At 35.7% G+C, this 144,179-nt stretch overlaps 3 protein-coding genes and 6 non-coding genes across 9 annotated transcripts; 5 read left to right on the top strand and 4 right to left on the bottom strand.

Moving 5' to 3' along the window:
- Nucleotides 1–32,875: 32,875 nt before the first annotated feature.
- On the bottom strand, nucleotides 32,876–33,823 carry LOC149421277 (uncharacterized). The gene has a single exon (XM_089635485.1). It carries the CDS (start codon nucleotides 33,821–33,823, stop codon nucleotides 32,876–32,878), a length of 948 nt encoding a protein of 315 aa, XP_089491611.1.
- Nucleotides 33,824–39,504: 5,681 nt separating this feature from the next.
- mora (cysteine and histidine rich domain containing protein) lies at nucleotides 39,505–53,761 on the bottom strand. The gene is made up of 6 exons (XM_089635457.1): nucleotides 53,547–53,761; nucleotides 53,142–53,278; nucleotides 50,047–50,264; nucleotides 46,997–47,210; nucleotides 44,235–44,429; nucleotides 39,505–40,205 (listed from the first exon to the last, which is right to left on the bottom strand). The coding sequence occupies exons 1-6, from the start codon at nucleotides 53,620–53,622 to the stop codon at nucleotides 39,945–39,947; spliced, it is 1,101 nt and encodes a 366-aa protein (XP_089491583.1). The 5' UTR covers nucleotides 53,623–53,761; the 3' UTR covers nucleotides 39,505–39,944.
- Nucleotides 53,762–54,662: 901 nt separating this feature from the next.
- Nucleotides 54,663–72,036, top strand: LOC149421279 (transmembrane protein 62-like). Its single transcript, XM_089635927.1, has 8 exons — nucleotides 54,663–55,023; nucleotides 58,768–59,017; nucleotides 61,246–61,507; nucleotides 61,857–62,054; nucleotides 62,839–63,265; nucleotides 64,183–64,568; nucleotides 65,182–65,409; nucleotides 67,009–72,036. Exons 1-8 carry the CDS (start codon nucleotides 54,826–54,828, stop codon nucleotides 67,079–67,081), a joined length of 2,022 nt encoding a protein of 673 aa, XP_089492053.1. The 5' UTR covers nucleotides 54,663–54,825; the 3' UTR covers nucleotides 67,082–72,036.
- A 9,860-nt stretch (nucleotides 72,037–81,896) lies between these two features.
- LOC149421280 (5S ribosomal RNA) lies at nucleotides 81,897–82,015 on the bottom strand. The gene has a single exon (XR_016302698.1). It is a non-coding gene; the product is annotated as a 5S ribosomal RNA (ribosomal RNA).
- A 322-nt stretch (nucleotides 82,016–82,337) lies between these two features.
- On the bottom strand, nucleotides 82,338–82,456 carry LOC149421281 (5S ribosomal RNA). Its single transcript, XR_016302687.1, has one exon. It is a non-coding gene; the product is annotated as a 5S ribosomal RNA (ribosomal RNA).
- Nucleotides 82,457–86,931: 4,475 nt separating this feature from the next.
- Nucleotides 86,932–87,050, top strand: LOC149421282 (5S ribosomal RNA). The gene has a single exon (XR_016302688.1). It is a non-coding gene; the product is annotated as a 5S ribosomal RNA (ribosomal RNA).
- A 322-nt stretch (nucleotides 87,051–87,372) lies between these two features.
- Nucleotides 87,373–87,491, top strand: LOC149421283 (5S ribosomal RNA). Its single transcript, XR_016302699.1, has one exon. It is a non-coding gene; the product is annotated as a 5S ribosomal RNA (ribosomal RNA).
- A 516-nt stretch (nucleotides 87,492–88,007) lies between these two features.
- On the top strand, nucleotides 88,008–88,126 carry LOC149421284 (5S ribosomal RNA). Its single transcript, XR_016302689.1, has one exon. It is a non-coding gene; the product is annotated as a 5S ribosomal RNA (ribosomal RNA).
- Nucleotides 88,127–88,448: 322 nt separating this feature from the next.
- On the top strand, nucleotides 88,449–88,567 carry LOC149421285 (5S ribosomal RNA). Its single transcript, XR_016302700.1, has one exon. It is a non-coding gene; the product is annotated as a 5S ribosomal RNA (ribosomal RNA).
- The last annotated feature ends 55,612 nt before the right edge of the window (nucleotides 88,568–144,179 follow it).

The following is a 144,179-nucleotide window of genomic DNA, read 5'->3' on the forward strand; positions in this document are numbered from 1 at the left end:
GAGATACTGAACTGCAGAAGTTGTACCACCCGGATCTTTTTTTTGACCTCTTTTTTTTTTTTTTTTTTATATTTACTCCACACAGGAGGCCCTGAAGAAAATAATTTCCCTCGGGGCCTATGTCATCTTTGGGGATGCTGTGTGGAGGGTCTTTTTTTGGAGAGGAAGGAGTGAACATGGGTCTTGAAGAGTCCCATGTTGTAGGAGGGAGGAAACACAGAGGCCGGCAGTTCGTTCCACAGCCGAGCTGTTGAACTTAATAACGAATCGTAGAAGCGACCCGTTCTCATGTGACAAGTGTCAACTGTGTACAAATGTTGGGCGCGCGTTTGGCGTGTATACCGACTACGCACCGGTGCCGAAGGGATCAATGACGCTAGTTCCTCAGAGCATCTTCCATTGTAATACCGATAGAACAAGGACAGCATACCTACCTGACGCCTGTGCTCTAAAGATTTCAGTCCGTTTGTTAAGATTGGGGAATCTATCAAACGGACCACCCGTTTCTGCACAGAGTCAAGGGTTTTTTCAGGTATTTTGGGGCTCCAGACCAGAGATGGCTGCCAAATTCGACAGTAGGGCGCACTTACGATTTGTATAGGGTCAGCAGTTGTGTACTATTAAAGTATCTGCGGGCCCTGTACAGTACGCCCAGCTTCTGAGAGGCCAGCTTTACTCTGGCTTCGATGGAACCCCCATACCTGAGCTGGTCACTTATAGTTACACAGGGCACAGTGCCACACTTCAGGGACATTTTGAAGAGCTTTGTCAAAACTGGAACTATTTCCGCAGCACACCTCTGCAATAATGAAGATCTGTTATCAAATTTTAAAGTACTACAAGACCTACAAAAAGATACACAATCCTTACGTGAAATAAATATAAAGAATGACTTTAGAATTTCAAGCCTGGAAACCAGACTAGCCACTATGGAACAAAATAATCTCTGCGACTGTGTGGAAATGGCGGGTGTTGAATTGCGGCCGGGAGAACAACCAGCTGAAGCCGTTCTTCGGGTAGCCAATTCCCTTGGTATGCCATTGTTGCAGCAGGATCTACGCCTTGTGACCAGGACCCATGACCGCAGAACTAACGCCCCCGATAAACTGCAAGTAAATTTCTACAACCAGAAAACGAGAGATATGGTCTTATTTTTCAAAAATACAGCCAAAATACTTAACCCAAAATCACCCATTTATATTAGTAAGGTGCTTACGCCTTACTATAAGGAATTGCTGTGGAAAGCAAAACAAAAGGCTAAAGAAACAAAATTCGAATTTGTATGGTTTAAAGCCAATAAATTACTCGTTCGTAAGGGTCCGGGGGAAAAAATCATTCAAGTCAAACATGAAAGTGACATTAAAAAAATGGTATTGTAGATTTTTAATTCTAGAGAAAACCCTTACTGTAATGGAAATTATTAAAAATGGAATTTATTACCAATTATAGGATGTCAAATCCTAAATTCTGTAAAAATGTACTACAAACACACTCATCCTCTCTTCAAATCTTACAGCAAAATATTAGATCAATTTCCAAGAATTTTGACGAATTCTTGCTACAACTTGATAATATTGGAACCTCTTTTCATATAATTATTTTTACTGAATGCTGGATACCAAAAAATTATGCTCCTAAAATTTTGAAAGGGTATGATCACTACAGCACTTCAATACATACTAAACAAAATGATGGAGTTGTTGTCTATACCAGAACTGACCTGATTGGTTTATCTGTCAAGGAAATCCAAGTCAGCGGTGCAAACTGTTTGCAAATAACTCTCAAAAATGACACATGTATCTTAGCAATATACCGTTCTCCATCCTCTTATAATATTTCACCATTCCTAAAATCAATTAATAACTGTTTAACTGAATTATGTAATATTAAAAATTGTATTATTGCTGGTGACCTCAACATAAATATTCTGCCCACAAACGAACATCCTCAGTGCCAAGAATACTTAAATACGCTCACTTACCATGGATTCCAAAGCACCATAAACACTCCCACACGTGCTACATTAGACTCCATTTCATGCATCGACCACATCATGGTCAAATCCAACTGCCCAGTAATATCTATTGCATATGAATCTACACTTACCGACCACTACACCACTATTCTTTCCATACAAACATGCAACAGAAAAGACAAACATAAAAACACAACAAATAAGAAAAAAATCATTCAAATCAATTATGATTGTGTTCGTCAATCTCTGATGAGTAAATCATGGTCAGAATTACTTAACATTACAAATCCAGAAGACGCCTGGACGTACTTTATCAATTACTTACAGACTACCATTAACGAACATACAAACATAATTATAAAACATATACCAAATAATATTTTACCAATTAAGCCATGGATTAACCACACTATTATTAAATCTATCCGTAAACGTAACAAACTCCACAAAAACGTTATTAACAATCCTTATGATATACAACTTCGAAACTTTTATAAAAGATATAGAAACACTTGTACCCAAATAATAAGAAAAGCTAAAGAGATATATTACAAACAGAAAATAGAAAACTGTAATAATGATCCTAAAAAACTTTGGAAAACACTTAAAGAAGCCACCCACTCTCAACCTAATCCTACGAATGACTTAAAACAACTAAAAGTAAATGATAAAATATTTAGTTTTTCTAGTAATCCCGATATTATTGTTAATCATGCAAATAAATACTTCTCAAAAATAGGTGAACAACTCGCAAAAAATATCGATGTAAACCATACCAACTCCAGTTCACTAAGCTGTAATACAAATTTGCCCAACAACTTGCATTTTAGTCTAAAACAAATTTCAAATGAAGATACTAGATTGATCATAAACTCATTAAAAAACTCGTCTTCAACTGGCTTGGACGATATATCAAATATTGCCTTAAAAAAACTTGTATCAGAAATAACCACTCCCTTAACAAATCTTATTAACCTAAGCATCCTAAAAGGCCGATTCCCCGACAATCTAAAACACGGAATCATAATCCCAATACATAAAGGAGGCTCTAGAGCGGACATAACGAACTATCGTCCAATTACATTACTAAATTCACTATCTAAAGTCTTTGAAAAAACTATTAATAATCAACTAATTGAATACCTTGAACAAAATAACATACTATCACTCAACCAGTTTGGATTCAGGAAAAATAAAGGCACCTCCGAAGCCCTGGCAACAGTTACCGATTTTCTAAATGAAAACTTAGACAAGGGATCAAAATGCATATCAATATTCTTAGACCTGTGCAAAGCATTCGATACTATCTCTCACTCTAAACTTTTTCAAAAACTATCTAATATTGGTATAAATGGTGATGAACTTACTATTATTAGCGATTACCTGTCAAACCGAAAGCAAAGTGTGAAAATCAACAACTGCAATAGCAATCAATTACCAATTAGCTACGGCGTGCCTCAAGGAAGTGTTTTAGGTCCTACCCTGTTCTTAATATACATAAATGAATTATGTAATCTTCAAATAGATGCCAAAATTGTAAGTTTCGCTGATGATACGATTCTCCTCTTCAAATCAAGCAATTGGAATGATGTATACATAAAAGCTAACAGGGGCATAACTGTGGTTAAAAGATGGTTAAACAATAATACACTAACAATGAATGTGACCAAAACTAAATACATTGAATTTAGTATTAATCCTTCCTTAAGAAACCCAGAAAATCAAATTAAAATTTGTGCTTGCAACCTGACAAATCCGATAATATGTGATTGCCCTTATTTAGAACAGGTAACTAAAATTAAATACTTATTTTTGATAGCAATTTAAAGTGGAAAGAACATATAACCTCTACAGCAAACAAACTTAGAAAATTCATTTATTTTTTTAGACAAACTCGCAACTTTCTCAACCTAAGCCAGCTCAAAACAATCTACTATGCACTTTGTCAATCTTTAATAGAGTATGGTATCATAGCATGGGGAGGAGCAAACGCTGCCGCCATTGATCCAATATCTAAAGCTCAGAAACTTATAATAAAGATTATCCTCAAACTACCAATCACAAGCAGTTCGGATGAAATCTTTAGGAAAATCTGTGTTATGGACATTAGGCAACTTTATGCCAAAAACATACTAACATACCTCTTCAAACACAAAACTACTTTTGACAATATCTAAACTGCTCGTGATACTAGAACAAAAGGACATAATTTCTTACAAATCCCTTTCGCTAAAACAACTTTTGGCCAGAGAAATTTTAGATATTTTGCAACAAGGCTATATAATGCTCTCCCACTAGCCATTAGACTGAACGAATTTTTTCTGAAATATAAAACAGACATCAAATCTTGGATCATCAGCCAAGACAGATCCATGATAAATTTTTTTATAAAAATCCCTACATAAGTATGTACTCCAACTAGATGCTGATTAACAAATGTATCATTTATTATTATTATTTATTATTTTCTATCTTTTTCACAATGTCATTTAATGTAGTGAAATATTTAATGTATCAAAAAATATGTAAACATTTTTAATGTATCAAATACGTCTGTCTCGACACAGGTTTATCCTAGTGAGACAGACATCGAAAAAAAAAACCTGTAAAAGAAACTTTATATTGATAATAAAAAAAATAAAAAAAAATACCAGGGCAGGTATTCCATCAGGTCCACTAGCTTTGTTAACATCGAGCCCCCGTATGACGTGGAGTACATCCCGATGCCGGATCCTCAGCTTTTTCATAAAGAAGCTGCAGTGAGGAACCGACGGCCGAACAGCACCCCCGTCGTCGAGGGTCGAGTTTTCCGCAAACATTTTCCCTAATAGGTTAGCCTTTTTGGTGGCGGTGTTTGCTAGTGAGCCGTCAGGTCTGGTAAGAGGTGGCAAACTGGGTTTGCGAAAATTTCGACCTATTAAGCCCGCAAGCGACCAGAATGCTCTGCTGCCATGCGGGCAGGCAGCCAGCTTTTTGCTGATCTGCAGGTCGTGTTCGAATTTCGACCTTTTGATGATTCTCTTGCATTTCTTTGCCGAATTGTTGTATGCTGATCTGCTTTCGGGCGTTCGAGATGTGTTGTAGGCTCGGTAAGCCGCGTTTTTTCGTCGGACTGCTTCGGAGCATTGTCGACTGAACCACGGCTTTGAGCCCACTCCAGTTTCTTTAGTAGTCGATTGTATGAAGCCATCCATCGCCGATTTGATGACTTCACCAATCTCCTGGGCACATCTTGAAGGGTCCGAAGTCCGAAAACAAACAGCTGACCACGGAAAAGCGTTGAAATGGGCCCGCATACCGAACCAATCTGCTGACCTATCGTGCCACACTTTTCTCCTCAGCCTCTCATTGGTTGGTCTGAGGCTAACGGGGATAGATGTTGTCACTAGGCAGTGGTCAGATGATCCCAGAGGCGCTGTGACGTCAATCTTATAACCGTGTGGCACAGTAGTTAAGAATAGGTCTAACAGATTGGAGCGGTGAGTCTGGACATCAGGAACCCTTGTAGGCTCCTGAACCAATTGCTCTAATCCGTAGCAAATGGCAAAGGATTTCGCCTGTCGGCCAGCCGAGTCCGTTGGGCCTGAGAACTTCAACCATGGTAAAATTGTGGTAAAACATGAAAAAATGTAGAAAAAAGTTATTTTTGTGTAAAATTGTGGTTTCACATGGAAAAATGTAGAAAAATCTTATTTTCGTGTTAAATTGTGGTTAAACAAGAAAAATGGTCTAAAACATAGTAAATCGTCGAAAAACACTGAAAAATATTGTAAAACCATGCAAAATGTGTAAAAACGTCATAAAACTTCAAAGACTCGAGAAAAACGTTATTTTTGTGAAAAAATTGTTCTGTCACATGAAAAAATGTAGAAAAACGTGATTTTTGTGAAAAATTTGTGGAAAAACCAGAAAAATGGTCAAACACATCGTAAATCGTCGAACACCACGGAAAAATATTGAAAAACCATGCAAAATGTGTAAAAACGTCATAATATCACAAATATTGTAGAAACACGTTATTTTTGTGAAAAATTGTGCTAAAACATGAAAAAATGTAAAACAACATAAAACATGAAAACATGTAGAAAAACGTTATTTTCGTGTAAAATTGTGGTAAAACATGAAAAAATGTAGAAAAACCTTATTTTTGTATTAAATCGTGGAAAAACAAGAAAAATTCGTAAATCATCGAAAAAAACTGAAAAATATTGAAAAATCATTCAAAATGTGTAAAAACGTCATCAAACCTCAAAAATTGTAGAAAAACGTTATTTTGTGTAAAATTGTGGATAAACCTGAAAAATTGTAGAAACACCTTATTTTTGTATAATAGTGTGGTAAAACATGGAAAAATGTAGAAAAACCTTATTTTTGTGTTTAATTGTGTTAAAACAAGAAAAATGGTCTAAAACATCGTAAATCGTCGAAAAACACTGAAAAATATTGAAAAACCATCTAAATAATGTTTCAACGACAGAAAACTAAAAATTGTAGAAAAAGGTTATTTTTGTGTAAAATTGTGGTAAAACAAGAAAAACGGTTTAGAACATCGAAAGCCCTCGGAAAACACTGAAAAATATTGAAAAACCATGCAAAATGTGTAAAAACGTCATAAAACCTCAAAAATATTAGAAAAACATTATTTTTCGTAAAATTGTGGTAAAACCAGAAAAATGGTCTAAAACATCGAAAATCGTCGAAAAACAGAGCAAAATATTGAAAAACCATGCAAAATGTGTAAAAACGTAAAAAAACCTCAAAAATTGTAGAAACACGGTATTTTTGTGAAAATTTGTTCAAAAACATAAAGAAATGTAGAAGAACGTTATTTTTGTGAAAAATTGTGGTAAAACCAGAAAAAAAGGTCTAAAACGTTATTTTTATGTAAAACTGTTCTATAACATGAAAAAATATAGAAAAACGTTATTTTTGTTAAAAATTTAAGAAAAAACCAGAAAAATGGTCAAAAACATCGTAAATAGTCGAAAAAAACTAAAAATATTGAAAAAACATGGAAAATTTGTAAAAACGTCACTAAACCTCAAAAATTGTAGAACAAGGTGAATTTTGTGTTTTATAGGGGTAAAACATGAATAAATGTAGTAAAACCTTATTTTTGTGTAAAATCGTGGTAAAACAAGAAAAATTCGTAAATCATCGAAAAACACTGAAAAATATTGAAAAACAATGCAAAATGTGTAAAATCGTACAAAATCTTATTTTTGTGTTAAATTGGTGTAAAAAAAGAAAAATGGTCTAAAACATCGTAAATCGTCGAAAAAAGTGGGTGTGTCAAGCCTACGCAAGACAGAAGTGAAACTTCTAGTATTCCTCTCTCTCTATTTTCAAATTTAATTTATTCCTCTCTCTCTATTTTCAAATTAACCGTATGAACCACAATCAATTACGTATTTCACTCGTATTACACTCACGACGCAGTATACTAACCAAGCAGCTGATGCTTGGCGTGGCGCAGTTCGCTGGTGTCTGAGAGAGAGGAAAGAAGAGAAGAGAGAGAACGTTCGTGAGCGGCTCCCCCACCTCAACAAGCGCATATGGTGAGAGAGGGACAGTGAACGGTGAGCGGTGGTGGGGGTACCCGCATTTTCGTGTCGATCCTGACTCGGTTTTACTCCGTCCCAGAAAATCCATTACGCGCCTAAAGAAGTTTCACTTCAAAAACTGAAAAATATTGAAACACCATGCAAATAATGTTTAAACGACAGAAAACCTAAAAATTGTAGAAAAACGTTATTTTTGTGTAAAATTGTGGTAAAACATGAAAACATGTAGAAAAACGTTATTTTCGTGTAAAATTGTTCTATAACATTAAAAAATGTAGAAAAACGTGATTTTTGTGAAAAATTTGTGGAACAACCAGAAAAATGGTCAAAAACATCGTAAATCGTCGAAAAACACTGAAAAATATTGAAAAACCAAGGAAAATGTGTAAAAACCTCATCAATCCTCAAAAATTGTAGAAAAACCTTATTTTTGTGTAAAATAGTGGTAAAACCAGAAATATTGCAGAAAAACGTTATTTTTGTATAAAATTGGGCTTAAACATAAAAAAAGGTAGAAAAACCGTATAAATTTTTTAAATTGTGCTAAAACACGAAAAATGGTCTAAAACATCGTAAATCTTCGAAAAACACTGGAAATTATTGAAAAACCATGCATAATGTGTATAAACGTCATAAAACCTCAAAAATTTTAGGTAAACGTTATTTTCGTGTAAAATTGTGGTAAAACATGAAAAAATGTAGAAGAACGTTATTTTTGTGAAAAATTGTGGTAAAACCAGAAAAAAGGTCTTAAACGTTATTTTTGTGTAAAATTGTTCTATAACATGAATTAATATAGAAAAACGTTTTTTTTGTTAAAAATTTGAGAAAAAACCAGAAAAATGGTCAAAAACATCGTAAATAGTCGAAAAAAACTAAAAATATTGAAAAACCATGGAAAATTTGTAAAAACGTCACTAAACCTCAAAAATTGTAGAACAAGGTGAATTTTGTGTTTTATAGGGGTAAAACATGAATAAATGTAGTAAAACCTTATTTTTGTGTTAAATCGTGGTAAAACAAGAAAAATTCGTAAATCATCGAAAAACACTGAAAAATATTGAAAAACAATGCAAAATGTGTAAAATCGTCATGAAACCTCAAAAATTGTACAAAAACCTTATATTTGTGTTAAATTGGTGTAAAAAAAGAAAAATGGTCTCAAACATCGTAAATCGTCGAAAAACACTGAAAAATATTGAAACACCATGCAAAAATGTTTAAACTACAGAAAACCTAAAAATTGTAGAAAAACGTTATTTTTGTGTAAAATTGTGGTAAAACATGAAAAAATGTAGAAAACCCTTATTTTTGTGTTAAATCGTGGAAAAACAAGAAAAATTCGTAAATCATCGAAAAAAACTGAAAAATATTTAAAAATCATTCAAAATGTGTAAAAACGTCATTAAACCTCAAAAATTGTAGAAAAACGTTATTTTGTGTAAAATTGTGGATAAACCTGAAAAATTGTAGAAAAATGTTATTTTCGTATAATACTGTGGTAAAACATGGAAAAATGTAGAAAAACCTTATTTTTGTGTTTAATTGTGTTAAAACAAGAAAAACGGTCTAAAACATCGAAAATCGTCGAAAAACAGAGCAAAATATTAAAAAACCATGCAAAATGTGTAAAAACGTAAAAAAACCTCAAAAATTGTAGAAAAACGTTATTTTTGTGTGAATTTGTGGTAAAACATGAAGAATTGTACAAAAACCTTATTTTCGTTTTGAAATGGTGTAAAAAAAGAAATATGGTCTAAAACATCGTAAATCGTCGAAAAACACTGAAAAATATTGTAAAACCATGCAAAATGTGTAAAACCGTCATAAAACCTGAAAGACCCTAGAAAAACGTTATTTTTGTGTAAAATTGTTCTGTAACATGTAAAAATGTAGAAAAACGTTATTTTTGTGTAAAATTCTGGTTTAATCTGAAAAATGGTCTAAAACATCGTAAATAGTCGAAAAACACTGAAAAATATTGAAAAACCATGCAAAATGTGTAAAAACGTCATTAAACCGTATATTTTAGTGTGAAATAGTGGTAAAACCAGAAAAATTGCAGAAAAACGTTATTTTATGTGTGAAATTGTGCTTGAACAAGAAAAATGGTTTGAAAATCGTAAATCGTCGAAACACACTGAATAATATTGAAAAACAATACAAAATGTGTTAAAACGTCATAAAACCTCAAAAATTGTAGAAAAACCGAATTTATCTGGATTATATTCTTTTTTTTTTTTTTTTTTTTTTATAAATTTAATTTAGATTAAATTTGATAATATTATTATTAAGTTCTGCAAGTGTTTTAGTTTTTTATTATTGTGACAGCTGTTTCGGCTTACAAGGCCATTTTCAAACTGTGGTTAGTCCACATTGAGACGACGTTTTTATACTATTTCAAATGTAAATTTTGAAGGTGCATACATTGATTTATTACTGGTTACACCGATGACATGATCTATTGTTGGTTAAACCAATCTATGTTTTCCCCTCAGTAAATTTTAACCAACAATAGATCATGTCATCGGTGTAACCAGTAATAAATCAATGTATGCACCTTCAAAATTTACATTTGAAATAGTATAAAAACGTCGTCTCAATGTGGACTAACCACAGTTTGAAAATGGCCTTGTAAGCCGAAACAGCTGTCACAATAATAAAAAACTAAAACACTTGCAGAACTTAATAATAATATTATCAAATTTAATCTAAATTAAATTTATAAAAAAATTAAATGGAGTTCTACGAATTAAACACAAAAACAATAAATAAAAAAATTAAAAAAATGGATTATATTCGTTAAACCTGAAAAATTGTAGAAAAACCTTATTTTTGTGTTTAATTGTGGTTAAAAAAAAAATTGTTTAAAACATCGTAAATCATCGAAAAACACTGAAAAACTTTGAAAAACCATGCGAAATGTGTAAAAACGTCATAAAGCCACAAAAATTGTAGAAACACGTAATTTTGGTTCAAAATTGTTCTAAAACATGAAAAAAGGTAGAAAAACCTTATTTATGTGTTAAATTGTGCTTAAACAAGAAAAATGGTTTGAATATCGTAAATCGTCGAAATACACTGAAAAATATTGAAAAACCATGCAAATTGTGAAAAAACGTCATAAAACCTCAAAAATTGTAGGTAAACGTTATTTTTGTGTAAATTTTTTTTTTTTTTTTTATATAAACTCCACACAGGAGGCCCTGAAGAAAATAATTTCCCTCAGGGCCTATGTCATCTTTGGGGATGCTGTGTGGAGGGTCTTTTTGTGGAGAGGAAGGAGTGAACATGGGTCTTGAAGAGTCCCATGTTGTAGGAGGGAGGAAACACAGAGGCCGGCAGTTCATTCCACAGCCGAGCTGTTGAACTTGAACGAATCGTAGAAGCGACCCGCTCTCATGTGACAAGTGTCAACCGTGTACAAATGTTGGGCATGCGTTTGGCGTGTATCCCGACTACGCACCGGTGCCGAAGGGATCAATGACGCTAGTTCCTCAGAGCATCTTCCATTGTAATACCGATAGAACAAGGACAGCATACCTACCTGACGCCTGTGCTCTGAAGATTGCAGTCCGTTTGTTAAGATTGGGGAATCTTTCAAACGGACCGCCCGTTTTTGCACAGAGTCAAGGGTTTTTTTCAGGTATTTAGGGGCTCCGGACCAGAGATGGCTGCCAAATTCGACAGTAGGGCGCACTTACGATTTGTATAGGGTCAGCAGTTGTGTACTATTAAAGTATCTGCGGGCCCTGTACAGTACGCCCAGCTTCTGAGAGGCCAGCTTTACTCTGGCTTCGATGGAACCCCCATACCTGAGCTGGTCACTTATAGTTACACCAAGCACATCAATGGAAGGCCTGTTCGGAAGATTGCTTCCGTTAAAGGAGACTAGATTATCATTTAGATCCCTTTTAGACGTAATCAGACAGGATTGGGTCTTTGAAACATTAAATTCGACGAGATTACTTTTACCCCAGGAGGAAATACTCTCGAGATAACCGTCCATTCTCTGCTTCAAAGCCCTCCGAGCCGTTGGAGTTTGTGTGCCCTTTGGGGGCTTGTCAAACAAAAAGCTATCATGAACTGTACTGTCATCCGCGTAACAATGAATCGGTGCACATGTCAAAAGGTCATTGATGTGCAACAAAAACAAAGTCGGAGACAGAACCGATCCCTGTGGGACGCCAGCATTTATAGAGTGTGAGGATGAGGTGAAACCGTCAGCAACTGCCTGAATCGACCTATCCCTTAAAAAGTCAGCAATTCACGAACACAGGGATGCGGGAAGTCCGTAAGAAGGCAATTTGTTGACAAGTCCTCGGTGACAGACCCGGTCAAAGGCCTTGGATATGTCTAGTGCGACCGTTTGGGTCTCACCGTGACGTTCCAGGCACCGCCCCCAAACATGCGACACATACGCGAGAAGATCACCGCACGAGCGGTTCCGCCGGAATCCGTATTGACAGTCGTTGATAATTTTGTTCTTCTCGAGGTATGTGAGCAGTTTGTCGTTGATCGCACGTTCCATCACTTTGGACAGAACTGATGTGATCGCTATGGGGCGGTAGTTGGCCGGGTTGGATCGGGTCGGTCACCTTTCTTGGGAATAGGGTGAATGACCGCTTTTTTCCAACCAGAGGGCACAGTGCCACACTTCAGGGACATTTTGAAGAGCTTTGTCAAAACTGGAACTATTTCCGCAGCACACCTCTGCAATACCAGGGCAGGTATTCCATCAGGTCCACTAGCTTTGTTAACATAGAGCCCCGTATAACGTGGAGTACATCCCGATGCCGGATCCTCAGCTTTTACATATAGAAGCCGCAGTGAGGAACCGACGGCGGAACAGCACCTCCGTCATCGAGGGTCGAGTTTTCCGCAAAAATTTTCCCTAATAAGTTAGCCTTTTCGGTGGCGGTGTTTGCTAGTGAGCCGACAGGTCTGGTAAGAGGTGGCAAACTGGGTTTGCAAAAATTCCGACCTATTGAGCCCGCAAGGGACCAGAATGCTCTTCTGCCATGCGGGCAGGCAGCCAGCTTTTTGCTGATCTGCAGGTCGTGTTCAAATTTTGACCCATTAATGATTCTCTTGCATTTCTTTGCCGATTTGTTGTATGCTGATCTGCTTTCGGGCGTTCGAGATGTGTTGTAGGCTCGGTAAGCCGCGTTTTTTCGTCGAACTGCTTCGGAGCATTGTCGACTGAACCACGGCTTTGAGCCCACACCAGTTTCCTTAGTTGTCGATTGTATGAAGCCATCCATCGCCGATTTGATGACTTCACCAATCTCCTGGGCACATCTTGAAGGGTCCGAAGTCCGAAAAAAAACAGCTGACCACGGAAAAGCGTTGAAATGGGCCCGCATACCGAACCAATCTGCTGACCTATAGTGCCACACTTTTCTCCTCAGCCTCTCATTGGTTGGTCTGAGGCTAACGGGGATCGATGTCGTCACTAGGCAGTGGTCAGATGATCCCAGAGGCGCTGTGACGTCAATCTTATAACCGTGTGGCACAGTAGTTAAGAATAGGTCTAACAGATTGGAACGGTGAGTCTGGACATCAGGAACCCTTGTAGGCTCCTGAACCAGTTGCTCTAATCCGTAGCAAATGGCAAAGGATTCCGCCTGTCGGCCAGCCGAGTCCGTTGGGCCAGAGAACTTCAACCATGGTTCGTTATGAACATTGAAGTCCCCCAGAACAATAAACTCGGCCGAAGGGTAGCGGGGCAAGAGATCATCAATAGTATCTCTTAAATGTTTGAAGAGCTCGGAAGTGTCTGATTCGCTATGGTTCGGGGAGCGGTATAGACATGCGTAGAATCTTGCCGTACTGGCAAGATTGACGCGCACCCACATTACGTCGAATCTGGAGTTTTCCAAACTCAATAGTCGTACACAGTTGACATCAGCTCGACTATAGAGGCAGACTCCTCCTTTGAATCGGAACTTGCTTGCAAGGGTAAAGCCCGGGCAGTCCAGATAGGAGGAGTCTGGCGGCTCGGCTATCTGAGTTTCGGATAGGAAAAGAAGGTTCGGACGTTGGGACAAAAGATGGTGATGAACTGAATTTAAATTAGTGTGCAGACCGCGAATGTTGGCAAAATTTACCAACAGTTTTGGCCCGCACCGGGGACGCCTGCTACTCGCCGCTGTAATGATGTTAAGTTTGTTTTTATGTATATTCATGATTTTAATTTTGTTTTTCTTTTTTAAGGGTATGAAGTGAAAGGAAGGTCTGGAATGGAAAGGTATGAGGGGTTGGTAAGAATATGGGGTTCGGGCTGTCCAGGAGTGATGAGCGTTTGGTTCCAGCCCACTCACTGCGGTGCTAGGCGATAGGCTGGAAGAGTCCGGCTGGAGAGGGCATCTTATGCGCCCCAAACGCTGCTGCTGGGTCCCCTCCGGTCACGAACCGGCAAAACAGCAGTGGCAGGGTTTTTTCACTCGCTGATGGGGCAGCCCACCCTTAGTCGTGAGCCTGAGGGTCGGGCCCCTGTACTATCGAGCGGCCCGGACAGCAGTAACCGGTTGTAAAGGTTCTCCCTCAACCAGCATCTCCCAACCGGCCCGCCACGCAGAAGGTGGGCCGACGCACCCGCCACCAAGACCTGGGCAAACCTTAACCCATGAACCCGGGCACCCCTGCTAAGTCACCAAACGTAGCAAACCACTTGGGGTGACCTGTGGCAGAGGTGTTGGTCATCCAATAAATGGTTCCCAGGGCGGCGGTACCCATTCCCGCCTACCAAATTGAGAAAATTAAGGTAAAACAAAAAAAATGTTTTAAAGCATCGTAAATAGTCGAAAAACACTGAAAAATATTGAAAAACCATGCAAAATGTGTAAAAACATCATTTAACCGTTTATTTTAGTGTAAAATAGTGGTAAAACCAGAAAAATTGCAGAAAAACGTTATTTTTGTGTCAAATTGTGGTAAAACAAGAAAAACGGTTTAGAACATCGAAAGTCCTCGAAAAACACTGAAAATTATTGAAAAATCATGCAAAATGTGTAAAAACGTCATAAAACCTCAAAAATATTAGAAAAACATTATTTTTCGTAAAATTGTGGTAAAACCAGAAAAAATGCAGAAAAACGTTATTTTTGTGTAAAATTGTGCTTAAACAAGAAAAATGGTTTGAAAATCGTAAATCGTCGAAACACACTGAAAAATATTGAAAAACCATGCAAATTGTGTAAAAACGTCATAGAACCTCAAAAATTATATGAAAACGTTATTTTTGTGTAAAATTAAGGTAAAACAAGCATAACGGTTTAAAACATCGTAAATAGTCGAAAAACACTGAAAAATATTGAAAAACCATTCAAAATGTGTAAAAACTTCATTTAACCGTTTATTTTAGTGTAAAATAGTGGTACATCCAGAAAAATTGCAGTAAAACGTTGTTTTTGTGTCAAATTGTTGTAAAACAAGAAAAACGTTTAAGAACATCGTAAATCCACGAAAAACACCGAAAAATATTAAAAAATCATGCAAAATGTGTAAAAACGTCATAAAACTTCAAAAATTGTAGAAAAACGTTATTTTTGAGTAAAATGAAGGTTAAACAAGAAAAACGGTATAAAACATAGTTAATCGTCGAAAAACACTGAAAAATATTGAAAAACCATGCAAAATGTGTAGCAGCGTCATAAAACCTAAAAAATTGTAGAAAAACGTTATTTTTGAGTAAAATGAAGGTTAAACAAGAAAAACGGTATAAAACATAGTAAATCGTCGAAAAACATTGAAAAATATTGAAAAACCATGCAAAATGTGTAGCAGCGTCATAAAACCTAAAAAATTGTAGAAAAACGTTATTTTTGTGTAAAATTGTGCTTAAACATGACCAAATACATAAGGAAAAACCTTATATATTTGTTCAGCCCGTTTGGAACCATAGAACCTTTAAAAAAAAGCTTTTTAAAATCCGAACCCAAGTCTTGCATGGTGCCCATAAAAACTATAATTTTTCAAAAAATTTCAATTTTTACAGTTTTAAGGACCGATTTCGCTTTATATCCATGATTCTAACGACGAATAGAAAATTTCAGCACTTTTTGCGCACATAGAGCCTTAAAAAATGGCGTTGAAATTCCGAACCCAAGTCTCGCAATAGTGCCTATAAGAAAGTTAATTTTTGCAAACATGCACATTTTGCAAATTTTAAAACTGATTTAGCTTTCTACGGTGATTATTGTTACGAATCAAAAGTTTCAGCTCTTTTTGCGATATCTCTATGGCTCTTACATTACCAACCCAAGTCTTGAAATAATGCCCATAATAAAGATAATTTTTGCAAAAAAACACATTTATGCAAATTTTGTGACTTGTTTAGCTTTGTACCATGATTCTTGTTACGAATCCAAAGCCCGTTTAGAACCATAGGACCTGAAAAAATACTTTTTAAAGTCCGAACCCAAGTCTTGCATGGTGCCCATAAAAATGATATTTTTTAAAAAATGCACAATTTTGCAGATTTCACTTAGGACAGCAATATCAGGAATCCGAAATTTCAGCCCGTTTGGAACCATAGAACCTGAAAAAATGCCGTTTAAAGTCCGAAAACAAGTCTTCAAAAAATTTTAATTTTTACAGTTTTAAGGATTGATTTCGCTTTTTATCTATGATTCTAACGACGAATCGAAAATTTCATCACTTTTTGCGCACACAAAGCCTGAAAAAATGGCTTTTAAATTCCGAACCCAAGTCTCGCAATAATGCCCTGTTACGTAATACAGTCACCCTACAATTAAAGGCTTGGTCACTCTGTAGCAACACTCGTCACCCCACTCTGACTGACCATTCGGCCAGACGTTAAAATCACGTGACAACCGCTAGCGGCTCTCACACACCCGCCGCGCTCGCCAGTTCAAATCATCCGCTCGCCTCGGGCACACGTCCAGTCCTAAATCTACCGCGGTAGCACTAACAGTGTCCCGCCCGGAACAAACTGCAACGCTCGCAAACATGAGGCGGACTCTTTCTTGAATATCACTAAATATTTCGCGCAGCCAATTCACAAAACATGTTTCGACACCCTAAGTTAACCTTTGTTCGACGGGACCCCGCTCCCGTCAAATCTTCAAGTGCCTCTCATCACCACCCCGGTACCGCGGCCCTTTTGGGCGCGGGCAACACCAGCTCGGCGTGATGAACTTTACCTCACAACAAGGCGAACCGTAAGCTCTCCAATATACCCACTTTACTTGTGTTCAAAACAGTAAATTCTCTTTAAATTCCACGCTTCATCCTGTCGTTACGTTAGAGAGAGAGTAGAGATTCCAATTCAACCCTGTGTTTCTTTAGAAGATGTTAAATATACCTGTGCCTTTTACTCATGAGTAATTATTGTGTTAACCTGCCCCAATCCCTGACCGATGAACGAAGAAATGAACTAAGAAGCTCCCCACCCCTGATTGAATTCGAGTTTCATCTGCCTACCTTTTTACTGAGCTATTAAATTGCATTACACCCTGGTTCAAGTCTAGAGATGGGCTTTAACCATTTCTTAGCACTAGTTTCCAACTAGGGGCCAACCATTTCTTAGCACTGGCGCAACGTGGGTTTTCTTTCAGTTTATTAATCGTCCATTGAGAGGTCAAATTGGAAATAACTTTGTTCTCTTTCACTGTGTTTTATTTCTTGTTTGTAATAACCATTGAATACTATGTTTTCTTCCAATTAATCATAGCCGTTCTACAAACCATCGCGATAAATCTAAAATAACCGTGTCACATTAAAACTGTTCAGTGTCAAATTACAACTTTTATGAATCGTCACTCGACAATAATTTAAGCACCGGTATTCTATCACAAAGTGCGCAAACAACGTTTACTTCTATTCGGACATCTTAAACATCACATAGTGATCTAAAACCATAAAGGTTTCTTTTTCAAATACAGCTATTAGTGGGAACGAACTACAATAAACTACAATTCAACAATTTCAAATCTTGTACATGATACAAAATAAATTTCTTGTTTGTGGAAGTGATAAGACAGACCTTGCCTAGCATACCTTGCCTAGCATGACCACAACCGGGGAAAATTAAAATCTCTCTGCCATTTGATAATCCGTTTTATTTTTATTTTTATTTTATTTTATTTGGAAAACCAACAGTTATAATCATTACAAGGTATGGTGTAGTAAGTGTTAAATTATTTAACCAATAATAGGTTTTCACTAAGGTATTTTAATTATTTAGTGAACATATATAATATTTATGTTAGAAAAAAAGTTACAATTAGCCTATAGGGATGGGATGGCGGAAGGGAGGGGGATGGGATGGATCTAGTCTGTGTAATGTGTAACATGTACGTATGTGTATTAATAAAAAAATAATAATGATAATATAATTATTTATTGATTTTAGGTTTGAAATTGTGGGGTGCTGAGTTAAATAAGTCTATTTTACTGTATGAAGTATTAAAATTGTATGAAGCACGGTGAATAAAAGCATTTTGTTTTGAGTTAGTGTTACATTGAGGGATGTTTAATGTGTGATTTTGTCTGGTTTGTCTGATGGGTACTCTTAATTGAATTCTTTCTAGTAATTCCGGGCAATCTATCACAGAGGTGGCAATTTTTTGTAAAAATAGTACGTCTGCGGAGTTTCTACGACTTTCCAGTGACGAAATCCTGAAAAACGTTGCTGACTCCTCGTGACTCAGATGAGGACGATAGGCCCGAAAATCAAGGTATCGTAGAAAACGATATTGCACTTTCTCAATCCTTTCTATGTGTGACTTATACCTGGGATTTCAGACTTGAGAGGCGTACTCCAGAGAACTGCGTACATACGCAAAGTATAGCATTTTCATGGTATTTACTTTTTTTAAATTTTTGCATGTTCTGAGTACAAAACCAAGTACCTGGGAAGCTTTTGCAACCATGGATTCGATATGGCGCTCAAAAAGTAATTTTGAATCTAACACTACTCCCAGATCCTTAGCCTCTGTCATTTTGCTCAGTATTGTGCCGTTAAGGGAGTAATTAAAAGAAATTGGATTTTTATTTCGGGTGAAGCTGATGGTGCCACATTTTTTTACATTTATTTGCAGGTTGTGTTCTGCACAATAAATATTTAGGCGATTTAGATCTTCTTGCACGCGGGTACACTCATTGATACACGTGACAGGGGAGAATATTTTCATGTCATGTGCGTATAATAAAGTTCTGGAGTGGTGAAAACATTTCCCAATGTCATTAATATATATATTAAAGAGTAATGGTCCCAATAATGACCCCTGGGGTACTCCCGACGGCACGGTTTCCCAGTTCGATTTATAGCCACCGACAACTACTGCTTGGCTACGGTTTGCAATATAGGACGAGAGCCATCTGAGGAGGTCTCCGTGTACACCGATTTGTAAAAGTTTTCTCAGCAAGATATCATGAATAACTAAATCAAACGCTTTGCTATAATCTGTATATATTGCATCTACCTGTATACGCTGATCCATGTTATCTTGTAAGAATTCGGTGAATGCCTTTAAGTTAGTGGTTGTAGATTTCCCCCTCATAAATCCATGTTGGTTATTATTGAGTGACGATCTCAGGGCCGAAAACATCTGGTCACACACAATTTTTTCGAAAACCTTACTAAAGATGCAGAGCTTTGAAATTGGCCTATAATTTTCGACGTTAGATTTTTGGCCATTCTTGAAGATGGGAGTTACAAATGCCGTTTTCCAAGTGTTTGGGACTATTCCCTCTTTAAGGGAGCGACTAAAAATTATGGATAGCGGTTTAGATAGGCTGCGGGCACATTTGTTTATGAAGAAAGGGGGAATTTTATCTGGGCCTGCGCCTTTTTTGAGATCTAAATCTTCAAGGTGTTTCTGTATATGATGCTGGTCGACTTCAATATTATTAATGCTAGCAACACAGAGCTCTTTGGGGTTGTCCGGTAGGATCTGGATGTTTCGAGCATTATTGTTGTAGACAGACATGAAATATTTAGAGAATAAGTTACAGATGTCAGACCCATTTTCAGCTTTTTCGTCTTTAAATGTTATAGTGTTCGGAATACCGTGGGATTTGGAGTTGGATTTTATGTAATTCCAAACTTTTTTTGGGTCGGAGGATATATCACGTTCGATTTTTAATAAGTAAATATTGTGGCATTCCCAATTAAGTTTTTTGTGGCGTGATCTTAGTAAAGAGAAAGTGGCGTAGTCAGATGGGTTTTTGTATATCTTAAACTTTTTAAAGTATTTGTATTTTTCTGATGTCAATTTAATGAGGGCCGAATTATACCATGGCGGGTATTTAGAATTCCTACATAGTTTTTTGGGAATGTGGGCGTCTACAAGATTATTTAATTGTGAATAGAATTTTTTAATGCCGTGTTTACATCACCAATCGAAAGGAGCTCATGCCAGTTTACCTGGTCGAGACATGTATTAATTTGTTCGTAATCACCGCGCCTAAAGACGTAACCGCTTCTTAGTTTCCTCCACTAGTGGATCGGGTTCAGAAAATGAAACTTCTATGATTAGTGAGGTGTGATGAGGGTCTTCTGAAATTAATGGTTCATCACATGCAGAGACCGTGACGAAGTCATTACATAGGACGAGATCAAGAAAGTGACCGTTGGTATTTGGAATTCCATTATATTGGCGCAATCCAGAAAAATGCATGCAGTCTATAAATGATGGTCTATATATAACAGGCGATCACTGGGTATAAAGGACGTTTTATTGGGAGACTTATTCCATGAAATGTCAGAGAGGTTGAAATCACCTAGGATAATGAATTTGTCTGAGGGAAATTGCAACGTAAGTTCAGAAATTTGGGTGAGGAAGCTTTCCATATTTTCACGATATGTTGGTCCTTTAGGGAGGTATACACAGCATATGTGAAGATTTGTGTGTTTGGATCCCTTGAATTCTAATGATATCCAGATGTCCTCAGCTCGCAAATGCCACCCTGGGCGCTCGTGAGCTACCAGTTCACGACGAACAGCGACTAAGATACCCCCGCCCAAGCGCTGCCCTGTGCAAGCGTAGTCCCGATCTCGGCGGTGTACATCGTAGCGATCATCAAATAACTCTTCATTGCGGATGCCATCAACAAGCCACGATTCGGTCAGAGCGATAACGTCATACTCGTTGGATCGAACTGCCATCAGCAATGTGTCAGTCTTAGTGCGTAGCCCTCTTACGTTTTGGTGATATATATTTAATTTATTTAGAGTCATTGGACCGAGAAAAATCGATAATTAAGTTTGTATTTATTTTTATATAATTCCCAAATATTTTTGCAAAATGTTTAAAGAACGAATTTTTTGTATGTTATGAAGGCGGTTCGAGTTTTTTTAAAATAGAAAGCCGACCTACTCTTTACATATAATTGAGATTCGCGTTGACGTAAATTCCCCAACATCTGTCAGATTTTTGTCAAATGGAGCAACTTTGACCGGATGTAAGGAAGCCTGCGTATAAATAACCAAAAACTGGTTTTGCTTAAACTCAGACAAATTTGTCACGAATCACCACAACCTCCCAAATTGTTGAAAGAACAAACAATACTCCTTCGAAATCTATTTTGAAATTTTTTCGGAAATTTTTTTCAAAACACGCATCTCAGGGACTTTTTCATTAAAAATACAGGATAACCCCTGGCCGTTTTTTTCACAAATCAAGGACTTTGAAATTTTTTTGGAAATTTTTTTCACAAATCAAGGACCTTGAAATTTGCTTACGCAGATGACATCGCCGTCACAGCTCAAGCCAAAACCCTTAAAGCAGCAGAAGATATCCTCAATCTGACCTAAAGGCTTTGGAAGAATATTTCCTCAATTGGCGACTAAAGCCAAATGGGTCAAAAACAGTTGCGACAGCTTTTCATCTTAGCAATTCACAAGCGGATGCCAAACTCTGTGTTCAGTTTGATGGAAAAAATATTTACCATGACCCCCACCCCCGCTTTCTCGGAGTTACTTTGGACAGGAGCTTGAACTACCGGCAACACATGGAAACAGTGGGTAAAAAAACCAGGTCAAGGCTTAACTTAGTTAATAAGCTAGCTGGAACTAGCTAGGGATGTGACGCCAACACGCTCAGAACAGCATCCATTGCCCTGGTTTTCTCAACGGCTGAATACTGTGCTCCAGTATGGGCTAGAAGCGCCCACACTTCCATGGTAGACGTTCAGCTTAATGCCACAATGCGAACCATCAGCTGGACTTTAAAATCTACTCCTCTCCCTTGGCTCCCCGTACTTGCAAACATAACCCCGCCAAACATCAGGCGAGAAATTGCAACACTGAGGGAATACAAGAAGGCGCTGCAAAAAAGCGCAATACTTCTACACGAAGATGTCGTCTCCCACCCGGCATGCCGCTTGATGTCCCGAAAGCCCTTCTGGGCGGAAGGAGAGAGGCTCCTCCGACTACCTCTCACCCCAGAAGATAGGTGGAAACTTGAGTGGCAAACGGCCAACGTGGGAAATGCCCATCTCATACAGGACCCCACCGAGAGACAGCCTGGGTTCTCACTGCCTCGCAAAACCTGGTCCGCCATCAATAGGTTAAGGTGCTCCCATAGCCGCTGTGCCCACATGATGCACAGATGGGGCCTTAAAGAGTCGGCGATGTGTGAATGTGGTGTGGTGCAGACTACCGAACATGTGGTCAACGAATGCCCGCTCGAGTTGATGAGGTTCACATGGCGACGCCTGAGGCCCTAAAATGGCTGGCAGATCTAGATGTTGTTATGATGCAGGGCTAGACTCCTTTTGTTTTAATATTTTATTCATTAATTTATTCTGCATCATCACATTTATCCTCGCCGATTCTCTAACCTAGTTAGGAACTGGGCGATTGTCGCTGGTATTGGTTTTGGTAAAATTTCGAATCATAATTTAAAATTTAAAATCTGTACCGGGCGGAAACAGAAAAACAAAACACTTCTTGGCTGGACAGTCAACGCGTGGGTTCGTAGACTGTACAGACGATGGTCACAGTGCTTTTCGTTTTAGAATAATTAATTGTACGGAATGTAATTCCTTATTTTTTGTCGCCGATGAGTGCGATCTTGCTTACGGGCACGGCGGTAAACGTTTTTGTGACCGTAAAATAACCATTCCCGAAGTGGGTAATAGTGATCTCGCTGGACCGAAGTTGTTACGGACGGACCACGTGGCCGCCGCTATACAATTGAACGGGGATCCGTAAAGTAACGGTCAATCCTGCGTAGGATTGGATCATACGCTATTTATATTTTGTGCCATGCATGGCTGTCAATCGGGAACTTCGTTCTTTTTGATTTCTGGAGTTTGAATCCCGACATCGCACGTGTTCGACGGGCCGAAAAAGAGCCCTATGTATCGGTTGCAGCATCCCCAGGAACGGCTACGCGCTTATAGATAGCTGGAGTTCATGGATGTGGCCAGGAGGAGTATATCCACAATTAAACAATTTAAGTAGGGTTTATATGCCCCACGTTGGGCGCCAATTGTTAAGTAGGGTTTGACCCAGGGTACAAATAATAATAATTGTATAAACTTTGTTCGGTAGAACGCGCCAATCTAGGTTAGAATTACTCATCTAGAATGTTTATACTCAATAATCTCAGGTGTGAAAGTTCGCAACCAAGGTCGCGTGTCAGCATCATGATAGTTTCTTTTGTTTTAGGATGGTATCTCAATGTACATAAATAAAAGGCGGTGCATGGATAGATATTACATGTATTAGAAACCTTTTGGACATTTTGCTGATGAGCCCTAGCTCAACAGATTAACATAATTATATAATTTTGACTTACCCCAAAGACCGACCAGTTTTTAGCTATCTGTATCTAAACTATGGGAGAAGCGACGGAACGTCCCGCACACCCATTCGGCGGCGGACGTAACTCCGTAGATGCGTGATCCGTCTTCTGGAAAGGTGGATATACTCCTCCTGGCCACATCCATGAACTCCAGCTATCTATAAGCGCGTAGCCGTTCCTGGGGATGCTGCAACCGATACATAGGGCTCTTTCTCGGCCCGTCGAACACGTGCGATGTCGGGATTCAAACTCCAGAAATCAAAAAGAACGAAGTTCCCGATTGACAGCCATGCATGGCACAAAATATAAATAGCGTATGATCCAATCCTACGCAGGATTGACCGTTACTTTACGGATCCCCGTTCAATTGTATAGCGGCGGCCGCGTGGTCCGTCCGTAACAACTTCGGTCCAGCGAGATCACTATTACCCACTTCGGGAATGGTTATTTTACGGTCACAAAAACGTTTACCGCCGTGCCCGTAAGCAAGATCGCACTCATCGGCGACAAAAAATAAGGAATTACATTCCGTACAATTAATTATTCTAAAACGAAAAGCACTGTGACCATCGTCTGTACAGTCTACGAACCCACGCGTTGACTGTCCAGCCAAGAAGTGTTTTGTTTTTCTGTTTCCGCCCGGTACAGATTTTAAATTTTAAATTATGATTCGAAATTTTACCAAAACCAATACCAGCGACAATCGCCCAGTTCCTAACTAGGTTAGAGAATCGGCGAGGATAAATGTGATGATGCAGAATAAATTAATGAATAAAATATTAAAACAAAAGGAGTCTAGCCCTGCATCATAACAATGTCCCCCTCTGACCCCCCACCATACGAAAGAAGAAGAAGAATAATGCGTGTGTAAATTCCAGTTCGGTATCGTCATTTGATTCAAATTACACAGGTGTAACAAATAAAAGTTACAATTACCTTTGTTTAAAGTTTTTCAATTTTTCTAAAAAATTGAATGGCGCTCAACATTCCCATTTGCTCTAATTTTTTTTTTCAGATTTTGATATTGACACGTCAATTCTGAAAAAGGTTGTTGTAAAGGAGAACAAACGCCGATTTGTCCTCCTCATCAATAACAATGTATCATACATAACACCTTTCGGTCACATTGAGTATATAAAATCATAAGATCTCAACTTCCTGACCCCAATTTGTTGTATTGCGTACTATATTTTGACTTAAATAAGCATTAATTTGCCTTGTCAAATACACCGAGCCAGGTCACTCATATTAAGTCATCCTGTGTCTCTAGGTGCCTTCTGTATCATAAAATTCACAACATTCGTGTTCGTGGCAATTTTAGCAACACCAAGTGTGTTTCCCAGTTTTTGTTTGGTCATTTAAGTAGGTAAAACCCTATCAGGTCTTAAATAAACCACTACAAACCTTTTTGTAAGCAAAGAGTTAGTAAAACCAAATAGGTCTCTTCTGCTATATTGTGTGTCTTGTGTAAGACATCCTTAGGCATATGTCTTGTATTATTGCCAACTTAACGCATAAACCCAACCAAAGGTTATGCCATCGTCATTTTTTTGATAATACCAATAGCCACTACTTGATTGTTTTTGACATTGTGTATGTATCTTTTTTCCGGTATTGAAATGGAACTTTTTTATTATTGAACGTTGATATGTTATTTTCATGATACATAAGAATGTTACAATATCCACCATGAGACGAGGGATCGTTATCGTTGATCGGGTGGTTAGTTGGTCGGGTGGTTATAGCGCAATACATTGGTCCTAGGGCCTGGACCGACATAGCTTCTCCCACCCTCGCTTCTCATACCTCCACGCGGTGACCAACGGGCAACGGACTGGAGGGTGAAGTTGATGGTAACCAATCCGTCGGGGGACCCCAAAAGTACGGCTAAAGTGAGAAGCAGTGAGCGTCTGTTCCGCATGTTAGTGGCGGCTCACAAATGGTGGGTGTGGCAACTCGACATATTCGGGTACTAGTCGCATACACCATATCTAATGGGTATCCAGGCTCATTAGTTTAATCCGTTAATTGACCATAAACGGGCAATGATAGCGGATCCAGCCCTAGTTAGTGGGTCACTCTGGTTCCACGTCTGACGACCATCGGTGGATAAAAACCATAGTCAATCAACCAAAGCTTCATGGAAAAACATACGCAAAGATGCACTACCCTGTCTGGCAGCGAGGGGGAATCTCTCCTTGGTGATCCAGAGACTGACATTATGTTAGGGTCAGCTTGCAGGACTCCAGGGGCAAGCAAAATGAAGCGGAGGAAAGCCAGTCGTTCTGGGTTTGAAAAGATAAGAGCCATTACTTGGAATCTGGGAACGCTTACAGCAAAAAGCAAAGAATTGGCCGAATTGATGAGAAGACGTAGGATTGATATTGCATGCATTCAAGAAACCAAATGGAAAAATACAAATTTAGACAAGTGCCGCTACCTAGAAACACAGACAAATGATTACAAACTGTATTACTACGGAGAAAGTAGTACCAGAAATGGAGTAGCCATAGTACTACAGCAAAGGTTTCATGAAAATGTGATAAAAGTAATAGCACCCAAGGTAAAACTGGTAATATGTAACGCTATTTACAATATCATTTGTGCATATGCACCACAAATGGTATGTGATAGAGAAGAAAGAGACAGTTTTTGGGACAAGCTGGAAGAATTAATCCAAAAAATTCCAGAAAATGAAGCTATCATGATGGGGGCAGATATGAATGGGCATGTGGGGATGTCAAATAGTGGCCATGATACTAGACATGGCGGCTTTGGATATGGAGCACGAAACGAACTAGGAGATGAGCTACTAAATTTCTCAGATGCATACGGTTTCACTATCGTGAACACATTCTACCAAAAGAAACCAGAACATCTCATAACCTACAAAAGTGGAAATGCTGCAACACAAATAGATTATTGGTTATGTAGAAACGAAATGAGAAAAATGCTCAGAGACTGTAAAGTTATCCCTGGTGAACCCCTTGCAACACAACATCGCCTACTATTGCTGGAATTACATTTAACTAGACATAAATTGTATAAGGACAAGATTAAACCAACAACCAAAATTAAGTGGTTCAATATCTCAAAAGAAAACGGAAAACAATTAACGTCAAAACTCCAAAACTGGATGCTTGAAAATCTCCAAAATGAAAAGACACAAAACCCAACTGAAATGTGGAAAGCATTTGAACAAGTATGTTTACAGGAAGCCAAACAACATCTGGGAGTCTCCAAAGGTAAACTGAAAATAAAGAAGGAATCATGGTGGTGGACAAACGAGGTGCAAAAATGTGTAAAAGAGAAGAAAACTGCTTTCAGAAACTGGTCACAATGTAAGTGCGATAACGAGAAAGAGCAACTCCGGATAGTGTATAAGCAAATCAAAAAGACAGTAAAGAAAATAGTTGCCTCTGCACAACATGAGGCATTGAGAGAGCTGTATGATGACCTAGAAACACCCAACGGAGTGCAAAGAATATACAAAATCGCAGCACACAGGAGAGAGAAAGGGCCAAATCTATTAGAACACCCAAATACATAGAAAACACTGACGGTGAGTTGATCACAGACGAAATCAAAATATGTGAAAGATGGAAAGATTATTATTCTACATTACTGAACGAAGAATTTCCAAGAACAATTCATGTGTCAGAGAAACCAGTGCTGGGGCCAGTTGAAGAAATCACTCCGACAGAAGTTAAAGTAGCCATATCACAAATGAAAAAGGGGAAAGCAGTGGGGCCAGACAATATTCCAGCCGAATTATGGAAAGAGTGTGGGGAAGTGGGACATAAATGGCTGTGCAACCTTTATAATAAAGTACTGACCGGAGAACCAATGCCAGAAAGCTTTAGGAAAAGCTATCTTCTTCCATTTTACAAAAATAAGGGAGACTCTAGGAAGTGCGACAATTATAGAGGGATAAAGCTTATGTCTCACACCATGAAAATATATGAGAGGATTATAAACACACGAATTAGGAATATTGTAAAAATACATGACGATCAATGCGGCTTTGTATCGGGGAAATCAACAATAGATGCTATTCAAACAGTCAGAATCATAGTTGAAAAATATCGAGATGCAAAAAAAGATTTACACATGGTATTTATAGACTTGGAAAAAGCATTTGACAGGGTACCCCGAAGCCTGATATGGGCGGCATTGAGATCTCATAACGTACCAGAAGGATATGTGCTCTCCATACAAGATATGTATACAGACGTAGAAACACAAGTAAGATGCACATCAGGGATGTCACCAACATTTCCAATTAAAGTGGGGGTACACCAAGGATCTGTCCTCAGCCCATTGCTATTCAAAATGGTCATGAATTACCTAACGAGTCAAGAAATGAACAGTATTCTCAAGACTATGCTTTTTGCAGATGATGTAGTACTGATAGAAGAAAATCATTGTGATCTACAAAATAGCCTGGAAAGGTGGAGAAAGATCCTGGAGGATAATGGACTAAAAATTAGCAGGAAAAAGACGGAATATTTGTATTTACCATTTGAAGACCCAAATGCTGTAACTCCTTCGATGCAATTGGATGGAGTAACATTAGCCAACTGTGACTCATTTAAGTATCTGGGCTCACTCATCCACAGAGACGGAGGATGTGCAGCGGATGTCAACCATAGGATAGAAGTGGGATGGATGAAATTTAGATCCGTAACAGGAATTTTGTGCGACACGAAAATGCCAATAAAACTTAAAGGAAAGACATACCAGACTATTGTTAGACCCGCGATAATGTATGGCTCCGAATGCTGGACTATGTACAACTCCTACTCTAGGCAACTCGAATCAGCAGAAATGCGAATGCTTAGATGGACGGCAGGAGTATCATTAAAAGATAAAATTAAAAGCTCACGCATTCGTGGTAGCCTGGGTGTCACTGACATAAACAGTAAGCTAGAGGAACGACAGTTAAGATGGTATGGGCACATAAGACGGAGACCACCAGACCACACAGTGAAGCAGGCAATGTCTATAGAGCTTCAAAGACAGTCATCCAGAGGTAGACCAAAGAACTCCTGGATGACCCAATGCTCCAAAATCCTACAAAGAAACGGCCTAGATGAAAGCGACACTCAGAACCGAAGAAGCTATAGCCTGAGAACGAGAAGAGCCGACCCCAACAGCCTACCTAGGCAATGAGTTGGGATAGTGCTAGGAAGAAGAAAGAAGAAAAGACGAGGGATCGTTATAAAATCTAACACTATACATGAGAATGTTATAATATCTACCATGATACGAGAAGCTCGTTATAATTACTTTTTTTACTGGCTAACATACGCTGTGGCCAAAGAGATAATTTGTTCCATTAAATGGTTATAAATATCTATGTTGTACCGTCCTTTCAATACTAGGGTTCTTTCGTAATTCGTTCAATTTCTACATGAGACGTGGAGAAGTTATAATACTTACTATGAGTCGTGCGAACGATACAATATCTATTATTTTTCGGAATAACTTATTGAGTAAAACCTCAAATTATAATATTTAAATATTGAAGACAATATTAGTGATTTTTAAACGCAAATCTGAAACAGAAAAATCAGAAAAGGAAACGGTCACATCTGGGACTCGAACCCAGGACCCTTGTCTTTCCGGGACAATGCTCTACCAACTGCGCTAATGGGACCCTTATTCGAAGTATGATACAGTTAAAAGTGACCGATGAGGATAGGGTCCCATTAGCGCAGTTGGTAGAGCATTGTCCCGGAAAGACAAGGGTCCTGGGTTCGAGTCCCAGATGTGACCGTTTCCTTTTCTGATTTTTCTGTTTCAGATTTGCCTTTAAAAATCACTAATATTGTCTTCAATATTTAAATATTATAATTTGAGGTTTTACTCAATAAGTTATTCCGAAAAATAATAATTCATTTCTAGACTTGCAGAAAAAGTCAATAGATGTCGCACATTAAAAATAAAAAAACAATAAGATAGGTTTATCTATAAGACGCTGTCTAGGATTGCATTTAGTTCGGGTTGAATCTTGCGATCATGCATAAAGATAGTTGCCAATAAAAATGTGCGGTGAAAAAATGAAGACAACGTTGGTAGTTCTTATTCGAAGAATGATACAGTTAAAAGTGACCGATGAGGATAGGGTCCCATTAGCGCAGTTGGTAGAGCATTGTCCCGGAAAGACAAGGGTCCTGGGTTCGAGTCCCAGATGTGACCGTTTCCTTTTCTGATTTTTCTGTTTCAGATTTGCGTTTAAAAATCACTAATATATTTTTTTTTTTTTTTAAAGATAATACATTACAAAATGATAACAAAGTAATAATGTATTATTCCCAATGAGTTTATAAAACTCATTTCGGGAAAGACAACATTAGAAAGGACAAGGCAAATAAATAAAATACATTAAAATAAATAAACGCAGATGTTATTATAGAGTTCTAGAGAAAGATTGTGTTAGTCATTAATGAAACTGTTAAGGAAATAGCTTTTAAGAGCTTTTGCCAGTGTTTTTTTGTTTGTTGCCGGAAGTTTTAAATTACCAGGTAATGCGTTATATTGTTTATGTGCAATGTATTGTAAGGAGTTAATTCCAAATTTGGTCGTGTAAGTAGATGACGATAAATGTATTTGATTTTGTGATCGTGTTTTGTGCTGGTGTATGTCAGAATTAAAAACTGGTTTAGTGTTGGTGTGTGAGGAGTGTTGTCTTTGTCTATTGTCTTCAATATTTAGATACAATATCTTGTTGTTGTTTTCTTTAAATAAGTTGACACTATGTACTTGTTCTACCGGACGTAGATCATTTTACCCTGACTTGTCGCCCTTAATTGGGATCCTTGTGTATAACTCATGACACTGAGGGAAATGTCCTTCACTGTAGTGAGAATTTTTGTTCTACTCAAACAAACATGAAGCTGTGCATTCAGCAATTTTTTTCGGTAATTGATACCTGTGGACTTCTTGTCAGCGTACCCAAGAACCATCCACTATCCATTGACCATGGACTAGCCATCAGCTTCACTTTTGGTTATGAGGTATCCTGTCGTGGGAGTTAATCGGGACAGTGACACAAAACCACCTAAATCGTTGTCTTGGAGACGAATAAAAAAAACTCCCAGGTTTGTGAAATTTGAGCAAGGGTCCGTCATGTCTTCACAAACTGTAGAAGATTAAAAACGACCCCTAATCTTTCACCAAATACACGTGAAAGATTAGATTGTTATTACTGTGTATTCTCCTTCACCTTTCCATCAAATTCATGTATGTGTAAAGAGTTTTTAGTTAGAAGAAATTTGCTGGTTGATATATTTCGCCCTCACATAGAGAGCGAATTGAGAATTAGCTCAGTCACTATCAATTTTCGCTGCTCAACCCTCCATCCTTCACCCTTCCATCAAACTCATGTACATTTGTAAGAAGCTAGGAAATCTGCTGGTTGACCATATTTCGTTCTCTGAAAGAGATCGAATGGGGAATCAGCCCCATCACCAACAGACCTTCTAGCTCAACTCTATTTTTTTCTCATCCCTCATTATCCTTGAGGTTAATTTCATAAATCTGGAAAGTGTACCCTACGCACATAGCGCATCGTCTGTCTATAAGACAATCTTTATCCATGAAATTTGCTTCAAAATAATCTCTCCTTTTCACCCCATTCCTAGGTAATCAACACATTTCTTGTAATTTTGAAAGTCGTAAGTTGCTATCGCTCAAGCGCTAACACCGGCCATGGAAGGCCAACTTCTTTCAGAAACTTGGTGTTACTACTGTACAACCACCTACCTATACCTTGTATATCAAATAGGTAACCTCACGCCAGTCGTGATACTTTTTTTGTCTCCCCAATCTCGGGATACTCATGGCATAGTCAGCATATTGAATCTCTCTCTACTCTCTCTCCTCTCTTACCAACTACGTTTTTTTTGTCTTTTTGTCTTTTCTCTTGAACACAATTTGTTTCTCTCCAAACGTTTTTTTTTCATCATTGGTCTACCAGGCAGGTAAACTTCAAAAATTTTGGCTCTAATAATAACCTGTCTCTGGATTACAAAGAAGACCAGCAGCCTTCCTCATCACCTTCAAGCTGAGCTTCACTTCATTGCCGCCTTCACTTCCATCACTCACATCTCTCCAATCTCTGCGTACCAAAAACACCCGACCACACCCAAATTAGGTGTGAGTCGTGCGTGCAGTAGCAAATCAAGTTGTCTCATCATTCAAACCATATTCAAAACTATACTGTTAAATTTACCTCATTTAAAACCTTTATTGGAGAGAAGCATTCTCAAATTCCCATTCGCGTGGCCCTTCCCGCTCTTTTTCAGCACCTTGTGTTGGTCAAGTGGTCACCAGATGCCACACAAAAGTAAAGCGCCACCTATGCGACTTTTGTTTACGGCATTCTTCCTCATTAGTTCTCACCAGGCAGTGATTGCCTAGGTTTTAAATGAGGTTAGGTACATAATATAAGTTTTATTGCTAGGTAAAACTATTTTATTATGTAGCCTGAACCGTCATTTAAAACCTCTATTGAGATCTGTTTGTTATCGACTGGTGACCACTAACGCTAATGTGATACTATTATAATACGTCAAAAAACTGGAATACCTACTCACGTGTTACAGTGGGTGGAATAGGGAGGCTACAGACAATGCCCTATTTACCTCTAGGGGAGTGTTAACTTCCCTTCTGTAGAATTTGGCAAAGGTCCCGGCTCCTCCAGTTCCCTCGAGCCAGGATGTCATCCAGTCTAAAATTATCCAGCCAGTTAAGTGACGCCACTGCTGCCCGTACACTTCCCGGGGCAGCTGTGATCTTAGCTTCTTCTAGAATTGTTTTGACCCAACGGGCGATGACTGTTCTTGAAGCTGCCTTAACTGTTCCCGATGTAGTGATGAAGAGTTCTGTTAAATTCTGCTTTGTTTCCCTCCGTTCTTTGGAGGTTTCAATCAGTTTCTTAATCCAGTATGCTGGGTCTATATTTGGCTGATTTCCGTTTCTCAACCTCCAACCTGACTGTTGGTATGTAGCAGAGTCTGTTTTGGATCCGAAAACTGGCCATAACGAGACCCCTTCCTCATTTATGGATAGTTTGTCTGGCGAACACTGTAACAAGGTCAGGTCATGCACTCTTCGTCCCGAAGCTAACAAAAGTAAAGTCGCTGCCCTTCTTGAGACTTCAAAGAGATTCAACTTTTTGGGTGGGTTAGCTTCTAACCAGGTCAACGCCATTCTGGGATCCCAGATAGGAGGCTTAGACAGTTTAGGATGCCTTAATGCTGCGACTTTGAGAACTTGTCTGACTAGAGGGTGTGAGCTTAGGTTTCCTTCTTCAGGGCTACTGAAAGTTGTTACTACCGATTTATGGAGTCGAATTGTGCTGGGAGAGAAATTGTCTTCTAAACTAAGATCTGTTAAAAATCTTGCCAGGTTACTTCCTGTAGGGACATTCGGGTTTACCCCGTGATTTAATGCCCACTTTTGCCACCTAAGCCATGCCGGTTTATATGTTTTAAGTGTGGATCCTCTCCAACCTGACTTTAACAATTCTTTCTGTTTGTCCGACCAATCTGTTAATGACTGACTCCACCCCGGCACTTCCACACCTCCAAAATAAAATCCTCTACTTGTGGAGGAGGTTTCAAGGTTCTGGTGCCTATCAACACTTCTGTCAGGTTCATTATGGTGAAAGGAGGGCTCGTCGCTCGACTTTTCAAGTCTGGTCTCCAGAATACTTTCTTCCATCTCGGGGCTACAATCAGGTATAGGCCCTTGGCCCGGTTGAGGTGTGCGAGAACTCTCGGCGTGAGGCACGGAGGGGGGAACACCCAAGCTAGAGGAAAATCCCACTCTCGAGTCCAAGCGTTGACAAAACTTGCCTCTTTGTCGAATGCATTTAGGGACACATAATCTTCTACAACGTGAGTTGTCTCCGATGCAAACAGGTCTATAGTTGGTCTCCCCCATTTTGCAAAAATCAATTTTGTTGCTGCTGGTAAAAGATGCCACTCCGGAGGTTCGCGTTTTCTGGAGAGTTGATCTGCCACCTCGTTGAACCTTCCTGGTAGGTAGTGGGCAGACAGTGAAATGCGATACGTGTCTGTCACCTGAAGGACTTGACGAGTCGCTTCGAGCAATGTCTTGGATCGTGTGCCGCCTTCGTTGCGAAGGTACGCGACCACCGATTTGTTGTCTGACTGGATCAGGAGACCCGAGTCTGACAGCTCTGGCCCGTGAGGAGTAAGTGCTGCCAGCACGGCGAGCTTTTCCTTGACATTGCTGTGGAGAGGTTGCTGTGTTTGGGACCAAGCTACACTCAATCGGAGGTCGTCTAGCTGCGCACCCAATCCCCAGTCCGAGGCGTCGGTCGTGAGGGTGTGACGAATCACTGCTTGATGCATTGGTGACCACGTCTGCAGGGATCTGCTCCACCATCTCAGCTCCTCTATCGTTGTTCGAGGAATGGGATGGAGTCGTCTCGGTTTGAATGCAGGCAGCTTGCGACTGGCACACTGTAACATGCGAAGGTTAAGCCTGCCTTTATGAATGGCGAAACTAGCAAAATTGAGGGTACCCAAGAGGCTCTGGGCCTGCTCAAGTGACCACCTTCCTAGATTAATGTATTGTTTCAGTAAATTTGTTATTTTCGCTATTTTAGTTTGCGGGAGGCCTTTTAAGTCGTCCCTTGAATTCCATGAAATTCCCAAATATTCAATTTTCTGAACTGGACACAGAGTGGATTTACTGAATTGTATTATCCATCCAAGAGTTTGTAACATTGAAATAGTTTCGAATGTATGCATTTTCAATATATTTTCATTTTGATGTACTATCAAAAAATCATCTAAATAAACAATTATTCTGAGACCTTTGTCTCTTAATTTTTGCGCTACCCAATTGGTAAGTGAAGCAAAAACCTTTGGAGCTGAAAATCAGTCTCAAAAAACGGCGATGATTCTCATGAATTGGAAGATGAAAGTAGGCTTGAGAAAGGTGCACTTTAACCATCCAGTCCCCTGGTTGAATAAATGTTGCAACCTTATTAACATTAATAAGTCTGAATTTGCTAATAGCTAAGAAATTGTTCAAACGACGAAGGTTGAAAACCGGCCTAAATGACGGTATGAGAAACATCCGTGATAGAAAGGAAGGCGATATTGAAGCTGATTCCAATATCTTTTCCTTTTTCATTTTGTCTATTTGTCGTGTCATTTCTTCTGTGATTTGGGTTTTATAAGTTGAGCTTACCGTGTCTGCCACTATACTTAGAGGGGGTTTCTGCCGAAAGGGTAGCTTGTACCCTCGCAACATGGTTAGCAGTGTTGGTGGTGCTTCTAATTCTTCCCATTTGCTTATAAAGTGCTGTAATTGCCCCCCCTGAAACGCCTTCCCCGGATAGTCATAGCCTATCCTTGTTGCCAAAATTCCTTCTTGGTTTGGCTGGTCCCCTCTTGTCGGCACCTCTTGCATCTTGATTAGTTCGCCCTCCGCGGGGGGCTTTCTTGTCTCGGAAGGGCTTGTTGTCCCGAAACGTCCTGCTTTCCCGAAAGGGCCTGCTCTCACGAAAAGGCTTCTTCACTGGCACTTTCTTGGGCATCTGCGTGCTGGTTGATGGCTGAGGGTCGAAGCTCGAATGCGGGAAGCATTTATCAAGTCCTCCCATCCGCTGAATCTGGGATTCTAGCTTCATTGGTTCAAAAAGATAACCCGCTGCTGGGGGAATATTTTTGACTGCCTCCCGTACGTAGCGGCTCTTTATCTCGTTAAGGATTGCGTCCCTAAGATGCTGGATCGCATTTGCTCTCCTTCCACAGACCATCTGCAGGACATCTTTGTTCACTGTCTGATATTGTGTATCCGGGGCAAATAGCGACTCCACTTTCTTGAAGAGGGAACCTGCTGACAATTCCTTGCCTTCCTCTGCACTCCAGTTTACCAGTTCCTGAAGAGATTTCTTGAGGCACTCATTTTGCTGCAACAGGGCATGGCTTAGTGACCCGCAAAATTTGTCAAGTGACCCCGCGTATTGCACTGCCTTATTCAAATGCAGAAACTCTCCATTAACCTCCAACTGGTTGAACATGGGGTTGGCCAGGTATTTCCTTACGACAACTCCATACCTTACTTCGTTCCATTCAGGCGAACCGAAGTGTTGTAAATCTTCGATTTTCTTTACGCGGTTTGCGTCAGCCTTAGGAACTGTAGGTTCCTTACACTTGGTTTCCGCCATCGATAGGTTTAATTCCTTGAATTCATGACTAGGATTTACTAATCCCATCCCTAGCGAAGATGGTGAATTTCTCTCCACGTGCATCTCTTGATCTTCCGATGATGCGTCCTCGTCGGAATCCAAGTTTCTCCTATCTTCGTATGTTTTAGACGCCATAAAATCCTGAATAAACGAGCTTATGTGCTCCACTTGAGCCGTGAGTTTATCAATGCGATCTTTTTTTGTAGATTTCGTCGATTTCGGCAACTTTCCTTTCGGCTCATTTTGTTTTGGCAAAATAATTTTGTTCACTTCTTCTACCGTCATCTCTACCGAATCGGATGATGACATCTCGGATCCACTCATTGTTAATTGGAAAAGAAACCAAAACACAAAACACAAGGTACACAAAACACAATGTAAATAAACAAACAACACATAATGGCCGATATGAACTTTTCCGTCATGTTCACCACGTGTTTTATCCGTTTCAGTTAAAAATTCTTTCTGTTTTAAAAAATACTTCGAACAGCCTCGCTGTTATAATATAATGTATCATTTTGAAATAATTATACACTTAAAATAATTATATACGGGAAAAATCGTTATGAATTCGGAGCTACTTCGCAACGACAACGCCAGCGACGGAATTTAAAACGCTAATGAGGAAGAATGCCGTAAACAAAAGTCGCATAGGTGGTGCTTTACTTTTGTGTAGCTTCTGGTGACCACTTGACCAACACAAGGTGCTGAAAAAGAGCGGGAAGGGCCACGCGAAAGGGAATTTGAGAATGCTTCTCTCCAATATAGGTTTTAAATGACGGTTCAGGCTACATAATATATAGATATTAAATTGATACACAAATTTTACAATAATTTCTTGTTTTTTTATTTGAAAAGTATTCATACATACATATAACTATAACATATTTATTTTTACGCAGTCTTAATAATTATTATAAAATAATAATAAATTAATGAGCGATTAATTGTTAAATAAACCTTCGCTTGTTTCAATGAACACAAAAGTTTTATATTCGTCTCGATTTTTGACAGCGCAACCCGAAGTTCTTGGAACCTTTTAAGCATGACCACATATCATTTTTAATTAATACAAGCGTTGAAAAACTTTGCTCACATAAATATGTCGTTGAAAATGGAAGTAGTGTTAAGAATGCTTTGACGGAAATGTGAGGATATTCTTTTTTAACATAAAACTAGAAAACATCTAATTGATCTTCGGAGAAGTGAAGTTTTAATGTCATGTCATTATTTAAATCTGTAAATTCCACTCGAATTTGCAGAGGCACTGCTTCCGTTGGTGAAAAATAGACAATATTATGAAAAATATTTTGTCATTGTGTATTAAATACATAATGAAATATTGTAAAATGTCAAATACATTGAATTTGACCGCGGCACACCTGTATCCGGCTTACGGCACACCGGTTGCGGAGCACTGCCATAGAGCATGAAAAAGTGGGATTAAAGTCCGAACCCAAGTCTTGCAGAGTTTCCATAAAAACGATCATTTTTCAAGAAATGTCAATTTTTGCAGATTTTAGGACTGATTTCGCTTTTTATCCATGATTTTAACAACGAATCTAAAATTTCAGCCCGTTTGGTACGATAGAGCCTGAAAAAATGCCGTTTAAAGTCCGAACCCAAGTCTTGCAATAGTGCCCATAAGAATTACAATTTTTCAATAAATGTTAATTTTTGCAGATTTTAGGACTGATTTCGATTTGTACCATGATTCTTTTCAGGATTCCAAAATTTTAGCGCTTTTGGCACCATAAGCCTGAAAAAATGAATTTTAATGTCCGAACCCAAGTCTCGAATTAGTGCCCATAAGAATGATGATTTCTCCAGAAATGCAACTTTTTGCTGACTTTGTGATTGATTTCACTTAAGACCATGATTTTTATCACGATTCCAAAATTTCAGACTGTTGGCGCCATAAAGCCTGAAAAATGTCTTTTAAAGTCCGAACCCAAGCAAAATGTTGCATTTCTTGAAAAATCATCAATCTGATTGGCACTTATGTGAGATTTGGTTCGGACTTTAAAAGCCATTTTTTCAGGCTCTATGGCGCCAAACGGGCTGAAATTTTGGATTCGTGGTTAGAATCATGGTACAAAGCAAAATCAGTCGTAAAATCTGCAAAAATTTTCATTTCTGGAAAAATTATAATTCTTATGGGCATCTACCCCTCCCAACTCTCTTTTGCCTCAGAGCTTACCCCCACAGTCATAGCCGGGAGCAGTAATGATACTCACATCGAATCAAATGTTAACAATGAGACAATTCACCATCCATTACTCTTAGCTCCAACTGAGCTGAGCTGTGACTTTCGAATCAATATTTACTTCCCAATTAATATTACCAGCTATTTGAAATGTACATTTTGTATATATTAGCCTTCATACAGTTTAAAAAAAATACATCATTTAAATTAAAATAATAATATAATACAGCTAACTATATTAGTGATATTCACTCTAGAAACCTGCAAGGCCATTGGTTAAGATGTCAAGAGACCCAGAGTATCATTTAGCAGCACCATTTCTCTTGTTATGCTATGCTGGTCCAGCAAGTCATAGCAGGCAGTGGTGTCATTCCTGGTGGTAGCTGTCCGGTTACATTTTTTTAGCATTCCGGAGGGTCTAGCATGGTCAAATCAATAACTTAACAATATCTAGGCTTGATGACAATTTTATATTGATTTCCCGAGTACAGTTGCGCTCGTGAGGCATTTCGATAAATGCTTAACGAGCAAACGGCTACGTGCATACAAATATATACATTGACAATGTAGAATTGAAATACTCTCACTTTAATATTAGTATGTACATTGGCAGTCACACTAAAAAGGGAGTTGATTGGTCAATTTAGCCGTATCTCATGTACTCTGAACAATTTTCTGAATTCTGTTTCTCCGAGCTTACACATATTCAATTGATCGCATATACAATGTCTTTCAATTCTACAAGCTTCGTTAGTCTGCTTATGTTTATTTATTTATTAACGGACATCGTCCAAATTACAAAATAATAACACCAATAAAGTAAAAAGAAAAATACAGGAGTAGACAAAGGTACATGAAAGCAAAGACATATGGTAGATATAATATAAGAAAATAAAGTGACAAGTCGAATCAAGTCAAGAATACGCCGTGGGTCAGGACCACAGGACACTTAAATATTCCGTCACTTGTTTAGCGACTGGCAAAAATCATTCAGACTTATCCCAAAAAAGTTAAGGTTTTGACTTGAGTTGACCAGTCTACACATTCTGGACAATGGTGAATAATATCCATAATTTTTCGAATGATGTTTGAGGAAGAGCAGTTTATTATTTCTGAGTCTGTGCGAGGGGATATTGAAGGGAATGAGTTGCAGTAGAGTAGGTAAATCAATAATACCATTTATAATTTTGAAGAAGCAAAATATAATGACATTTTATTATTATGTTCATTAATAAGGCAGTAATTTTGCATAACGGATGAATGAACATTATTCAAAAAGATGTGTATATTCACAGTTAACCCAAGCCAAATCAATATAAAGACGTCGCGCTTAAATAGACAGCTTTTGTCTACCGGCTCTCGAAATATTTTATACCAATTGCTGGCCGTGTTCGCACATACACCTAACCTAACCTAATAACCATAGATGAAAGATTAAGGATGGGTTGTTTCAAAAAATTTGAACAATTCAACACATTAAAGTTGATTTTCAAGTTCTGTGATGGTTCTATTCATGTTCTGTTATCATATCATAATTGGCCAGTTGTTTAACAAAACGTAAATAAGAACAGAACTTGAATAGAACCTTCACAAAACTTGAAAATCAAATTTGATGAATTGTTCAAATTCTGTGAAACAACCCGTCCTTAGTCAATATCATATTGACATAGGATTTTTTCATTCAAGGATACTAGTGCCCCAGAAGGTAAGGAACATCAAAGGAGAAAAAATTATTACACAAAACCTACTTCGGGTAGATAATTTTATTTATCTATTTCTTGGTGAGATACAAAATAAAATGTTTTCTAAATATCTTATTGAAATTAAACACATTTAATAATCATTAGAACAGTATGGCAATATACAGCCTGCCAAGAAAGAGTAGAAAAATGTAAATGTAAAATGTACAATCTTTTGAATGGTTTTAAATGCCAACACCAAGAAGGTTCAAAGGAAAAAAGTATGTGATTTTAAAATATCACTTTGGTCTGGGAGAATTTTTCAAAGAAAAATTGAGCTATGCCATTTATTCTGTTAAATTCGGGAATCAATCATAACCTCACATTTTTATGTACTATATATAGTTTGTTCTAAAATCAGTGTTGCCATTAAAGAAAAAATTATTACATTTTAATAAACAACTACACTTTCTTGACGTGCCTGTAAGTACAAATTGGTTTATCACTTATTTAACTTCGGTTATGTTCATGTTGGACATGGACATTGGTTCAACATCATCGAGGTCCACTTCGTCTTCTTCGTCCCAGACGTGGGTGGGGGTAGGGGGGGTGGTCTGGGTGGGGGAGGCCTCCTTCTCCTCAGCTGTCTTGTCCTCCTGTGCCCGAGGGAAGTCCAGCTTAGCCCAGGAGCCGGGCTCGGCCTTCTTCAGCTTGATCTCCACTTTGGTGCCCAGCATCTGCGCACTGCTCTCTTTGACGTCAACGACCTGAGCAAAAAAAAAAGAAATTAAAGTTTTTAAATTAAATCTTTTCGGTTTAGCAAACCAAAAGCTAGTGTGAAAAATATGATCCAAACGGTTTTAGAAAGAAAAAACACAATGCTACATATTTAAATACAGAAGTTAACCACAGAATAATTAAACATATCTAAGTATAGAAGTAAACCACGGAATAATTTACCTATCAATAAGTGAGAAGTGAGTTTTACGAAATTTCACAGGGTAGGCAAAAAAACTTCTCAGTCTTTTACTCCAATGCATCAACAAACAACATTTGAATGAGTATTGTGCGATAATGGTTAAGCTTATGCTTGGAAACTTTTGGTGTAAAAAAACAGCCATGTGCCAAATTTTGCTGAAATCTGGCACATGGCTCTTTTTGCAAGCGCAAAGACGATATGTAGTCATGTTATAATATGTATTATAAATTAACAATTATTTCATAACCAAAAAAAACGACTCTCTGTAGATGATCAGGTTCAGATTAATTTTTCATTCATTCCGGTGATGCATATGAAAAACTTCTAAATTAATCCAGTTTGTCTCTAAAACTTATGTACAATATGAAGCAAAACCATGGAGAGGAGGAGACATCCTCAACCAGACAATCCTCTGCCTAGCTAAGATTGGGGGTCCGATGCTCTGCAGGAAACCTGCTGGCACGGCGCTTCGAGATAGGTTTAGACTTGGAGTACTAGCTGGAGGAGGAGACATCCTCAACCAGACAATCCTCTGCCTAGCTAAGATTGGGGGTCCGATGCTCTGCAGGAAACGTGCTGGCACGGCGCTTCGAGATAGGTTTAGACTTGGAGTACTAGCTGGAGGAGGAGACATCCTCAACCAGACAATCCTCTGCCTAGCTAAGATTGGGGGTCCGATGCTCTGCAGGAAACCTGCTGGCACGGCGCTTCGAGATAGGTTTAGACTTGGAGTACTAGCTGGAGGAGGAGACATCCTCAACCAGACAATCCTCTGCCTAGCTAAGATTGGGGGTCCGATGCTCTGCAGGAAACGTGCTGGCACGGCGCTTCGAGATAGGTTTAGACTTGGAGTACTAGCTGGAGGAGGAGACATCCTCAACCAGACAATCCTCTGCCTAGCTAAGATTGGGGGTCCGATGCTCTGCAGGAAACCTGCTGGCACGGCGCTTCGAGATAGGTTTAGACTTGGACTACTAACTGACATGTACCCAGCGTTGCTCGACTTTTCTCTTCTTTCAATAAATATAATATATATACAGGGTGTATCGGCACGTACCCGACAAACTTTAACCAGCTATTCCTTAGCATATTTGGAGTAAAAAATCTTATGTGCACTTTGCTGTCCGGTAAGGTTTTTTTTTATTAAAAAATTTATTATTCATATTTTCACCACATGTCACCACTGTTTTATCCTTTGTCAAAGTTTGAAAACCCATCTGGCAATATTTTATTCGAATTCCGTTGAATAATGTACGTGTGTACCTATACAGGGTGTCCGGTGGTAAAGTGCAGTAACTTCGGGAGGTGATTCTACGTGATCGTAGGAGTAAAAAAGATAAATAACTTTTTATGAAATTCCAACTTTTAGATGTACTTTTAAGCTAATAACGAAAAATTTCTACGACGTGCCTAGACGGCATTATTTTTTTCGTCGTTGCCAAATCTACATCCCGCGCCCCTTCTTGCACCCCCCGCTATTGTAATTCAGTAAGCAAACGTCTGTGCTTTGGATGTAATGTGTCACATAATTTGACGCGCGGAGTAAACAACTTTGAAAATTTAATTTATCTAGTGTTAAAAGTCTCATTTAAATAAAAACTTGTTAATTTAGTGTCTTTATCTAGTGTTTAAGTCTTACTAAACAGTACATCTTTATTCGGTGCGTGTTTTCCTTAAACATCGAGTTTTATTTAGTTTAAGAGTAACCTAACTGTTAAAAATGTGTTTCTTTTGTGCGTAATTTTAATATTGAATTATTGTGACAATGCCTCGCTTTACCAACGAAGAACAGGCAGATATTCATTATTTTTATGGACTACATGGTGGAAATTCCGAAGCGGCGCGCCGGGAATACAACGCTCGTGTTTTTGTTCAAACGCATGCACTTATTCGCGAACAAGGAATTGGCCGAAGACCCCGAAACAACAATGCTATTAATTTACCAATAGCGGACGAAGACTTCATCATGGCTACAATTGTAAATGATCCTACATTGTCGCTTCGTAGAATTTCCGCAATGACTGGTGTTCCTAAGAGTTCTATCTGGGATCTCTTCAAGACGTACGGAATGCACCCGTTCCATTATCGGTGCGTGCAAGGCCTTCTGGAACGTGACCCCGTATCAAGGATTGCATATTGTCAGTGGCTACTTCGTAAGCAACTTAATAACCCGAACTTCATTGGGAACATCCTTCGGACGGACGAGGCCCAGTTCAACAGAACTGGTGTGATAAACCTGCATAACTTGCATGAATGGGCGGAAGAAAACCCGCGCTCCGTAAGGCAGTTGCACCATCAAGTTCAATTCTCCGTTAACGTTTGGGCTGGAATTATTAACAATAAAATTATAGGACCGCATGTGTTGCCACCTAGGCTTAATTCAATAAATTACCTGGATTTCTTGAAGAATGACCTTCCCGTTCTTTTGGAAGAAGTTGATTTAAATAGAAGACGTGAAATGTGGTTTCAACAGGATGGAGCTCCACCACATTTTGGACTTGCCGTTCGTCGCTACCTAGACGAACAATTCCCAGATCGTTGGATTGGACGAGGGAGTACTTCGCCATGGCCGGCGCGTTCTCCAGACTTGACACCGTTAGATTTTTTCTTTTGGGGTGCGATGAAGGATAAAGTTTATGCCAAAGAAGTAAATAACGTCGAAGATCTCCGGTTACGTATTCACGAAGCCGCAGATGAAATACGCCACAATGTACGAATTATAAATAATATTACTGTACGTTTACATACTTGCCTACAAGCAGAAGGTGGACATTTTGAAAATATTTTAAATTAGTAAAAAGCGATGAAATTAGTTAAGTGTTCAATGAGTTATTAATATTTTTTATAATAAAAAGTGTAACGTGATTTTAGTGCAGTTCTCTTTTTGAATTTGGTAAAATATCAAAACATACGGCGAACTCTGTGTTGTTATTGTTTACAATTCACATGCGGTTTCCATGGATACGCGCCACTCACAATATGCGACGTTGCCACGTTCACACTTGCGAATTTATCGGGTAAGTTTGCACCTACACTATGGCTTTTTAGCAGGATTTTTGTATGAAAAAGAATAAATTGGAATTTCGGAAAAAGTTATTTATCTTTTTTACTCCTACGATCATGTAGAATCCCCCCACGAAGTTACTGCACTTTACCCCCGGACACCCTGTATTGGCGCGCTTTTACAATCACAACGAAATGGCACGGCACCATTCGTCTCATTTTTATTATTATTTAGTGTGTGCGAAAGAGCGAAGACGCTTTTCGACATACTTGCTTATAACAGCTGTTGAACACGAAAAGCAATGCCAATGACAGTGATGTAGTGTGGAAATTTTAAATTTTTTTGTTTTTAATTGAAAAAAAAATTCTACCGGACAGCAAAGTGCCCATAACATTTTTTACTCCAAATGTGCTAAGGAATAGCTGGTTAAAGTTTGTCGGGTTAGTGCCGATACACCCTGTATATAAACCTTCCGGAAGAAATTCTCTAAATGATAGTGAAAACCCTATCAAAATCCGTTGCATAGTTTAGAAGAACTAAGCGCACAAACAGTTTGTGAATTCGTGTGTGTCTCGAATTTATTTTATACTATTTAGAGATTCTTTGTACAATGATTTGTGTGTAAACAGTAGTATTACATTTATTGGCAAGTCACGGTGTCCTCAAAATGCCCAGACAAGCAATATTTTCCACTATGATGATAGAAGGGGAATTCTAATATTGTCAGGTTATTCATTTTAGGGGAATGTTTGTCTATCTATTTTTTTTTAAATAAAAATAAGTAAAAAGCGGTAATAAGTTTGAGGGGCTCACTCCTCTAAGCTCCAGATCCAGATGGAACTTGGCATCCCCCGAGTTGGTGAACATCAACTCCACAGCCAGACGGACGGGGTTCAGCTTAACGTGGCTCTTGAAGGGGTGGTACTCCTTGGAGTACACCGCCACCACCACGTGGCTGCCGGTCTGGTGCCAGTCCCAGCGGCATTTCACCGTGTTGGCAGATTGGGCCTGGAATTGTCAAAGATTGATCTAAAAATGTACTCAACAAAATAATATTCATCAATGGGCAGTGGTGCAGAGGTTTTCTCCAATTTTAGCAATTTTTTTAGGGTAGCAGGTTTAAGGCGTCTTAACCAGCGGACGAGAATTCAAATTTCGTTAAAAGACGGCCTCGCGATCGGATGTTTTTTTAGAACGAGACAGAAATACCTAATTCATTCATCTGCGAGCCGTACACTCGGGCGGCTGACGAAAACTACAGCATGGTTCCGATGAAATAAAAATTATTGTTGTTGTAGTTTGTCGGAAAGGTATTACTGGTAAGTTTTATTTCTAGTACTTATCTTTAAAGTATTACTTGATTTAATACGTATGACATTGAAAAGAGGGTTTATTCCTTACAACTGAAGTATTATATACAGGGTGTATCGGCACGTACCCGACAAACTTTAACCAGCTATTCCTTAGCACATTTGGAGTAAAAAATGTTATGGGCGCTTTGCTGTCCGGTAAAATTTTTTTTCCATTAAAAACAAAAAATAAATAAAAAATCCACACTCCGTCACTGTCATTTGCATTGTATCTCGTGTTCAGCAGCTGTTATTAGCAAGTGTGTCAAAAAGTGTCCTCGCTCTTTCGTACACACTAAATAATAATAGTTAAAAATGAGACGAATGGTGCCGTGCCATTTCGTTGTGATTGTAAAAGGGCGCCAACGTAGGTACGTACGTACATTATTCAACGAAACTCGAACAAAATATTGCCAGATGGGTTTTCAAACTTTGACAAAGGATAAAACATTGGTGACATGTGGTGAAAATATGAATAGTATTTTTTATTAAAAAAAAATGTTACCGGACAGCAAAGTGCCCATAACATTTTTTACTCCAAATGTGCTAAGGTATAGCTGGTTAAAGTTTGTCGGGTACGTGCCGATACACCCTGTATATTAAAACTAGGTTTTATTTCCAACTATTTTCTACGGTACCTACCTACATATATGTAGTTATGGGATTGCATAATATTGTATTGCTTTCATGGTTAACGGAGCGACCTGACTCGTATAATTTTCGAAATGTTATTAAATTCACGAGGTAAATTTCGATTGAAAAATCATAGGTTAGTATGTCAAAAATAACCTCGTCTTTTTTCCTAAAACAAGAAGCTCAATTCACAATATGACATTATGAAACTGACAAAAAGTAACACATAAAATATAATATACGTTGAATTATACCAATATAATAGTGAATTGGACAATAAAATAGAAATTATGAACAATAAAATGATTTGAATCGCACATCACGAATCAAAATTCATTTGGTTCGTGGCACTTTTTGACCACCAATCACAAACAGTTTCACGTACTTTGGCATAAGTTTTAACATTTATACATGAAACATCGATGACAGACATAAACTCCTGATAGTCCATAGTAGATTCTTTTCCCGGGAAATTAAACAACACAAAATTATCGCCAAATGTTATAAAAAATATGTGCTTATTCTGAGTGATTCTTTCGAACGACCCTGTAGCATATAAGTACGTACAATGTACACGGATAATTAAATATCACTAACCTTTGTTTTTTTTTTTTTAAATATATCTCCCACGTACGTTTTTGATGTTGTAATTTGTGTTTTCTAATAAAACTTTTGTTCCAAGGGTATTTCCTCCCCATTTTTAAGCGAGGAATTTCTTTAAAATGTTATTAACTAGACCGGCGTGGACTACACGTCCGCTTGCCGCCCGGTCGCGGCGGAGAATGACAATATTATGTCTTGTGCCGAGTTAATAAAAATGCACAAACGGCAAATCGAAATTAATTACTATTATATACTTTAAGAATATATTTTTTGGTCATAAATTATTTTGAATGTTTCAATAATGTCTTGGTAAATTATTTTTGTAAAAAAATCTGAACTATACCAATTTGTAAGACCATAAATAAATAGTCAAATTGAGGGATTTTCGCCATAAAACGCGTGTTCGGATTTATTTATTAGTAATTTTATTTGAAATAAAAACCAAATTCTTATACATACTTATGATAGATAATTTATTAATTGTTTATACTGTATTATTATATGATTTGAAATATTTGTTGTATAATACAAATTCACCTTTGAAAATGAAACAAATCTGTGCAACGTCCAACGGTAACACTTTATTATGATATGAAAATAATATTATTTTTCAAAATTTAACATCTTGCTTTACTAGATAAAATAACGATCTTTCAAAATCAATTTGTTTTTTTCTAGAAAAGTGTCCATGCGTCTAAAACTGGCCTCAAAAATGCCAAATTTCAGGTCAAGTCTACCTATTTCGCCTTCAGCTTGAAAACTTTATGAACTATTTTTTTCATTATAAAAATATGGGATTTCACTAAAGTTATCGGGAATAAAAATATTAAAGTGTCAAAAATCATGAAAATCTGAAAACCTCAAAAAGTGTGGCAAGCCACCAAAGAATGCTAGCGAACTAGTAATAAATCACGCCCTATCTGAGCATGGCACCTTTTCCTTACAGCCCAGCTGTAGTCTTATTAGCTATAAATATTCTTAATTACATACTTCTTTCTTCCACTTGTGTAAGCCAGTGTTGCAGCCAGCCTGGTTCAAGAATGTGTTGAAGTCAGTGGTCTTCTTCTGGCAGCAGGACCAGTACTTCATGCCCTCGTGGAAGATGGGTGTGCCCGGGTGGAACACGCAGTGGGCACTGTCGCTCTCCGCACCCTCATAAGTGCCTCTGCAGCCCCCATTCTTGCAAGCCGTTCCAACTACAGTGCTGTACAGGAAACAGAAATTATTAACCCGTAAGAGGCGTCGTAGGTACCCAGGAACCAAATCAAAAATTCCCCCCTCCATTCTCCCATTCTATTCACCGCTGTCTCAATACCTCCCTACATTCCCCAGGGAAGATAGCTCGCTCACATATATAAGTAAAAACTCGGCTATTTACGAGAGTCACATGAGAGTTAATTTTGTTCACCACGCAGATAATTTGAGGCAGATTTAGAGTGGTTTGGTCATGTACTAAGAATAAAGATTATATTGTAGTGTTGTACAGAAAACAACAATTTACTAATGGTGATATCAAGTCAGATATTCGGTCATCAAATCTGGATGATGAACGAGAGATTTTATTCCAGAGTCCAAGCTGCCGAAATGAAATTTTTAGAAGTGGCCGGGGTTACAAAATATGATCGAATAAGAAGCTCGATGATCTGAGACGAGCTAAATATCGAACCCCTGCCATTCTTCATATAAAAGTCGCCAATGAGGTGACTAAAAGCTGAAGAAAAAGTGCTCAAATGACACCAAAATCATGGAAACAGATAAGAAATGAATTCAATGTCCAGGGAAACTATAATTAAACCTATACAGGGTGTATCGGCACGTACCCGACAAACTTTAACCAGCTATTCCTTAGCATATTTGGAGTAAAAAATCTTATGTGCACTTTGCTGTCCGGTAACGTTTTTTTTTAATAAAAAAATTATTATTCATATTTTCACCACATGTCACCACTGTTTTACCCTTTGACAAAGTTTGAAAACCCATCTGGCAAATATTTTATTCGAATTCCGTTGAATAATGCACGTGTGTACCTATATTGGCGCACGTTTACAGTCACAACGAAATAGCACGGCACCATTCGTTTCATTTTTAACTATTATTATTTAGTGTGTGCGAAAGAGCGAATACGCTTTTTGACATACTTGCTTATAACAGCTGTTGAACACGAAACGCAATGCCAATGACAGTGATGTAGTGTGGAAATTTTAAATTTTTTTGTTTTTAATTGAAAAAAAAATGCTACCGGACAGCAAAGTGCCCATAACATTTTTTACTCCAAATGTGCTAAGGAATAGCTGGTTAAAGTTTGTCGGGTTAGTGCCGATACACCCTGTATATAAGATCTGTCAGTCAAACATATACAACCTATCTACATAAAACATTTTGCAATTCAGGATAGTTGTGTATTTACTTGACATTTGACAAGAATTCAACGCATATTTTTCTAAAAATAAAACAAAGTGAGTATTGTTTTATCCGGTTCCATGATAACTCAACATAGCGAAAATTCAACACACTTTTAAAAAGTGATATAAAGTCATTAGAAACGATGAAAAAAAAATTATTTTAACCTAACCTAACCTAACCTACTTAACCCAGTTAATAAAGTTTTTGTTTCATCACTTTCCATGACTTTATATAACTTTTTAAAGATGTGATAAATTATCCGGTCACCGTTTTATCCGTATTCAGTTAATAAAGTGTTCTATTAATCTGGTATATAAATATAGCTACATACAATCGTATTACTACGTGCTTAATTATAGTTATATGTTTGTTTTTAGATTACAATATGTCAGTTGTCTCGAGGCATAACCTAAAAGCAGGTGAGCTGTATCGGATTGCATTGAAATTGAATTTATTTCTAGGAAAGCTAAAAAATATGTTTGAGATAACTAAGTTCTGATTGTCAAACATTTAAAAGCTATTTATGTAGATAAAATGTTGCGCGAGGTTGGTTACATGTTTAAACATGATATTCCTAATGCTTTATTGATTACTTTATATGTATTAACTTTTGCTGTTTAATTTGTGTTTCTTCCAGGTATAACCAACAAATTTCCCTATCATTATTAATAATTAACGCCCTATGAATAACTTTACTGGGAGCATTGAGCATGATAGAGACAATGTGACAAAATATAACATTATGTGGTCAGTTTCTTGGTATTATTTGATATAATTCTTAAGTTTGTCTGTTTGCAGAAACCAAATATCTCATGTGAAAGATGTATGCAGTAACAGCACTTTCACCTACAGTGAAATGAAACATTGTCATCAACTCTCCAATTAAACACACAAGTGAAATGAAGAAATGGGTTTCCTCAGGAAGAACCTTAGTAAGAGATTTTCAAATATTGTCAGGTTTTAAAAAATATGTCATAGATATCCAAATCAATAGACTTTCCCTAACATGAAATATGGGTATCGTTTCAAACCATGTGACCATATTTTTGGCACCAGGAGGGTTTGAGAGAATGCTAAGAATAAACTACGACATCAGTCCTACATGGACCACTGAAGAACGCACATTGAAATAACCAGACCCTGCGCAGAAAAGTAAAGTAAGGCAAAAGGCACAGTCCATTGTGGGACTTTTCGGCGCAAGATCCGAATGTTCATTTTTAAACGAACCGCCTGGCGACGCTAAAATTGTGTGAGGTGGGTAAATTATAACACATTTGTAAAATTGTATAACAAAATACTAAGTTTTGGAAACAAACCCGTTTGTTTACCCAATCTGGGATTTGCAGTTCAATTTCAGTCAGCAAATTATACGACATTGTAAAAAGGACTAGTCATTCATAAGCATATTTTATTTTCGATGACCGAATGGTGACATTACTAAGCGAGTTGGCTGTATACTGTCAGATTCATCTATTGACAAATCACAGAAAGGGGGACAGTCATGTCGCCTTCCGCACTCTGTGCAATTTGGTTTATTCCCCGTTCCCTGATTGGCTGGCCTATTAATTTGAATGTCTGTGACATATGCACAAGAATACGTAAGTATGGAGTATTTTCAAGTGATATAAAGTTCTAACCTGCTATTATCGAGTGAGGTGTGCTTGGTATTTTGATGCGGACAACTTTTAAACTTCTCTTTTAAAGCTTCCGCTATGTTTGGTTCCAAAGTTTCAAGGGGCGAATCAAACGGTGGCCTCTTCAGCGCGCTCTCGGACTTGGACACTGGCGCCCGCACCGTCACTACTTCCTTAGCTGTTGCCTTATCCACCTTCGACTTGGGCAGTTCAGGCGGTTTCTAAATGGAAATAATACAAAAGTTTGCACCATCAACTTTTAATAGGAGTGTTAAAATGCATAAATGTTAAATTATTTTAAAAAAGGGGTAAAATTTCCGTACTCTGTTTACTTCTAAATATGTCCAAATTGTTACAAGAAATAATTCATTAAATCGGGGAGATGAGAAAACATGCACAAAATAGATTATTTAAATAATTTGTGATTATTTAGATTGAAGCGGGACCTTTCGGCAAATATCACTTCATACTAACAAATCAAACATGATGTCAAAACATTGTTAAAAGACGGGACTCTTTGAACTTTCATTGATAAAAATACTCCCCCGCCTTAAATAGTTGTTTCCTGTGGTAATTATGTTGAAACAAAGTATTATTTAAACAATTTGTGCATGTAAGTGGAGTACGGAAATTTTACCAAAAATGAATATGCACAATTCCTCCACACTAGTAATATGCATTTATCAAACAATACATAGTGGCGCAAGTTAGGTTGGGTTAAATCTCCAGTCTCCACCGACAAGTGTTTTCGCAATAATCTATGCATCTAGTATTATTTACCAACAAAACATCATATTGGGATAAGTTCTTGGTTATTATCGTGCTTAGACAAGGAAATAAAGTTCAGTCAAATAGCAATGTGACAAGTTAGCAAATAATTATCATCTATTCACAACGGTGGAGAGGGAAAAAATACTGTGCCATGCACTGACATCCAAATGCGTAGATATGCCCTAAAGACAAATTTGTGTACCATTTCAACGTCCTGGAGGCAATCGTATGACAACCTATTTTGGCACCAGCGCGGTTTGTGCATTTACTGAGCAAAATAAGTCAATATTTGTATTTTGACTCCTGACTTGCGCACATTTTGCAGAATAACTCGGTAATTATAGTTTCCTGTGCATTAAAACGACGTAAATATATAAATATAAGAAAGTAAATTTTCATACATTTCTTAAGATATATTATGAATACCGAAAAGATTTACATCAATCTTTTATAGGAACCATACAAAAAAATTCCTAATTTTTCGGCCGTCTAAAGTGGGATGATCCCTTTAACAAATTTCCAGCTAAAATTCAGACTTTGTCCAAAGGTACATTGTTATATTATTCAGTCTATTTACTGTGCTGTTATTTTACTTAGTTTAATACACACAAATTTTAAAAAGGCAGTGTGTGACACTTATACTATCAAAATGTAAATAGTAAGTTGCAAAAGACAAGGCGATAGTTTAGTGCAGTGAGTAAATTGTGAGTCAATTGCAAAAGGAAAAACTTTACTCTTACAAATATTCAGTTTATATAAATCCCGTAACTAAACATTCCAGATCTCGTGAAAACGAGATAATTAGTTATGGCTAAGGACAGCGAGGAATTCGCCTACCATTGTAGTTAGTTAGTAGATTTGATTATCGAAGAGTGAGGCAGTCGTCCCAAGGGTTGGTAAAGAATCCACGAAAACCGATTGCGGTATACTGAGAGCCCAACGATCCACATATCTGTATTGGGGCCTACAAACAGTCGGGAGAAGAGGAGAGATGCGATGTACTTCACATATACAGATAGTAGTATGTACCAGGTTACAGTGGATGCTCGATATTTATTGCAACACCGCCTATATCACATAACGAACTTCTAACTATCATTTTTACCAATAACATTTATTTTAGTTACAAAACGATTTCAAAACATTCTTAATATGCCATGCGTAGTAATGCAAAATCATGTGTTTTTGGTTTGAAAATTTGGTGGCCTAGAAATGTTTCAGATGCTTTAATTAAATACTGCGAGTAGAATACATTTTGGCCTTTGAAATAATCGAGTATTTTTTAGATAAGTTTTTTTATAAGCCCAGAAAAAAATAATGTACAAGGCCCATGAAAACTGCTTGAAAGTTAAAAATCTCCTACTTACGAACCCATTTTTGGTTATGATTTTACTGTATAATGTGGCAAATTAAGTTATTTATAAAATGATCGAAAAAAAATATATATTTATGCCTGAACATCCACAAAATAAAATAAAAGGCACCTTTTGGCGATGTTTTTTTCTTGCATAAATCAAAACAGGCGGATGGTATTAAGCGGGAATTTAAACCTTATCACCATCTACGTAAGGGTTGTTATTGATAACGGCTCAATTTAAAATATTACACGACGTAGTGCATCGCCTTAAGAATTTATTATTTAGGCACGTTAATAATATCACAAAAATTCCACAACCTAGTTGTCACTATGTGACTGACTTGATTCAGTCTTATTTTATTATTATTTTTATGTTTGCGTGCCATTCGGCCGTCTTCTCCGTCTTTTGTCAAAATACAATTTATAATTATATATTAAATTACCTGTTACAATAGTACCCTAATAATAGCCCCAGAGAGGCAATTTGATGATGATAAGATCATGACATTTTGTGTAAAGTCGGTAAATGCGAAAACAGAAATCTGCAATTTCGAAAGTTTACTGGCTACAAGCTACTGCAAGCTACATATTCAGAGATGAACAACATACATCACTTTCTTTACAGCACTCGGTTTTTGTCTCCTTACCGACCTGTGGGACGACTGCCTAAAATATTTTAACTACAATGCGAGTTGCCTGCAAACCGTTGGATACAATTTTTCGAATCATTGGTCACACCCACCCCACTGCACCGCTCATTTTAATTTCTTTCCCTCACCCTTACTGGCATATCTAGTGTTTCCTTGGCCATGCCAAAACAGCAAAAAATATTTGCACACTCCTAAAATATGATAAAATATTCTTGTTATCTTAAATAAATAATAGGCTGCCCTAACAGCTATTCAGCGTAATAAACAGGAATCAAATGTGATCGTTGAAGAATTGAAAATAAGCAAATTATGGTTTATACCTCATTGGAATGCTTAGCATTAGTACACCCCTTGATATTAAGAAACTCGGTAAAATCAGTGACTTTCTTGTTACAGCAACTCCAGCCTTTGTAAGCATCGTGAAAGAATGGTAAACCGGGATGATGGCAACAAATATCTGCAAAATATTTTTTTTTATTAGTTGCTAAAGAATAGCTATTCATCTAAAGATTTAATTACCGGTCTAAGAACAAAATATCAAATTACATAGCTTAAAATAAGGTTAGCTATGCATTACACGAAAGAGGAAGTAAAGAAAATGAGTTAACAATTATTTAAAAAAATGTTATCTTATCCAATTTTGTAATAACAAAAAGCGTATTGTTATATCAAAGTTTATAATTATTAGTGAGCATTAGAAACTTCTAGAAAGAAGGACATTTTACCCTTTTCATTGTCATTTGGGTTAAATTTCTGTCCACAGCCTCGGTTGTAACAATGTAGCTCGTTATCGCCCGTCATTTTAATTAGAGTTAAATAACTACTAAATAATAAAACTACGGAAATGGAAATAATCTAAAGACCTCCGGCGTGGTACGTCAAATAAAAATTTTGACAAAGTTTCATAGAAAATAAAAACGGAAAAAATTTATTCTTTTATCCATAGAAATATTTTCCAGTAGATAGAGAAATGCTACGAAATAAAGCAACTGAGAACAACCTTCAAGAAATAATATTCAAGATTAGAAGTGCCCGAAGCCAAGTATTTACTGAGCTACAGACGAATGGTTTCCCCACTAGTTTTATCGTTAAAAAAACACGTTGAAAGAGATTGAACAAGGCTTTACTTGGAGCAAAGCTGTGGAAAGAGCATTAGTACGATTTTGTATGAATAGTATTGAAGCCATTGAAGTAGGTGGCAATGACTAAATAAATTACCCTAAGTGGGAATTTGCCTGGCAGCCATCTTGGATGGCAAACTTTTGAAATGATTTGCATGCGAAGTGGTATATAATAAACTATTATTATTTAATTTTTGTGTTGTTATTGCAGTTATAACGGCTTATGAATTTTGGGGTATTTTATTAGACAGGTACATGTCATTAAACAAATTAAGTAAGTTTTAGCATTTCTTATACATCTTCTACCGCGCTCCGCGACTTTAAATTGTTCTGAAATGATTCCTATTTATGACAATTATTTTTTTTCTTTTTCTGGTTCTGTTTCATGTTTCATTTAGATTTATTAGTTTTATCTTCTTCTTCAATGATAAAAAAAGATCGTTCATTATGCACCACTTTGCATTAAAATGGGTTCAAAAGTTAGTCATACAAGATGGCAGCCAAGCAATTTCCTCTCACCCTAGATTTATGCTATTCATGCAAAATCGAACTAGTGCTCTGTCCATGGCTTTTTAGGTCCATGTCTGTAGAGCTCTTTAGACAGAGTAAAGCAATTTATTCGTCTTTGGTTGATATTGTCCTTGACTATGTGATTTATTTATGGTCCTGTATCCTGTCAAATTATCAAATGTCAATACACTTTTTCAGCTTTGTTCTGACTTGAGTTCTCGATATAATATTATGAATTGAGAATTCTCTGTTAGTACAAAATATTTAAGTGTTGTGGGTGAACCGTTTATTTAATTATGTGATTGCATCATTTCGATGCGGCTGTCAATATGATATAAATTATTAATTAACATCATATCCCTGATAAATCAAAATGATTAATACCAAAGTGGCTCTGCTGTGTTTTGTTCTGATACTAATTTGTTCAACCTTTTTTGCAAATATTGCACAACAAATTGATTTTGACATACATCAGACGACGAGTTCCAAATTCGATATAAATAGTAATATTAAAAAATATGAGAATTTGTCCATCGGAGAGTCTTCAGATCAACTGATGTGGTTTATTCAGGCATGTTTATTTATTACTAACCAAATAATTAGATTTAAAGTGACCTTCTCGTATTTTACGGTATTATTTTATTCAAAACCTTCCAAAACATCTGAAGCATTATATTATTGTTATGACTAATTTGATATTCTGTGCTTTCAGAGCTTGCTCCCTAAATTATGTTCACCTCAGATGCGCGTCATCATTTTTGTAATCCTGTTGAACTATTATGAGAACTTTAGGCGACACAAGACTCTAATAACGGGGGTTTGCTCGAGGCACACATTTTAATTAATTCCGGTGAAGTCGTAACAATAATGTATATTTTTTTTAAAGAAATCCCTATGGATGTAAGTTATTTACATTTAAGCTGAATAAAAACAGTACCTTACCATTAAAATATTTTGTGTAAAACGGATTGAAAATTTTATAAAACGTTTTTCAACTATAAAATTAGCGATAAGCACCAGCTTTTATATTTCTAGACGACGAACTATAACTTCCCGAAGGATTCGTCTAGAAACATCTGAAATTTTAGTAATACGTTCATCAGAAATAATTAAAATAAACTACAAGGAAAGATCAATTTTCTAGGCCTGCTGGGGCAAATTTGACGCGGCGTATAAGTTCTTAATTTTATTTAGTAAATTTGGTAAATATACAGAAAATAGGGACACGCTTAGTAAGCACATTGTATTTTAAAAACACTTTGTATCAATTAGATAATAATGAGAAGTAAGTTTTCAGTATCCGGAAATGAAAAACGATGCATTTTAGCATTTATTTCATATTAGATAGTGGATAATTTGATGTCATTTCTTTGTTTCATGTTTCGGCATTAATAATATAGTTGAACTTGGTTATAATGATCGCGGCAATAGCAAGTCGAGAGCTATAATGAACAATTAAAAATAATATTTTAGTTCAGGCTTATCTTCATATAATTTTTGGCTGTTATAACGAGGTCGATTCACTGATATACCCTGCAAATAATTTTATCAACACAATTTCTGAATACATGATGGGTCATTGGGGTCTGAAAAAAACGAATAATTGAGAATTATTCTCGAATTAAGTAGTAACAAACAAAGGGATGGCATAGCGCAGCGGGTAGCTGCCCGGCGCACGACGGCGGCTGGGGGGAATATCCTATCCCGTTAAGGATGGATTTATATTTTTATGGCACTACCTGTGTTGGCTATGTGAAATGGATGTTTTTTTTTGTTTTCGTTGAGGGGGTTGTCAGCGATATTCACGTTTTTTTTTCTGTCGATTTTTTTAAATTTCTCTTATGCAAACCGGTTCTTCAAATTTGGTTCCATTTAGGACATGCAGCGTACATTAACCAAAACTCTCAAAAAATGTTCTCAGCCAGGGTATTCAAGAATCACCCCAAACATGTTAATTTTTCTCTATAGCAAAATGGGCCATAAGAAATTGACATGCGGGCTGCAAGAATTTGGCTGCGGGTTGTGCATCACTGGTTTGTGACAAGTAAAGTTTTACAGCGGAAAACTGAACAATCCTGCAAGCCAGTTACGACACATGAGATTTTACAAGCGGTACGATGTGCACACGCTAGTGATAATAAGTAAGGGTACGTAAATTTCGTTTTTACGAAATAGATGCGATAAAAACGAAATCGGAATTTTATTTGCGATAAAAGTAATTTATGATAAAAGAAATTTGAAAATTAAATACTTTCGCACCTTTTAATACGTTGCTTTCAAATGTTGATCAGACGCGCTAACAATTATTACAACTCTGTTCAAAACAAACAGAGACGGCTATTTTATCAACCGAAAATTCTATCGATCACAGCATGATGTTGAAGACAGCAGCTCAGAAGAGCTTGGATAAATTGTTGGTACACATGGGGGGCCGAATCCAACAAATGAGTGCTACAAGCACATTGGCAGATTATTATCGGAAGCAGCAAATGTGCCCTCTTCTTCTATCAATTCAAATTCCATAGTGGAAAGCTTCGCGAAAATTCCGTTTTTTTAAAAGTGTACCACAAGAAGAACTAATTGACGGGTACTCTCATTTTCATAGACAATTACTTCGATTGGTCGGCCAAGAAGCTCCTGTGGATGTAATGCAAGTTTTAGTTACATCAAAATCTTGCTACCCTGGATTTGCAAAAGCAGCTATTCAATGTCTCAATTGCCCTGTCAATAGTGTTGATGCCGAGAGGTACTTTAGTATCTACAACATTGTCGTTGCTGATCGCAGGCAAACAATGAAAGATCAAAATGTAGAAATTACAACAATGCTAGCCTTTAATTGAGTTTTTAACACTGTATTTTTTTTTTGCGAAATAAATGCGAAATTTTCTATTTTGAGTTTTTTTAAATGCGAAATCACGATTTTTTATTTGCGAAATTTACGTACCCCTAATAATAAGATAGGCAATTTGGCGATATATTTCTTGGAAGCCTTGAACCAGGTGATGATAGCTATAATTCGTTGATTTTTTTGAGGAGGAAATTGAGAATCATGAAAGCGAAATCTTTAAAACAATCATTGTTAATAAATGAAAGTAATAAAATTGTATTTTTCTAATTTGTTTTTTTTTAATAAGTAATACCTACTCACATTTTATTTAAATACTGTGCATTTGCGAATATATTGATAGTGGAGGCTGGTAGGTAGGTATATATATGACTTATTTTGGATATAACGAGTAATAGCTGCAAGGACCAAATTAGTCATTCCCGTCGTGCTCGTTATATAATCAGGTTACACTGTATTCAAATAGTTTATTTTTTAATTAAACCCTAAATAAGAGAGTAAAAACTAACCTTAAAACATTAGCATCAATAATGATTTTTTTTATTTATTGGTATCAAGTTTAATTTGTAGAACCCATTATTAGGGACACGTGTGTAAACCTTCAATCTTTTAAAAAGTACATCAAATCTTGGCTAAAAAACACTGAGCTAGATATTTTTTTCTTATAAGTTTTAGCAAAGCTATCTGTAACATTTAAATCCATGTAGAGATTATTTTTTTATTATTTCACATACCTACAAAACAACGGAAATATTTTATTGTTTGTAATGCTTTGTCCGCTAATTCACTTTTTAAGATGTCTTCTTTAAAAACTAGTACATATTTACCTTATTTTTGTGTTATTTTAAAACTTTTACATATTTCATGATTTAGTTTCTTGTATTGCATCTCTACAGTAACTCTTTTAAAATATCTTAAATTTATATTTGATATTGTATCTCCACTGAAACCATAGAAATAAGATAAATATACTTATAATACCCACACTCAGGCTTCGCCTTCGTGGGATTTTTTATTTTTTATTATATACATTTATTTCAATATTTTTTATACATTTTTCAATATTTTATGTAACCATATATGTATAAAAAAAAATTCAATAATAAATAAAAAAAAATAAAAAAAATGTATTATTGAATCATTAACAATGGCCGCCAAGTGAACCATCGATTGTCATTTTATATTAAAAAGCATAATTATTCTTTTCCGGAAACTGAAATACTTACTTCTCATTATTTTCTAAATTCTACAAAGTGTTTTTATTTTTAAAGATGCATATTAAGCGTGTCCCGATTTTTTTTGTATATTTACCATAAATTTATCCCCTGATTCCAACCATATTTTTAGTGAAAAAATAATGTATGACATTTCCATCCTCATCAATTAAGCTTCCAACTGAAATTGTATTTATTATTTGCAAATCACTTATGTACTGCTAAACGACTTAACTAAACTGTTTTCCTGTTTTAGATTTCGGATTTGCATTTGAGCATATTCCGTGATCCTCAAAGGACAATGGAATTGCAAGAGTTCTGCTGCTCGACCATAGATGTCATTAAACCGTCAGCCGTGATAGCTTCGGGAGATTTGACAGATGCTAAACATTGGGACAATATGGGGTCAGGACAGTACAAGGAGGAATGGATTGCGTATGCAGATGCCCTAAAATCTTGTAAAGTGAGGGAGAAAACATTATGGCTTGATATAAGGGGGAACCATGGTAGGCTCCTCTAACAGTCATTGAACCTACATCACAACCCCACGTAAACAAACAAAGAAACTGCATAATTGTCTTGGTCATATTTAAACAATTTTTTGATCATTATAAGATAAGGATTACAGTGAAACCCTCTTATAAAGTTCCCACATACAAAGTTTTCATGCTTAAGAACTCTGTTTTTTTTGATCCCTTGAAGAAAGCAATTTAAAAAATCAACCCGTTAAAAACAAAGTTTTTTACTACATATAAATATATCTATTTTTATTAATACATGTATTTAAAAATTAATATATTTTTTTGTTTGTTTGAGGATTGAACCCGCCTGCGCGATTGGCTCTTAACTGCTGTTAACTTTTAAAATGTCTTTTAAACCTTCCTCCGCAGGGACTGACTAATATGAGTAAACCGCGCTGTCACTTAAGCCAATTCCTAATTGGATACTACCGAGTTTTATTTAGTATATTAACTGCAGTTAATTTTTATAATGGCATCCAATTTCAGATAAATGTGTATATGTCTGCGTCTGTATACATGATTGCCACCAAAAGTTGTTATAATGCAATGTCATCGACATCGAGTCTATCTTCTGAGTATCAGCTTGATCGGATATTGTTCATTCAAGAAAAAAAAAGTCGAAATCCAAATGAATGTATTTAAAAATGTTAATTTATCCCAGATGTAAAAAGTTGTCCCAAATAGGAAGTTTTTTCCGGACCCTTGGAAAACCCTAAGAGAGTGTTTCACTGTAAACAAACTCATTTCGATTATTCTAAATCCATTTAATTATGCACACTACTATAACACTGCACTGTTTTTTTTATATGCTGTTAATATGTTTGATATAAATTGTGTACATAATATTATCTTCGTGATTGAAAAGCAATTATTTTAATTGATTTTAATCTTGTTTACAAGCAAGCTATTGTTTATTTCCCTTATCAATATTAAAATTGATTTATTTTAGAGAAATAAATATTTCTCTACAATTTAACACCTCATATTGACCGCTATATTTCAAAGGCAATGTCCAATGGTCGGAAAATTTATGCATATTTCTGCTCTGAAATAAAATCCAAATAATTGGAATATTTCTGAATGTATCCGAAAACTAAATGCTGTTCTTGGAAAGTGGTGAAATATGCTTCCAAACTTTATTATTACAAATAAACATATATTTTTTTAAATACAAATTTTGAACGCAAACATAAAAGTTTTAAAAATGGCTCATCTTATTTTATTTAGTCTAAAAACTGAATTAAAATTACTTATAACGAAAAAATAAATACACATTTTATTAGACAAATGTATTATAAACATTATTATCATTTAATTTTTATTGCCTCACTTTTTCATATAAAATAATTAATTTCAAACTGCAGAAGGTCCATGACAATGAAAAAAGGCACATTTTTGGGAATGTCAGTTTTTTGAGGTGCCATGTGGAATAGTTTTCAAAGTACAAATAATATTCAGGTGAAAAACTCGAAATATGGATTTTAAAAATATTATGGGGAATTAGTGTCTTATCTGAAATTCACAAAAATTTCACAAAATTTGATAAATTTTCCTCAAATCGTGGTCGGAACCTTTGGTTACATAGATGTGTACATTTTCATTTTTCTGTGATTAACTTCTTGATTTGAATATAAAACGTTGTTTTCTCTTTCTAACACCATTTAGAACAGAGGTCCCCAAACTTTTTGTCCCATAGACCACGTGCCGATTTTTTCTGTGCTTTCTCAATTGCTCAGTACTGGGATTCCCCACACAATTTTTCTAAAATCCGTCAGTGGGGGGGGGTGGCTAAAGAATTTCAGAAAAGACATTAATTCCCCATAATATTTTTCAAATCCATGGAGGGGTGGCTATGGAATTTTGTAACAATTATTTCCCCACCACAAAATTTGAGATAATTTTAATATTTTTAGATTTTCACCTGAATATTTGTACTTTGAAAAGTGTTCCACATGGCACCACAAAAAAGTGTGGTGCAGCTCGAAATTGACCCCTGAGGATCGATATAGACCACTTTGGGAATGACTGGTTTAGATCATATTCCTCTCCATGAGTAAAGGACTTCTATGAGACCACACGAGCTGTTCCCAAACCTTGAACATATTGACTTTTCGGGTAATAGCTGTTTGTTCCCAAAACTGAACATATTAGGTTGAAGGGTTAAAAAGTTGTTCTTAATTTGGATTCTATTTCACCTGACTTTTACTTTTTAGACAACTTCAATGTTCCCGGTTGGAAATCGGAGACAAATTATTTCCGATACTACTCCGTGCAAGGTTATACCAATCCACGGTCATACATGCAGATACTGAAGAAGGGTGGGCAGAAGTTCGCCTTTGTGGCTCTGGATGCCTGCCTCGAGCCTGGGCCAAGGAGACCATTTAACTTCATCGGAATGCTGACCGGCGATAATGTGAAGGAAATCAAAACCTTGCTCAATAACGCTCAGGAGATGAAGATCGATCATACAATATGGTAATAACTTTTTCATGTTATATATGTTTCTAACTGTTATGTAATCCGTACATAATACTTGGTGAGTTTATTTATTGCTATTGCTGTTTTTATGACCTTCGTCATGTTAATATTCCGTGTTGCAGTTGAGTGACTTCGATAAGATTAAGAACCAATGCTTTACGTCTTTCAAGATGGTTAGCCAATAAAATAGTTAAAGTTTTTGTGAAACTTTATCGATCACATATGCAACATCTGCATGCGGGGATAGCCAAGATTGGATCGCATATGCGACAGCTGTGTAGATAAAGTTAAGGCTATTGAATTAGTTAATTAACTTTCAATATATCATATTAATATTGATTCACAGGTTCGGTCACTATCCGACATCATGTATTATTTCTCTTGAGAATGAATCGGTGAGGAATCTGATTGGAGACGTGGAGACCTCCAAGGTGTACCTGTGTGGCCACTTGCATCAGATGGGCGGCCTCATCAAGAAGATGTACACACTGCAGAAACCTGGATTCCTCGAACTGGAGCTGGGTGATTGGAAGGACAATAGAATGTTAGTAGCATTTCAGATACATAAACCAGCTTTTCAATTACTTTGTATTAGTGTCTACTTAGTTCTTAACATACATTATGTAAACAGATGTGGATTGTGCACGTTTATTGTGAAGATTTTCACCTTATCGTCTATACATTCATATGTAAACAGATGTGCATTGTGAATGCTCACAGAGTTATTTTTGAAGATTTTCTCCTTGGCAAACACAAACTTTAGCTTGCTGTTGAGTAAATGCATTTTATCCCTTTGTGCTTTTAACCCCTAGAGCAGTGGTCCCCAACCCCCGGTCCGTGGAGCAAATGGTACCAGACCGAAAAAAAATTTTTTTTTTGAAATTCTGTTGAAAACATCTTCATGCTAAGTGATCGCCCACACAATATCGTTGAAGGAAAAAAACTCCACACGAGCCGTGCTGACACATGACGTTCTAGAATTTTAACATTTAATTTAACCACCCTAGCGGGCAGCAGTAAAATTTTCAGACGTTGACCAGTCCGCGGAGACAAAAAGGTTGGAGACCACTGCCCTATAGTACCATTATATGCACAGACAAACATGTTTTACTCAAAAATTCATATTTATTTTTTACGATGCTTTAAATAAAAATGTACTTACTGCAACATATTTGTTTTTTTTATGACTAAAACACGTGGTTGTTTGTTTGTTAGAAAACCTATTAAATATAATAATAAGAACTACATTAACGAGTCACAATGAATTTTAATGCTTGTTTGAATTTAAGAACCTTTTGTGAACTTAACCAAATATTTTTCCATTTCAGGATCCGACTTGGGGCATTCGACCATGGTCTTTTTAATTTCATAGATATTCGGCACGGTGATTGGCCGATCATTCTCGTGACCAACCCAAAGAACGCCATATATGCTCTACCCAAGAGAGAACCGCTCGGTCAAATGCTGACTTCGACACACATAAGGCTGTTGGCATTCTCAATATCGCCTATTGTATCTGTGGAAGTGAAAATTGATGATGGGAAATGGAGAAAATGTTCCAATGTAAATGGCCCTTTGTATACTTGTTCCTGGGAACCTCTGAAGTATCAGGAAGGTGTCCACACTGTCTCCGCCAGTGTTCAAGATGAACAAGGAAGGAATAATATCGTGGAGCAGCCTTTTTCCATTGATGCAACCAAAGTGAACTTTGGACTTTTAGCTAAACTTGTTTTGATGTTGGACGCCTCTATAATTGTGAGTAGCGCTTGTATTTTTAAATATCGATTAAGGTCAAGCAAAAGTTTATTTATCAAGATATTCAAATATTTTCGTAATGATTTTATTTTGAACAATGTGTTGAAGAGAAACCTTTGCTTCAAGGACGGCTACATGAAAATGCAATTACTCCTTTATGTAGAGTACAGTCATTACTAAAATAAACACAAGTGTATCTTCTGTTGGTTTGAGTGAGGTTGAATAAAATGACAAACATTGTTTTTAATTATTCAGTATAAAGAATACATTCCATTTAAATGCATCAAGTCCAACTTGTTCGTTTTTAAGACATTATAGTTTTACAATATAATTTGTCTACTACCATAGAATAAAGAAGAAAACTAGAAATGCCTTCTGTGTAGATTTGAATGGAGACCAATGTATGATACTGACTAAGTGGGTACACGCACTGCAATTTAACGCAGCAGTTTTGGAATAGCTGAAAACAAAAAATAACTGCATACAAACACGCCCTGCTGCTGGCATTTTCAGCTATTCGAAAGCTGCTGCGTTTAATCGCAGTGCGTGCACCCACTTAAGCCTAGTGTTCACGGGTGAGAATGTCGTCTCAAGCCGAGCGACGAGTATTTTTATGGAAATGGTTCGCTCGTCTGTGACGTCATGCTCGCCCATGAATGTAGGCTTTAGTACCTTTTGGTTCTTGCCAATTCAGCGCACTGTCATTGTATACTGCCATCTCATTTGAATTTCATAATGATGAAAGAAGGTTTTTTATTCAAAATTTGAGCAAAGAATAGTCTAATCTTTGAATTATGAAACATGCATTTCTTGTGATTTCTCCAATGTCTACTACATTTCATTTTTTACATGAACTCGACACAAAAGTCTGTATGGTGGGCTTTTGAAAATGTTCACAATTATATTGTATTTTCCAGTTCCAGTGCCTTTTTGGCACAATGCTGTTGATCAGCACAATACCACTCATCCTTTTGAGATATTACCACAAGAAGATTCTCAGTGGTAACATGAGAAGACCGAGAATGAAGAATAACTTCTTGTACAACTGCGTCAGGAAGATGTGGATTCTCGCCACTGTAGACCACTTGTTCTACCCTCTCGTCGTGTACGACCTGTACCTCTGCCTCGGCCCGTGGGCGGTCGGAGAGGTGATGGAGGGATATATTGGAGCAGTCTTTGCGTGGGGAGTGCTCGTAAATGGAGTGTTCATTCCTGGTTCATTCACCTATGTCTATGGGTTTTTACAGCTGTTTGTGTGCCAATTTCCATTGACACTATTTTTAGCTCATCAAGTTGATAAACAGTAAGTTGGGTATATGTACAGTATATTTTTCTTTTTAAATATATAAATGCAATAAAATCTCACTAATCTGGCACTTCCAAGGTCCGGCACGTCCAGTAATCTGGCACTATCTAAGTCAAGGTTAGCCCTTGGGTATTTTTATGCTTTTTATTACACAGTACATCGATGGCAGAAGAGTATTTTTCATGTACTCCATTACTCCCTTACTCTTAAAAGTTTTTCTAGCTCCTTTTGTACTACTGTGAGATATATGAATTAAGCGGTGTTAGAAAGTGTCAACACCGTGCTTTGTATTTGCATTTCAAGGCACTTCCAAATAATTGTATACATATTCCAAAAAGTCATCGACCACCATTGCTTGCATGTTTGCGAATGATTTGTCAAAGTTTGTGAATTTTTCATATAAAGTAGATTTTTACAGTTTTTCCTCAATTTTTTCTTCTGTAATATTAAAATCTAGTCTCTAATTTGCTTTCTAAAACCGTATTTCATTTTGGAATACATTAAAAAACAGTGTTATTGGAAAACTAGCTATACCCCGCCACATCTTACTGTGGCTCTGTCTGTCTGTGCAGATTGTACTGTCATATAATAAATATCCTTTATTTTTCAGATTTCAACATCACCATTTACAGAAACGTCTCAGCGTTTCTAAAATATCGTTTGTGTTCGGCCATCTGCCGTTTATATTTGTTATTTCAATGAACATGCTGTTTGCGTACTTCTTCTTTTTGGCGTACGGAGTGATGGCTTTCCTCCTGGGCCCTCTGCGCTCCTGGTCCGTGCTGCTCAATGCATATCTTTGGTACAAGACTGTTAGCATTCAGCCCAAGTATACAAGGTAACTTTTCCTCTAAATATTAAAATAAGACCCAGTTTTTGCATTAACCCTTTAGGCCTCTGCCGTATTGACTGTTATATTTCTTAAAGATGCTATCAGAAAGTCGGAGAATTCGTGTGTATTTCCGTTTAATAATATACGATAAAATATAAATAAATGGGATATTTCTAAATATACCTAAATACTAAAAACTGTTTTTGAAAGGTGGTAAAATATGCTTTCCAACTTTATTATCAGAAATAAACATTTCATTTTTGAAGTATTCAAATTTTGAAATCAAACATTAGTAGTATGATAAATAGCTCACCTTACGTTTTTTCGTCTAAACACTGAACTAAAAAATAACGAGAACATAAAAATGCATATTTATTAGTCAAATGTACTATAAATAGTACTGTCTACTCACTTTTTGTTGTTTCATATAAAAATAATTAATAAAAAATTCATAATTAATCAATTCATATTTTTTTCTCAAATTGCGGTCGGAATCTTTGGTTTCATAGAGGTTCACATTTTAATTTTGCTGTGGTTAACTTCTATATTTGAATATAAAGCTTGGTGTTTTCTCTTTCTAACATTGTTTAGTTCATATTTCTAACTATGACGACGGTAAGGGAGACAAAACAATTTCTACAAGACCACATGAGCTGTTCTGAAAAGTGAACAAATTGACTCTACGGTAAATTGTAATAGCTATTTGTTCGCAAAACCGAACAAATTAGCCTGAAGGATTAAAACATTATGTTATTTAATTTTAAACAATAATAATGTAAATTATTTCATTATTATGGGTATCAAAAAAACATACCGCTAATAAGAGACAGTTTTTGATTGATCTTGGGCCCTTCCCGCTATCCGGGCGTGCGCTCTTCCAACTATCGCACAAACTATAGCTGTTTGTTCTTAAAACCGAACAAATTAGCCTGAGAAGTTAACTCTACACACTGTAAATAATTTCCATCAGGGCATATGTCTTTGGGGATGCTATGTGGAGGATCTTATTAAGTAAAGGAGAGAGAGAGAAAGTTCTGGAGAGAAGGAAAAAGATTTGGTGGATGTATTGGAATCTGGGCATAGTGTGTCGAGGAGTGACGTGTGAATTCATCCCTCCCACTGTGGTGTAAGAGTCTCTCTCAACTGGCCTCCCAAGATCTGGACAAACCTCACCCTATGAAATCTGGCTCCCCTGAAAAGTCATGAGACAGACTACATTCACATTATGAAAAAATAACCAAATCCCCTTTTGACACTAGAAGGACATTGATTGTTGAAATACAGGGTTGTCCAAAAAGATGTTACCATTCATATGTATTCGTATTCTAATTATGGATCTAAAATATTATTTAAATAATTATCATAATAGTAATTATTTGGTGGTGTGTGTTGTTATGTTATTAAAATAAAAGTCAATCCTATGACTGATAAGTGGTAACATCTTTTTGACAACCCCTTATATACCCAGGATGTAACAATTCATACCCAACCGACATTATCTGGTGATTCCTGAGTTTATTTGGAATGAAAATGTTGGTGTCATTTTTCTGTCTGGTGATAATTAAAATCAAAAATACATTTTGAACTATTCTTTTTTTTTTCCAGTGAGGCGGCTAATATATGGGTTCCAAATAACTTCCGGCAGCGAGCAAGGAGCACTCTTGACTTAAACAGTTAATTTACAAGAGTATTATGCATGTAAAATATGCAGTTATCTATAAGAGAATGTATTGGCATAGATTTTATTATGTTATACATACTTCATATATCTATGCCCGATATCTATTTTGAATGGTAAAAAATTTAAAATTCCTATATTATGTTGATTATGCATAATGGGCTAGGTGCACAATATATTTTACTTATCTTCAAAAATAAAATGAACAATCCTGAAACAAAAGAAAAAAAAAATTATACAGTGAAACTCGCTTAAAAAGTTCCCACTTAAGAAGTTTTCACGCTTAAGAAGTTTTTTTTTTCGGTCCCTTCAAATCTATAAAATAACTGCAAAAAATCGTTTTTTCCAACATAAGAAGTTTTAGCTAAAACTGCTTCCCTACTAAAACTAGTAGCGAAATATACCTGAAAATTTCCCTTATTTACTTCTTTCATTATTGTCTGCTACCCATTTAAGATGTTTTAGAAGTTAGCAGTAAAACCATGATAAACTGAAACTAGTGTCACAACATGTTGACCGGTCGGTGGCTGAGTTGACATCGCGATTGGGTCCCACTCAGGCGTAGTGTGTTCAATTCCTCGGCTGGCTGAGTCCTCCATCACAACACAAGCAACATTTTCCGCTTACTGTGGTGGTAGTAGGAGATTTTCAAACATTGTCAGGTTATTTGTAACCCTGGAATGTTTATCTTTCGTTTAAAAAAAAAACATTGGTACCTGAAATGAACCCCTTTCAACAGTCATAAAATATACAACTTTGTTGAAGCAGATTAAACGAATTTTTTGTGTTTGTTATAATTGAAAACATACATTAATATTAATGATTTAGCCGAAAACAATCAAATATTTTTAATTAATTTTATCTATGAAAATTAAAAATATGTAATACTAAACTATATGTACAATACTAGAAAAAATCTTCATTTAAAAAATTTCCAAATTTGGATCCCGTAAAAAGTTTTCCCACTTGCGATATTTTTGCCAATTCCTTGAAAAACTTCTTGAGAGAGTTTCACTGTAAATACTATTTTTTTCCAATTTTTCAATATTCAAATTTTTTAAATCCTCTTATGCATCTGCCTCATTATTTCTAGTCGTAAGAGATTGTAATACATAGAATTTATCTCCATAACAAAAAGCTTCATGTTCAGACTGAAAATCTTTGAATGAAATGAAAAAACGTGGTAGTCACCTGAATCTGTATGTTAAAATTAAGATCTCTTACTGTACCAAAATAACCTTCCTTAAAAAAAGTTAATATTATGTATCAAGACGAAGATTGGGAAGTACCTACCCGGCTTTTCAGATCTGGTTACTTAACACGACCAAAGCCGTTTTGAGCGAAGTTTCGATTCTGAATATGTTTTAATGACGGTATGGACACTTCATATGTTTCACCTGTGACCTACGTTTTGTAAAAATGTATATAATTAATAATGTAATTTATTTCTAACGTGGTTTTGACTATTTCATCCCTGGATATAAAATATTTTAACTGGATGATATTTTGTAATACTTATTAATTGTGTGATATTATGTATTTTACACAGCCGACTGAAGAGTTACCTACTACAGGCCCACTGATATTAATGTCTAATATTTCACAATGCTTGCGAATACAATTCATAAAGTATATATCCAAAATACATTTCATTTGAAAGCAAAAGTTCAAAAGCTTGCTTCGACCCCACTGTTTTTGTATACTCCATTTTAGTATTAACGAGGCAAATACAATGCTATTTTACATTTATAAACAAGTGGTATTTTTATGTTTATCGCATTTTTATCCACTGAGTTTCAAACTCCTTTTATCATTGTTTGCGATAATATCATTGTTGCACCGGCAATATCTGTTAAGTGACATTTAAAAAATGTATGTATCTCTATATTTTTACAGTAAAAAGGAAAATTAAATTATTAGTACATGTAGTACACATAAAAGAAATTACTGAACGATGTTCCAAAAAATTATGTTTTGGATACTGTGTCACTTAACCTTTCCCTTACTGTGGTAAAAAAATCCACGCGTTCCGGTGCTGTGTAGTCAATACACATCTCAAAATAAGCGATTTAATATCGGAAAAATATGAATATTCATAGCTAATCGATTATGTTAATTATATTTTGTATCAAACGTGATAATAATTGTAATTTAATTGCTGAAAACATGAAAAAACCATTGGCAAATGCTAAAGAAACGTGCGAGGGGTCCACATCTAACGACGATTTGCGGGCGACTGCCTAGCGGCTGGCGGCTGGCACAAACACAGCTGTGCGGTCGTAGGTATCGATGGTCTAAATCAAAATACAACTGCAGACGTGTGGATGTCTCATGTTCCCGCATAGCGAATTAAAGCGGGACATCAATAGCGTGTCATTTCCTCGCACACTCTTCGCGTATTAGTATCACACGGTTGATTGTATTGGTGTATTTGTTCCCGATTTTTAACAAAAAAGATGTTTAATTGAATTTGAGAACTATGTAAAATATTATTTTTTAATTCAATGCATAAATGTATAACGGAGGAATACCTAAAATCTGAACCCAGAATTTATTATATTTATAGAGTTATTAAAGTTATTAGAAGCAATGTGTAGTAAATACACACCACAGATAAGGAAACAACAAAAATTAACAGTTATTGCCAGCGCAACGACGATATATACAAGAGGTTTTCCTTGCGACGAAATGTAATGATTGAAAATTATAAAGTTTAATAAAATTTCTTATGTATACAGAAAACAATGTAAAACATAATTATGTATAGATTTGATAAACTTGTACAATGACCATTTGTAATTTGTTATTTTTAATGTTTAAACATCCAGATAAAACGGTTTCCTATCATTGTGGGCTATCTCTTTGCGAATTATTATTAAGTGTACATCCACACATACCAAATATTATTAACTATATTACCATAGACTTTGTACTTTATACTCATCATTATTGTATTTTTTTGTAGTGCAGTTTTTTAAATGCACACTGTGTGTTTTTTTTTTCGTCGCCATACGTGATGATAGTACGAGTGTGGTGGCATTAGATTAGATTAAATAACATTGCTTTAGTCCCAATGTCTACCAACCAAAGCGGAAGTTGACTTATATATTTTCTATTGTTCCTTATGGTGGCTATAAAATCATTGTTTAAACTTAGCACCACCCTGCGGAAAGCAACCAAAATAATTTGTTAATAAATTTTTGAGTTGCCGCAGTATTAAACCCACAGCCTCCCAACTTAAATCATATGTGTGAACCAATGGCGTGCGTGGCGTGTAGTCCATAAAGACTCAAAAGCTGTGCCTACCTGTCTACTCAAATTTCCGAAGAAAAAGTAATTTTTCCTGAAATCTCTTACGTCATTATACTGTAAGAAATTGTTTCTGATTGGCAAATTTATAAATTTTAGTTGGCATCTGCCATGAGCGCCTTATAATTCATACATTACGGTAGAATGAATCATGAACCTATAAGACCCCGGACGGAGCTATTCGAGAACAATTATTTGAAGCCGCGGGTTGAGGGGAATATGTATGAAAAATGCAAAACCTGCTTTATTTTTTTAATGACATATCCCGTTCCCTGTCTCATCTCATACCTCAAACAATTCACAACACTTTATAATTGTATTTGCGATACAAAAATTAAATTTTAAAAATTCATTATCTACCACTTTGCATACAAATCACTTAAAAAGTTTGTCTTACAAGATGGCTGCCAGGAAAATTCCCCTCACCCTAAATTTGGCTTCAACGCCATTCATAGAAAGTTGTACTAATGCTCTGTCCAGGGCTTTTTAGGTTCATGTAATGAATAATGATAATCAACACCTCAAAAGTTGCAGCCCTACCTGCTGCAAGGAATAATACAAGCCACTGATTTAAACCATTACATTTCAGAGATTCTAGTATTATTTACCAAACTTTATGCATTGGTGTAATGTTTTTTTTTTGCATAAAATTCTACCGGTTGATCTAATTATGTGTGTATTGACTGGTCACCAATGAAAAACATTTCTATTGGACCTGTACCTTTTTGAGTGGTAAAAGGTTGGACATGAAAATCTGGAGCAGTATTTACTAATATCTGTTTTATTTTGATATTGAATTATTGTAGCATTGATTGTAAACCAAGAAAGTTTTATTTAGATATTAACAATTATTGATGATTTAATCATCTTGCTCCACTAATTGCTTTGGTACAGAGATGAGCTGTGATATTTAAAAACTGAAGAATGTTATCTCATTCTCGAAAGAATGCTCAGCTTGAGTATTCAAAATATTATACAGTATTTTGATTTTTTTAAACATGTCTGTTGGGAAAATAGGAACTGATATTTTTTATACTGAAAAATCGTGGCATGCCACTGGTAAAGAGTGAGGAGATAATTTTATACTTGCTTTTGTCGTGTTGTCTACAAAACATTTATAAGTAGATGGGTTTGTAATATCTTACAATTTTTTTAAAACTATATTACTTCCTAATTTCATGTCCCTTCAGTAAGAAAATTATACAAAAAAATGCCTCTCTCCAAACCCACAAGGAATACTAATTTCATAATATTAGTAATAAAAATTTCCAAATTTTGTATAAAATGGTAATAACAACTTTAAATTAAATAAAAAAATTAACAATGAACATTTTAAAACGCAGAGAAAACTTTCACCTAAGAATAAATATGTTTTAAATTTTACACAACTTGTAAATAACTATTAATGTATCATAAATGGTTGTTATCAGCTGTGTAAAATTAAAAACAAATTTATTAGTAGTGGTGACATAATATGTATATCAAAATGCAAAATCAAAATATGTAACCTTTTCACCCAAACAAAAAAACTACATGATATTGGGTTTGGGCACTGAAGATTCTATGGAAATGTGTAATTTTCTTAAATGCAAAATCAGATTTTTAAAGTAATTTTGTGAAGGTATCCTTATATAATCGCTTTTATTTGTTTAAAAAAATTAAAAGTTGCAAAAATAAATATCTATTTTAAATATCTACTTGCAGAAAAGTCAATCGATGTCACACATTAAAATTAAAATAAGATATATTTATCAAAGACACCGTCTAGAATGCATTTTGTTCGAGGTGAATCTTGCGGTCATACATAAAGATAGCAGCCAATAAAAATGTGCAGTGAGAAAATAAAGATAATGTTGGTAGTTCTTATTCAATGTGTGATACAGTTAAATATGACCGAAGGAGATAGGGTCCCATTAGCTCAGTTGAAAGAGTGGTGCCCCGGCAAGGTGAGGGTTCTGGGTTTAAGTCCTAAATGCGACCGTATCTTTTTCTAATTTTTCTTCAAATTTTCGTTTAAGAATCGCTAATATTGTATTCAATAATTAAAAAATTTGCATTTCGACTTAGAAGATTTCTCTCCTGACACTTAATATTGTTGTATATCACCAGATTACAATATACGGTAGGTGTAGGTATGCATTACCCAATACGTTCGTAATTATTCTGCGATAACTAATTTGCAATTCTTTAGTTCAAGGTGTAAAATTTGACCAGATGTAAAAATTATAATTAATTATGTAGACACCTACCTGGCTTAGAGCATGGTTAAATGGTTTACCTACCTAACTAATTTTAATTTCTTTAGATTTTACAGTCATCCCGTGACTAAAATCTATGGTACCTGTATTATTAATTTATTTATACATGTACCGTTATGTTGAAAGTTATACAGGGAGTGCCGCACAATATTTATTTTTACATTTTAATACATAATAATATACTCAAATCTTGTTAGAATTTTATGTAATAAAATAGACTCACATTGACATACTCTACCTTATGTGAAATCCTATATTATGTACAACAATGGTAGGAATTTTTCTGCATACTTTAGTTAAGCTTCATTTTCTCAAGTAAATAACAAAGTATGTACACTATAATATATAATTATAATAAATTGTATTCATAACAATATTGTACCATTGTAAATATTTTACAAAATACTAGTTTCCCCTTGATACATATTTTATATAAAAAAAAGCAATGGGGTATTTTCACAAACTATGAATACCGTTAAAAATGTGTGGAATATTTAAAGTTTATTTTTCCATTTCTGATCATCGTACTAAAAATGTGTATTTTTAACATTGTCTTTCATATTTATTGATGTTAAAAACGATCTGAAACTGCACATTCCGGAAGGGTTCCAACTGGCTACAATGTCATTATGACATTTTAACCGCCACTGGCTGGTAAGACAGCTGTCACAAAAATTTTCCCGGCGTGACGTTAACGCTGACGAATTTGTGAATAAAAACGAACATGTCGATCTGGCATAAATCTGAAATGACACATTTTAAGGGGGGGCTAGGGTTAATTCGTACGAAAAAAGGCATTTTTTTGTGAATTTTTTGTGACAACACAGTTAAAATCTCTTTATTAAATCTAATAATACAGTAAAGAATGACATTTTAAGAATGTTGTATAAAATTTTCACGGAGAAATATTAAAAAATACGGCAATGGCAGCAATTATTCGGACGCGTCTCAAAAAAAAGTAGAATGGCGGTGCCCCTCATAACTCGGTGCTGGGTCATCCGAAATCAAAAAATTAAAGTTCATTCGTTAGATAATAGTTTTTCCCAGGTAACGCTGGGAGGGTTTTTCGAAATTTTAATTTTTCACTTTTTTGGAACACTTTGAAGGGAAAAACGCTATTTTTAGTGAAAAAAATCGGCTAATTTGCTATTGTAAAATAATAATTATTAACAAATTTGAAAAAAACTCTCCAGCGTTACCTCGTAAATTATGTACAGAAATAGTTTTCAAAATTTCAAAAAGATCGGTGCAGTAGTTTTGAAGTTATGACGGGCACCGACTTTGAAAACGTGAGTTGTGGGAAAAACGCTTTAAAGTTTTGAACACTAAAAAATCTGGTATTAAACGTTTATAAGCAAATTTTATCGGCTTACCTCACACTGAATCATCAATGCCAGGTCCATAACCTTTTACAACCGGCTTCACACGAGAGTGAGTTTGTGTTTGAAGACAGAAAATAAATTTGTTTTTGTGAACGGAACCGGTGTCGATTGAACGTGCGGGAGCTGCTTATTTAGGGTACTTTCAAGCGCCCATTTTTCAACCAGTAAGTCGCCCAGCCCTATGAGATCATAACTAAGAGCTTTAACAATGTGGCCCATCACAATTTTAAAATTTTTTGCCGGTTGCAAAGGGTTAAAGAATGTTGCTATCATCCATGATGTCTAAAGCACCTTTTTGCTCCTGTCTACGACGAATCCTGCCTTCTTTAGTTTGTCTCTCAGCTTCCTGCTCTGCTCGGCTTATACGTATGGTCGGGTAGGGGTTAAAATCCGACAGATATAAAAATACTCGTAACTTCGTCAATTTTGCTCCAATCAACTTGAAATTTGAACACAATATTCTTAACATATTAAGCATTTATTTTAAAAAATTTAAAAAAAATGCAAAAAAAAAATTTTAAAACCCTAGCCCCCCTTAAATCATTATAGAAAATTTATTTGACAAAATAAAAATATAGTAAAAATACCTTCATTATCGTCATTTTTTCAGGATTAACAAAAATCAGTGAAAATACCCCACTATTTCATTATGCTTTGGATTACACTTTTTTTTTTAATACAATGTTTCCATTACTTGATAATAATATTGAAGTGTGTTGTAGACTGCACATTTAAAGAAACAAAAAGTTCATTCAGCATTCTATCAATTCAATGGGAAGTCAAACAACGTTATCTACAAAAACATACAAATAATTGTAGGTCTTAAAGTCAAATAACGTTATCTACCAAAAATGTATCGATAATTTTATTTAAAAAAAAAAACACATCAATAATTCGAGTGCTTAAAGTCAAATGACCTTATCTACAAAAAACATGCCAACACTAATTATGTATTGGTGTTTTTGTAAATAACATTGTTGGACTTTAAGCCCTCGAATTTTAACAGTTATTGCAATGAGTTTGATACTTGAGCCTCTGGAGTCTTGGATCTTAGCTACCACAGGGAAAACACCCTTGCAAAAATAGACAATCTATCTGATACATCCCATATCTTAACGAACAAGTGAAATACGTAGTAGGTAAGTGGTAACGGTGGCATTGCTCAACTAAAGAAGTGGGCGCCTTGCTAAACAACCTGCGTTTTCCGTTTCGCAAGTGGAGTACCTATTCCGTTATCCAGTCTGGTTGGAAATGGCCGTTTACACCTTCTCTATTCGCCCATCGCTCAACCCTGACTTTCGTCAATACCCTCAAAAGATTGGTCATCTCTCCTGCAGCGGATAGTTGAGATCTTCAAGGACACGAGCAGTAGAGGCTCGCGCCTTTTTGTGTACTATAATTGATAAATACAAAGATATTAATGTTGTAGTTGAAAATAATTTATTTTTTTCAATACTCAATTTTTTGTACTAAGATTTCAGGATTTTTCAGTTTGGCAGTGCGTCGCACTGGTTTTCTGTAAATATTCATACAAAAAAATCAATTAGTAAAAAAAGAAGTCGACTACAACAACATCAATAACGTTGTATTTTTCAATCTTAGCACTAAAAGGCGCAAAAGTACGAGTCGCTACTGAATACGAGTACCTACAATCTGTACAAATAATGGAAGAGAGATATATCGAATTATTATTATTTTGCTATTATTGTTATTATATTATTCATATTTTATCATTAGAATCTACCGCCACAATACGGCATTCACCTAGTTTTGTTGGTCTATTTTTAACATAAATAGAATGAACGAACTATTCATACATAAAAATCTAAAATAATGCCCTGACGGTGAAATCCAATAAGCTATGCCAAAACAAGACAATCTTTGTGCGCCACGATACTAGAATGTTTGATGACACGTAATCTCCGAAGTTTGACTCCGAGGTTGGTAAATGTTCCCGGGGAGGCGGTACCCATACCTTCCTCCCAAATTCTACATATATTATGTATTTAAACTACTATAATATTTGCTTGTATGTATATTATGTTTTCTTTGAATTTCCCATAAATATTTGCAATCAAGTACTGGTTACCCTGTATATTTATAGGTAAATATTCACCTACTATGTATCTTATTCGCCCATGTTATTAATAGTAGTGTGAAAATGTACCATTTAACACATGTATGTATGTTAATGGTGTATTTGATGAAAGCAGGGTAAATGTGTATTATAAGACCGATGTGTTAAATATTTGTAAATAGTAAACTTCACACATTCCATTTTGTGAATATTTCGGTGTACATTGCATGGACATTTAAAAAAAAAATTAATATGGTATCTGAAATCCCCAGTGAGGTACAGTTCATAAAATAGCAGCGCCCCCCCTAAGGAAAACAAAGCATAAAAATAAATTAAATTCTCAATAAAAAAAAAGATTTCACAATCTTTCTACAATAATTAATTGTTTCCTGATTGAAAAAAAATATATTTTTAATGTTGAAACCAGTCTTGTTAAATATAAATAGTTAAGGAACTTGTGCGTTCACTTAGCCACAACAATCAATGTAAGATAATTATGAATTAAAGCACTAAAAAATATTCAACGCACAATAAATCCATCCATGAACATGAAAAACTACACTTAACTTTTGTTAGTAGAGCAATTCACGCCACTGGTAAGCCATACTTTAAACCGAGCTGATTTCTCTGATAATAGACAAATTTCGACAGAAGATGGTATGTAAAAAAAGATACAAAATATGTACCCATATACATAATAAATATGTATGTACATAGGTATGTCTGATGCTGAAAAAAAAATCGATGATCAGCCATAGCTTTCGAATAAATTACGTTGAAATTTTATATTTACATAAGGTGTTCAGTGATTCTATATGGTAGTACAAATAAATAAGTATAATTGTATGAAGAAAAAGAATTTCTTCTCAGTTAAATATGTTTGTATGGAGAAAAAAAACAGTGTAATTTCGAAAAAAGTTATTTAACTTTTTTACTTTCACCTCCCGAAGTTAATGCACTTTACCCCCGGACAATGTATCAAGAATTTATGAAAATATCATTTTCATCGTGGACATGCTTATCAACTTTCTTAAAAAATGGTTTTCTACTATTATTATTGTGTTTATTTTTTATTATTTATTTGCAGTATGACTCACTATGTACACAATCTTTGTATTAATAAAATAATGTTTATTCGTAAATATGTTATTCTTACCAAAGTATTAATCAATATCATTGCTTTCCTTTTAAACTATCAATCCCTTCATCTACTCCTTTCCGTTCCCATCAGACTGTTATTTGGCCAACGGTGGATGAGATTAGAGATGGATTCTCATTCCTTTATCGTCATACAGGAGGCCCCGAGGAAGATAATTTCCCTTAGGGCCTATGTCATCTTTTGGGATGCTGTTGTAAGGTTCTTTTTAAGGAGAGGAAGGATCCGTTCCTCCCACTGTGATGCAGTTGATGGGCAGGTGCATCCGCTGCCAAGACCTGGACAAACCTTACCCCATGAGCTTGGGCACCCCTGCTAAGTTGACCTTAACCGTTAACAGTTAACCTATGGCAGAAGCGTTGGTAATCCAGTGAATCATAATCATAAAATGGATGTTGCACCATTAAAAGTAAACTATTCACAGTAGGCATTGCACTCCGTAGAGCATTGTAGGGTTAATTATAGGGAGTTTGCATCTCCCGAAAATAACTACAATATTATTTTTACCCACATTCTTGTGAGGCTGGTATCATTGTAAATAATATTATTCTGTCTCCAGCAGTCTTGCCGTCTGGTTGACCCTAAACTTCCTCTAGCGTACGCGATTTATTTGTTCGTAAAATTATTATAAGTGAGTTTTGTTAAAATAAAAAAATAAATTAGAACTATCCAAATTCTCGTTATTTCACACTGAAGGTAAGGGGCCGTTCAAGTATTATGTAAGCACTATAGGTGGGTAGGGGGTCTTTGCTTTGCTTATTTTTGATGACATGGGGGGGTGGGGGGGTCGAGATAGTGATTACGTCAGCACTGCTCAGCAGTAGTTATTTTTTTTACACATTGTCAACCCACACATTGTCTATGTTTGAAAACCGAATACATATTCGGGGATTCGCACAAATAATTAATATGTTTAGGTACTCGCTTAAAAAACAGAATACATTAACAGAAAAATGCATATAGGTACCAATTTTTACGTAAGCATGGGAGGGGAGGGGGGTAAGAGCTTTGCTTAGTTTTGGTGACAAGGGGAAAAGGGGGTAAATAATTGTAATAAATCTGCTTACGTAATACTTGAACGGCCCCTAATCACGCAACCTCGGATTCTGCGGATTTGGAGAACCGCAGAATCATTTAGCCAACAATCCATTTAAACTGGCGATGATAACCAATCCTCCAAAGCATCTTCAAAGGAAAACGGATAATGCAAAAACTTGTTTACAATCTTGACTAGATTTTTAATTTTTAATAAATTAATTATTTGAAATTATACTACATTAGTTAAATGCTGAACGACATGACTAGTTTTGATTTTCTTTGTACTGAAAGCTTTTCATAGGCTGTAAAAGAATTAAGGACGGGTTGTTTCAGACAATTCATCAAATTTCAAAGTTGATTTTCAAGTTCTGTGAAGGTTTTATTCAAGTTCTGTTATTATTTTTCTGAAACCATTGACCAATAATGATAAATTAAAAGAACTTGAATAGAACCTGCACAAAACTTGAAAATCAACTTTAAAATTTTATGAACCATTCAAATTCTGTGAAATAACCCGTCCTAAGCAAATTATATTTGTCAATCTCATATTTCAAATTCTGAAATAACAGTAAAATCTTACAACTATTTTTTCCCATATTATTGGAAGCTACCTTTTTAAATGATTACAAAATTTCTAATGAAATTGATTTGTAAGCTAGATAGTGTATCGGATAAACATATCCGATTTTTATTTACATGGGACACCTATTAACTTTTTGTCTAAATCTTGAGATTTAAAATAATCTAGTGCCCCCATATTTTTCAACTTACCATTTTACATTACCATCTGTTGCTTATTTTAAAAACAGTTATTGCAAATATAATTTTTAAACACTAATTTTATATTATAGATATAAAACTTTGGATAACGCTAAAATATATCATAAAGGGTAAGCGAAAAGAAATGTTAAGGTCGATGTAAAGTTTTAACGATTTTCCCGATGGAACTGAAGAAGAAGTGGGGAATATAGCGACTAAATTTAACAAGCATTTTATTTCGAGCATAGATCAAGTATTCCGCAATATCCTGAGAACCAACTAGACATTTTTGAACTTAAACAAAGAGTTTAAGTTCATGCTTTACCATGCTGAAAAGGGTGCTAAGTACTTTGAAATCGAAGCAATCCCCAGATGAAATTACAATAAATTTTATCAAAAACTCTATAAATATTATTGGCGAATCGATGGTCCAAATTTTCAATGAGTCACTGAATAGTGGAGTATTTCAGAAAACTTGGAAGACATCGGTAATAAACCAGTTCATGGTAAAGATTAATCGAAAATTGCTATTTCACATTGTTTCGCATTAACAACGATTATGTCGGCTAATAATAATAATATTCTATTTGCCTAGTCCTTTTCATAAAAAAACTTCTGTTTTAAATCTCCCACCCGAAATAAAACCAGACTTTTATCAAAATTAATTAAGGATTTTTTTTTCATAAATACAAGATATCATGACGAAACACTAGGTCACTTGGGCATTTACAAAATAAACCTCTTCGCAAGACAAACGTCAATTGTCTCTACTCCGAAATGCAAAAAAATGTGGCACTTTAACTATAAGTTTATTAATTCATTACCAGAAAGTGTCAGAAATATAAATAACAATAAAGATTTTAAACATTATCTTTTAACCAGCGTTTTGTTGTCACATATGAACGGGCGCACATACTTCACAAACGTATTTTTATCTTTTTTTCTATCATGCGGAAAATAAATACGTAATTTTTTGACGTTAGAAAGAAAAATAATAATTCTTTTCAGTTTGCCTCAAATATATGTACTGGATGCCATTAATATAATCCTAAAAAGAGACAAAATGAATAATTCATATTTCGCGACGTTATCATATTTAACTTTAAAAATATGTTCTTATATGAACGAGATAAAAGTGAAGTTACAGTTTTCTTACCAATTCCCCAAACAAAACGAATGTGTTTTCGAAATATCGAGTTCTTTCAAATTTTCTATGATTGGAGTAAAAAGTTAAGTAAAAATGTGGTTAATGTTTTGACAAATTTTTTCACGTTTGATAATAAAATTTTATTATTTCGAAATACTAATGTTTATTTTAAATGCATACACCGGAAAGATAATTTTATCTTGTTTCTAAAACAGTATTTATTTTTACGGAAAATTAAGAAATAAGTTGTATATAGCGCATTTGAATTACACAGAAAACATTGCAAACTGTACAAATGATAAAAGTACTGAAATAACGAATAAAATATCACATCCCCCATAACCGTGGTGGTATATCTTATGTGAAATGATTACATAAAATTATGTGAATAAACATTAAAAAATATTTATAATAATTAATACCAAATCATGCTATGAAATATGCTTTATCTTAAATTGAATGTGCAGAGAAATTTATTAATAATTCATTTAATTTTTTTTTCATTAGCGTTATATGAAAATAAAACCATAAATTCGTTGATTAAACACTTTATTACGTTAACACTGTAATATTATAAACCACCATAAAAATTATTTACGATAGCAAATAAAAATACAATATGCTTCAGAACTATGAATCAACAACACGAAATCGATTTTAATATAATAGGACACTGATACACCATGCATAAATAAAGCTACTTACATAATTATATTTCTGGTATAAATCTGGGTTGGTTAGAAAAGGTATCACCGGGCAATGAGTCCCCTTTAACACATAAAATTTATTATACGAAGTGTAAACTCTTGGACATGTCTTGGACTATCGGTGGGTCAAGTGGGAAGTATTTAATTGGTATCCCTTTTGACTTCTCCCGCTGGTTAATACCAAGACCGCGGCCGGTAGGCGAATGGGTAGTTGGCAAACGGAAAATTTAGTTTTTTACAATTAACTCCGCTTGTACAGGAGGCCTTGAGGAAAATTTAAGCGTGTAACTTTCACCAGGTGGCAATGCTGCATCAACGAGGAACAAGCTTCCGCAGTTGCCATCTTATTGGCGGAGTGATCGGATTTGCATGGGCGTTCATTTACCAGAAATAGGTTTTTTACCAAAGGTAACGCCGTTTTATATCAATGTATAACATTTATACAGTACACCCACACCGGACCTACATTACTGCTGTACTTATGAGGATGATTGTTTCATTGCTGTAGTGTAATCCTAAAAATCTATCTTGTTCCCATGTACCTAGGGTTGCCAGATGGTCGAGATAAAAACCGAACATTTTTTGAAGTGAAACTTCTTTACGCGCGTCATGCAATTTCGAGGAGTAAAACCAACTCATGACCGAAACGAAAATGCGGGACCGATTAAAGTTCATTTGATGTAGTAAAAGTTTTGAAGTAAAATATAAATGCTTCTTAGCTCATCTCGACAACTGGCGTTGGTGGTGTAATGGTCAGCATAGTTGCTTTCGAAGCAGTTGATCCGAGTTCGATTCTCGGCCATGGAATATTATTTTTTTGTTTTTAAGGAATTTTTTTTTTTTAATGGTTGACCATAATATCAATCCACTAAGTAATATTTTAGGCCTGTAGCATAATTGAAAAGTTAAAGAATGATATAAAATTTTTTATGATGTTAACGATAAAAAAATGAAAAAAAACATAAAATTAAAATAAAAAATGGGCCAACGGCACGCGGTGTTCCCAAGCGGTCACCCATCCAAGTACTGACCGCGCCCAATGTTGCTTAACTTCGGTGATCGGACGAGAACCGGTGTGTTCAAAATGGTATGGTCGTTGGCAAAAGTTAAACAATATTAATTTCTATTCTACCTGCCAATAAATATATGAAAATTAGTATAAAAAAGCCCTAATAATATTGAAAAAATTAGCAAGGTGTGTGCGAGGTTGATAAAAATAATCATTACATACGCGCTTGAAAAAGATCGTAATTACATTAATAAGTTTGTAGGAATTTTTTTTTTCAATGGTTGACCATAATATCAATCCACTAAGTAATATTTTAGGCCTGTAGCATACTTGAAAAGTTAAAGAATTTTATGATATTATTAATTATAGTAATGATAAAAAAATAAAAAAAACATGAAATTAAAATAAAAAATAGGCCAACGGCACGCGGTGTTCCCAAGCGGTCACCCATCCAAGTACTGACCGCGCCCAATGTTGCTTAACTTCGGTGATCGGACGAGAACCGGTGTGTTCAACATGGTATGGTCGTTGGCAAACGCTAAACAATATTAATTTCTACTCTACCTGCCAATAAATATATGAAAATTAGTATAAAAAAGCCCTAATAATACTGAAAACATTAGCAAGGTGTAAATATTATATACCTAGTTTAACTCACTCTCCTAACTCATCTTCGCTGTCTACAGGCAGAGCGCACGACTGTGGTCGTGAAGAACCGAGGTTCGATCCCCGCTTTAACTAATTTTTTTTTTCTTTTTTTATAACTTTTAATTTTTTTTATCACATGCTACTTATAAATATGTCAATAGACAGAAAAAAAGAGAGAATGAAATGAAAAGAGAGAGAGAGAAGAATACTAGAAGTTTCACTTCTGTCTTGCGTAGGCTTGACACACCCATTTTTTTATCAAAGGGTCCCCCCTTTGATTTTTTTTGGCACAATTTGTCGAAAATCAAAGGGTCCTTTGATAACCATAAACCCCTTTGATTTTGGCCAAAACAAACTGAGAAAATTATCGAATATTTCTGAGGGTGAACACAATGAACACTTAGTAAACATTAAAACTTATATTTATTATTGCCATTGGTAAGCAGAAAAAAAAATTTAAATTCAGTGCAACTGAAATAATTGAAGAAAATTATATAATTCGCTTTTTACGGTATTCACACCTAGTAGATTTCTTTCGTCAGTCGATACATTACCCCTTTACACTAAAAACTCTTTCTACGAAGGCAAAACTGCACACATATTGTACCATTTTCAAAAGATTTGAACAAGTTTTGCTACCCGTCAGAATCGCTCACGGCTTTTGCTCTGTAAATTATCTCGTGAATGAGGTAGGTATACATGTCGCATATTTTCAAAAAACCGGACATTCTATTGTACGGTTATCCAAAATTTTCTAGACCGGACAGCCGTTCAAAAAACCGTACTGTCCAGTCCAAAACCGGACATCTGGCAACCCTACAAGTACCCCTCTCGCTGCCCGTGCCCGCCCAACTAACTTTTGTAAGTTCTTATCGGACGTACAAAGAGAAAGACTGAGAAGGGAGAAACAAGCCAACGAGACTTTATGAGAGTTGAGAGCGGTGAAAGAAGTCAAATAAAAACAAAAAATCTAACAATAGTGTTGCCAAGGCACTTGGAATTCCTGGGCGAACACTGAATATATATTTCTTCAAAATAATCTACTACTTGGAAATGTCAGGGCCGTCGGGCATTCAGAGCGCCTCGTCAGTCAGTCCCTGGGAAAATTCGACCACTACCAAAAGCAGGACCAAGGAAACAAACTGTGAGTAAGAGAAAGTGAAGCTCTGATATATTGAAGGATCACTCCAATCAAAAATACTCTTGAAAAACATAAAAATAACATGGAGAGTTATTCCAAGTGCATCAAAACCAAAAAAGAAAGCACCCACTGTTAAATATCACGTTAAAAAATATCTTTCGATGAAGAATTTTTTATGTTAATGCTAATTTCTTTACATCAAATATTCTAGAAACAAAATAAGAAGATATTTATTTTATTTTCTTCCAATGGTATAAAAACATGTTCCTAATTTGGTTTAAATTAATGGAAAAAAAAAGATCGCCAACCGGCTCCGGTTGTTCCTACATTTAATTTTTTCGTTTTCGCATATTTCTTTATGAACACCCGCTTGAATATAGGTAGTGGTATGTATTTCCTTATAAATATCAATCGAATCTTGGAAAATAAACAAAAGCACTTCACCAACGCAATGGCTAATTATTTAGCTTTCTTCTGCTTTGTTCTACTGGCACTGCATGGTAATATTTACAATAGAACACTATAATGTTTTGTATTGGTTTATTAACTTTAATGTAATTACAAGCTTCACCCGAGTTTCATAAATCTCTTTTCTAAAAAAGATACGTCTTGTCTTATTTTTTGACACGTAATGTAAGTAGATGATATTTAAATACATTCAGAGACTTGGACTTTCATCCAGAAAAATTCACTACTCGATTGATTTTAGGGCATTTTCGCCAAAGTTCGTACAAGTTATAGAAAATTGGAAATATATATATTTTTAACATGGAAATTTCTTCATTTTCTTGAACTATCGAACCTGTACATATTTTTAAATCCATTATTTACATAAAAAGTAGTGTGTTGATAGTCCAAATTCTACATTCAATTAATCAAAATCAGATTTCGTAATTAATTTTACGTGTGTGTAAGATTAATTTTGCGGTATCTTTAAGCCCTCGCATTCCCTATTTCTACCGATTTATAATAAGTTTCTCTTTAACTCTTTATGTTTTAAGTTCCAAAAAAATATATGTTATTTTTGAAGATAATATCAATACATTTGTTATGCCGAAACGTTAATTATATTAAATTCCTTAATTTGAAATTTTTACGTTACATTTAAAGATACACTTTGATTTTTTACATGCCTATAACATATTAAATTACAACAAAGGGGTGTTTTTAATAATTGTCGGAGCTACGTTGCGATTTTTTTCTATCGCGGGAATTTCATATAATTAACGTTTCGGCATAACAAATGAATAGATATTATCTTAAAAAATAACATCCTTTTTTTGGAACATAAAAACTTAAAGAGTTAAAGAGAAACTTGTTATAAATCGGGAATGCGGATAGTACATAGACATATGAATATTAGTAGACCTGCCCTAAATGATTAAAAGCGTATTATTCCCCACTCCCCATACCGGTTCCATTGGAGCCGGCTGGGCTCGCGTATGGCTTCCCGTGAATCTTGAGAATGTGACGTCATCATTCTTGTTCGAACTAGCGTCGAGCTATGGTCGAGGCATTTTACGAAATAACACGGCAAAATGGTGGCTTGTGCTATGAAAACTTGTAAAAATAGACGTGAAAAAGAGAATAAACCCAATAAGGAAGTTGAGTGAAAAATATTTTGACTTTTAAAAAATATGTTCATGTAGATCAAAAAATATCGATTCTAAATATATAAATATATTTCTATATTATTATTCTTCGAATTAGTTAAACGTTCTTGAAAAATCATTCAATAGCAATAAACTGTATACGCTCCACGATTGGTCGAAAGAATTCTGACGTCACATGTGTCGTGACTTGTACGTACAACGGAACACCTATGGTGCATCTCTTTCTATTACGTGAGAGATGGTCGGTTTAGATGAGAGAGGTGCATAGGCCAAACGTTTATTTGGGTCAAATCACAGCCGGTCGTTGAGTTAAAGCTTCCAAGTAAGTATATCAAATTATTAATTGTGTTGATTTGTACGTTACGATAAATATAATACATTTTTACAGTATAATAATCATTGCGAATTCTACCCATCTGACATTTACCAGGTATATTTTTATATACCTTTTATATAAATATTTTTCACTCAACTTACTTATTATTCTCTACTCATTATAATATAAATTATAATGTGGTGATGGCTTTTAAATATTTCATCTTTTGTTTACCATATAATAAGGCACTGCTGAAAACCAGCTGCATTCCCTGAGAAACTAATAATAGAGATAGAGACAGAAAAAAATAGCTCCCATCTATTGTCAAATATATGTAGGTATTTGTTGTTATTATTATATGAAATGGATTTCTAAAGATACATATTCGTTTAGTGCTTTATAATAATATGTTTTTTATTGCATCGCTCAGAAGTTTTTATTATTATACCTACATGTCACATTACATGTGATACACTTTAGGCCGCCGCCCAGAAAAGTCTCACAGTGAACTGGGCTGTAAACCGTTATTTTACTTTTGGTCTTTACTTTTCTGCGCGGCGGTCCTGAATTGGCTCGGGGCACGTCAACAAATAGCGACGGCAATACCGTACCGGGCGGGAAAAGCAAATATTCTATCTTAAAATATTAATTTAACTATGAAATCTTAATCAATTTTATTTTTTAAATAACATCAATTCTAATAGACGGTTAACATTGGTAAAAAAATTACTGGAATTCCTTATTGAAGAATTAATTTTTTTCCATACAAAATGTTTAAGCGACGTGCTTCTTACAGTTTGAATGACGTCACACCCACACCCTGCCTCTTACCGCTCGGATTCCGCTCGTTTTGGAGGGCTTAATAAAATTCAAACTTTGAGAATTAATTTTACTATGAAAACAAACTTTAAAAAAAAAAAAAAAATGGGTGTGTCAAGCCTACGCAAGACAGAAGTGAAACTTCTAGTATTCTTCTCTCTCTCTCTTTTCATTTCATTCTCTCTTTTTTTCTGTCTATTGACATATTTATAAGTAGCATGTGATAAAAAAAATTAAAAGTTATAAAAAAAGAAAAAAAAAATTAGTTAAAGCGGGGATCGAACCTCGGTTCTTCACGACCACAGTCGTGCGCTCTGCCTGTAGACAGCGAAGATGAGTTAGGAGAGTGAGTTAAACTAGGTATATAATATTTACACCTTGCTAATGTTTTCAGTATTATTAGGGCTTTTTTATACTAATTTTCATATATTTATTGGCAGGTAGAGTAGAAATTAATATTGTTTAGCGTTTGCCAACGACCATACCATGTTGAACACACCGGTTCTCGTCCGATCACCGAAGTTAAGCAACATTGGGCGCGGTCAGTACTTGGATGGGTGACCGCTTGGGAACACCGCGTGCCGTTGGCCTATTTTTTATTTTAATTTCATGTTTTTTTTATTTTTTTATCATTACTATAATTAATAATATCATAAAATTCTTTAACTTTTCAAGTATGCTACAGGCCTAAAATATTACTTAGTGGATTGATATTATGGTCAACCATTGAAAAAAAAAATTCCTACAAACTTATTAATGTAATTACGATCTTTTTCAAGCGCGTATGTAATGATTATTTTTATCAACCTCGCACACACCTTGCTAATTTTTTCAATATTATTAGGGCTTTTTTATACTAATTTTCATATATTTATTGGCAGGTAGAATAGAAATTAATATTGTTTAACTTTTGCCAACGACCATACCATTTTGAACACACCGGTTCTCGTCCGATCACCGAAGTTAAGCAACATTGGGCGCGGTCAGTACTTGGATGGGTGACCGCTTGGGAACACCGCGTGCCGTTGGCCCATTTTTTATTTTAATTTTATGTTTTTTTTCATTTTTTTATCGTTAACATCATAAAAAATTTTATATCATTCTTTAACTTTTCAATTATGCTACAGGCCTAAAATATTACTTAGTGGATTGATATTATGGTCAACCATTAAAAAAAAAAAATGGGTGTGTCAAGCCTACGCAAGACAGAAGTGAAACTTCTAGTATTCTTCTCTCTCTCTCTTTTCATTTCATTCTCTCTTTTTTTCTGTCTATTGACATATTTATAAGTAGCATGTGATAAAAAAAATTAAAAGTTATAAAAAAAGAAAAAAAAAATTAGTTAAAGCGGGGATCGAACCTCGGTTCTTCACGACCACAGTCGTGCGCTCTGCCTGTAGACAGCGAAGATGAGTTAGGAGAGTGAGTTAAACTAGGTATATAATATTTACACCTTGCTAATGTTTTCAGTATTATTAGGGCTTTTTTATACTAATTTTCATATATTTATTGGCAGGTAGAGTAGAAATTAATATTGTTTAGCGTTTGCCAACGACCATACCATGTTGAACACACCGGTTCTCGTCCGATCACCGAAGTTAAGCAACATTGGGCGCGGTCAGTACTTGGATGGGTGACCGCTTGGGAACACCGCGTGCCGTTGGCCTATTTTTTATTTTAATTTCATGTTTTTTTTATTTTTTTATCATTACTATAATTAATAATATCATAAAATTCTTTAACTTTTCAAGTATGCTACAGGCCTAAAATATTACTTAGTGGATTGATATTATGGTCAACCATTGAAAAAAAAAATTCCTACAAACTTATTAATGTAATTACGATCTTTTTCAAGCGCGTATGTAATGATTATTTTTATCAACCTCGCACACACCTTGCTAATTTTTTCAATATTATTAGGGCTTTTTTATACTAATTTTCATATATTTATTGGCAGGTAGAATAGAAATTAATATTGTTTAACTTTTGCCAACGACCATACCATTTTGAACACACCGGTTCTCGTCCGATCACCGAAGTTAAGCAACATTGGGCGCGGTCAGTACTTGGATGGGTGACCGCTTGGGAACACCGCGTGCCGTTGGCCCATTTTTTATTTTAATTTTATGTTTTTTTTCATTTTTTTATCGTTAACATCATAAAAAATTTTATATCATTCTTTAACTTTTCAATTATGCTACAGGCCTAAAATATTACTTAGTGGATTGATATTATGGTCAACCATTAAAAAAAAAAAATTCCTTAAAAACAAAAAAATAATATTCCATGGCCGAGAATCGAACTCGGATCAACTGCTTCGAAAGCAACTATGCTGACCATTACACCACCAACGCCAGTTGTCGAGATGAGCTAAGAAGCATTTATATTTTACTTCAAAACTTTTACTACATCAAATGAACTTTAATCGGTCCCGCATTTTCGTTTCGGTCATGAGTTGGTTTTACTCCTCGAAATTGCATGACGCGCGTAAAGAAGTTTCACTTCAAAAAATTCCTTAAAAACAAAAAAATAATATTCCATGGCCGAGAATCGAACTCGGATCAACTGCTTCGAAAGCAACTATGCTGACCATTACACCACCAACGCCAGTTGTCGAGATGAGCTAAGAAGCATTTATATTTTACTTCAAAACTTTTACTACATCAAATGAACTTTAATCGGTCCCGCATTTTCGTTTCGGTCATGAGTTGGTTTTACTCCTCGAAATTGCATGACGCGCGTAAAGAAGTTTCACTTCAAAAAATACTCGTATTTAAGTTTGAATGCGAACATTGATAAAAAAAATTAAAAAAATGGACTCAACTTCCTTATTGTCGTATTACATTCCATATGTAAGCATTAATTTAATCTTATTCACATCGTATAATATGGATCAGTTGTAGAAACATATAATATCACATCGAGATACATCTGGACGCAAAATACAAAGCCGTTTGCATAAGAATCAGGGATGTGCCTTCGCCTTTTGCGCTTTAGGTACCACGTGTTAGGTACGCGCTTGTTTCGTATGTACTGCTGGAACGAGAAGGAGTGCATATCACGTAATGCGCTAGGTTATACCGAGTGGCGATGTGTGATAGAAAATCATGTTTTTTGTTTTTAATTGAAAAAGTGTCATCGGAAGACAAAATGATGTCCAAATTTTTACTCCAAATACTCTTAGGAATCGCTGGTAAAAACTGTGTGTATATAATTTAATTTGTTTTTTTAGTTGTTTTACTTTTCTTTCTTAAAGATTTCAATATTTTATTATTAATAAGAACAGAGGGATTGTGACAACCCTCCAACATTGGTCGAATGTAGCGATTCCCAAGTGTGCGCATCGTTGTTACTGTGAAGTAAATTATGAACACTTATAAAAGTGTCTTAACTAAACACGTAAACAAAATATTCGACTGAAAATAGAATTGTCGAATTTGGACTTCGCAAATTTGTTCATAACGTGGCGAGTAATTTGCGCTCCCATGTAAAAATACACGGACACGGGACGAGAAATTCTAAGCAAATTAGATTGCCAACAAGAAAAAAAACAAGCACCCAAAAATCTCTGATGTACCAGGCCGTTCAACTCTATAACAAAATCCCGAAGGAAATTGCTGTGATAAAAAAATATTAATAAGTTCAAAAATGAATTAAGAAAATATGTCTATCTCAATTATTATTGTTTCTTTTTTTGTGACTTTATTGAAATATTTAAAGAAAGATTATGTTTGCCAAACAATGTACATGTTTATATGTTTATAAAACTATTAGCACACACGAAGATGTGAGCTAACTTAAGATTAATAAATAAATAAATGTCTATTCATTCAAAAGCAGATTTTACTTTTAAGAACTAAATGGTGATATTATAATGCGAGATTTCATATACTGTCAGATTGATTTATTGACGAATCACAGTCAGTTTTACCCCCTTCGTTCTTCAACAGTTGATTTTACCCCTCACCTTTAATTTCTAGTCTATATATTCATATGTCTGTGGGATAATAGAATCCGTCAGTTCCATTCCTTGACCGTATTTACATATAAACGCCATTTGTGTGTACTTTTAGGAATATTTTATAAAATTATTCACAATATTTTACTATTTCGATTTTTGTTTAATATATATTCACAAGTGAATCACCCCAGCAACAATCCTTTGAATTTATTTCGCGATAAATTGAAGAATTCACTGAAAATTCTTCATTTTTACCCTAAAGTATACTTGTAGCGGATATGTCACCGCTCCTAGAGTCATCAAAATCATAACCAGACGGCATGTGCTAAACAGCCGAGACAGCAATTATTCTTTCGAGACTTCAATAATAATATCGGTACCGCCATACGTAGACTGCTGACTTGCATATAGGATGATGCAAACGCCCAGACAATAAACCGAGTCAGCGGTCCTGCGGGTTCGAAGTCCAGACGCTACTCCAACCCGTGGCAAGACGAGAACAAAGGAATCAGCAGCTATTTAAGCGGTAGAGGACCTGAGTACATCAGTCAGTCATCATCGGTCTTCATACCACATCACTCCAGTCAACAAGTCCGACTTGGCATACCGAGAGTCTACGCCTCGGCCCCGTGGTATTCCCGGTCAGCATCTTCCACTCATCTGCAGACCAGTCCGTCCCACCTTCGCCTACCTCATTCACACTGGAGTATCCGGAAGACCCCACGTCTTCATCAGTGCTGAACGCAGCAACAAAGCCGGTCTCCACGGCTCCATCGCCGCCATCGCCGCCATCGTCGTCTACGCCTGCTTCATCACCATCATCTATCCTGAGCCATTTCTCAACTGCACAACTCAACCGATTTGTTATTCCGAATTTCAATAAACACTGTGACCACAACAACATCCTTATCTTTCATTGTCACACTACCAAGATCCTACATACTGACGTATATCAATGCTCTAGTGGTATTCTGCACTCCCATAATCCTCTACAGTCCCATAATTTCTACACTGAAAAAAAACACCGACTTCCAGATATCTGGTATTTTTTTATTTATTTTTTATTTTATTTTATAATATAGAAACAAACAGTACATGATTTACAGAGATGAAACAATATACAGGAATAAGATATTTCATGTCGGTTACCTATGATATGTTTCCTTGTAATGTCTGCTAAGTGGTATGTTTATTCTTTAATTATCAGGTGACGTGTGTAGTTTATAGGTGTGTGTGTGTGACGTGTGTAATGTATGTGTAAGTGTTTGTGTGTGTGTGTGTGTGTCTGTATGTATTCGCATTCAATAATTTAAATTATTGACATAATGCCACGTTTGAATTTGGGCAGTGAATCCGAAAAAATATCATGTTAGAGTTAAGACAAATATTATTTAGATTATGAAGAGCTCGATAAATTGGCGAATTAGATACTACAATATTGGTGGAAACTTATCAATGATATTCAAAAGTAACGGAAAGGACAGCATAAACATTATAAAAACGTGTTCAAAACTTTGGCGAAAATGTCCTTTAAATGTATATTTGGAATTGAGGCCAAAATACTTGACCAAACTGAATAATTATTTTTTCAATCAAAATGAATAGAAAATATCTAGAACAGCTTTTTTCTACTTTATTCATTTATGCTTTAAATTATAAAATATATTTAGATTTTTAGTGATTTCAGAGACAATTTTGGCAATCGTTGCAAGTTAATTTTAGTAATTAAAAATAATTAGTTAATATATATAACAAAAAAATAAAATAAATAAATACATTCTTTAAAAGATTTTGATGGGCTCAAATTTACCGATTTACGTATGAACGTAAATATGTCGAATAAAAACAAAAAAAAATGATTTAAAAAAAGTCTTTTTACGATGTTTTCATATTTATTTTATAATTCATTGTATTCACATAGTTGACAAGATTACTTTTGTTTAATATAATTAATTTACTCTTAAGTTGTCTCTAAAATCAGAAAAATTGACTTCTTTAATGGCCTAAGTAAAAACACAAATAATGAAAGTAGCACAAATCCGCGTCAGATATTTGTAATACGTTTTTGGTTGTTTGGTTCGGCTTCAAATCCATATTTAAGTTTTGCATGAAAAAGGCCGCGCAGCCGATTCATACAGATTTTCTGCTTTATTATTAAGATTTCAGATCTTCTCCGAACAGTTAATTGTTCGGAAATTTTTCATGTTTCGTTGTACGTTTGTAAATTCACATTTTTCAATGTTATTAAATAACATTATTTTGAATCATTCTAGGGAGCAGGGTCGAGGTCGGGGCGAAGTCAGGAGCGATACCATGTGGAAACAATTATTGCACCAGGGGCCCATATTACTGGTGTGCCAGTATCGCGTAAGTTCTTATTATTTCCGTGATACAATCATTATATTTATTTTTTGTATCTACTTAATTGGCTACGTCCAGACTAAGCCGCACAACGCATACAGCCGCTCCCAACTGCCAAAACAATATATTTAAATTAACTAATTCATTATTAAGTGTTAATTATTATCCGCTCTCTCGGTTTGCGGCGAGCACCCTAAAAATAGCGAAGTAATAATTTCTTCAAAATAGTTTACAGCAAAAAGTCAAATGAATGTATGAAATGTTTTGAGACCATTGATGTATAATTTAGTCTATGAGCCCAAACCTTGAAGTATGAACACTTTGTTAACACCCGTTATTATCACATTGATTAATACGTTCTGTATGTACCCGTTAGTATCACATTGATTAATATGTTCTGTATGTACCGGTTAGTATCACATTGATTAATACGTTCTTTATGTACCGGTTAGTATCACATTGATTAATACGTTCTGTATGTACCCGTTAGTATCACATTGATTAATATGTTCTGTATGTACCCGTTGGTATTATATTGATTAATAATTTTATTTCCATCTTATTTTTATATCTTAATATTTTAATCTTAAAATATATCTAATTTTAAAATCTTAAATAATAGAAATTAGTCAAAAATTAATATAATACCCACGCTTGGCTTTGGTGGGATTTTTCGATTACATTATATATAAATTTTTTTAAATAATTTTAAATATAATTATTAAAACTTATTTTGCTTACATTATGTTTTTAATTTACTACCCCGTATACTAAAACTGCTCCAATGCAACAAAAATTTACAAAAAAAACGAAGTTCTATAAATTTTATAGTCCACGTACGAAATTTTGAAAGTAGGTACGTTTGGTAGCTGTTCGACTATAGTAACGAATTATAGTTACCTTCGTTTGTTCCATCTTTTCAGTAATTCTGATGAATGCGAAGTTCATAGAATTTGTTTTGAACATTATTGGACAAAATTGAATCCTGTTCCGTGCCCTGGATGTGAAACCGCAATTCAAAATATCAGAGATCAACTAGACAGTCCGGTAAAACCTATTACATTCATTTTAAACATACTATATACCTATAATGCTTGTGTGTATTTTTTCTAATGTGAACTCGACACTAGAGTCCTAAATGGCGAGGCCATTGGGCAAAATATGTCTTAATTTGGAACCCACCACAGGTACAAGGTTTTCTCAAGGTTTTTACGGTCCCTTGAGTTTTACTGCTAACATACTTATTTTTCAAATTATTATTAACTATTTAGCTTACTGCCGCACCAATTCTACTGTACTGAAAGCAGTACGTACCTTTTTTTATATAAAATAATAATTTATTAACTATTTTCACCACAATTTCAGACAATAGAGATAATTATCTACAAGGAGTGCATGGTGATTGCCCAAGATCCCGTATGTTTCAAACTAGCAACTACAAATTATGCAACGTTTCGAGTGGTCCTTGATTATGCTAATATAACCACAGGAGCAATTTGCGAAATCAGTGGGATTTGTCCAAATAAATGTAAGTTTGAGAGATTTGTGTACACTTTCCTTGTTATCTACTTAGATCTTCGCACGTCAAGTCCACTCTACTCCAAGCGGGATCTGGTGTTATGGAAACTCGAAGTACAAGAAACTACATCAGTTAAAGAACCCAAAAAAACTGAGCATTCCGGCTTAACTTTTTAAGGTTTTTCTGGATGCCGTATATAGTTTTGACATTTTAACCTTGAAGGGAAATGTCAAAAGGTCACTAGGATCTGTCTTAACTTTGTGCCCGCTGCTGGTCCACGGGTAAGTGATTTGAATAGTCAAGACCACGGCGCAGCTGAAGCATACATCTGTGATCGAGCGACCCAAGATTCAAATCAAAATTTTACGTAATGTATAAATCAAATAGTACTCAACTCGGGCTTAAAATGTGGCTTATTCTTCATTCCTTTGTTTTCTATTGCCATTATTGAAAAACGGTAAATGAGATAGTACAAAATCGAGCGTAACTCAAATAGGTTAATAACTCTCATTTAGGGGATGTATATTAATCCTCCCCCACCCCACCGGTGCAGGAGAGTTAAGAAGATATGAATTATATAAATAGAATATTTTTTTAGTTCTCTTTGCTAGAAAATCCTGTGCTGAGGCCAATTAGGTTTTGTATAATGGGTTTTCAGCTACTTTGATAATACATATCAAACTCAGTTTCTCTTTCCAAACCTAAGTCGCCGTTCTGATGAAATTGGTTTTAAAATACCATATATCTTAAGTTAAGTTTGACCGCCGTATATCTTAAGTTTATCCTTGTCAAAATTTATTAAATATTACATAAAATGCTGAGCGTATTCTAATCAATCATTATCATTAATATTAATTTATAATTTTTTTACAGGATGGATAGCAATGTCAATTTTACAGAGAAATTTAAACAACATAAGCCTTTAAACAAATTTGTGAGTGTTAACAACCCTTAGTCGGTAACCATCAATCATATGTTTATTTTTTGATACTTTATAATTTACATTTAACTGTTCAATCAGAGGCGGATTTGCAGTATTGGCCGCCCTAGGCCCTAAGGCCCCAGACCATGTAGCCGCCCCTTTCTCAGTACCCATCATATTGACCAGGAGTATCCAAACTTTTCAGTAAGTTCCTAGGGTCAAAACCGTTGTAATTTTCCTGCCATTATCATTCATGGTTCATGGGGTGAGATTTGTCCAGGTCTTGGCGGCGGATACGTCTGCCCACCTGCTGCGTGGCGGGCCGGATCGAGAGAGACTGGGTGAGGGAGGCCTTTTGACTTCTCCAGCCGGACTATCTTGACCCATCGCCTTGCACCGCATTTGGAGGGATGTATTCATACGTATGTCACTCCTGGACACACTAATCCCCAGATTCCTACCCACCCCTCATACATTTTCCTTTTCAGAACTTCCTATCCTTCCCTTCCTTAAAAAGTCCCTCCACACAGCATCACCTAAGATGACATAGGTCGTGAGGGAAAATATTTTCCTCAAAGCCTCCTGTGTGGAATTAATGTAAAAAAATACGCTTGCTAAATTCGCTAGTTCGATTACTGTATAATTGTCGATTGTCGCAGGCCGGATTGATGACATTGGCGGGCCGTTGTTTGGAGACCCCTGATATAGACTATAGACTACATAATGAATTTACTTTATTGACAACTTTTATCGAAATCGATTCAGAAATTTAGTTAACTATAATAGCTGCTAGTTTGTAATACTTTCTAAGGTTTCAAGGATTTGAATAAAACATTTATAACAGTTCTCATACGTGTACATAGCGTACATTCCAAATTGGAAAGTATGAAATACGCCATCCCACGCATATTATAGCTCTGTGTGTGAACACGCTATTATGCATAACAATACCTAACGTGGTTCAGTCACTAGCGCAACCACAGACATAGGAATTAATAGACGAGAAGATAATGGCGAGGGGTAAAATCAACTGTTGAAGAACGAAGGGAGTAAGGCTGACTGTGATTCGTCAATAAATCAATCTGACAGTAAATAGGCATCTCGCATTATAATATCACCATTTAGTTCTTAAAAGTAAAATCTGCTTTTGAATGAATAGACATTTCTACATGAGAGCCCAAATTACTCGCCACGTTATGAACTAATTTGCGAAGTCCAAATTCGGCAAAGTAAGGCAGCTTCTATTTTCAGAGTCGTAGTTAGTTTCAGAGTATTTAGTTAAAAGTTTTAGTTAAAGACACTTTTACAAATGTCTCATAATTTACTTACCCCAGTAAACAACGATGAGCACACTTGAGAATCGCTACATTGTGATGTGATAGTATATGTTTCTAAAACTGATCCATATAATACGGTGTGAATAAGCTTAAAATAAAGTAAAATAATGCTTACTTATGGAATGTAATACGACAATTGGGTTTATTCTCTTTTTCACATCTATTTTTACAAGTTTTCATATCACAAGTCAACATTTTGCCGTGTTATTTCGTAAAATGAACCGATGATGCCTCGACCATAGTTCGCACAAGAATGATGACGTCACGTTTTCAAATTTCACTTGAGGCCATATGCGAGCCCAGCCGGCTCCAATGGAACCGGTATGGGGAGTGGGGATAATACGCTTTTAATCACTTAGGGCAGGTCTACTAATATTCATATGTCTATGAGCGCAACTGAATCACGGTAGGGATTGGAAATACGCGAGCGGGCGAGCGACGAAGCATGATAGGTGCGGCGAGGGCGGCTGCGGGGCGTGGGGGCGCGCTGTGTGCTGTGTGTGAGCACGCTCTTGCATATCGCTATTTCGTACGTAGAATATTTAGGTACTTAGGAAGTAATTTCTTGTTATCATCTGTGACTTTTTTGTCACGATTGGCCGCCCCTAATATCTGGCCGCCCTAGGCCCGGGCCTACATAGGCCTAAGGGCAAATCCGCCTCTGTGTTCAATAGTATACCAGCCTATATCAGTAATTTACATTTAATTATTAAGTATTAAAACAGCCTTTATCAGTAATTTACATTTAACTATTAAGTATTAAACCAGCCTATATCAGTAATTTACATTTAACTATTAAGTATTAAAACAGCCTTTATCAGTTATTTACATTTAACTGTTAAGTATTAAACCAGCCTTTATCAGTCATTTACATTTAACTATTAAGTATTAAACTAGCCTATATCAGTAATTTTAAACATAAAATTTGTATATATAATATCTGAATAGATAACGGTAGCAAAATTGACCACATCATGTAGCACTTGGAATTGGGCCGCTAACAATAACACTCTTTGTGTAGATGGCGATAAAGCTTAAATTACCGTTTCGATATATGCAAGAAAAAAGTTCGCTTTATTTTCATTTTAAAAGTGAGTTTTATTAAGTTTTTTAAAGAACTTAATGTTCCACATTATACAAGTATGAGATTTTGAACTTTAAAGCAGGTTTTATAGGCCTGATATTTTATTTTTTCTGGGCTTATAAAAATACTTACTAAAAAATTGCTCGATTATTTCAAAGGCCAAGATTTGTTCTACTCACAGTATTTAATTAAAGCATCTTAAATATTTCTAAGCCATCAGATTTTCAAACCAAAAAACACATTTTGAGTTTGCATGATTACGTAGTGCTTCGCTTTAAGTAGAAATGTTAAAAAGTGATTATTGCTAACAACATGTTTATGTTTCTCAGAAGTGGCGCCATCACCTAAATCTGCACTAATTTAAGTAGGAATGTTGCAATTTTAAAAAGTGATTATTGCTAACAACATGTTTATGTTTTTCAGAAGTGGCGCCATCACCTAAATCTGCACTAATTTAAGTAGGAATGTTGCAATTTTAAAAAGTGATTATTGCTAACAACATGTTTATGTTTTTCAGAAGTGGCGCCATCACCTAAATCTGCACTAATTCCTGCACTCAAACAATGCTTCGAATGTTTTATTAAATGTATATATTACATTCTTGTCTAAATCTCAATACTTTTTCAAAATGATACACAAATAAAATATATAAATCACCATAACTACACTGTGAAAAAATATTAAAACTATGCATTTATTGTAAAGGTTTTTAAAAATATATAATGAATGAAAATATCTACCCTTATAAATACACCCCTATTCAACACAATACTTATGTATAAAGGATATCCTCTAACATCACAGTCCGTCAAAATGTAAATAAAAATGGATGTTCATTTTTCACATCAATATCAAACGGTATTCAGAAATTAGTGGTTATTCCTAAAATAAAACTATTCTATAATTATATCTACCATATTCTTGGAAACTTTCATATTCGAGCTTGCTGTTATCATAATCTTTATTTATTTTGAGCTTATTGTTGCACTTCTCCCTTCTTTAGGCAACGTTTCAACACCTGATGGTGGACACCAGAACGCTGTCCGAAACTTTAGCAAAAAAGGAGAATGCGCAACACAGCTTAGTAACCGAAACATAAATACACTCTTTATTATTGATTAATTATTAGTACCATTATTTTTCTTCAAATGAATGTATAAATAATTTTAACCATTTATTGGATAACCAACACCCCTGTCATAGATCACCCCAAGTGGTTCGCTTATCAGGGGTTCCCAGGTTCACGGGGTGAGGTTTATCTAGGTCTCTAGGCCCACCTACCGCGTGGCGGGTCGGATCGGGAGAGACTGGTTGAGGGAGACCTCTTAACCTCTCCATCCGGAATATCTCGACCCACCCGTGAGTGGGATGGATTCATACGTCCATCACTCCTGGACACATTAACCCCCTTGATTCCTACCCACCCCTGTTCCTTTTTTCCTTACCAGAACTTCCTTCCTATCCTTCCTTTCCCTAAAAAAACAACAAAAACTCATCCGTGGGTGGATGTACAATTTATTTCTCAGGCTTGTCTTTCGTCAAATATTACAGGTCGACGAGAGGTACGTGCTGGTAAAACTAATGGATAAGTAAAAAGATCTTACCATTGGTCATAAGTAAATAAATTGGAACTTAAAACCAACATGAGAGTTTCGTTGTCTACATACGAAAACAGGCTTTTTGCAGAATTGTTGCTCAAAATTGGTAATGGGCAGTTACCAAAAGACAGTGAAAGAATTAATCTCGTCAATGAAAACGTTTGTGTTTTAATAAATGACCTTCAAGAATTGATCGACAATGTTTATCCCGAAATTATTAATAGCACAAGTTGGTTCAAGGTGAGATTAATTCTGTCACCTTCTAACAAACAAGTGGGTAAGGTAAATGTTATATCTGCCTTACTTTGCAGATTTAAGTATTGGGAACTCTTTGTAAAAAGTAAAAGGTTCTACTTATAATTGTGTTTATTTACGTTACAAATAATAGGTCTGGATTTAGCTACACTGTTCATTACCCGAGGGTTGGTGATTCTCTGGTTCGAGAAGCTTGTCCCTGTCAATCTCATCTCACAAGTAATTGTTACACTCTAGCGACATCTGTCGGACTCTGGAGTAAGCGCCTAGTCTAGCGCCATCTATCGCTTAAATACTCAACTTATTACCATGCATTACACCCTCCCCGACCCAATCTAAAAGCCTAGGCTACAAAAATTATAAAAACATAATTATCGCAATTGATGTTTTGGTGCTATTATACTTACCTTTATAGCGGCCAATTAATGTGTATAGTGTAGGTTGTGATAAAGTAAAAAGATGTAGTTGATAATTTAAGTTTAATGAAAACATGTTACACTATAACACGAAATTAATATCAGAAGGATTTAGTAGGAATCAAGAAATGTCGACTGCCAAGGTAGACCGGAGAAACAGGAATGTTGGTCGGTACGGAACTACTAGCGAGCTGTGTTTACGGGTTGCCATCCGTGAAACAGTGTTTCCGTATTAAAATATTATTTAAGGCTGGCTGACAGTTCTTGACTCCACATACCTTCCCCCCAGTGTTAACGATACATAAAAGAAAAAAATTAGGGGTTCTAAAAAAAATATCACAAAAATTGCATGACGTCGGTTACATAATATAAGCAAATTCAATATGTGACGTCATCGCAAAATAACATAAGCCTATGCGTTCAGAAAGATATATCTTAAATGGTAAGGTTACTTTATGAATAATACATTTATATGTTTGTGAACGCATTGGCATGAACAAATTCCTACGTAACTAATAATAACATTATTCGAAAGTTAAATCCTTTTAAAAATATGTTGTTTCTATTTATAATTGGAGCATTTACTGCATCGACAAGTTTTATATTTTGTATTTATTTTCAAAACCAAAAGTTGCAAACAGAGTGCATTTAAGACTTTAATGTTTAAAAACAATAAATGGTATTACAACATTTGACAAAAGTGGTTATTATTTAACTTATCTAAATCTTTTTATATGGTAATGCATCTACGAACAGTGTTGTCGGAGCATGTTATGAAATTAAGCATAAGTTAATTATAAAATAAAAAGTAGGAATCTATTTCCAGTTGTATATATTTTTAATAATGCATCTACAAACAGTGTTCGGAGCATGAGTTGTCAATTATTGAGTTATTTTAAAGTTGTATATTCTAAATATTATTTATTACATATTTAAATAACTACAAATTTGTCTTATAATATAGGAACATGATATCAATGTATAAAGTATGAACAGAAGTGTTTCTTCAATCTTTGAACAAAAGGAAACGACGATTAATGTCTCTATATTATAAAATTATTTATATCCGTGTTATAGAAAAAAGAAAAAAAAAATACATATTTAAATGTTTCTGTAAAAGTACATATAGCAATAGCATGGCTGTGAGTACATAACTCTAAATGTTTATCTTTGAGATTACAAGATAATTAAAATTATAAGAAAACAACTGTCATATGTTCGTAGAATGTGTTTGTATAGATAATATTATCAAATGGCTATGTTTTCTTACGAACAAATGACAATGGTTCAATTCTGTAAAAAAATAATAATACATATAGGTCTCAACGACATGTTACATCAGATGAATGATCACTACATCTGATGTAGCATGGTTAAAAGCGTTTATATTTATAACAGAGTCATCACATATAGTGATAAGTTATTTCTAAACAAGATTTATACAGAAGTTGTCGCATATAGCGAAATGGATAATTATCCTAGAAAATATATTTATTATTATTTATTTATTTGGTACATTATTTTGTTACAATTTATGTCTTCCAGTAATGTAATGTAGGCCTCACTGGGTGGCTTGCCCGTGCTGAGGCCTTCATTTTATAATATGAAAATCTAATCTACATATTACATTTAAAGAGAAGATAGTAAATTTGAAAAGAAAATAATAAATTTAAAATTAAAAATAAAAATAAAAATACATAATAACACATTTAAAATTAAAAAATAATACAATGAAAATAATCTTGTGTGTTTGTGAGTGATGTGTGTTTATGTTGGTTTTGTGTGTTACGTGTAGGTTTTATTTTTATTTTATGCTATGACATTTTGGTAATATTGTCTTTTTTGTTGTTTAATCCATTTTGTAATTTTGTGTGTGAATTTATTTTTATTTTCCTCAATTTTAATTTCAATTTTTAGACTGTTGAAAGCTTTTATAGCATGGTATTGGTAGTGTCTTTGTCCAAAGGTTGAATTTACTGTTGGAGTTTTAATGTTTTCTTTGTACGCTTGTCTAACTGGTCTGTTACTGTTATTTTGTGTATGTTGAAATTTTTTTTTTTTTTTTTAAATGTAGTTTAGTAGTGTTTTAACGTATAATTGGCGTATATCTAGTACGTCACAGCTGTTGAATATTTGGTCTGTATCAGTCAGTCTATGTTTTTTTAGTATTACCTTTAAGATCGTTTTCTGTGCGGTTTCTATGTAATTGATAGCCGAGTTTGTTGCTCCTCCCCAAGCAATAATTCCATATTCTATTATTGATTGGCATAGTGCATAATATATTGTTTTCAATTGTTTTATTTTATATATGTTTCTTATATTTAGGAAAATGTGTATTGTTCTGAGGAGTCTATTTGTGATTTGTTTGATGTGATGTGTCCATCTAAGATTATGGTCAATTACTTTTTATTTTATTTTATTTTTTTTTTTATTGTTGATACATTTTTTTTTTTTACAATATTTCATATTTCAATTTAGTAATGTTGGCCTCACTGGGTTGTTTACCCGTGCTGAGGCCCCCATTTTATAATTTAAGAATTTATACATTTAAAAAAAATAAAAGAAAAACAACATTAAAATAAAGATAAATTTAAAATAAAAAACAAAGATTAAAAATTAAAATATAATTATAACACTAAAAGAAAAATATCAAAAGAGAATGTAAATCGGCATTTATAATGATATATGTGTTTGTGCGTGTTGCGTGTTTTATATATTTTTTTTTGTGTTGCGTGTATATGTTTTATTATTTTATGTTATAGTATTTTGGTAATATTGTCTTTTTGTTCTTTAATCCATTTTTTTATTTTGTGTTTGAATTTATTTTTATTTTCCTCAATTTTTGTTTCAAGTGGAAGACTGTTGAATGCTTTAATAGCGTGGTATTTATGGTGTCTTTGTCCAAAGGTAGTGTTTACCGTCGGAGTTTTTATGTTTTCTTTGTACGCTTGTCTGACCGGTCTATTAGTGATATTTTGTGTTTGTTGGGGTTTGTTTTTTTGGTCGAAAATGTAGTTTAGTAGTGTTTTAACATATAATTGGTTAATATTTAGATGTTCGATAGTATTTTTTTGTTTGTATTTTTGTGTGTATGTAACTTCCTTTAATATTTTCCATATTTCCTTTGGGTAATTGTTTGCTTTTTTAAGTTTTTCTTTGTAGTACATCTCCTTAGCTACTCTAATAATTTTCGTGCATATGTTTCTATATCTTTTATAGTAATTAAGTTGTTCCATGTCATACGGTGTTTGTTTAATTTGTTTGTGAATTTTGTCTCGTTTACGAATACAGTTTAATATTCCTTGTGTTATCCATAGTTTAATTTTTTTTGCTTTGTGTGTAAGTTTTATATGTTTTATTGTAGTGTAATTATTTATTTCTTGCGTTAGCGTATTTGTAAATGTATTCCAGGCTTCCTCGACATTATCTATTTGATATAATGTATTCCAGTTTATTTTTTGGAGTTTTTCTTTTAAGTTTGAGTAGTCAATTATTTTTTTTGTAAATATTTTATGTTGTTTCGAAGTAGTGTTTTCGGTGTCTATTGCTATCATATTCATGTAGTGATCAGTGATTGTGCTTTCAAGTACTACTGTTTTGGTTTTTAGTTTTGTCTTGATCATTATATGGTCTATGCAGCTTTTAGTGTTTTGTGTGACCCGTGTTGGGACCTTTATTATTGGCTCCAGTCCGTGTTGTGCTAGTATTGCTAGGTATTCTATGTTTTGTGGGTGTCCGTTTTGTAGAATGTTTATATTAAGATCTCCTATGATGATGATATTTTTGTATTTGTTGAGATCATTTCATGTATTGTTAAGATCAGTTAAGAAATTTGTGATGTTGTTTTTGGATGGAGATCTGTACATAGCTAGGATACATGTTTCTTTTCTATATGTAATTTGTATGCAGTTGGAGTCGATTATGTTTATTTCTTGAATGGTTGTGTTATTTTTATCACTGACGTATATAACTATACCATCATTTTGGTTTTTGTGTATTTTTGTATGGTGTGTATTATAGTTTTTGATTGTTTTTGGTATGTAGTTGTCATTCAACCAGCATTCTGTCAGTACAATGACATCAAAATTATTTTCAAGCTGTTGGAGGTATATAAAAAATTCATCAAAATTTTTATTGATCGATCTAATGTTTTGGTGTAATATATTGATTCTATGTTTTTCTTTTGTGAATTTGGTCCAGAGGTTAATATCATTTGTACTTTCACAGTAGTGTTGATTGTCCGAATCTATATATTCCATGTAATCTGCCATGTTGTTGTGTATTTGTGTAAGTATGTGATGTGAGGTTGTGTTAGATGTACAGTCGTGTTTATGTCAGTTTATTAGATATATCGTTTAGGTGTTTTATTTCCATAACCTTTGAGTCTTTGGATTTTCTGACGAGAATTTTTCCTGATTTTACCCAAACATATTTGTAGTCTTTTTCTTGGGCTCTTTTTCTGGTGTTCCAGTGCAGATTTTTGTAATATTGGGTTAATGCCGCATTAAGATAAACATATTTGGCTCCTTCTCCGTTGAATTTTTTTATCGGGTCATTGTGTTTGGATGCTAACATGGTTTGTGCTTTTGTGGTATCCTTAAAATTAATTGTTATTTTTGTTTGATCATTTGTTTTGTTTGTTGTGACTTTGTATGTATCCTCTGGGGACATCTTAACGCCTGCGAGTTCAGCGATCCGTGTAACAGCGTGGACTGGGGATATGTTGTCCTGTAATTTTAGGCCGTTTATCTCTATGGAGTTCAGCAGGGCTGCTTGTTCTATATCCGCCAGGTGGATTTCTACCGTAGATAATCTGATTTCTTTATCCGCTAGTTCCTCCTTGATTTTGTTGACGGTGTTTGGAATGTCCATGATTTGTTGAAGTTTTTGTAAAATGTCATCATATTTGTCATTGATGAAGTTCGTGAAGTTTTTTATTTCTTGCAGCTCTGTTTCAATTTTATTGAGCATTACTTTCTTCATTTCCTCGAATTTCGTATTGATGAATTCAAATATTGATTCACTGTCTATATTAATCATAGATTGATGTGTCGCCGACGGTGAGTCCATAGTGCTAGTTTGTGGTGAAGATGTGGTTTTCTTCGCGCTGGAGAATTTACTGCGAGATTTAGACATGTTGTGTTGTCCTTTTTTTTTTAGGATTGCTCCTGTTGGTGGGCAAAAACAATGGCACTCTCTAGCGCCTAAAGGCAGGCAAAATCAATTACACCGGTTATGTATTTTGAGGGTTGCGCCTGTTGGTGGGCAAACACACTGGCACACTCTCTAGCTCCTATAGGCAGGCAAAACCAGTTACACAGGTTGTGTTTTGGTTTGAATCCGTGATGGTAGCTGATTGTGAAGCTGTTTTTAAAATCCAAGTGAGAGTTTTATATTCTGGGTTGAGTATTATTTATTAATATTTATTATTAATATGTATTAAAAAAAAGATTTTTTTTTTTTGTTCGCTGGTCTGAGGATTGAACTTGTATCGACAGAATAGCGCGGTGCTGACGTTTTAGACCACTGAGCTATGGAGCCTTGGGTGAGATTTGTGGGATACGTTTAAATATACTTGTGTAAAGTTCATTTAGTACTTGTTTAAATTTTGTTTATGCTCTTGGGTAAAAACATGTATTTATTGTTGCACTTGTAACGTTTTTAGTACTTTTTTATTTTGTTATTTCACATTTTATCTCCACCGAAAAACTGTGAATTATTTACTGTTGTTCTCTTTGTTTTGTATAGCTTCTTGTCGAAATACAGTCTATATGATTTTAATTTTTAATGAGATTAAACTGTGCAATCTAGTAGGAAGTTTATTGTTTTAATTTCAAAACACTATTTAGATACTTTCGGGTGTTACAGTTCAGGATCTAAGATCACGCGATGATAGTGCGCGAAAAACTACACTGTATTTCATAAACTGAAGTGATCCACTTAACTTTTTACTACACTTTTGATTAGATTAATGTTGGAGCATTTAAATAGTCGTCTGACGTTTATGATTGTTGTGACATATGTATATGAGTTTGCACTATAATATGGTAAGTGAAAAGTTAGCTAGGTAACTTTGTGCGATTACATGATATCACTTCATGGTTTTAAAGGATGAAAGTATTCATCGTAATAAGGTTTTTTATAAACTGATAAAAAACGTAGTAATTTGCAAAATAGTTATAATAAGAAAGGTCAGGTTTTCATCAAGAACCTGTACACTTAAATATTATGTATGTAACAGTAATTTAAAGAGAAATAAATGTAGGTATATGGAATTCAATCTTTAAATCGATAGCAAGAGTAGATTCTTAATCAATGTTTCTATCATAAGTTACAGAAAATTTATGTGTAAGAAAATTATGTCTTTTTTATGCATTAGTATGTACCGTATCTTTTTGGAAAATGGACTTGTCGACCTGATCTTGTTGTTGTTTTAGCTTCAGGTGAGTCTGGCATAGATGCATGATCTGGAACATTTTCCTCGGTGGGAACGAAGGCTGGTTTCAGTCGGTCTATCGAAACGCGCTTAGGTTTACCTTTAATGGTGATGACATAGGTCTTGTCATTTCGTTCCTCGACCTTAGAAGGTCCCTCGTATGGGTTTTGTAACGGTTTTTTAACACTGTCTGTCCGCAGAAATACGTGCGTAGAAACGGGAAGTTCCGAGTGTACAAAAAATTTTCTTGAGCTGTGATTAGAGGTAGGGGTTGATTTAATTAATTCAAATTTCCTCTGTAGACGTCCGATATAAGTATCGGGTTCTTCTCGTGGAGTACTTGTGAAGAAGTCGCAGGGAAGTTTAAGAGTTCTTCCATAAGTAAGTTCGGCTGGCGAACATTTCAATTCTTCACGAACAGTAGATCTCAGGCCAAGTAATATAAGTGGGAGGGTTTCCATCCAGTTTTGCTCACCACTTGCCATGAGAGATGCTTTTAAAGTACGATGCCAACGTTCTATAATTCCATTCGCTTGGGGATGGTACGCTGTGGTTCTTAAGTGTTTAATTCCGAATTTCTGAGTAAGCTTTTTAAATAAATGGCTTTCGAATTGACGACCCTGGTCCGAAGTTAAGGTTATCGGTACTCCATGTCGTGCGATCCAGTGGTTCGTCAGTGCTGAAGCTACTGTCTTGGCTGTAATGTCCTTTAAAGGAATTGCCTCGGGCCAGCGGGTAAATCTGTCTATTATGGTTAATAGGTACTGGTACTCGTTGCAAGCTGGCAATGGGCCTACGATGTCAATATGTATGTTGCTGAAGCGATCTTCTGGTAATAAATACGTTGCCGGGGGGGCAACCGTATGTTTGGAGATTTTAGCTTTCTGACAAGCGATGCAGTGCTTCACGAAGTATCTTATGTCAGCTTTCATGTTTGGCCATACAAATCGTTGTTTGATAGTGTTAGTTGTTCCTGCAACGCCTGGATGACATACGTCATGTATGCTCTGTATGACAGTTTTTCGCATGTCTAGTGGTACAAAAGGTCTGACATGACCTGTCGAGATGTCGCACCATACTGATGTGTCTGTGCCAGGGATCACCATTAGTCGTAAGGATAGGGAAGAGTCATCTTTTGCCTTAATTAATTCGTCGTCTTGACTCTGCGCTTGTCCCATTTCCTTGTAATCAATAGTAGGACTGTTAATCTCTTCGACCCGAGATAGAGTGTCAGCTACTGTGTTTTGGTGTCCCGAAATATGCCTTATATCTGTAGAAAACTGCGCAATAAAATCCAGTTGTCTCTCCTGGCGTGGAGAACTAGACGCTCGTTTTTTATTGAAGGCGAATGTGATAGGTTTATGGTCAGTATAGATAGTGAACGTGCGACCTTCTATGTTGTTTCGGAAATATTTTACAGCTTCGTAGACACCTGTTAGTTCACGATCGAATGTGCTATATTTACGCTGCGGTGTTGTAAATTTCTTAGAAAAAAATCCGAGAGGTTCCCAAGTGTTATTTTTAAATTGTTGTAAAGAAGCTCCAATTGCCATGTCAGAGGCATCTACCATGATGGCAATTCTTGAGTTGGGATCTGGGTGTGCTAGGAGGGCTGCATTCGCGAGTTTATTTTTACAATCATTGAATGCTGCTGTCAGCTCCTCGTTCCAAATGAGTGAACGCTTGTCGTTTTTCTTGTATCCTTTAATACAGTTAAATAGTTTTTCTTGAGTGTTGATGGAATTTGGGAGGAACTTGCGATAATAGTTCAACATTCCTAGGAAGCGTCTTAATCCGTTGGCAGTTTTTGGCAGCGGAAAGTCGGTAATAGCCTTGACTTTCTCTTTGATCGGTGTCATTCCCTCTGAAGTGATTGTGTGACCTAGAAAGTTAACAGTTGTCACACCAAAATTACACTTTGAAACGTTTATAACGAGGCCATTATCGGCGAGTCGCTTGAATAGAGTATCCAAATGTTTCCTGTGTTCTTCTTCGTCTTCTGAGGCTATCAGGATATCGTCCAGGTAGACAAAACAAAAATCAAGGTCTCTGGTAACTGCGTGCATAAATCGTTGAAAGGTCTGTGCAGCATTTGAGAGGCCGAATTGCATAGATGTGAACTCAAATAGGCCAAATGGTGTGATTATGGCCGTTTTAGGGATATCCTCTGGTTCAACTGGTATCTGGTGGTACGCTCGAGTGAGATCTATAGTGCTGAAGATTCGTGCTTTCAGAAGTTTGTGCGAAAAGTCGTGAAGTTGCGAAATGGGATATTTGTCCGCCAGAGTTTTTGCATTGAATCGCCTGTAATCACCGCATGGTCTCCACTCTCCATTGGGTTTCCTCACCATATGTAATGGGCTTGCCCAATTACTCTTTGATGGTCTACAAATTCCTTGTTCCATTAAGAATTTAAATTCTTTCTTAGCGGCTTCCAAAAGGGCTGGTGCCAGTCTGCGGGCACGTTCTGTAACTGGGGGTCCTTTGGTCTCGATACAATGTGTGACCGAATGTTTTCGAATTTCCGGGATTTTCATATTTGGTCTAGTTAAACATGGATATTTATTCAAGATATCGCCGTACTTTTGTGATGATGCTATTGTAGAGATGCCAGAAGTAGGTCCTTTGAAAGTGGTGCCTTTGATGTGTAGTCCTGTCGATTGATCCAATAACATTGCTTTCTTTAAATTCACCGTCAGGTTGTGGTGATTGAGGAAATCAGCTCCGAGTATAGCTCTCGATACATCAGCTACGATGAAGCGCCACTTCATTGCTCGGCGTAGACCGAAATTGAGTTCTGTAATTTTTGTGCCATATGTTTTAATAGGTTTACCATTTGCGCCATATAATGTTGTTGGAAAATTGTCAGAAGTTATACATTTCGTACGGTGGTCCTTATTTCTAGATATCTATATATATTAATTGGCTGCTATAAAGGTATGTAAAATAGCACCAAATTGGGGACCCTTCGACTCAGAATAATATACCGACTACCGACTTTAGTATTTTAAAATCATTTTGCAACATTCCGTCACTGCCAAGGACCAGAAATGAGAAACAGCGAATCCCGGGCAAGATCAGTAAGTACAATCCAATTAATATCTCTCTTACAAATCAATTTCAAATCAAATTCAAGTAAATGTCCCGGTAATTTAAGGAAATATACACGTGGTATATTTTCCATCAATACCCTATTTGTCAATCAATCCCTATAGCTTGAAATGTTTTACTATTTTTATGAAAATTAAGTGCGTGTTAAAATTAATTTCAGTGAGAACCATCCTCAATACAAGCTGTCAAGAACGTGGTTAAACATGGCATCATACAACCCACAACGGCAACATCTACTTCCCAGACAATGAAGATGACGCAACAATCCACGTGGACAATCTGCAGTTGAACAGCCAACCTACCCACATATCTCAATCAAGTAACCTATATCACGATTTCTTATTGCCATATCGCAAAACAATGAATTGTTCAGCATACCTACATAATTATGTTTTAAATGTACATTATTGTAGTAATTATAAGGTTATTGTCCAATAATTGCCAAACCTTACTTTGAGGTAATCAACATTTAACATCGCAGTATTTTGTACTATCAAATTCATATTGTAACCTATATTACCCAATTCATATCATTTTCGTACTATTTCACAATAGCTTACGTGACGCGGTTTGCGTCTTCACTAAAATACAATACAAACGCGAACTCGCTAATAACTTGCAAAGATATCCGGTAGATGGAATAGATTCTTACAAATTATTCTCTAGTTTTTTTTTGGATTTTTTTATGTCTTGCATAACGTATTACGTAACATATTATTGGAAATGACCTTATCGGAAGAAACAAACATACCTTCATCGTTTCAAGAACCTGTAACAATTTCACAAGATAAGTTGAACAATACGGAAGACCAACGCGCAGCACATTCGGAAGCAAACGTGCACCATGTATCTGTACGCCTACCAGCTTGCTGGAAAACCAATATAGCCTTGTGGTTTGCCCAGGCAGAAGCACAATTTTCAAATTCCAGAATTAAGGAAGACTTTACCAAATACAATACAATCGTCGCGGCATTGGACTCCGAAACACTACAATTAGTTAGCGATATAGTTATTGAACCACCGCCTAAAGATAAATATGTACGAATAAAAACTGCATTGATTGAGCGCCTGCAGGATTCGGAGGAAAAACGCCTGACCCGTCTACTCACCGGAATCCAGTTAGAAGACAGAAAACCCACTGGACTTCTACGACATATGGTAGAATTGGCGGGACCAATGCTTAATAAAAGTGCGATAGTGAAGACTCTTTGGCTGCAGCGCTTGCCTCAACACGCCCAAGCAATTCTATCAGCACTCCCCGACAACGATATAGATCAGCTAGCTTCGGCCGCTGATAAAATTTTAGAGGTCTATCAGAAACCTGAATGCAGCGCGGTGGAGGAAAACCACAAACCAGGCCCGTCGCATCCCGAATCAGGATTAAACACCATGCTACAAAATCTACAAGATCAGATTGTTTCTTTAACCCAAGAAGTGAAACAACTTAAATTGTCGAAAAGCAATCAGAACGACGACCAGTCTCACAACTTCTGTGGCCGCAGGTACCAAAGCCCACGTCGAAGAGATTACTCCCAACCAACAACAGGTTATAATATTGACGTCACAGCGCCTCTGGGATCATCTGACCACTGCCTAGTGACGACATCAATCCCCGTTAGCCTCAGACCAACCAATGAGAGGCTGAGGAGAAAAGTGTGGCACTATAGGTCAGCAGATTGGTTCGGTATGCGGGCCCATTTCAACGCTTTTCCGTGGTCAGCTGTTTGTTTTCGGACTTCGGACCCTTCAAGATGTGCCCAGGAGATTGGTGAAGTCATCAAATCGGCGATGGATGGCTTCATACAATCGACTACCAAAGAAACTGGTGTGGGCTCAAAGCCGTGGTTCAGTCGACAATGCTCCGAAGCAGTCCGACGAAAAAACGCGGCTTACCGAGCCTACAACACATCTCGAACGCCCGAAAGCAGATCAGCATACAACAAATCGGCAAAGGAATGCAAGAGAATCATCAATAGGTCAAAATTCGAACACGACCTGCAGATCAGCAAAAAGCTGGCTGCCTGCCCGCATGGCAGCAGAGCATTCTGGTCGCTTGCGGGCTCAATAGGTCGAAATTTTTGCAAACCCAGTTTGCCACCTCTTACCAGACCTGACGGCTCACTAGCAAACACCGCCACCGAAAAGGCTAACTTATTAAGGAAAATGTTTGCGGAAAACTCGACCCTCGACGACGGGGGTGCTGTTCCGCCGTCGGTTCCTCACTGCGGCTTCTATATGAAAAAGCTGAGGATCCGGCATCGGGATGTACTCCACGTCGTACGGGGGCTCGATGTTAACAAAGCTAGTGGACCTGATGGAATACCTGCCCTGGTATTGCAGAGGTGTGCTGCGGAAATAGTTCCAGTTTTGACAAAGCTCTTCAAAATGTCCCTGAAGTGTGGCACTGTGCCCTCTGGTTGGAAAAAAGCGGTAATTCACCCTATTCCCAAGAAAGGTGACCGCTCCAACCCGGCCAACTACCGCCCCATAGCGATCACATCAGTTCTGTCCAAAGTGATGGAACGTGTGATCAACGACAAACTGCTCACATACCTCGAAAAGAACAAAATTATCAACGACCGTCAATACGGATTCCGGCGGAACCGCTCGTGCGGTGATCTTCTCGCGTATGTGACGCATGTTTGGGGGCGGTGCCTGGAACGTCACGGTGAGACCCAAACGGTCGCACTAGACATATCCAAGGCCTTTGACCGGGTCTGGCACCGAGGACTTGTCAACAAATTGCATTCTTACGGACTTCCCGCATCCCTGTGTACGTGGATTGCTGACTTTTTAAGGGATAGGTCGATTCAGGCGGTTGCTGACGGTTTCACCTCTTCCTCGCACTCCATAAATGCTGGCGTCCCACAGGGATCGGTTCTGTCTCCGACTTTGTTTTTGTTGCACATCAATGACCTTTTGACATGTGCACCGATTCATTGTTACGCGGATGACAGTACAGTTCATGATAGCTTTTTGTTTGACAAGCCCCCAAAGGGCACACAAACTCCAACGGCTCGGAGGGCTTTGAAGCAGAGAATGGACGGTTATCTCGAGAGTATTTCCTCCTGGGGTAAAAATAATCTCGTCGAATTTAATGTTTCAAAGACCCAATCCTGTCTGATTACGTCTAAAAGGGATCCAAATGATAATCTAGTCTCCTTCAACGGAAGCAATCTTCCGAACAGGCCTTCCATTGATATGCTTGGTGTAACTATAAGTGACCAGCTCAGGTACGGGGGCTCCATCGAAGCCAGAGTAAAGTTGGCCTCTCAGAAGCTGGGCGTACTGTACAGGGCCCGCAGATACTTTAATAGTACACAACTGCTCACCCTGTACAAATCGCAAGTGCGCCCTACTGTCGAATTTGGCAGCCATCTCTGGTCTGGAGCCCCAAAATACCTGAAAAAAACCCTTGACTCTGTGCAGAAACGGGCGGTCCGTTTGATAGATTCCCCAATCTTAACAAACGGACTGCAATCTTTAGAGCACAGGCGTCAGGTAGGTATGCTGTCCTTGTTCTATCGGTATTACAATGGAAGATGCTCTGAGGAACTAGCGTCATTGATCCCTTCGGCACCGGTGCGTAGTCGGGATACACGCCAAACGCGCGCCCAACATTTGTACACAGTTGACACTTGTCACATGAGAACGGGTCGCTTCTACGATTCGTTCTTAAGTTCAACAGCTCGGCTGTGGAACGAACTGCCGGCCTCTGTGTTTCCTCCCTCCTACAACATGGGACTCTTCAAGACCCATGTTCACTCCTTCCTCTCCAAAAAAAGACCCTCCACACAGCATCCCCAAAGATGACATAGGCCCCGAGGGAAATTATTTTCTTCTGGGCCTCCTGTGTGGAGTAAATATAAAAAAAAAAAAAAAGTTCTTCTCAGCAAACTACCGCTTGGAGACCCAGGTCCAGGTCTCGCCGCAAATCTCCTATAAAGAATCTTGGATATTGCCAACCGCATGCAAGGTACGGCGACAAGGCTTACCGGTGCTACAAGCCATGCACATGTGCTAGCACGAACGCGGGAAACGCTAATGGAAATCCGCAAGTAGGGACGTGTGAATTTCCGTACAACAGTTGTCGTCTCTTCATTTTCGACTTAGAAACCAGACAGAAATTTCTAGTAGATACGGGTGCAGATGTTTCCGTTATTCCTAGAAATAAGGACCACCGTATGAAATGCATAACTTCTGACAATTTTCCAACAACATTATATGTCGCAAATGGTAAACCTATTAAAACATATGGCACACAAATTACAGAACTCAATTTCGGTCTACGCCGAGCAATGAAGTGGCGCTTCATTGTAGCTGATGTATCGAGAGCTATACTCGGAGCTGATTTCCTCCATCACCACAACCTGACGGTGAATTTAAAGAAAGCAATGTTATTGGATCAATCGACAGGACTACACATCAAAGGCACCACTTTCAAAGGACCTACTTCTGGCATCTCTACAATAGCATCATCACGTCGGGGTCACCAATTTGGTGCTATTATACTTACCTTTATAGCGGCCAATTAATGTGTATAGTGTAGGTTATGATAAAGTAAAAAGATTTAGTTGATAATTTAAGTTTAATGAAAACACGTTACACTATAACACGAAATTAATATCAGAAGGATTTAGTAGGAATCAAGAAATGTCGACTGCCAAGGTAGACCGGAGAAACAGGAATGTTGGTCGGTACGGAACTACTAGCGAGCTGTGTTTACGGGTTGCCATCCGTGAAACAGTGTTTCCGTATTAAAATATTATTTAAGGCTGGCTGACAGTTCTTGACTCCACAATGTTATACAAACAAATAAATAAGATTTTAAATATTTCACTTTAACACGATTTTACATTCTAAATTCAACAACAAAAGACATGATTTTAAATATTTCATCGTATGTATTTCTGTTTCTCTGTGAGGTACCTTCAGGACGCCTTGAGCGAAGTCTTCCGTCCCAAGGTCTTGGTTGAATACTAGGTTGCTCTCGATCCTCAAAGGTAATCTGAAATCAGGAGAACTCCACGTTAGCCCCTTCAACAAATCTGAGGTGCTCAAATCATCTGAAGCACATTTCGTGACCTCAGACGTGACGGGTAGGCCTGTTCCTCCACTCTCTTCTTCCCAACTCACAGATAAACTCCTTAACTGATCAATATGCCTCTTCCAAGTCAACGGAGTACCACAGATCCTAACGATATAAACTTTTTTCCCACTTTCTTCTCTGCAATACCTCTGACCCAGAAAAATTAATTCACTTGACGAAAATCCTTGACTAGATATTTTTGTCCAACATGTAAATTTCTAATTTTAACTCCCCCATAATTTCTGATTTGATTATCTTGACTCATTTTGATATTATTGTTAGCTATTTTTCTTTGTTCTGATAAATCTTCCTGAATGGTTTCAGGGATTAAACTACTGAAAGTTGATTTCAGTCTCCTACCAAACATCAAGATTGCCTGTTCTAATCCAGTGGTACAATGTGGCGAATTCCGATAATCAGATAAGAAGTCCAATAGTCTATTTTTATAATTTACTTGAAAATTATTCCTAACCATAATTTTTTTCAAAAAACTTTTTACAGTTTTTACCGCATTTTCAGCTAACCCATTACTCTGAGGGTTCTTGACCGGAGGAATTAAAAAATCTATGTTATTCTATGTTGAAACTCTTTAAATTCTACACTAGAAAATGCTGTTCCATTATCCGATACTAGGCAATCAGGGTTACCAAAATTAGAAAAAAAAATCCTCAACTCCTTAATTGTGTTACACGTGTCCGCCTTTGGGACTTCTAGGCAGTCAATCTACTTGAAAAAAGCGTCACAAATTACTTAAAACATTTTCCCTGCGATAGGCCCACAGGGTTCGGCCAAATTTTCAAATGACTTCAGTGATGGCCACCAAAAATATGCTTTTGCTGGACCCTTCATCTTTACTTAATTGTGTTACACGTGTCCGCCTTTGGGACTTCTAGGCAGTCGATCTACTTGAAAAAAGCGTCACAAATTACTTAAAACATTTTCCCTGCGATAGGCCCACAGGGTTCGGCCAAATTTTCAAATGACTTCAGTGATGGCCACCAAAAATATGCTTTTGCTGGACCCTTCATCTTTACTAAGTGAGATCGGTGTAATAACCCCAGCACTTGATCTTGCAAAGAACTCGGAATGACAATTTTATGTTGCCAGAAAAGGCAATCCTTGACTATAGTAAATAAATAAATAGTCAATTCATTCCTCTTTACCCAGAATCTCAACAGTACATTGTCTCGATCAACTCTTTTTGGCCAGCCCTTACGCAAACATGTCAAAACTTCCTGAATAACCGTATCTGTCTCAGTTGCTGTGGAAATGAGCTTGACATCGATGTGCTCGCATTTATCAACATAACACACAAAATCTGATCCAAAATCATCTTCAAATTCTTCTTGAGAATTTTCTACCGGAACCGGGATAAAAAATCCGCATGATTATAACATGACTTAATATACCTACTCAACTTATTACCATATATCACAGTAAATTAACTTGATTCTCTCAAAGATGCACCGACGCAAGCATACTTCTCTGTAGACATTGTGCTTGATCTTGAAGAAGCTGTTCATTTCCCAATAAAATTTATCATTTCCTTGAAGTCCTCTGCACATAAATTGGTGTTGAAAGTGGGGTGTCCTGTTATTTTATAACGGAACCTTAATCCACCCAAACTGTGCAATGAGACACAATGACAGGTAATATCTTTAAAAACGTTCGTAATAGAGTGTACGATACTGACTGGATGTGGAACTAGAAAAGTCTTTTTAATTCCCCGGATTCCTTTAATACCAACGGATTAACCGTTTCAATTTAAACGACTGCATTTTACAGCAAAAACCGTATTTTCCAAAAACCAAAGATAAGTCACAGGGGCAAACATTCAATGTTGCCGGTTTAGATTTGAGCTTTGAGTGTTTTTCACATAAACAACTATATGTAGCCCTTTTGCGTATAACTTCTAATCAACGTCTGGTTGTCCTGTCTTATGAAAAAACAGATGTAAACATATATAAAGACATTCTGTAGTTACTGGCTGTATAGTTTGATTCAAGATAAAACTATAATATTTACAGCTAATTTAATCTAATAAGGTCGCTAAATCTGTAATCTGTGCAAAAAATATATGTTTAAAATAAATTATTTACGCGAATAGACCGTGCCTTCTGCGCAACCCGCACACATATTATGCGCCTTCTTTTTCATATGAAATGTATGAATTTTATAAGTGCGCGTATAACCGTTATCGTATAAACATCAGAAACGCAGTGAAAAGATTAATTGCAGTGATTATTTCGCTGTTTACATCGAAAAAATTCGGAACATAATCATTACAGTAAAAGAAAACCTAAAATAAAAAAGAAAATTTTCAGAATTTGCAAACCACCTAGCAGAAACGAATCACACTAACCATAAAAACGTAACCGATAGTCCTACATATCCGCCCGCTGAAACTTTTCCCCTTTCGCTTGTCTCTAATAAGTTAGTCATTTTATTTTTACTGTTTTCTATTTAAATATAATAAACAATTAAACAGGCCGGGGTTATTAAATTATGTATCAGGACGAGCGAGCCAATGTTAACCTATTATCAAACACGATTCTAATTGCACGCCTGCCATAAAATAAAATAAAAACATTGTAATATATTTTTTATTAGGTTATTAAACGAGCACATATTTTTTGGGGTGTGGAAATAAATGAAACAGAAAACATTGAAAGAACTTCGTCCTTTTGAAAATAGCTAAATTAGCGGATAGATTTTAGAATATATTAAGAATTGTGTAGTTTAAGAAAATAGGTCAGGTACTAAATCTTGAGAATATTTACTTTGATTTTCCGGAAATGCTAAATAATTTTCCTCTTTGTTTCTCTTTGACAAAAAATTCATTATATCTGTAGTGGTACGCCACTACTACGAACGGCATTCTAGAAGTTTAGGTTTTTTCCAAACAAGCTTCTTGGATGTTCTTTTATTTTTTTATTTTTAGTTTGGCAATATCTACATACCAACCAAAATGTTCGAGAAGCTTCTTCATCTTATAAAAGCGACGGCATGAAGGAACTCGACAGTCAGTCAGCCATCAGTCGTTCAACAATTAGCAATACTTCACGAGTGACAACCCTCGCCCCTCCGCTGCGCGCGGGGCGATAAAACCCGGCTTTGCATGGTTCGATCATGGACTCTATCGGGATCAACACAGCGCCCTGGCCCCGGCCATCATCTCTGGCCAGCACATCTGACCAGCGCTACATCCACGCATCTAGACCACGCGGCATCCTCGCCGGTCTATGCCATCTCCCGCACAACCACCGACCAGTTCCACCGCACCTTTTGGCTACCCTGTTCAGCACTGGAGCACCCAGAAGACCCGCGCTCTTCACCAGTTCCTGACAGTCAACGAGTCCGGTCACCAGCAGCGGCGTCGACTCACTAACCCGCTGTGACCTTCTCAACATCTTTCATTTCGTGCTTTCTCACCAGATCCCCAAATATCTACCTAACCGAGGCTGAAAAGCGAGAACTACAGCTTAGGGCTTTTATCTATATTATTTTTGCCTGGCGTGAGTTTTTACGTAAATTTCTAGTTGTTCTGAAATGGTGCAGTGGCTGAATATTATATTATAGGTATACGAAAGCACCATGCTAGGAAATAAAGTTTCTCTTAAAATTTACCCTCAGATTCTGAACAAAACCATATCCTAGAAACAGAAAAAGTACAAAATGCGTTACCTATATATGAGTCAATTGGTATCAAAACTGGTCAACTCCACTTTAGGTGAATTTTCAGGAAACACCAAAACAAGTGCTGGATTTGACTATTTTTCATACCACAGCCGCTTTTTAAACCGGTTTCTCTTACAAAATATGCGGATATGACTGCTTTTGAAAAATAAGAACTGTTCTTTTGTTAATAATGAACACAGTTCAATACTTAGTTTATTTTTTTTAAATTTTAGATCTGACCAGTTTTGATACCAAACAACTCATATGAGAGTGTATTCGTACTATCCATTCGTAATGTGTGAATGAAAGAGTATGTGTGCAAGCGAGATGGAATGCTTGCATAGTTAATAAATACTAATAATAATAATAATAATAATTGGATAATTTGTAGAGCGCCGTTTTTGTGAAAAATCACCTCAAGGGCGCTGTACAATTTATTTCCTAGGATCTACATTTGTTATTTAGACCAACTGTGCCAGCACGAGGTTCGTCATCCGTTCAGGCATGTGTCTGCCGCCAATATAGCGCTGACATGTGTCTGCTGCCAATAAAGAGCGCCGACACAACATCCTCACATAGACAACAAACCTTGGCAGCACCGCTGTGACGCTCGACGAAGACAGAAGATGGAGACTCTGCTGCAAGAGTCCTAGGTAGCGAAGGAACTGTACCAGCTGCTGCAGGGAGAGAGACTACCCCGTCCACCAACTGTGCCAGCACGAGGCTCGTCATCCGTTCAGGCATGTGTCCGCCGCTAATATAGCGCTGACATGTGTCTGCTGCCAATAAAGAGCGCCGACACAACATCCTCACATAGACAACAAACCTTGGCAGCACCGCTGTGACGCTCGACGAAGACAGAAGATGGAGACTCTGCTGCAAGAGTCCTAGGTAGCGAAGGAACTGTTGAACCAGCTGCTGCAGGGAGAGAGACTACCCCGTCCACCAACTGTGCCAGCACGAGGCTCGTCATCCGTTCAGGCATGTGTCCGCCGCTAATATAGCGCTGACATGTGTCTGCTGCCAATAAAGAGCACCGACACAACATCCTCTCATAGATAACAGACCTTGGCAGCACCGCTGTGCAAAATCACCTCATCCTAGTCTACCTTAGTCTCTCCAGTCACCTCCCAGCCTTTCATGCCACCTAGTGCATCCTCTCGACCCTTTCAGACTCCTTCCTGGCTCCAATACCTAAATAAAATCCAGCAAAAAAAAAAAAAAAATCTTTCTATTGTCGTGATCCGACGATTTCACACCTCTGTCTCAGACCCTTAGGGCTCGCTTATCGCAGGCTATCATAAGCAAAATCTTGAACCAAAGTCAAAGTGAAGTTTATGTGTGTCATCTGTAACAAAATACATAAACAAAACCAGAAAATAAAAACAAAAACAAAAACATTAAACAAAATATGGCTTATCTGTCCTCCAGGCAGACATACTCGGTTGAAAAGGTCCGGTAGTTCTCGGCCTCTTTTGCCTGTGATAATTCCCCGATTAAATACCACAAGATACCAACCAAAGTGTTCTCCTTTCATACCCACATCGGCATACATCCAAAGGTATCACATTGGCGCAGCCGGTATTGGAAGTAAATATCAAGATCAAGGAGAAGCAAAATTGAAGACGTCAGATTGTAAGATCCAAGACGCAGAAATCGGGAGAGAAAAAAAATCGGAAGAAAGTACAACATACAACATATCGTACATTCTGGAGAATATTGTTGCAGAAATACGCAATAATCACAAACGTACAATCCGTGGAGGAGTTCAAGAAGAAAAGAGAAATCAAGGCAAGGGTTTGATTTCTGACGCCGCAACCAGTTCAAGAAAGCGGGAATCAAGGCAAGGGCTTGGTTTCTGCCAGTTCGAGAAAGCCGGAAATCAAGGCAAGGGCTTGGTTTTTGTCGCTGCAGCCAGTGGAGCTTGGACAAAAGGGCTAAGGATCCGCAAGCTGCAGGGAGACGGACGCGTGAGATCAGCGGTCGGACGGGGCTAGCTGGACGCGCGAAATCTGTTGCTGTCGCTGTACTGTCGCTGTGAGGCTTCGGTGTGGCGTGGTCGTCGGGCGTATCCTGAGATAAGTTCATTAATAAAATATGTTTCAGCTTTTCTCCCATGGAGGGTTTGTGTAAAAACCTGGGGACGTTCTGCCATAGGACGGGAGATTGGTCTCTGTTCAGAGAGAGATTGGACCAGGCACTAATTTTATATGATGAGAAAATATTGTCACCGGAACGCAAAAGAGCGTTTTTGTTAAATAACCTAACAGAAGAAACTTTTTCTTTGTTAACTGATCTATGTTTTCCTAAGAAAGTTTCCGAAACTACTTTCGAGGAGCTATGTAAATGCTTAACCTCACATTGCAAACCTATTCATAATGTGTACGAATCTCGTGAGATATTTTATAGATGCAAGCAGTCTGCTTGCGAAACAGTTAAAGAATTCGCCGCATAGTTAAAAAAAATAGTTTACTATGTAATTTTGAACAACTATTAGAATCTTGTCTGAAAGATATTTTTGTTATTGGATTATTTAACGAGAAAATGAAACATAAATTATTTATGGAGGCTTTAAATAAACCTTTTTCAGAGTGTGTAAATTTGGCATCTACTTGGGAGTACGTATTAGCGATAGATAATTCAAATTCTAATTTAAACATTGTGCAAAAATTTAATACGCGTAAAAATAGATGTGAAAATCGATCAAGTGATAGAAACTCGCGTACTAAATCTCCTTTTAAAAATAACAGTAATAAAGCATGTTTTATTTGTAATAAAACAAACCATTTTCAGAAAGATTGTTGGTATAAAAAGTTACAATGTAACTTATGTAAAAAGTTGGGTCACTTCAGTAAAAATTGTAAAAATAAAAATATGCTAGGCATGACGAATCATAATATACGCGGTAAATGAATTCTCTGATAGCGAGCCTATATACGTGAATTTATTTATAGACAAAATTACGCTACGTTTTGTGGTCGACACAGGTGCTAGTGTAAATGCAATTTCTTACGAAACTTATATGGAAAACTTTGCTCATAAGGTATTAGTGAATTACGAAAAAAATTTATTAAGCTATGATAATAATATTTTAAATGTAGTAGGTAAAATGTCGGTTAAGGTCGCGTTTAATTATAAATGTGTTGACACGGAATTCATCGTAATTAAAAACGGTAGTACAAGCATCGTAGGTAGAAATTTTTTGAAATGTTTTGGTGTTAAATTAAGTGGAATAAATCTAGTGAATAATGAGGAAGTTGATCATAATATTCCAAGTGTTTTAAAGTTAAAATTTCCTAAAGTTTTTTCTGATAAGCCGGGACGTTTCAAAAACTACGAGGCAAATATTGAGGTTAGGTCAGACTTCAGGCCAAAGTTTACTAACCCCAGACCGATTCCATATAGTTTACGTGATAAAGTCGAATGTGAATTATTAAAAATGTTAAAGGAGGGTATTATTGAAAAAGTGGAAATTAGTGATATAGCTAGTCCGATTGTTATTGTTAAGAAAAAGGACGGTTCAATAAGAATATTTACAGATTTTAAAAATACGTTAAATCCAATGTTAGCACCTTTGAAATATCCTTTACCCAGAATTGAAGATTTAATCTCATCGTTAAATGGGGCGAAATATTTTGCAAAGATTGATTTGCGTAATGCTTTTACACAGATTTCGTTGAACGAGAAGTCGAGAAAACTGTGTGTAATTTCAACTCATATTGTTTTTTTTGCATATAAGGTATTACCTTTCGGACTAACAACAAGTCCGGCTATTTTTATGCAGATAATAGCATCTATTATGGGTGGTTTTAAAAATGTTCGTGTATTTCTAGACGATATATTGTTATTCGGTAACTCGAAAGAGGAATTGAATTCTGTTTGCGAAACGGTACTAAAAAAATTAAATGATGGTGGTTTGACCGTTAATGAACGTAAATGTTATTTTTATGAAACGGAAATTGAATATTTAGGCTTTAGAATTTCTCAGGTAGGAATTATGCCGTTGGATGACAAAATCAAGGCGATTAACCATTTAGCCCTTCGTAGAGCGCCCTTCGTGGCAGCAGGACGCGTCCTAACGCTTCCTCCAACCGCTTTGTGTTTTTTTTACTATTTTCAAGGGAAATGAGGCAACATCCCTTTGAAATTATTTTTAAAATCAATCAATCAACAATTGAACTTAAATAAAAATAAACTTAATAATTATTAGAACTTCATAATATGTGATTTGAGTGCAGTGTTTTAAAAGTGAATATTCTGAAATATGCTCAAAAATATTGGACATTCGAAACGAACGGAGATCTGTAAATGCACCACAGATGTTTTCAACGAAATTCTCGGAAACTGGGCAAGTTTTGACCCTGGCAAGTTTTTTACTAAGCCCAGGGTAATTTAATATCCCGACCTTCGCTTTTTATTGCGGGCAGAATGCACCACTTCAACAATTACCAGGAACAGGATTACATTGAGATAAATGATGGACTTTCCGAACGTCACAGCGGTGCTAACAGGGTCTCTTATCTATGTGAGGTGTCAGCGCTTTATTAGCAGCAGATACATACCTGGACGCTGTTGTGGGACGCGGTGGACTCTCTTGCTGCAGCAGCTGGTCCAGTTCCTTCACCACCTAGGATTCTTGCTGCAGAATCTCCATCTTCTATCTTCGTATAACGTCACAGTGGTGCTGCCAAGGTCTGGTATCTGTAAGAGGATAGTGTTTCAGCGTTTTATTAGCAGCAGACGCATACTTGGACGGATGACGAACCTCGTGCTGGCACTGTTGGTGGACGCGGTGGACTCTTTTGGTGCAGCAGCTGGCCCAGTTTCTTCACCACCTAGGATTCTTGCTGCAGAGTCTTCATCTTCTATCTTCGTGTCACCTGTTCCTATACTTCATTTTACTTAGCTTAACTTCACTCTATTTTTGTAATATTTATAATACCTGCATCAACTGTAAAGCGCCCCTGAGGTGATATCTCACAAAAGCGGCGCTATACAAATTATCCAATAAATAATAATAAATAATAATAGCCGTGCCGAGAAATGTCTCGGAACTACGAAGTCTATAAGGGGCAATATCATACTATAGAATGTTCATACGGAATATCTCAGATATTTTGTCACCTCTCTACAGTTTGTTAAAGAAAGGAACCGAATTCATATGGTCGGAGGAATGTAATATTGCTTTTAATTTAGTGAAAGAACATTTAATGTCACATAACATTTTAGTACATTTCAATCCTAATTTACCTATCAAACTTATTACGGACGCCAGCAATATAGGTATTTCAGCTATGCTGTGTCATGTATACGAGAACGGGATAGAACGCCCTATTGCTTTTGCTAGTAGGACACTATCGGATACGGAGTGAAAGTATTCGATATTAGACAAAGAAGCGTGTGCCATCATATTTGGTTTAAAGCGATTTTTCCAATTCCTATATGGAAAGAAATTTATTTTGTCATGCGACAATAAATCGTTGGTACATATTTTAGATACTAACAAGCAAGTACCTGTTTTGGCGGCTAACCGTTTGCAACGTTATGCGTTGATTTTATAGATATTTGATTATACTATTGATTACATTAGTTCGGGCGATAACAAAGCCGATTTTCTATCAAGATTGCCAATGCAGGGTAGTGACCCCACGGTGGGGGAAGATTGTAGCAATTATTTTTTAGATTTAATTAGTGATTTAAATATTGAATGTATAGAATCTGATCATTTAAATATTATATCTACAGAAATGGAAATAAATGCGCAAGCCATTAAGATTAGTTCGAAAAAGAATATAATTATTTCAAGTATTATAAATTATTTAAATACAGGATGGCCAGAAAAAAAAAATTTAAATGCTAATTTATTAAAATTTTGGTATATGAGAGATTTTTTTTTTTTTTTTTTTTTTTTTTTCTTTATTCATGAAATATTAATGTGTACAGTTTTTACATGCTTTTCGACTACCACACTAGACACACGCCCGTATTATGGTAGTCGAATTAAATTGTCGGTTCATAATGCGTGTTTGTTTTATAAGTGATTCCAGTGGAATTGAAGGAATCAGTTTTGAAATTTATTCATCAGTCAGCGAGAAATTATTTTTTCTGGTTAGGTATGAATGCGGATATAGAGGTAGTAGTCAGGCAATGTATGCGCTGTGCGGAATGTTTACCTACACCTACTAAAGTACAGTTAGCAAATTGGCCGGTAAATAATTTAATATTTAACCGCGTACATATAGATTTTCTAGGTCCTTTTGGAAATCTAAATTTTTTAATAGTGGTCGATGCTACTACAAAATGGATTGATTGTGTAATTGTACCAAAATTTGATTCAGATTGTACAATTAAGGCGCTGAAAAAAATGTTCTCTATTTTTGGTATTCCAGAGAAGATTGTAAGTGATAATGGAACAGCTTTTACGTCAGCTACGTTTCAAAAATTTTGCCGTGATTTGAATATCGAGTCCGTGACTTCAGGTCAGCAGTCCAGCATCCGGCATCGAACGGTTTAGCGGAAAATGCCGCTAAAACAGTTTAAAAAATTTTGAAAAAGATATTAGTAAATAATAAATCTCCTAATGATTTGGAAGATAGATTACTTACATTTTTAGTGGATATTAGGAACACGCCTTCGACATGTACTGGCATTGAACCAAGTATATTAATGTTAGGTAGAAAAATCAGATCAGTTTATAATACAATTGTTCCAATAATGGATAATGACAAGCGTATTGATTTTAAAAAAGATAGATGACAAGGTTAAAAATAAAATGCTAATAAGTCAAAAGAATCAAAAAAAATATTACCCAGGTAAAAAGTTTAAAAAATTCTTTGAAATAGGGTCTAAAGTTTTGACTAAAGATTTTAGAAATAATAATAATAAATGGATTCTTCGAACAGTGAGTAAAAGAATGGGGAGTAGAATCTACATGATAAAGATAAAATCAACGGGTCAAATTTGGAAAAGACATTATGATCAATTAACTGAAAGGAAAGTTAACTGGGGGGAGAGTGATTCTGATAATGTGTTGGACTTTGGTCCACTCTCAGATGTGAACATAGCCGATTTTAATTCCCATGTTTTTTCCAGATCTCGCTCTCCATGGGAGGAGAGGCTGCGACCCAGGGGACCACGCCCACGCTACCCGAAGTGAAGAAAATGAATTACATATATATAAATATATAGTTTTTTGAATTGTATAAAATAGGTGATTAAATATATATATATATGTAATTGTTGTTTAAGTGTGGGGGTGTAATGTGTGAATGAAAGAGTATGTGTGCAAGCGAGATGGAATGCTTGCATAGTTAATAAATACGTATGAAAGGTAGTTCTCGGCCTCTTTTGCCTGTGACAATTCCCCGATTAAATACCACAAGATACCAACCAAAGTGTTCTCCCTTCATACCCTCATCGGCATACATCCAAAGGTATCACATTGGCGCAGCCGGTATTGGAGGTAAATATCAAGATCAAGGAAAAGCAAAATTGAAGACGTCAGATACGTCAGACGTCGGCATACATCCAAAGGTATCCTGTATCCATCCTTGTTCTTAACCCTTTCACACACGCATTATTGTTTCTACATATAGATTCTACATAAGAGATTGTTAATTAGAGTTACATTGTTTATAGGCTAATGTGAACAACAATTTCATCCTTTTTTATTCAATTGATTTGGAGGATATTGGCAGATCATATATTTTTATTTCATTTACTTAAATTTCATGTTACCTAAGTTTTGTAAACTCTTGTTTCATGTTACCTATATTTTGTTAACCTATGCATTGTTTAATCTTATATTTTATGTAATCTGTATATTCTTATATATTATGTAAACTCTTTACTGTTATTGTATTTAAAAAACATAATTGCATTGTATGTAAAAGCCCTATGTGCGTTTAAATGAAATAAATAAATAAATAAATATAGAAAATATGTAATGCTTGATAATGTATCTCTAACGCATTTTTTGTAAATAAATTATTATACGTTTTTTGGCGTAAATTATTAGACGTCAGAAGTTATTTTTAAAATAGTAAGGTAAAATAAACATAACACACAAATAATTCAAATAACTGGTAAAAATGTACCAAAAAATATTGAACTAATCGCAAAAGTTTGAAACAAATAACATTTTAAATAAAATTCATTCAGAAATTAAGAAATATTCGAGGATAATAATAATAATGTTTGTTTATTTCAGCTGAATAGAGCGGTGAGTGCAACACTCTGTCTGCCATATAAAATCATACATCTAAATCAGAGGTTCCCAAAGTGGTCTATATCGACCCCCAGGGGTCGATATCGGCTTGCTGGGGGTGAGCGAGGCTGGCGAGAAAAAAATTTGGGGGTCCACGAGATTCAAATGGGGGTTCATACGACCGGACCCCCATTTACCTCAAGTCAACATTTAAGAGTTCCGTAAATGACACAATAGACCTAACACAAATACAGGGTGCGGCAGAGGATGGACGTTTTTGAGATGGGTAGTACTCTCCCCCTCCGTCTACGAGAGAGGTGGGGGGGGGGTTCCGCTTGACTCGTTAGTTCCTAGCATTGTTCTACCAGTTGTCGTCATCGAGCCGTGGACGGTGGAGCACTACGTTTTCGCCTATGATTGTTTCGTCCGAAATAATGAGTCAGTCACCATCGTACAGCGTGAGTTTCGTCGCAACTTCAACATTCATCGGAATAGAGCTGTTCCCTCTCGAAACACCATCCTTCGTTGGGTTGAATCACTACGCAGGCGTGGTGAACTGATCAACAGACGACCGCTAGGACACAATTTGCGTGGAAGTCGCCCAAGTTTAGAGAGCAATGTTGGAGAGAGTCTACCCGAACTTCCAAGAATGCCTCCAGCACTGCATCAACGATTTCGGCCACCACATGCATGATGTGATTTTCTACACTTGACTGTCTCAAATGCTATTTCCTCGCGAACCTGATTCCATCAATAAATTTGTTTTTGAGTAAAAATTAACTATTTTATGATTTTTTTAAAACCGTCCGTCCTCTCTGCCGAATCCTGTATAATAGACTGCGAAATTACTTATTTGATATTTTTATATTTCGTAAAGTTGTTAATTGAGGTATATAAATAGAGTCTACGTTCGTTTTCTCGTCAGAATTAATATATTCAAGCAAAATATTGCATATTGGAAGCCGCGAATTTTCCTAGTTTCCCAACTTGTTTTTGAGAAACGTCCAGGGTAATAATGACGTTCAACATTTAAATGCACTTCACACAGACTTAAAAACTAAGTTTGAGGACATTTTGACTATGGAAATATGCATGTGACAAGAAGAACTGACCGGAATAAGCACTAAAAAAGAACTTAAGGGGCAGTTCTGTAGGGCTAGCTACAGAAATAAATTCCTGTTGCTTATCCTGCTTCATTTTCATTTGGTGTAATACCTCACAAGGGTGCCCCTGTCTGCACAATGTAAAGACAGTGCAACTAAACCGCCACCCGGTTGTTGGGCAGGCAAGGGAAGGGAATATTCTTGCTAAAAAAATAAATGATTATCACATGGTACGTTAATAGTTTTAGTAAAATTCAATATTTGGCAGGCAGGGGGTCTACGGAAAAAAAATATTTGGCAAGTGGTCTACGGGGCAAAAAAGTTTGGGAACCTCTGATCTAAATAAATTACATGATAATGAAATGAAAATAAAATAAAATGGTAAACGGTATGAGGCTTGGGGGAAATTCTCCATCTGTTGCGTAGGGGCGCGGCCTGCCACTGGGAGACGGCCTGGACAAGAGTGTTTTCCGATCTCCGGTAGTGCTGACCCGCCCGGCTACTCTGTGGCGCATCAAGGCAGCGAACCAATGCACCCTTCCCCCTGCGAACATCTGTGAGGCGCTGCATGGCTAAGAAAGGCCGAATAGCAACCTTTATGCATGGTTATACTGTACTCGGAGTGTGTTCATGACGCCTTGTGTGTACCTTGTCCATAGTTTCCTAGTATAAAAGCTCGTGCAGTGTGTCTGGAATAGTTGCTTCTTCATCCGAGGACTGCACCTGTTGAATCTCCTGGCAATACCTTTTTTTGACGTTCTATTTCATTTTTGACATTTAGATCATCAGTGACGACATGCCCCAAATATTTTATTTCGCTGCAGATTTTGAGGTTTGCTCCCCCGAGACATATGGACGGAATGATAGCCGGACCAGTATTTGCTTTATTATTATTAGCCCGTGTCTATGAACGTATACTTCACATATATGACCAGAAGTTTCTTCATTACTCTTACTGACGGGGCATGACCATGTCGTCTGCAAAACTAATATTATTCATACATACCCCAGCAATATGGCATACGATTCTTGTTTTATTCAATGATTTACTGAGCTCATCCATATACACGCTTAACAGTACTGGGGACATTGAGCCTTTTGCCTAACGCCGCACTTTAGTTTAGCTGCTTCTGAAATCATTCCATCTGAAAAAAATTCCCTGCCGGTTGTACCATGTACTCAATATATTGGCAATTTGCGGTGGTACTTATCGTTTGGTCAATTTTTTTGAAAACTTATTATAATTAACCCTGTCAAAAACTTTCGATTGTCTGTTTTGTGCTGTATATGGCTTTAGCAGTAGGCAATCCAGCTTTGCAGCCCATTTGTGAGTCATCTATACTGAGTTTGCCTTCCGTTAAATTTAAGATCACCTTTTCGAAGATTCTTGCAATAATTGTGGAAAGAGATATGGCCTGTGATCAATGGATGAGGTCAGGTTCAGTTAGCGGCTTTTTAGAATCGATATTATTATGGTTTTGAACAGTTCTTTCTGAATGTGTCCGAGCCCAATCATGGCAGTGAAGAGAGAGGCGAGCAGTGTTGTTATGTACCCCCTCCGCATGCCTTACGTGAACACGACAAGAACTATGACAAGTCCATCGTGACCTGCAGATTTACCTCCTGCCACGTTGCGTATTGCTCGCTGTTTCATTTCAGTTATGATGACGATTTTCCAAATTGCTAAAGTTACGGTAAAAAAATAAAAATGTACGATATATTTCATTTCAGATTTCAACAACAAAAGCACGCAAAAATATGTTCAGTCAAACATATATTTTAAACTAATCTCAGGATTTGTACTCAATCCACTTATATTGCAAAAGGTCAACATATATGTGCCTAACAAGCATACTCTTGGGAGATCCGATGCACTTTTTATAGTCCGAAAGCAAGGACTTCTACCTATCAGAGCGCCAATCAACATAACGACTCGACTACTTAATGTTTCTGCATGACCTTTTATATTATTTACATGTACCTGTAAATTGTAATCTTCTCCGTAATATATTAGTGCATAACTGTTTTATGGTGAATATGAAAAAAATAATATTTACGTTTATTTTCATTGTTCTACCACTGACAATGCTTTTATAATTGTAACCTTTTTTCTATTAGTGTTATCTGAAAATAAAACAGTAAAATTTAAAATTAACACTTAAATTAGTACATGCTAACATAATATTAATAAAACAAAAATTGGTCACGACAGCAAATAACAATACAATGTGTTTCAGAACTATGAAAGACAACAAAAAACCATTTTTATTTATTGATCTTAAGTTCGCTCACATCTTCATGTATATTGCTATACATTGCTATTTTTTTCACAAATCATTTACAACTACGCCGAAAAAAGATACTTACATAATTGCATTTCCAGCATAAATCAGGGTTGGTTGAAAAAAGTCGTCACCGGCCAATAGTTCTTCTTCTTTTTATTATAAAAAAATTGAATAAGTTAGTGTATACCTCTGGACTACTTGCTGACTTCTCCCTAAGCCAATATTAAATAATATGTATTGTGTAAGTAGTACTCTTCATTTTTTAGTTTTCGTACGTTTTTATGAACACCCGCTTGATGATAATATGTTATATATGGGTTTTTTTTATTTCCTTACCCAAGAAGTCTAGGAAAATAAACCAGAATCATTCCACCAACAAAATGGCAAATAATTTAGCTATTTTCGGTTGTGTTCTACTGGCGCTGCATTTTTCTGGTAATTATTTTTGCTCGTAATATTTGATACAGAACACCAAAACGTATATTGATTTATTTATTATAATGTCATTACTAGCTTTAGTATCCTTAATCAGAATCTTTAATCACCTGAGTTTCAAATTCAACTTTTTGTTCTGTTAAATATAATATTTCAACCCAAGATCTTTTCCAAACGGTTTACCGTTGGGGTTTTTTCCTGTTTCGTTGTGAGATTGTTGAATTTAAAGAAAACAGTTTCAAAATGAAGTTTATTTAAAATAATTATTTTGAATTATTCTAGCCGCTCAAGAGACCAGTTTACCAGGGAGCAATTCTTGTACATGGGGCCCCGCATTCTGGTGTGATAGTATAGCGTAAGTTCTTGTTGTTTCTGTGAAATGATCACTAAATTGTTAATTGCAGTTTTTTGAGGTAAATTCCGGTTTCAGCCCACAAACAGTATTTTTCTAAGCTGAAGCTAAGTTTTGCGAATTCATCATCTCGGGTAGTTGCAGTAGAATGCTACTCTGGTGTGTCACAGGGCTCCTATTTGGTATCCTTATTGTTTTTATTTTTTTAATTTTTATAACCAACATTCGGCAAAAAAATCGACCGTTTTTTACTTTCCGCTGATGCCGTTAAACGCTTCTTGGGAATAATGTCATTAGAAAACTGCAGAAAGCTCCAGGAAGATAAAAATGCAATTATTGACTGGAGTACTAATAATAAACTCGGCTATAACTTCCAGAAGTGTCCAGTTATTAACCATATATTTTATTTACAAAATGAAAGATACGTCTCTGAAGCACATAGCGACTTCTCGGGACCTAGGAATTGATGACTTTAAATTAACATTTCACGTTCATATTGAAAAAATCTGTAAATCAGCCACCAAGATGTTGGGTTTTGTCATACACAATTCAAATGAGTTGACTCACCTAATTTACCCCACCACGCCTTGCTTTGGCTCAGTCTGTCTGCGTTAACAGATTGCGCTATTTTTAAAACAGAAACATGTTTATCCAAACTTACCAGACTATTTGTCTGTTTTATATTGATTATCAATTAATATCATCAACATCCCTATCGCTCGATGAACGTTAACAGTAACTTACGTATAATTCGGTGAGATTGGGATACGTATTTACTTATGTAACTCCATATACTTGACATATGTTACTGTTAGCGCCTCGGTGTCTAAAAATTGAAATATTCTACGGCTTATGCCGGGTTCAGACGGAGCGATTTTAGTTGAACGACTTTTATTGAACGACAAAAATTGAACAAGATTTCGTTCAGACGTTTCAGTTTTACTCGAACCGATATTGATAATCCACATTGCGTCAACTGAAATTATTCGTGCGTGCGCCTCTATAATTTCGGACATTTTGCGGAAAGAATATGAGAACATGTCATTGAAAAAGCACTAAAACGTCATATTTGGGTTAGAAAATAAATTCTAAGAAGAATTAAATTAGTTGCATCTTATACTATTTAGAGAGAGATGACATTACTATATTAGAAGATACTGAAGGGTATCGAAATCATTTAATAAATTCGGTAATGTTGCTGGATTCCGCTGGATGCATTATACGCATTTATTTATAAATAACATTATTTGATTTCAACTGAATTACTTCTGGAAACAACAATTTAAATTGGCGGAGATGGAAATACGTACACAAAATAGGTAATTTTTTTTGTTTAAGCGTGTTTCCCAACCTTCAAAATTCACTCAGAACTCGATTGAGAAAAAAATGGAACCTTAATGCATCTTTACCACCTCTCGTGTAATAAATTGTTTTTTTTTTCTTTTAGTAAGTAATTAAGTGATATATATATATATGTGTGTATTTATTTTGCATGCTTAGCGTGCAGCAGAATTCTTCAACTTTACCCTCATCAAAAAATTAAATTAGAAATAATATTGAGATATCTGACAAAGTTTCATTTTCTTTTTTGATTTTATTACTTTTTTATGTGAAACCACACAAGAGCCCCAACTGCTCCCAGTGAGGCTGAGGGTAGTGGGGAGAAAAAGAAGATTAGGAAGAAGATGGTGAAGAAGTACCTGGCTATTCAGATCTGGTCACAAAACACGGCCAAAGCCACTCTGGAAATACTAAAACTAATCCTAAATCGTTCTTGTACATGGTTCTGGTTGTTTTCATTTTATTTTTTATATTAAATTTCGAAAATAATATTATACTATTCGCATATTTGAATATTTTATGTTTTAGATCCAAAAGACAGGCATCGGTTTGGTAGAGATCTATAAATCTGAATATTATGTCATCCGACCACTACAGACATTTTTTCACGAAGATTCCTTGCATAAATAAACCACTCAATGATCCTAATAGAAACGTCTTCTTTCGCTAAAAAATACAAACGAGTTGAAACGTGTGTTCATACGTGTCGATTCGGTTTAAAACTCGAATGATGACTCACCTTGAACAGCAAAAGTAGACGGGCCTTCAACTTTAGTCGCTCAACTAAAAACTTGATCAACTTTGTTGAAAGGGTGTTCATTCTTGTCGATTAGCTTACAAGTGTCATTCAACAGAGAGATCAACTAATATCGCCTCGTCTGAATGGCGCATTATCAAGGCTTAAGCGGCCGATTCAGCCCGTTTAATGTCGCTCTTAGCAATGATACAGACTGACTGATATACCTGACCTGACGGACACTGGGTACTTGGAAGTTAGTCCAAGAATTTCTGCAGTATTCTAACAGAATGTCAACTTCAATTGACATGTATTTCACTTGTTTCAAAATGGTTAAAATACAACAAACTTGTCTTAAATTACAGCAAAACATTGTACTTACCTTTTTACAAAATCATAAAAAACAAACCAAAAGACAACCTTAAAATTAGAATCCATAATACAACTTGCAATCAAGAAATGTGCTTCCTGTGCAATAAGGTGGTTACAAGATATAAGGTGAAAAAATATTTTCGTTCTAATGCTGGTCTGACCCCTCTAATATTTGCCATTTGTCTAGAAAATAAGATTTGGAAAATTTTAGCTCAATTGGATAATGTTAACTTGTGCCTCATCGAGATTAAATATGAAAAAACGATTTTTTTGCAAAAAATTTGCATTATACATTATTAAAAAATATAATAAACAACATCAAATTTAATATAATAATATAGTATATAATATAAAATAAAACATAAAACAAACATCTTTTTCAACTTGCAATGTGTTTTGATACCACTGCGGTAAATACTGGTCGCTTCAACGGAACCTGCGTTTTGTTGGAGCAATTATTAGAAAAAATCTTCTTTATTTAGCATGTCGCCACCATATTTTAGAAGTTATTCTCAAATCAGTTTTTGATTTAAAAATGGGCACAACTACTGGACCCAACTCAAATATTTTTACAAACTTTCAGACTGGGTGGTCGAAGCTAGACAAGACAAAACTGCTATTGAAGATAAAAATATTAGATTTTTCACTTGTAGCAAACACTTTGTGGGTATACATAATTATAATAATTAAAATAAAATAACATTGTTTGAATACCACTTTATTGTATATATTTATAACCAACCGGTTTCAGTTCAACCCGAACCTTCATCAGTGTTAATAAAAACATATTGTTAATGTAAATTGATCCCTGAAAAGATATATTTTGATACAATAAATGGCCTTTGTCATCCATCTAGCGTGATGAATGGCACCAGGAACTTTGAAAAAAGTATCTTTTGGGGGAGTACGTCAGGGAGTTTGGGGGAGTAGCAGTTGTGTTAGGACGTACTCCCCCAAAAGATACTTATTCAAAGTTCCTGGTGCCATTCATCACGCTAGATGGATGGCAAAGGCCATTTATTGTATCAAAATATATCTTTTCAGGGATCAATTTACATTAACAAATTTAGAAAAAAAAGCTATCATTGACATTTGTTTATTTTTAATAAACATTTATGAAAAAGCGTGGTTTAACATCCCCAAACCCACTTTGGCCCCCAACCAAGACCTACAATTTTTAAAATCTCTTGTAAAATATAGAGAAATCGATAAAAAAAACTTGCAGACAAGGCACTGTCTAAAATGATAAATCATCTGTGGTACCTCAATTCTGAGCAAGTCGCATTTTCTTTCTTCGATGAAAATGTAGAAAAAAGTGTCAAAACAAGCATGGCTGTAAAAAGTCTACAATTAATTCCAATTGAAGAACAAACATGTGATGGGGATGTGAAAGCAAAACTCAGTCTCCATCAAGTGGATAATTTATTGGACAAAGATATCGATTTTTTTGTTTCTCATCAAACTCTAAATTTTATCAAAAGATTTGAAATTGATACAGAATTTTTAAATACGTATCCTGATATATGGTGTGAAAATGCACATTATTTAAAAGCAAAAAAATTTAGTGAACGGTTTCAAGGTTGTCAATGACACAACTGAAAGAGGGGTGAAATTAATCCAAGACTTAAATTCCTGTTTGACATAAGACGAAGAACAAAGACAGTTTCTGTTACAAGTTGTATCGGAATGTCGAAAAATTTTTCCTGACTCTTCAAAAGCCACGTTATCTAAGCCATTACCACCTTAATCTGATAATTAATTGTAAATGTAAATAATAATAACTTCTTTCTTTCATAATGCTTTCTTTTGTATATTTTAAATAATAAAACTTTGAACATTATTTCTTTTTGTTTTTTATACCTTTTTGCATTTCTTTTCTCGTAAATCCATCATTTTCAATTTGGATTGTGCTGTATTTACTTTGAAAACAGTTTTAACTATACCCTTTTTTATATACCAATTGAGAAAATAAATAAAGCAAAATCTGGACAGCACATGTAGTTAAATCTTGCAATATTGATAGGTATTTTATTAAAAAAAAATTATAGAAAGTTAAACGTCAACCTTGATGAGGCACAAGTTAACCTTATCCAATTGAGCTGAAACTTCACCAATCTCATTTTTTAGCCAATTGGCAGCTTTTAGAGGAGTCAGCACAAAAAAATTCCAACATTGATTTTTTGTAACCACCCTACTGTGCAACGAACTCGCTAATGTCAAAAATATAAAATATTTAGGAGTAGGTATCAATAGGTATTAATCTTAATTGGAAATCACATATTAATCAAACCACTTCTAAACTAAGATATCTTACCTACATATTTTATAGACTCAAGGAAATTTTAAACGCTGAAAAATTGAAAATGATCTACTTCTCCCTGGTGCAATCTGCAATCACTTATGGCATAATAGGATGGGGTGGTGCACCTGATACATTTATTAAGCCCCTACAAATAATTCAAAAACACATAATTAAAGTCATATATAGCAAAAATAAAACATTCTCGACCGACCAATTATACAAAGAATCTAAATTAATTAACATTCGTAAATTATTTATATTACAAACTATGAAATATTTATTTAAAAACAAAAATAATATCAAAATAAATGAAAACAGAATGAGCAAAAGAACAAATAATATATTTTACACCCCCCAAACAAATACTAAACTAATGCAGACACATAGCAGTTTCATTGGTCCTCGTACATTTAACCTTCTACCACTACAAACTCAAATGATAAATAAAACAATAGAATATGTTAAGGAGGTAAAATTATGGCTGAATGACGCAGATATTGAAACGCTTTTTATATAAATTTATTGATCCTTTCTACAACTCACTTGCTGAAACTTTATAAACTATTGTACATAATGTTTTCTCTTTACTTTTATAATAACTATAAACAAAAAAAAACTTTTTCTACTTATATATATTATACTTAGGTACTTGAAATATAGTAATGGTTTTATATTACCCACACTCAGGCAGTGCCTTAGTGGGTTTTCATTTATTGTGTATACAATTTGGTAATATATATTATGTTATTATTTACTGTCTATTATTATGTATAATATATTAAAGAAATGAAAATAAATAAAGTAAAAAAAAATTAAAAAATTGATACAATGAGCGTTGGCAATATTTAGCGATTTCAACGACCATGGAAAATAATAATCTAGGTATCTATTCCATTATTTCAGTAACGCTGTTAAATGCAACACACTTTCATATTGTGTTGGACAAGATTGGCAAGACCTAAATCCCGAACCCTGCCCTGGTTGTGAAAATGCAATTCAAATAATAAGGGACAATCTGAACAATTCGGTAAACCCCATTATTTTTATTTGATACTGTAATACATTATATACATATACCTATGTGCTTTGTGTGTATTTTTTCTAATTAAAACTTGTCACTAGAGTCCTAATTGCCGAGGCCAGCGGGATTTTGGCATCCTGAATTAGAAAATTATGGCCTTATTTGGAGGTACAAAGTTTTCTCAAGATTTCAGATTTTCAGTCCCTCGGTTTTACTGCCGAGATCCTTCACAGTGTCTCCACTTTTTTGTATTTTTTGGTAGCGCCGTCGACAGCCTCTAAACTAGTAGGGGCAGCTTAATTTTTTTATAGAGCTTACAGGGAAGGAACAAAAAAATCTATGGTATTCCCAATATGGGTAGTTATGCGGTGTGGGTGAGGGGGTGGACTATGAATAGGGAATCTTTTTTAAGGAAAGGAAGGAGAGAAATTTCCGGGAAGGTAAAAGGTATGAGCATTTGGTAGGAATCTAGGAATTAGTGTGTCCAGGAGTGAAAGATATATAAATAGATATCTCTCCCACTGCGGCGCAAGGCAATGGGTCGAGAGACCAGTTGGAGAGGTCAAAGGGTCTCCTAAAACCAGCCTCTCTCGATATGGCATCATATTTGTTAGTGATCTGCAGTCATACTCGGGAAAAATGACAAGTTATCGACATTATTGATAAATTCTTTCTCAATCGACCATGCTAGATACCCTGAACACACCTCACCCGATGAACCCGGGCACCCCTGCTAAATCACCAAACTTAGCGAACCAATTGGGATGACCTATGGCAGAGATGTTGGTTATACAATAAATGGTTCCCGGGGTGGCGGTACCCAAACCCGCCTCCGAAATTAAAAAATACCTTTATCCGCCTCACTAGAAAAAGTCTGTTCCGTGGCGGATCATATTCAAACGAATAATTTATGAACTTCACTGTGATTTCAGAACATCCAGTGCATTATCAACAATCAGTGCATGGTGGTTGCAAAAGACACTAACATATGTTCCGAACTAGCTTGTCAAAATAATGCAGCATTTCTAAATGTCCTTGGTACTGCTAATATAAGCACAGGAGCAATTTGCAAAATCAGTGGACTTTGTCCATAAATTGTAAGTTTGAGAGATTCCCTATTATCTATCGTGTAACTTCGGACATGTGCATTGTGCATGACATTCATGGATCACGTGCCCTTGAGAAGAAAGGATGAGCGGTTATCAGTTATCAATTGGATGCCCGTGTGTTGTTAATTTATGGCCAATATTAATAATAGTGCTTAAAAATCTCTATCGAAGCTGTAACATTATTATTTTTTAAGTGTGGTGTATAAACAACCATGAAGGTGAGTATTAATATTAAACAATAAGATTTTTTATTACAAACAAATAATTGCAAATTTTAGGACACTTTTTAAAATACAGTTGGCATATCTGCAATTTAACATATTTTCTATTAGAATATTTTTTACTTAATAGGATTACTTCGGGCATGTCACGAAAGTATATAAAAGATTGAAGAGAGACCTTATCTATGTTATACTCCATAAAATTTATAAAAATCCGTGTAGGAGGTGCGAAATGAGAAGTTATCCATTAGAGATGCAAATGAAAAATATTCCGTGCCTATAAGCACAACATAGGATCGATTGTTAAATATAGGTATTACAAAAAACCAAAATTACACTGATCGCCGAAAAACGTGGGCGAAATTATTTCAACATTGATTTATCAATAAATTGTGGAATAGATCTGTTTCATTCTGGTTTGCTCCCTTTCTTCGAAATCAAATTTTTCTTTCTTTCCTAAAGATATTTTTATTTTGTTTAGAACAACTGAATCATATTTTACTTAATATATTATTATGCACGCATCTCTGCACTTCTATTCCATATTTTTGCATTTTATTTACTAGATCTTTCTTTCTTTTCTTTCTTATGTTTCAAAACTGTCATTAAATTTGTACCACCCACATGTAAAAGCCCTCTGGGCGTTAAATAAATAAATAAAATAAATAAATAACTAAAAATAAAAAAATAGATCAAAAATTTTGACTAACAAAATACGGGCATGAGCCTAGTATGGTGGTTGTAGACAACAAAATAATTGTAATCATTTAAATTGTTATGAATAAAGAAACACAAAAAAAAGTGTTAGGTGTGTATTTTTTCTGAGATAATAATAATAATTATTAATTATAATAATAATTTTCGTACAATCGTAGACGTCTTTTAAATATCCACTTTGAACCGCTCCCCCATGAATGTCAGTTGTCATAAATCATGATTTCTGATGTTTAGTACTGTTTACAGAGATCATAATGGTGGAAACACACTATTAAAACCCGACGCGACCCGATGAAACGCGATGCGTGTTGAGTCGAATCAAATGTATTGTTTTCTTATGACCAGAATCACACTATTAACATCCTACGTGACGCCATGCGCGCACACGCCACCCGATCTAGACGTGCCAGGTCGGCGTGTTGCCCATGGTTGAGGTAAACACGCCACCCGACGCGGCCTGCGCAGTATGTTTCTAGACAACACCCGACGCCACGCATCAGTCGTTCGAGAACTGTCACAGAGCATAATATACGGAATTTATGCCAATTTAATATTATTTTTGCATTTATTTAGCGAAATGACCGACGAACAATTAATTGAGTTGGTAAAACGATATCCTGTTCTATATGACATGAGTTTAGCTATAAACAGGGATCATACTGTGAGAATATCCTGTTCTATATGACATGAGTTTAGCTATATACAGGGATCATACTGTGAGAATATCCTGTTCTATATGAAATGAGTTTAGCTATATACAGAGATCATACTGTGAGAATATCCTGTTCTATATGAAATGAGTTTAGCTATATACAGGGATCATACTGTGAGAAAATCCTGTTCTATATGAAATGAGTTTAGCTATGCGCGACGCGACGCGACGCCACGTCTCGACACCCGATATGCACCGTGCACATTACCAACACGCGACGCCACGACATACTAGCAATTTCTGAATACAGTTAGCTAACAGCAGTGGAAGTGAATGGTTTTGTACTATGGATTTAATAAATAACGAGTCAGATGAAGACTTTGAAGAAGATTTGATGCAAATTATGGGTACATATATGATACTTAAACGACTCAAGAAAAAGAGAATAACTAGGCGTTACTGGGTTCATGAAATAAATCAAAAGAGAAGTATGTGTGGTGAATATCATACTCTGTATCCAGACTTACTTCAGGATAATGAAAGATTATCGGTACATAACAGTCCCCCACCTTCAGTACTGAAAGCAAAGAGAGTGAGAAATAATGAAATACCGTGAGTATATTGTTATGTATTCTGTAAAAAGTATTATTCTATAAAGTATTCATCTGATGGACTGGTTATATATATTTTTTTTAAGTAATCATTTGAAGTGCCTCAGTGTAATATCGTAATATGTAATACAATGACAATAGAAGTTAATTTTAGAGTTTCAGCAATTCCTTTTCTCGTTGAAAAATAATGTTGTTAACGTTAAATCAAAAGAATGAAGACTAAATTTGGAATCAGTTTTTTGACAGACATTTCAAAATTCAGCCGAAAATATTTTAATTGACCTAGAAATTGCAATCTGTGCAACAGTCACGATGTCATCGTTTACGAGTTTTTTTTAGACGAACAACAGGATTATCCATTATTATGCTTTCATCAATCACTTCATAATATATTCATATAATTTTGACATTTTAAGATGACATAACATGATTCTGTGCTGAGGCGAATTGAGTTTTGATAATTCATATCAAACTCAGTTCCTCTTTCCAAGCCATTGAAAGTTCTTTCATCCAACCTATTATCAGACATCTTTAAGGGACGCTTAGATGATTTTGCATGTAAAGTGAATAGACGAAGAAAGGAATGTAAGGAGAATATATTACGCGAATGTGAATGGCAGAAGTCGGAGACGCACGAACAAATAAAAGGCAGTATAGCCGTTTATGTTTAAAAAAAAAAAAATAATAAAAAAAAAAAAATTAAAAATGTGAACCAGATACTTGAGTCGGGCAATGTCATGGGTCGGAATAACAGAAGAGTGTGTTTGAGACAATGTACGAATGTGAATGAGGCAAGGAGTTTGTGCCAAGACTGGGTTGTTTGGGGGTCCGTCCTCTCTGCCTACTCTTGCGGGAAATGTCGTGATGGTTAGTTAGTTATATAAGATGTGAAGTTATATTGCGAAGTCTTAACGTAACAATTTTTATTATTTTTTTAGTTATTGTTAACATCATCTTTGTTTTGCAGGAGTGGCGCCATAACCTAAATCTGCACTCAAAACTTCAAAATAATAATAAGAAGAATTTGTTCCAGAATGCTATATTAAATATGCATTATATTCTTGTCTAAGATATTTTTTTTCTAAATTCTAGACAAATTATCACTTAACACTGTAAAGAATTTTAAAATTATTTAAACATTGTAAAGGAATTTTTATAAATGTATTAAATGAAAATATCTAGTGTTATGAATACACCCCTATCCTATTCAACACACATACTGTGTATATCCTCTTACAGTCCGTCAACAAAGTGGATGGCTTTGCAATCGTTCAAATGGTTTTAAAACCACCAAGATGGTCCAAAGGAAAAAAAATACTCTCCTAAGTTTAAACTATCGATTTATGGGCTACTGTTTCTCTATCTGCACAGACAGGCAGACTGAGCCACAGCAAAACGTGGCGGGGTGCAGCTAGTATTTTTTTTTATTTTTTTTATTAACCAATATACATATAATACATAATTAAACAATATATATAATATTAGTGGTAACAATACCTCCCTAATTGAGAAATTCTCGTGTTTAGGGAGGGAGCACTATCAAATTGACAGTACTATACATACTTATCAGTTGTTACAATTTGGATGCATGAAGAACTACTTTTTTATATATAATAAAAATATAAGTATTTTGTACATAATGAAAAATTATTTTTATACATAATGAAAATTATAAGATGGCATTTATTTTGTACATAATGGAAATATAGGTTGGCACATCGTAACACATACTTAAAAATTATTTAATAGTAAAATGTTTTTTGAGTTTTTGTTCAAAAATTTCATAATTCCTCTCGGATTGTATTTCTATAGGGAGTTCTGAGTATGTCTAATGATGTTGGGCTGTTGTAGTATAAAGTTTAGGGATTATTATTTGTCCTAAGGTTCTCGGTCTGGTGCTAAATGACTTTATTGTTAGTTTGTCTTTATGGATTTGTAGTAATGCGTTTTTTTGATAAATTTTATTTATTGTTAATACTTTGAATTCATCGAATAATTTTTGGGTTGAATAGTCTAATTGTTTCTTAAGAATTATTTTGATGAGTCTTCTATGTACTATTTCAAGTGGGGTTAAGTTGGTTTTATACGCTCCTCCCCATCCTATTATTCCGTATTGCAGAACTGATTGGGCTAATGCATAGTAAACCTTTATTAGCAAAGATTTATGTAATATATTTCTTAGTTTGAGGAATACGTAATAAAGTTTACGTATTCTATTTACAGTTTGCGCAATATGTTCAGTCCATTTAATATGTTGGTCTATAATTATGCCTAAATATTTAATATTACTTTTTTAGAGATTTTTGAGCATTTAGGTGAATAGCAGTTGTCAGTATAATTATTACAAGAGTTATGGATAGTTATATTGGAATTTATTGTTGGGTGCATTTTGTCTGATAATGTGAAAGTCATGAAATAGGTTTTGTCAGAGTTTAAGGAGAGGTAGTTGTCATCCAACCATTGTTTTAAGTTGTTTATTTCTACGTTCGCAGTTTGATAGGCTTCTTCCCAAGTTTTTTTTTCTATGATTAAAACTGTGTCGTCGGCGAAAGATATGATTTTTCCATTTGTTGGTACTGTAAGCATTTCATTCACGTAAATGATAAACAATATTGGGCCTAGAACTGTCCCTTGAGGAATTCCAAATTCGGAATAGGTGGGTTCACTCAATATGTTGTTAATTTTTACGTGTTGGTGTCTTTTATGAAGATAACTTTTAAACCATTCTTTAACTGTTCCCTGAATTCCAATATTTTCTATTTTTTTATTAGCTTCTTGTGGCTTATACTGTCAAAAGCTTTTCTTAGATCGATGAATATACTTAAACATTTATTTCCCGAGTCAAGAGCATTATATATTATAGAGGTTATTTTTGCGATTGCATCTTGCGTACCTAAATTTTCTCTGAAGCCGAATTGGTTATCATTAATGATTTTATTTGAAGTGATATGTTTAGTTAATTGTGACTTTACGACTTTTTCAAATATTTTTGCTACGTTAGATACAATAGATATGGGACGGTAGTTCGGGACGTCAGATGTAATTCCTGATTTGAAGATCGGGGTTATTATTGTATTTTTATATACTTTTGGGTAAATTCCTTTCTGTATGCTGTTATTAATGATATGTGCAATTGGTTTGGATATTAATTGTCTCATTTGTTTTAATACATTTACTGTGATATTATCAAAACCAGGGCTCGCGGACACTCGTAGGTTCATTATAATTTTTTCTATTTCTATTTGGGTGCATTTTTCAAATTTTTCAAAAATATTTTGGCAAGTTTGTGTGGATGTATTAGTAGTATTTTTAGGTTGGAACGAGTCGATTTTTTTGGCAAGTTTCTCTCCGACTTTAGCGAAGTAGTTGTTGAAAATATTTGCAATTTTAGTTGGTTCTTTTATTGAGTCTATTGTTTCGTTGTCATAAGTTATTTTATTTATTTGTTTATTTTTATTACCGTTGCCGATAATGTTGTTAATTTTTTTGCCCAGACTTTTTTGTTATCTTTACCACTATCTTCAATTTTTACCTTGAAGTAATTTTCTTTTGTTTTTTTAATTAAATTTGTAAGATTGTTTCTGTATTTTTTATATAATTCTAATAAAGTTAAGTCATTAGGTTGTTTTCGGGTTTGATAAAATAGTTTTTCTTTATTCCTAATTGAGGTAACTATTCCATGGGTGATCCAGGGGTTAATTTTTCTATGTTTTGATTTAGGTTTAACGTTTTTTATGTATAGTTGCATTTATTATGTGTTCGCGAAGTGTTTTTCGAATATAATTGAAGATTTTTCGGCATCTTCGGTGTTTAATGTTTCTTCCCATTTTTCCAATATCAATATTTGTTCAAGAAGTTGTATGTTTAAGATTTTTATGTTATACTGTTTTAATGCAGTTTTGGAAAAGGACATATTTTTTTTTAAATGAAGAATTAAAAAACACGTGTAGTGATCGGTAATGTTTGTTTTCCAAATGACAGGTGTTAATTGTGTAGTTGTGTCAGCCTTTGTCCAGATAAGATCAATACATGATGGGTTTTGTCGGGGCACAACTCTAGTGTAATCGTTTATACATGAAATGAAGTTAAGCTCAGCCATCGTATTAAGTAAATCATTTTTTTCGACGCTGTTTGAATTTAGACCTATATTTATATCGAAGTCACCCGTCACTATAGTATTTTGACATTTTGTTTTGTTTATTACATCTTTGAGGTTCTCTATAAATTGTTGAGTTTTTGATCCGTGGGTTCGGTAAACAGCAATAACTTGATAAATCTGATTATTTACTTTAAATTGTAATGCTACACAGTTCGTGAGGGTCATGTTTATTTCTTTATAAGATATATCTTGGTGTTTTTGGTTAACGTAAATAACTATGCCACTATTCTTGTTAATGTGTGTTTTCGTCGAAATACAAGTAAAGTTCGGTAATTGTGGTATATTATCTACGAGTATATTTACTGTATTAAGGTGTGCCTCTGTCAAAAC

This window comes from Hesperophylax consimilis, chromosome 9 (assembly GCF_061612785.1).
Source record: "Hesperophylax consimilis isolate HC1 chromosome 9, BYU_Hcon_1.0, whole genome shotgun sequence".
Taxonomy (NCBI): domain Eukaryota; kingdom Metazoa; phylum Arthropoda; class Insecta; order Trichoptera; family Limnephilidae; genus Hesperophylax; species Hesperophylax consimilis.

Coding starts and splice junctions, on each gene's coding strand:
- LOC149421277 (XM_089635485.1), bottom strand. CDS start 33,823: ATGTTACAGTGTGCCAGTCGCAAGCTGCCTGCATTCAAACCGAGACGA.
- mora (XM_089635457.1), bottom strand. CDS start 53,622: ATGACGGGCGATAACGAGCTACATTGTTACAACCGAGGCTGTGGACAG. Junction 50,265..53,141: donor ATGCTAAGCATTCCAATGAG/GTATAAACCATA, acceptor ATTTCCATTTAG/AAACCGCCTGAACTGCCCAA. Junction 44,430..46,996: donor TACACAAGTGGAAGAAAGAA/GTATGTAATTAA, acceptor TGACAATTCCAG/GCCCAATCTGCCAACACGGT.
- LOC149421279 (XM_089635927.1), top strand. CDS start 54,826: ATGATTAATACCAAAGTGGCTCTGCTGTGTTTTGTTCTGATACTAATT. Junction 55,024..58,767: donor AACTGATGTGGTTTATTCAG/GCATGTTTATTT, acceptor TTCCTGTTTTAG/ATTTCGGATTTGCATTTGAG. Junction 64,569..65,181: donor GCTCATCAAGTTGATAAACA/GTAAGTTGGGTA, acceptor TTTATTTTTCAG/ATTTCAACATCACCATTTAC.